At 38.8% G+C, this 144,179-nt stretch overlaps 1 protein-coding gene across 3 annotated transcripts; it reads left to right on the top strand.

Annotated features, from left to right (window-relative positions):
• The first annotated feature begins 57,784 nt into the window (after positions 1-57,784).
• HTR2A (5-hydroxytryptamine receptor 2A) lies at positions 57,785-126,510 on the top strand. Of its 3 annotated transcripts, XM_063650850.1 has the most exons (4): positions 57,785-58,526; positions 59,509-59,704; positions 62,610-62,810; positions 122,911-126,510. In XM_063650850.1, exons 2-4 carry the CDS (start codon positions 59,581-59,583, stop codon positions 123,711-123,713), a joined length of 1,128 nt encoding a protein of 375 aa, XP_063506920.1. In that variant the 5' UTR covers positions 57,785-58,526; positions 59,509-59,580; the 3' UTR covers positions 123,714-126,510. The 3 variants fall into 3 exon arrangements, with proteins under 3 accessions (XP_063506920.1, XP_054302590.1, XP_063506919.1); XM_054446615.2 differs by lacking the exon at positions 59,509-59,704; XM_063650849.1 differs by lacking the exon at positions 57,785-58,526 and having other exon boundaries at positions 58,966-59,704.
• The last annotated feature ends 17,669 nt before the right edge of the window (positions 126,511-144,179 follow it).

Raw genomic sequence — 144,179 nt, 5'->3', positions numbered from 1 at the left:
CAGCAGTGTAAAATGATAGTGAGCAACTTATTATTTTAAAATTGGTAAATAAAGAATAAAATACAATTATCCTGTCTTTTCAATTATAGCTATACATAAGAATAGCCAAATAGTAGATGAGCTTAAGTTTCCTGTAGAAGGTTTCAAATGATAGAGGGAGAAAGAATTAGAGTATCATCACATTGCTATCTTAATGAATTACTGGATCTAACCTTTCAGTGGCAATGGCTACTAACATCAGCAGTAAAGGACACACACCACCTATGAAATGGTTTTGCCAAAAAAATCATGTCTAAGTTTTTATATCCAGATACAAATATATAGGAAATAAAGGGGACAGAAGAATATGCTAAGCCATATGTTGAGAATGCAAAATATAATCCAGACTGGGGCAAACAGGATGGATCAAAGATCTCAGTTTTTTCAACAAATAAATTGCAAGGGAGAAAGGGGAGATGGAAGGAAAACCTGTAGATTAAAGAGACTGTAAAGGAACTATTCTTCGCTACACGAGCACTAAAATGTGTGTGTGTCTGTGTGTGTGTGTGTGTGTATATAGATACATGTATATATACATACATACATATATACACATATATACATATATATAAAATATGCATATGAAAAGAAGAAAAGGAGGGAGGAAACCAGAGTATTCAAGGTTGCACACGTTGGTGATAAAACAAGAAGAGTAAAAAATAGTGATTAAAGTCAGGATAGTGGTTACTTTTAGAAAAAGTGGAAAGAGCATGGGGAATTGCAAATACAAAGTTGTACGGTCTTCGAAGGTGACTAACACAGTTGTATTTCTTAATTTGGGTAATAGGTACAAAGCCATTTGCCTTATAATTCATGTTATATATTCATTTTATACAATTCTTTGTATCTGTTTAATTTTACAATAAAGGGCTTTAAGTTATACGACATATATATATATATATCTTTTTTTTTTTTTTTTTTTTTTGGTGGAGTCTTGCTGTGTCACTCAGGCTGGAGTGCAGTGGCACAATCTCAGCTCACTGCAACCTCCACCTCCTGGGTTTAAGCAATTCTTCTGCATCAGCCTCCTGAGTAGCTAGGACTACAGGCGTGTGCTACCACCCCTGGCTAATTTTTGTATTTTTAGTAGAGACATGGTTTCACCATATTGGCCAGGCTGGTCTTGAACTCCTTACCTCGTGATCCGCCCACCTCAGCCTCCAAAAGTGCTGGGATTACAGCCGTGAGCCACCGCACCCAGCCAGTAAAATATATTTTAAGTACTTTATATTTCAGGCCTTTTTCTTGTTATTCTGAGTTTGTGAGCATACTTAATATGAACTTCCCTTTTCAAAGTCACAATTTTATTTAAAAAGTTACTATATTTACAGTCATATGCTTAGAATAGTGCACAGAACAGGGACTCAGGAAGTGGTTATGAAACAAAGTAAAATGTGCTGCCAATAGAGTAAGAGATCTAGAAATTTGTCAACTGAGAGCGAACAGAATATTCATAGAAAGATAAACTAATTTTGAGACAGCCTTAAGGAAAATGTGTTCTTCTCCATAGAACTAGAAATGCTTATAGGACAGCAGTTGGACGGAGCCACGATTCCAGCAAGGCAGATACAATCATTGTTAAAGCCCGAGAATGAACATTATCTTCCAAAGCACCTGCACTGAGTATAATTTTTATTTTTGAAAAGAAGAGTAGCTTTACATTAGGCACAGAGATCTATCAGACTAACTTTGATTACAAGGAAGCAATCCTCTGTAGAACAGAGAGCTCCCTCCCTAGGCGGCAGATCCCCAAGAGAGCTGGGTGTGAGTTACTTCAAGAGCTCTGGGAATCTATAAGCATGACTGAATGTGTCATCCACATAAAATGTTCCATGATGGTTCAAATATAAGGAGGTGTTTTTATATTTAATATGATTCCAATTAATTTAAAAATATTATTTAACTCAGTTTCTGACATCTAGGAGATTCTTATGTACATGTAGATTCAATAACCAGATTTTCTCCCAACTTTTTATTTTGAACATTTTCAAAGGTACAGAGGAGTTGGAAGAATAGCACATGGACACCCACAGGACCTCCATCTAGTTTCATCAATTCTTAATATTATTAGCAGTATATGTCCATTTCCTTGCTCACTTTCTTGTGAGCTTACTCAATGCTTTTATTTTGCTGACACTTTTGCAAGTAAATTCCAGGTATCATTTCTCTTTACCTCTCACCTGAGCATTATCTAAAATTAAAATAAAAGGAATGTACCAACACTACCACAATGTGACTCTCATACCTACTAACATAATAATAACAGACAGAAAAAGAGAGAAACTGACCATATTTAAATTTCACCTATTGTCCTAAAAACAACTTTTAAAGCTTGGGGGGTTTTTCTGACCTAAGATCTAAATGAGACTCAAAGAAGGTCTTTGGTTGTTTTTTCTTTAGTCTCTTTTAATATAGAATAGTCCCCTCACTCATTTTCATTTTTTATGACATTAATTTTTTAGAAGAGGCCAGGCCAATGGTCTTGTAAAATATCCCACATAATGGATTTGTCTGATGCTTCATTAATAGATTCATCTTGAACATTTTTTGGAAGAATATTTCAGAGGTGATACTGTGTACTTCTCACGGCATTGGAATCAAGAGGCACATAAGGCCAGTTGTCCTACTATTAGGGATGCTGAGTTGGTCACCTGGTTAAGATGATCATGGGCACATGTCTCCACTTCAAAGTTTCATGTTTCCCTTTGTAAATAGCAAGTAATCTATAGGGTGACACTTTAAGACCATGTGAATTTCCTGTTCCCCAAAACCTTTGCACATTTGCCCATTAGTTTTAGTATCTATTAATGTTATTCCCCTAGGGGTTACAAGATAGTGATTTTCTTTGTTGTTGTTGTTGTTTTTGTTTTGTTTTGTTTTTGTTTTTTTTGAGACAGAGTTTTGCTCTTGTCGCCCAGGCTGGAGTGCAATGGCACAGTCTCAGCTCACGACAATCTCCACCTCCAGGGTTCAAGCGATTCTCCTGCCGTGGCCTCTGGAGTAGCTGGTATTACAGGTGCCTACCACCACACTCAGTTAGTTTTTTATTTTTAGTAGAGATGGGGTTTCACCATGTTGGCCAGGATGATCTCCAACTCCTAACCTCAGGTGATTCACCCACCTCGGCCTCCCAAAATACTGGAATTACAGGCATGAGTCACCGCGCCTGGCTGTGATTTTCTAACATTACTTATATTTATGTACTTATTAGCTGATATGTCATCAGTCAATAGATATGAATACAAAGAATGTCATATGAGACTACAAAACTTCAATGAGATTGAAAGCCATAAATCTAGGCAGACACTGGAAATTTGGCTAGAGATCATGTAAATGTTCAACTTTCTACACAGCCTGCTGCACCATCTCACAGGACAATTAGTGTTTCTTGAAAAAGCTCTACTGATTGACAGCACTGCTGTCTGAATTATTTCAGAGACTTCATTGTTGGATTTAATATGGATAAACACAATTTTTTAAAAATAGAGGCTCATTACTCCTGACGCATAGTGTTAGGATTTTAGAAAGCTGCAGGAAATAACTAAAAGTAGGCTTATTTGGGCCATAGAAACACTAAGCAAATGACTGTACAACCCCTGCTTTCATATACGCTGAGTGCAACCAAATTTTAATATTTGCTGTTTATCTTCATTTCCCTTAATTTCTGATGTGTTTAATGCAAAGACTACATGGGGCTATGTTGTTAAACTTCTGTGCAAGGCATATAGCTCTATAATTTGTGATTCCCTGAGACTTTCTTGAAAATAAGCCAGAAATTGCTGCAGGTGCAGAATTCAGCAGCTTGAAAACTGCATTCAAGGAGAAGACCAATTTCATTACATGAAGACATGGTATGTAGAGTTTTCTATAGGCTCAGGCATAAGAACCCAACCTACTTGTATTTTGCATCGAATCAAGAATTTGGCTGGGCAGTTATAGTCCTGCCCCTCTGATTTTAACAAAAGCTTTAGTCAAAATGGGGCCTCCATCTCTAGAAATGTCTCCTCAGAGATGTACAAGTTTTGGAAGGGTAATTTTAAGAGTTAAAGATGTGTTAAATAACCAACTATCTGCATAAATAATGAGCACCTCTGTTTTCTGATCTCAGGTCATCTGTTCCAAGGGAGATCAATGGTTGAAACACTATAGAAATCAGAGATTGTTAGGGTCAGTAGGCTGTACTAGGATGGCCTACTGCAGTATACTGTGAGTACTTATTTTTGTTGTTTTAGTCAAATTTGAAGAATGGAGTAAATACTTGCGAATAGGAAACAATTTATAGGGATTATGAAAAGAAGGTAGAAAACCAACAGTCCTTGGATGGAATTTAAGAATGATTGAAATAAGGGAACGGATCCTGAAGACAGGCCAGTTCCTAAAACAGACAATGCTTTGTGTTCTGTTCAGAAAATCAAATACTCTATTCTAATAATATACTACATAGTAGTCTTATGTGATATTCAAAGTATATACTACAAGTAGATTATGCGTCATTACTCTTTATCATCTCATTTTATTGAAGAGGAAGGCCTTCCTCACAGTAAAACATCCTGAATAGGGATATTGCTACCACAAAGTACTCCATTAGAAACTGGGGAATTATGACCTATCTCAGAGCATCATGTATCTCTAACAAGAATTTTAAACTTCCTTATCTCTATCCTCTTCCATGTTTTTTTGTATGAGTTGCATTAAAGAATGTTATGCTTTCTTGGAGGAAAGAATATCACAAAGTGCAGGGTAGTTAAGTAATTCCAGAAGGTTTTTTTAATTCTAAATTTAGTCTCCCTCTTGCATATTCCTGAGAGCTTCTGGCATAGCAAATTTTAAAAAATATAACAGTAGTCTTTAGTTCTCATCAGCTCTTCATTTATTTAATTATTGGTTCAATGTCTTTTCTCTTTTGCTAAGTAATAGCCTATCTCAAGATGAGGACTTGTCACTGCTATATTTCAAATGCTTAGCACATAACAGAAAATCAATATATCTTTATTGAATAAATGAATAAAAATTAATAATGATTGCAGTCATGGAAAACTCAGGCCAGAAGTCACTTCTGACTTAGTCTGGGAATCCTCAGGCTTTTCTTACATAAATGTCAAATAACATTGATTCTCTTCCTTACAATATCTATATTATAACATCCAAGCACCTCCTTTGGGCACTTGTACCTCTCTCTGAAGCTCCCAGGAAACCCATGTCCTGGCCAAAGATAGTTCCCCTCCTGAGCACAGATATGGCTCATCTTAACAATGTGGATATTTCTCATTTGGCCATGTGACATGTTCTAACACCAAATATGTGGAAATTTTCCCACACCAAACATTTCTGATTTTCTGACTCCAACTGAGTATCTAACAATTCAGTTCTGATATCAACTCCTGGAGTTAGTGCAGACCCCATGAGTTAAGAGCTCAATCATGCCAGACTGCGACTCATATTTCTGCTCAGCCAACTGTAAGTTTGAGGGGTCCCACAACCTTCCTCTCAGGTGTGATAATATGCTATAATGACCCATAGAACTCAGGTAAGCACTTTATTATTACCCCTTTATTATAAAGGAACACTCAGGAACAACCAAATGGAAGAGATGCACAGGGCAAGGTATGGGGAGGCAGGCACAGAGCTTCCACGTCCTTTCCAGGTATACCATTCTTTCAGAATTTCAATGTCTTCACTTACCTGGAAGCACCCCAAAACTCACCATTTAAAGGATTTTATGGAAGTTTCATTATGTAGGCATAATTGATTAAAACGTTGGCCATTGTTGATTGAGCTCATTACCCAGACCCTCTCCCCTTCCCAGAGGTTAGGAGGTGGGGCTGAAAATTCCAAGCTTCAAATCAATTTTTGTTCTTCCTGGTGACCAGCCCCATCCTGAAGCTAATTAGAAGCCCACCAGGAGCTGAATAAATCATGAATAAATGCTAATTTATTCGTTAGCATAAATTCAGGTAAGGTTGAAATGGACTTATTGTGAATAACAGAAGACGCTCGTATATCCCTTATTGCTCAGGAAATTCTAAGGTTTTAATAAGAGCTTTGTGGGAACAAAGATTAAATATTTTGTCTTATTTTACCACACCATGAATTGTCACTTTTCAACTTCCCCTTACCTGTAGTACACTGAAAGGGGAAATATGATCCCCTATTTGTGCTGAAATCCACTATTAAGCTATAGCATAGAGCATCATCAGGCTCCTGGATACCAATATGGCCTTAAGGCTATACACGGCTCATTAACATGACTCACAAGGGACCCAATATAGCCCCACCCCAGGAATCTGGCATGATTTGCCTAGCAGGAATTTTTCTGGAAGATAATTTATTAAGAGATCATACATCATGTGTTCCACATTTTCCCCTTCAAATTCCCACCAAATGACTATAAACCAGATGTATACATCCTGACTCTATCTGCCTTACAACAAGCTCTTGGCCTATCTAGGCCTATTCTTCTTCTTGGTTGAAAGAGCCCTAAATGCTGCCCATGAGTATCCTCGGGCATTTCTTTTTTTTTTTAGTGTAGCTAAAACTTAAATAGTGTCTACTACATGCCAGGCACTGTACCCAATGTTTTACTGATACCAAATCAACTCTTAAAACAGTCCCTTGAGGTAGGCACCATTATTTTCTTTATTTTCCAGATAAGTAAAATGAGGCACAAATTAGTTAAGTAACTTGTCCAAAGTAACACAGGTAGTGAGTAGGGGAGGCAAGATTCAAATCCTGGCAATCTGGCAGCAAAATCCAAGCTCCTAACCACTAAGGTATTAGACCAGGTTCTACCATGGGGATCATCACACTTGCATGCAAATTAAATCTTCCATATTCTACTGAGTGGTTGTAAGAAAGAAACTCAGGTTTTTTTTCTCTTGCCCAGATTCCCATTGAAGGAGCCTGGAGGATTATACCCTACAAACCATAAAGATCTCATTAGATGAGTTGTTTCTTTTTTTTTTTTTTTTTATGAACCCACTATTACCTGACTTACTTTGCAATCTGACTCTGATATAACATCACACCACAAATAAAGACCCTGATTATTCTTCTGATTATTTGTTCCTGATTATTTATTTTCAAATGGTGGCCTCAAGGGCAACAGACTGAAATGGCCTTGCAAATCTGTCTTTTGTGGGGGAAATTTGCATCTGTAAAGAATCTCCATTAATGTAGTCATGACTTCCCTTTCCAGACCTTTCCTAGATCTAGGGGAGATTGAGTCTGACACCTTTCAATGTCTGAAAAGAGACTTTCACCATCTGTTCTCTCTGAGGGCTGCTACCTATGAGGCTTCATCTACATAACAAGGCCACCTTTGCTAGTGAAGCCTCTTCCTTTCTCCTTCCCATAACTCTTCTTGCCACTAAAACCTGTTTTTGGCCATGATCTGAGCTTGCATTTATTCTGTAACCTCAGGATGATATATAAGCTTCTGAACCTCATTGACAGGTGGTGTTTTCATTCTGAAGGCTGTGTACATATTAATAGGAAAAAAAGGTATACAAATTTATTTAATCAATCTATCTCATGTCAGTGATTTTCAGCAAACGTTCAGAGGGCCAAAGGACCCTACAACCCCATTAACTTAAATCAAGCACACTTTTCTACTGACTTCAAGTCTTTAGATAATAACTCAATTCTCTCAACCAATTGTCAACTGAAGGATTCCCACCTATGACTTGTAAGACCTTGCTTTGAAATGCCCTGCCTTTTCCATTCAAACCAATGTATATCTTCCATGTGTTGATTTATTATTTTACCTATAATACCTGTCTCCTTGAAATGTATGTAAGCCAAAGATGGGAGACAAGTCTCAATCAACTTAGAAAGTTTATCTTGCCAAGGTTCAGGATGTGCCTGTGACACAGCCTCAGGAGATTCTGATGACATGTACCCAAAGTGGCTGGGGTACAGCTTGCTTTTATACATTTTAGGGAGACATCCACATCAATACATGTAAGATTCACATTGGTTTCATCTGGAAGGGCAGGACAACTCAAAGCAGGGGCTTCTAGGTCATAGGTAGATTTAAACATATTCTGATTAGCAATTGGTTGAAAGAGTTATAATAGAAAGGAATGTCTGGTTTATGCCAAGGGATTGTGGAGACCCAGGTTTTATCATGCAGATGAAGTCTCCAAGAGAGCAGGCTTTAGAGAGAATAAACAGTAAATATTTCTTATGAGACTTAAGGTTCGTGTTGATGTTAATGCTGGAGGGGTATAATGAGTCATGTCCAACCCCTAGTTCCCATCATGGCCTTAACCAGTCTTTCATGTTAAATTTTAGAGTGCCCTGGCCAAGAATGAAGTTCATTCAGATGGTTGAAGGGGGCCTTCAAATTTCATTTTTGGTTTACATGTATAAAATGAAACTGTATCCTGATCACCTCAGGGGCACTTCCTCAGGACCTCTTGAGATTGCATAACCCCAAGCCATGGTAATTCATATGGGTTCAGAATAAACCTCTTTTTTAAGCCTTTTCTTGTTTAGTAAAACAAAAGTACAGCTCACTGCCAGTTCTCATTTAATTTTACATGAACACACTCTGAAGCAAATCTGACTGATTTTCAATGTAAAAATAAAACATAAAAACTGTCCTTAGAGTTATTTCTAAATGGAACATCAGAATCATCTCAATCATCAGAATCATCTATTTCAGAAAGATCAGATTTATCAAATGAACCTCGGTGATATGGTTTGGCTGTGCCCCACCCAAATCTCATCTTGAATTGCAGCTTCCATAATTCCCATGTGTTGTGGGAGGGACTCGGTGGGAGATAATTGAATCATGGGGCAGTTCCCCCATACTGTTCTCATAGTAGTAAATCTCACGAGATCTGATGGTTTTATACAGGGTTTTCCTTTTTGCTTGGTTCTTATTCTCTCATCTGCTGCCATGTAAAATGTGCCTTCAACCTTCTGCCACGATTGTGAGGTCGCTCCAGCCATGTAGAACCAAGTCCATTAACCTTTTTTTCTTTATAAATTACCCAGTCTCAGGTATGTCTTTATCAGCAGCACGAAAATGGACTAATACATTAAATTGGTACCGGGCAGTGGGGTGGTGCTGTAAAGATACCTGAAAACGTGGAAGCGACTTTGGAACTGGGTAACAGGCAGAGGTTGGAACTGTTCGGAGAGCTCAGAAGAAGACAGAAAAACATAGGAAAGTTTGGAACTTCCCAGAGACTTGGAGGGCTCAGAAGACAGAAAGATGTGGGAAAGTTTGGAACTTCCTGAGACTTGTTAAATGGTTTTGCCCAAAATGCTGATAATGATATGGACAATGAAATTCAGGCTGAGATGGTCTCAGATGGAGATAAGGAACTTGTTGGGAACTGGAGTAAAGGTGACTCTTGCTATGTTTTAGCAAAGAGACTGGTGGCATTTTGCTCCTGCCCTAGAGATTTGTGGAACTCCGAACTTGACGGAGATGATTTAGGGTATCTGGCAGAAGAAATTTCTAATCAGCAAAGCATTCAAAAGGTAACTGGGGTGCTGTTAAAAGTATTCAGTTTTAAAAAGGAAACAGAGCATAAAAGTTTGGAAAATTTGCAGCCTGATGATGCAGTAGAAAAGAAAAACCCATTTTCTGAGAAGAAATTCAAGACAGCTGTGGATATTTGCATAAGTAACATGGAGGCAAATGTTAATCACCAAGACCATAGGGAAAATGTCTCCAGGGCATGTTAGAGACCTTCACAGCAACCCCTTGTATCATAGACCTGAAGGCCTAGGAGGAAAATATGGTTTCATGGACTGGTGAAGCCTACCTAGGGACTGTGTCCCAGCTGTTCTAGCCATGGCTAAAAGGGGCCAAGGAACAGCTCAGACCATGGCTTCAAAGGGTACAAGCCTCAAGAAGGCAGCTTCCACATGGTATTGAGCTTATGCGTGGACGGAAGTCAAAAATTGAGGTTTAGAAACCTCCACCTAGATTTCAGAGGATATATAGAAATGCCTGAATGCCCAGGCAGAAGTGTGATGCAGGGGCAGGGCCCTCATGGAGAACCTCTGCTAGGGCAGTGTGGAAGGGAAATGTGGGGTTGGATCCCCCACATTAAGTCTCCACTGGGCCACTGCCTAGCGGAGCTGTGAGAAGAGGGCCACCATCCTCCAGACCCCAGAATGGTAGATCCACTCATAGCTTGCACTGTGCACCTGGAAAAGCCACAGACACTCAATGCCAGCCCCTAAAAGCAGCCAGGAGGGAAGCTGTACCCTGCAAAGCCACAGGGGCAGAGCTGCCCAGGACCATGGGAACCCACCTTTTACATCAGTATAACCTGGATGTGAGACATGAAATCAAAGGAGATTATTTGGAGCTTTAAGATTTGACTGCTCCATTGGATCACAGGCTTGCATGGGGCCTTTAGCCCCTTCATTTTGGCCAGTTTCTCCCATTGGAATGGGTATGTTTATCCAACACCTGTACCTTCATTGTATCTAGGAAGGAACTAACTTGCTTCAGATTTTATAGGCTCATAGGCAGAAGGGACTTGCCGTGTCTCAGATGAGACTTTGGACTGTGGACTTTTGAATTAATGCTAAAATGGGTTAAGACTTTGGGGGACTGTTAGGAAGACTTGATTTGTTTTGAAATATGAGGACATGAGATTTGGGAGGGGCTGGGGTGGAATGATATGGTTTGGCTGCAACCCCACACAAATCTCATCTTGAATTATAGCTCCCATAATTCCCACATGTTGTTGGAGGAACATAGTGGGAGACAAATTTTATCATGGGGACAGTTTCTCCCATACTGTTCTCATGGTAGTAAATAAGTCTCATGAGATCTGATGGTTTTATAAGAAGTTTCCCTTTTCACCTGGCTCTCATTCTATCTTGTCTGCTGCTATATAAGATGTGCCTTCCACCTTCCACCATGACTGTGAGGCCTCCCCAGTCATGTGGAACTGTGAGTCCACTAAACCTCTTTTTCTTTATAAATTACCCAGTCTCAGGTATGTCTTTATCAGCAACATGAAAATGGTCTAATACATTTGGCCAACAACTCTTTGAGAACAATGTTAACATCATTTGTAGAAATGCTATGTTTTCTAGGATTTGACATTTTTAGCAATCAAGAATTACTATATCTTATAAATGGAAATACCACTAATAAAAACAGAATGCTATAAATAGAATGATGTGCTTTGTTCCAAAGTCAATATACTAGAGTAACGCTAAAATAATAATAAAGGCGAGATATCTTATGGCAAAATTATCTTGGAGTAAATGCCAGAGCCACAACCACCACTGGCAAGATATTCCTGGAGAAAATAAGACAAGGGTTGAATTTTCTGTAAAGTTTTTTATTTTTAAATTTTGTAGGAACATAGTAGGTATATATATTTGTGGGTTACATGACATGTTGATAGAGTAATATAATGTGAAATTATCATATCAACATAAGTGGGGTTTCCATCACCTCAAGCATTTTTCCTTTGTGTTACAAATGATCCAATTAAACTCAGTTATTTTAAAATGTACAAATGATTGTTGACTGTAGTCACCCTACTGTGTTGTTGCATACTAGAACTTATACAAACTATATTTTTTTCCTTCTTCTAGAAGTTGTACGATTTTATTTTTATATTTGTCTCTGTGATCCATTTTTTTTTTTTAATTATACTTTAATTTCAGGGACACGTGCAGAACATGCAGGTTTGTTACATAGGTATACACAGGCCCTGGTGGTCTGCTGTACCCATCAATCCATCATCTACATTAGGTATTTCTCCTAATGCTATCCCTCCCCAACCCCCCAACCCCTGACAGGCCCCAGTATGTGATGTTCCCCTCCCTGTGTCCCTGTGTTCTCATTGTTCAACCCCCACTTATGAGTGAGAACATGCCATGTTTGGTTTTCTGTTCCTGTGTTAGTTTGCCGAGAATGATGGTTTCCAGTTTCATCCATATCCCTGCAAAGGACATGAACTCATCCTTTTTATGGCTGCATAGCATTCCATGTTGTATATGTGCCACATTTTCTTTATCCAGTCTGTCACTGATGGGCATTTGGGTTGGTTCCAAGTCTTTGCTATTGTGAACAGTGCTCCAATAAACATACTTGTGCATGTGTCTTTATAGTAGAATTATTTATAATCCTTTGGGTGTATACCCAGTAATGGGTTTGTGGGTCAAATGGTATTTGTGGTTTCAGATCCTTGAGGAATTGCCACACTATATCCACAATGGTTGAACTAATTTACACTCCCGCCAAAAGTGTAAAAGCGTTCCTATTTCTCCCCATCCTTTCCAGCATCTGTTCTTTCCTGACTTTTTAAAGATCTCCATTCTAACTGGCATGACATGGTATCTCACTGTGGTTTTGATTTGCTTTTCTCTAATGACCAATGATGATGAGCTTTTCTTCATGTGTTTGTTGGGTGCATAAATGTCTTATTTTGAGAAGTGTCTGTTCATATCCTTTGCCCACTTTTTGATTGGGTTTTTTTTCTTGTAAATTTGTTTAAGTTCTTTGTGTATTCTGGATATTAGCCCTTTGTCAGATGGATAGATTGCAAAAAATTTCTCCCATTCTGTAGGTTTCCTTTTCACTCTGATGATAGTTTCTTTTGCTGTGCAGAAGCTCTTTAATTACATCCCATTTGTTGATTTTGACTTTTGTTGCCATTACTTTTGGTGTTTTAGTCATGAAGTCTTTGCCCATGCCTGTGTCCTGAATGGTATTGCCTAGGTGTTCTTCTAGGATTTTTATGGTTTTAGGTCTTACGCTTAAGTCTTTAATCCATCTTGAGTTAATTTTTGTATAAGGTGTAAGGAAGGGGTCCAGTTTCGGTTTTCTGCATATGGCTAGCCAGTTTTCCCAACACCATTTATTAAATAGGAAATCCTTTCCCCATTCCTTTTGTCAGGTTTATCAGAGATCAGATGGTTATAGATGTGCGGCGTTATTTCTGAGGCCTCTGTTCTGCTCCACTGGTCTATATATCTGTTTTGGTACCAGTACCATGCTATTTTGGTTGCTGTAGCCTTGTGGTATAGTCCATCAAACTATATTTTTAAACATTCCCTCTTCCCCTAAATACCTTTCCTGCCTCTGGTAATGACCCTTCTACTCTAAGTTCAATTGTTTTAATTTTTAGCTCCAACAAATAAGTCAGAACATGCAAAGTTTGTCTTTCTATGCATGGCTTATTTCACTTAACATAATGACTTCCAGTTCCATCCATGTTGTTGCAAATGACAGGATAGTATTCTTTTTTATGGCTGAATAGTACTCCATTGTGTATATGTATCACATTTTCTTTATCCATTCATCCCACTTATGGACGCTTAGGTTGCTTCCAAATGTTGGCTATTGTAAATAGTTCTGCAATAAACATGGGAGTACAGATATCTCTTTAATGTATTGATTTCCTTTCTTCACAGTATACACCCAGCAGTGGGATATACATGGTAGCTTTTATGGATTTAATGTAGTAGCTTTACTTTCAGTTTTTGGAGGAACCTCCAAACTTTTCTCCGTAGTGGTCAATTTACATTCCCACCAACAGTGTGTGAGGGTTCTCTTTTCTCCACATCACATCAATATTTGTTATTGCCTGTCTTTTGGATTAAACCCATTTTAACTGGGGTGACATGATATATCATTGTAGTTTTCATTTGCATTTCTCAGATGATCAATGACGTTGAGCACTTTTTTATATGCCTGTTTGCCATTAGTGTCATCTTTTGAGAAATGACTGTTCAGATCTTTTGCCCATCTTTAGATTGGATTATTATTAGATTTTTTTCCTACAGAGCTGTTTGAGCTCCTTATATATTCTGGTTATTAATCCCCTGTCAGATGGATAATTTGCAGACATTTTCTCCCATTCTGTGGGTTTTCTCTTCACTTTGTGGATGTTTCCTTTGCCACACAGAAGCTTTTTAACTTGATGTGATCCCATTTGTCCATTTTTGCTTTGTTTGCCTAAGCTTGCAAGATATTACTCAAAAAACATTTGCGCAGCCAGTTGTGGTGGCTCACACCTATAATCCTAGCAAGGCAAGTGGATTGCCTGAGCTCAGGAGTTCAAGACCAGCCTGGGCAACACAGTGAAACCCCATCTCTACTAAATACAAAAAATTAGCCAGGAATGGTGGCATGTCCCTGTAGTCCCAGCTACTTGGGGGGCTGAGGCAGGAGAATTGCTTGAACCCAGGAGGCAGAGGTTGCAGTGAGCTGAGATCAACAGCCTGGGTGACAGAGTGAGACTCTGTCTCAAAAAAAAAAAGTGCCTACTCCAAAGTTCTGAGTTTTCCCAAATGTTTTCTTGTAGTAGTTTCATAGTTTGAGGTATTAGATTTAAGTCTTTACTCCATTTTGATTTGATTTGATTTTTTGTGTATGGAACAAGATAGGGGTCTAGTTTCATTCTTCTGCACACAGATATCCAATTTTCCTAGCACTATTTATTGAAGAGACTATACTTTCCCTAATGATTAGGCAACTTTGTCAAAAATGAGTTCACTGTAGATGTATGGATTTATTTCCGGATTCTCTATTATGTTCCATTGCTCCACCTGCCTGTTTTTTATGTCATTACCATGCTATTTTGTTTACTATAGCTTTGTAGTATAACTTGAAGTCATGTGATGTGATTCCTCTAATTTTGTTCTTTTTGCTCAGGGTAGCTTTGGCTACTCTGAATATTTTATGGTTCCATATATATTTTAGAATTATTTTTTCTATTTCTATGAAGAATGTCATTGGCATTTTCATAGGGATTGCATTGAATCTCTGGATTGCTTTGGGTAGTATGGACATTTTAACAATACTGATTCTTCCAATCCATGAACATAAAATACCTTACCAATTTTTGAGTCCTCTTCAATTTCTTTCAACATTTTATAGTTTTCATTGTAGACATCTTTCACTCCTTTGGTTAAGTGAATTCCTAAGTATTTTGTTTTATTTGTACCTATTGTAAACAGGATTATTTCTTGATTTATTTTAAGATTGTTTGTCATTGGCATATAGAAATTCTACTAATTCTGTGTATTGATTTTATATCCTGCAACTTTATTGAATTTTACTGTTCAAATAGCTTTTTAGTGAAGTCCTTAGGTTTTTCCAAATATAAAACCATATAATCTACAAACAAGGATAATTTGACTTTTTCCTTTCAATATGGATGTCCTTTCTTACTCTTGTCTGATTGCTGTAGCTAGGACTTCCAGTACCATTTTGAATAGCAGTGGTAAAATTGGGCATCCTTGTTGTGTTCTAGATCTTAGATGGTTTTCAGTTTTTCCCTATTCAGTATGACACCCCATTCAGTATAGCTCCATACTGTCATATAACTTTTTTTTTATTTTGAGGTATGTTCTTTCTACACTCAGTTCTTTGAGAGTTTTTAATCACAAAGGGATGTTGAATTTTGTCAAATGCTTTTCAACATCAGTTGAAACAATCATATGATTTTTGTCCTTCATCTTGATACAATGTATCACAATAATTGATTTGCATATGTTGAACTATCCTTGCTTCCCTGGGATGAGTCTCACTTGAAAATGGTAGATGATCTTTTTAATGTATTGTTGAGTTCAGTTTGCTAATATGTTGAGAAATTTTACATCAATGTCCATTAGAAACACTGAGCTGTAGGGTTTTTTTGTGTGTTTTGTTTGTTTTTTGATGCGTTGTTCTGATTTTGGTACTAGGGTAATACAGGTCTCATAGAACAAGTGAAATATTTCCTTCCCTATTTTTTCCAACAGTTTGAGTAGAATTGGCATTAGTTCTTCTTTAAATGCTTGGCAAAATTCAGAATTCAGTAGTGAAGCTCTCAGGTACTGGGTTTGTTTTTTTTTTTTTTCCTTTCTTTTTGTTGCTAGGAGACTTTTTACTACCGCTTCAATTTTGTCACTTCTTATTGATCTATTCAGGTTTTGGATTTCTTTGTGGTTCAATCTTAGTAGGTTGTATGTGTCTAGGAATTTACCCATTTCTTCCAGGTCTTCCAATTTATTGACATATAATTGATAGCAGCCTCTAACGATCCGTTCAATTTCTGTCGTATCAGTTGTAATGTCTTGTTTTTCATCTCTGACTTATTGTGCCATCTCTCATTTTTTTCTTAGTCTGGCTAAAGGTTTTTATCAATTTTATTTCTCTTTTAAAAAAACAAGTTTTTATTTCATTGATCTTATGTATTGTTCTTTTCCTTTCAATAAATAAATAAAATAAATTTTATTTATTTATGCTCTGATCTTTATTATTTCTTTCCTTCTATTAATTTTGGGTTTGGCTTGCTCTTGCTTTTCTAGTTCTCTAAGATGTACTGTTATGTTGTTTCTTTGAAGTTTTTCTATTTTTTTTGATGTAGGCACTTATATCTATAAACTTTCCTCTTAGTACTGCTTTCACTATATCTCATACATTTTGGTATGTTTCCATTATCATTTGTTTCAGGAAATTTTTCAGTTTCCTCCTTAAGTTCTTCATTGACCCACTGGTCATTCAGGAGCATATTGCTTAATTTCCAGGTGTTCATATAATTTCAAAATTCCCTGTTATTTATTTCTAGTTTTATTCCATTGCGGCCAGAGAAGAAAATACTTAATATATAAATATATATTTGTGTGTATGTGTGAGACAGAGTCTCACTCTGTCACCCAGGCTGGAGTGCAGTGGTGCAATCTTGGCTCATTGCAACTTCTGCCCTCCCATTTCAAGCAATTCTTGTGCCTCAGCCATCTGAGTGGCTGGGATTACAGGCACATGCCACCACACACAGCTAATTTCTGTTTTTACTTATTTCTTTTTTGTATTTTTAGTAGACACAATGTTTCACCATGTTGGCCAGGCTGGTTTTTTCTAATTTTTTAAGACTTGTTTTATGCCCTAACATATGATCAATCCTTGAGAATGATCCATATGTTGAGAAGACTGTGTATGCTGCAGCCATTGAATGAAATGTTCTGTAAATATTAGGCCCATTTGGTCTTTAGTTCAGACGAAGTCCAATGTTTTTTTGATTTTCTGTCTGAATGACCTGTACAATTCTGAAAGTGAGGTGGTGAAGTCTCCAGCTATTATTGTATAGAGGTCTGTCTCTCTCTTTAGGTCTAGTAATATTTGCTTTATATCTCTGGTGCTCCAGTTTTGGTGCATATATGTTTACAACTGTTACGTCCTCCTGCTGAATCCACTTCTTTATCATTATATAACGACCTTCTTTCTTTTTATGGTTTTTGTCTTGAAATCTATTTTCTCTAATATTAGTATAGCTATTCCTGCTCTTTTTTGGTTTCCACCAGCATGGAGTATTATTATTATATATTTTTTTTTTGAGATGGAGTCTCACTCTGTTGCCCAGGCTGGAGTGCAGTGGCATGATCTCGCCTCACTGCAAGCTCCACCTCCTGTGTTCACGCCATTCTCCTGTCTCAGCCTCCCGAGTAGCTGGAACTACAGGTGCCCGCCACCACACCCAGCTAAATTTTTTTTGTATTTTTAGTAGAGACGGGGTTTCACTGTGTTAGCCAGGATGGTCTCCATCTCCTGACCTCGTGATCTGCCTGCCTCGGCCTCCCAAAGTGCTGAGATTACAGGCATGAGTCACCACACCTGGCCAGCATGGAGTATTTTCATAGTTGAAGTGTGTTTCTTCTAGGCAACAGATAATTGGGTCTTGCTTTTTCATCCATTTAAGTAGTCTGTGTCTTTTCATTGGAGCATTTTGTTCATTTACATTCAATCTTATTATTAAGTAGGGACATACTCCTGCCATTCTGGTTAATTTTTCTTGTGTTTTGTGATCTCTTTCCTTCTTTGTTCTTTTTAGTGAAGGTGATTTTTTCGATAATATGTTTTAATTTCTTGCTTTTTATTTTTCGTGTATCTGTTGTATGTTTTTTGATTTGAGGTTACATGTGGCTTCTGAATAATTTAACACATTAAAGTCATGACAACTTAATAATGATTGTACAAACAAGCAAAGAGAAAACTAATAAAAACTACGCTCTAACTTTGTCCCCCTGCTTTTTAACTTTGTTGTTTCTATTTATATCTTATTGAATGTCTTGAAATGTTGTAGTTATTTTTTATTAGTTTCTCTTTTACTCTAGTATAATTCAAGATATGAGATTACTAACATTACAGTGTTATAATATTCTGTGTTTTTCTGTATACTTACTATTACCAGTGAGTTTTACACCTTCAGATGATTTCTTATTGCTCATTAATGTCGTTTTCTTTAAGACTGAAGAACTCCTTTTAGCATTTCTTGTAGGCCTGGTTCGGTGTTGATGAAATCCCTCACCTTTCGTTTGTCTGGGAAATTGTTTATTTCTCTGCATTTGAAGGATATTTTCACTGGATATACTATTCTAGGATAAAAGTTTTTTTTTTTCCTTCAGCATTTTAAATATGTCATGCCACTCTCTCCTGGCCTATAAGGTTTCCACTGGAAAGTCTGCTGCCAGATGTTTTGGAGCTCCATTTTATGTTCTTTCTTTCTTTTCTCTGGTTGCTTTTAGAATCCTTTCTTTATATCCTTGACATTTGGGAGTTTGATTACTAAGTTGAAATAGTCTTATGTGGGTTAAATCTTCTCTGTGTTCCATAACATTCTTGTACTTGAATATCAATATCTTTAAGTTTGGGGAGTTCTCTTTTATTATCCCTTTGAAAACCAACACCCCACCCACCACCACACACACACACACACATCTTCTTTAAGATGAGTAACTCTTAGATTTGGCCTTTTCAGGCTATTTTCTAGATGTTGTAGACATGCTTCATTCTTTCTCATTCTTTTTCTGTTTTCTCCCCTGACTGTATTTTCAAATAGCCAGTCTTCAAACTCACTAATTCTTTCTTCTGCTTGATCAGTTCTGCTGGTAAGAGACTCTGATGCATTCTTCAGTATGTCAATTGCATTTTTCAACTCCAGATTTTCTACTTGATGTTTAAAAATTATTTCAATCTCTTTTCAATTTATCTGATAAAATTCTGAATTCCCTCTCTGTATTATCTTGAGTTTTTAAGTTTCCTCAAAAAAAAAAAGGCATTTTGTATTATCTGTCTGAAAAACCAAATCTCTGTCTCTCTAGGATTGGTCTCTGGTTCCTTAGTTTGTTTGGTGAGGTCATGTTTTCCTAGATGGTCTTGATGCTTATGGATATTTGTCAGTGTCTGGGCATTGAAGAGTTAAATACCTTTTGTAGTCTTTGCAGTCTGGGTTTGTTTGTACCTGCCCTTGTTGGGAATACTTTCCAGGTATCTGCCTTAGGGGGCACCCCAAACCAAGTAACAATGTAGCTCTTGCAGACTTATGGAGGTACTGCCTTGGTTGTCTTGTATAAGATCCAGGACAATTCTCTGGATTATCAGGCAGAGGTTCTTGTTCTCTTCCCTTACTTTCTCCCAAACAAATGTAGTCTCTGCGCTGAGCAACCTGAAGCTAGAGAGGAGTGGCACAAGCACTCCTGTGGCCACCACCACTGGGGCTGTGCTGGGCCAGACCTGAAGCCAGCATGGTACTGAATCTCACTCAAGGCCCACCGTAACCATTATGACTACTGCCTATGTTTCTTTCAAGGCTCTAGAGCTCTACAGTCAACAGGTGGCAAACCAGCCAGGCTTGTGTCCTTCCCTTCGGGTTAGCAAGTTCCCCCAGCTCCAGACATGTCCAGAGATGCTGTCCAGGAGCCAGAAACTTAGGAATCTACCTGGTACACTAGTCTACTGTGGCTGAGCTGGAACCCAAGCCACAAGACAAAGCCCTTCCCACTCTTCTCTCTCCTTTCCATAAGCAGAAGAGTCTTTCCCCTTTACCACCACTGCCCCAGGCCTGTGGTGAGTACTGCCTGGCTAGTGCCAATGTTTACTCAAGGCCCAAGGGCTCTTCAGCTTGTGGTGAATGTTGCCAGGCCTGGGACTCCCTCTATCCCAGGGCAGGTCCAGAAATGCCATCCTAGAGTCAAGGCCTGGAATCAGGAACCCCAACAACCCTCTTGGTGTTCTACCCTACTGTGTCTAAGCTGGTACCTAAGCTGCAAGACAAAATCCCATAGACTCTTCCCTCTCCTCTTCTCAAGCAGAAGCAGTCTCTCCTCATAACAACTACAGCTGGGAATATGCTGAGTCACACCTGAAACCAGCATGTCTCTGAGTTTCACCCAAGGTCCACAGCAAGTGCTACCTGCCTACCACTGCTGCCTATTCAGTGTCCAAGGGCTCTTTAGTCAGCTGGTGACAGAACTGGGTCCTTTCTTTCAAGGCAGTTGATTCCCTTCTGGTCCAGGGTGTGCATAGAAATGTCATCCGGGAGCTAGGGCCTAAAATGGAGCCTCAGGACTTCTCCCAGTGACCATTCCTATTATGGCTGAGCTGGTAGCCATGTTGGAAGATAAAGTCCTCTTTACTCTTCCTTCCCCTCTCCTCAAGTGGAGGGAAGGAGTCTCTTTTGGAGCTGTGAGCTGTGCTGCCTGGGGTTCAGGGAGGGTGGTACAAGCACTCCCTTGACTGCCCCAGCTGGTGTCTCACTAGCTCACATGCCCCTCACAAGTCCACTGGACCCATGCCCAGCAAAGCACCAGGACTTGCCCAGGAATTGCAGTCCTTGTAGCCTAGACTACATTCCAAGTTTAGGACTCCACAGCACTTTAGCCCATAGTGGCAGCACTTACTGGAACTCAGTTTCCAGCTGCTAGGATGGGTGATGCTTCTCTAGCTCAGGCTGATCTGAATGTTCCTTCTGTGGCTGCTGGCTGAGTCCTGCCTGGTGTTGCTTTCCACTATGACAAGACAACACTGAGCTCTAGTGCAAAGTCTAACAATCACTGTGCTCTGTCTCTCCCAAGCAGATGGATTCTCTCTCTGTGCCACATGGATACTGCAAGGGAATAGGGAAGGGGTGGCATAGGCAGTTCAAGACTGTCTTTCCTACCATCTTCAATGCCTTTCAGTGATATGAGGTTAAAACCAGGTACTGTGGTTGCTCACTTGGCTTTTGGTTCTTATGAAAGTGCTTTTATGTATGGACAGCTAAATTTGATGTTCTTGCAGGGAAGATGATTAATGAAGGCTTCTATTCAACCATCTTGTTCTGCCTCTTCTCAGAATAAACCTCTTTCAATATGCTTTTTCAGAATTTGGCTTTTCTGTCAACAGCTGTAAATATTAAATTATATAATATATATAAAAGTATTAAGCTATTCTTCTTGCAAGTAATGTTGGTTTCTAATTTCTTCCCTCTTCCTTTTTTTCCTCCCTTTTTTCCTTCTCTTATTATTTCCTCATTATCAGCTCCTCAACAAAAAAGATTATGACAAAATGCATTGTTTTTCAATGAGAATTGCTGAAAGTGGGGCTAGGTGATAAGTTCATCAAACAATTCAAAAAGAACTCCAGAAAATAGCCTCATATCAGCTTCTACTAGATGTTAAATCTTAGGCAGATGGAATTCACAGAGCCTCAAGGGATGCCTGCTTTGTACAAGAGTGATCAGACTTCAATGTGGAATGTAAAATTAAAAATTGCAAAACACTTCTTCTTACAGATCTCTTCTTGAAATCAAGATAACACATCTCTGTCCATTCTACTTGGTTCTTGGGGGCCTTAGAAAACATTTTTTTATGATTCCATGGGGCAAAAAATTGAGTCATTGGGATAACATCTAAGCCTGAGAAGTAGCCATCCCAAAAGACCTCCTGCAAATATTTGTTTCCACATTTGTAGGCTGGCTAAATATCTTTGGTCAAGATGTGCTTCTAGTTGGTTTGTGTGACAAACAATGCTTCTGTTTAACCAGGACTAATATCAGCAATCTCTTCTGTTGTGAATTGCAAATACTGTGTTCATATGCCCACATGAATTGGTTAGAAATGTCAGCCTTCTATAATTAAAGTATTATTCCTGCCATCTTGGCTGACATCTGAAGACACAGTACCATCTTCATGTATGCTCACCAATCCAGCTCAGATAATGAGCCAGTTAGCTGTCCTACCCTATCCCTGTCAAAAATCCACAGTGATAAAAGACATAGGTAACTAAATCTTAGTTGAGAAGTAGCTCTGAAGAACGATAGGGAAGTAACAGTTGGCAGGAAGAGTGAAAGACCATAATTAGCCTATAATTCAAGAAGTAAACCCTTACTACTTAAATGTCCAATATGGTATGTTGCAAGAGAAGGAGTATCACAGTGTTTAAATGAAACATAATAAAATAAATGGTTACCTTTGAGAATTCTCATTATCCACATGGGATTTGTTGAGAAAAAAGCTTAGGGTTGGGAAGAAAGCTGAGGCAGGGCTTGCACAACTGACATAATGTCCTCTGGAGTGTGTCTAGACTTGCTGGCTCCTTGCTTCTAGCCCTCCTAGGCTCCTATTCCCATTATGTCAAGTAGCAGAACATGTTCCACATAAATACTAAACCATCACAGCTGTAGATCATGTGCCTGCTCTTTTGACCCCCACATTCTCACCACATGTTTCTCTGTTGGATTACCAATAAACAGCGTGGGCTCCCAGAGCTTGGAGTCTTCACAGCCTCCACGATTGCAATGGCCCCCTGTTCCCACTTCTCTCAAACTGTCTTTTCTCAATCCTTTGACTCCACCGGATTCGTCGCCCCCATGACGTGGTGTTGGGTCTGGCCACCCCAACAAGATTTCCACAGTGAGGTAAAGAGAAAAACCTTTTAATATTTCCTATTGTCATTCCATACCCCTGGCTCAATATTATTCACCAATTATCTAAAACAGAGGTTGGCAAACTATGGTTGGCAGGCCAGCCAGCTGTTTTTAATCAATAAATTTTTAATGGGACACAGTCATACCCATTCATTTATATATGGTTTACACCTGATTTCATGCTATAACAGCAGGATTGAGTAGTTGCAACAGAAATTATGTGACCCACTAGCCTAAAATATTTCCTATTTGCCCTTTAGGGAAAAAAATTCAGGTATTATCTAAATTCTAAGCCAGAGTTTCTGAATCTGGGCAAGATGGAATAAACACATTCCTCACTGTCTCTCACTGAATTATAAAACCTAGATAGATTGCACGCAGAAGCTTTTGGGACATTCTGAAAAGTAAATAGTGGCAGATTAATTGGGAATAAAAATCAAAATTCAAAGTACCACCAAATCAGTGGTGAATTTACCATTTTTTATCCCTCTAGTCAGAATTTCCACCACTTGGCCCCACATGTGGGTACAGATGCAGAAGTCCAGGGAAGAACAGGATAACTGAAGCCCCACATATCTGGCTAAAGGACTAAAGTTGTTTGTTAACTCCTGGGTTCATCCAGGAGCTGTGCACATGTGGATAAGATCTTAATCAGTAAATAAAATTTGAAAACTGAACTGCTCTCTCCTAACACAAAAAGATCAACTCAAAATGAATTAAAGACTTAAATGTAAGGCCTGAAACTGTAAAATTCTAGAAGAAAACAGAGGGAAAGCTTTATGACATTGGTCTTAGCAATGATTTCATGGATATTACACTAAAATTACAGTCAACTAAAACAAACCGGTGGGACTGCATTCAATTAAAAGGCTTCTAGCAGCAAAAGAATCACAGTGAAAAAGCAGCCCACAGGATGAGAAAAAAAATTTGCAAACCATCTATCTGATAAGAGATTAATATCCAAAATATATGAGACTTCTACAACTTAGTAGCAAAAAAGACAAATAATTTAGCATTTAAAACATGCTAAAGACTTGAATAGACATTTTTCCAAGGAAGCCATACGAATGACCAAAAAGTATATGAAAAAAGTTTAATGTCACTAATCAGAGAAATGTAAATCAAAACCACAATGAGATATGACCTAACACCTGTCAGTGTAGAAATTGTCAAAAAAAGTAAAGACAAGTGTTGGTAAGGATGTGAATAAACTGAAACTCTTCCACACTGATGGGGGGAATGCAAAATAGTGCCGCCTCTATGGAAAATAGTATTAAATTTCCTCAAAAATTAAAAAACAGAACTACCATATGATCCAGCAATCCCATTTCTGGGTATTTATTCAAAAGAACTGCAATCAGAATCTCAAAGAATTATCAGCACTTCCATGTTCATTGTAACGTTATTCATAATATCCAAGAGGTAAAAGCAATCTAAATGTCCATTGACAGATACATAAAGAAAATGAAATATTATACAAATTTTAAAAAGAAAATTCTGCAGTGTGTGACAACATGAATGAATCTTAAGGACATAGATGAACCTAAGTCAGATAAGCCAGTCACAGAAAGACAAATATTGCATGATTCCATTTAGTTGAGGTATCCAAAATGATCAAATTCATAGAATCAGAGAGTGGAATGGTGGTTGCCAGTGGTTGGGGGGAGGAAAATGGGGAGTTACTAATCAAGGGGCATTAAGTTTCAATTAATCAAGATGAATAAGCTCTAGAGATCTTCTGTACAACCTTTTAACTATAGTCAACAATAATGTATACTTAAAACTCTTTCAAGAAGGTATATTACATGTTAAAAGTTCTTACCACAATAAAATAAAATTTAATAAAATAAAAGAGAGAATTGAACTAAAAGACAGATCTCCACCCAGTTTGGTGATCCCAAACTGACCACCAGCTGACACGCAGATGGAGTAGATCCAAGTAACATTGCAAGGCTTTTAAAACTGACTTGACATTGGAACCACTGCAGTTTTAAACTTTCAGTCTGACTAATCAGACGGCTAAAAATAACTGTTCATATTCACCACAGGATTAAACAAGACCCAGAATCTCACAACATAATATTTAAGATGTGTCGGATTTAATCCAAAATCATTTGGCATATGAAGAACCAGGAACTTTTCCATTCACATGGAAAAAGACAACCTACAGATATCAGAGATTAAACATTTGTTAGGATTATCTGACAAAGACTTTAAAGCTGCTATTATAAAAATGCTCCAGCAAGCAATTGTAAACACTCTTAAAAGAACAAATAAATAAAAGACCCAAAGAAGAACAAATGGAAATTTTATAACTTAGAAGCATTGTCTTGGTCAGTTGGGTAGCTATAACAAATTACCATAGATTGGGTGGCTTAAACAACAAATATTTGTTTCTTGCAGTTGTGAAGACTAGGAAGTCTGAGACCAGGGAGCTGGCAGCTATGGTCTCTCATCAGGCCCCACTTCCTGGTTTGCAGATGGTTATCTACTTGTTTTATTCTCACTAGGCTAGTTGTTTTCCAGAGAAGGATAACTCCAAATATATATAGTACATGCTACTCAAACTACCCTACTACCCAGGCACACAGATTGACTTTTTTATGAAGAGGAGGCTGTGGTGCAGAAGGAGCATAATAGAACATCATTAGGAAACCTAAGAGACTGATAGCTCTGCTTTAAGGCAAAACATAACACACAAGCTGATCTGGAGCATTTTGCCAATGTCAGATGTAGGAGAGGCTGGAAGTAACCTGGTCCCTGGGCGTCCCCTTCTGCTTCACATCAGCAGAGAAGGTCCCCATCACAGCCTGGGAGAGGTAGGGGATGGTCACCTTACGTGGCCACCACAGCCCTTCACACATGGAAGTACCCCTCAACCTCAGTGTTTCAGAGAGAGAAGGCTGGAGTCCTGAGAGCATTGAAGGTGGAGAATGAGTTAGAGAATAAACTCTCCTCCTAGTCTGTGATCCCCTTTTCCTCCTGGGGAAGTGCAGGTGTCACTGCTTAGATCCAAGTTACCTTGGTAATCTTCTCTTGCTGAGAAGGCAGGAGAACGGGCCCTACGTGGACTTCTACAAATCATGACCAGAAACAAGCAATTCCTAGTGAATAATGACTTTCCTCCATATTTCAACATTGTCAGTGTGTATATTCAAACACTGTATCCAAATATTAGTGATAAAGAGTTTTTTGTTCCTATCAGCAGATTTACTTTATTTTTATGAGAATGCCATCATGGGCTCCTAAGATGAATGTGGCCTGCTTTCATAGTCCTGCAAACTCAATTACTCTACGTACATCTCAGCAGTGTGACCAAGATCTGAGCAGATGCTGGCAGCCAGCATGACAATATAGTTTCCTTATTAGGAGGTGAGCAGACATAACAATCTGAGGGATGAAGCTCAGGGGAATATGTAGTCAGCACACTCCTCCATTAATTTCCCTTCATAGAATATCTACTACATTCCAAGCAAAAATAAAAATTGTATCCAACAAACAAAACATTCTTCTTTCTTTCTCTGAGGCAGAGTCTCATTCTGTTGCCCAGGCTGGAGTGCAGTGGTGTAATCTCAGCTTACTGCAACCTTCTGGGTTCAAGCGATTCTCATGCCTCAGCCTCTTGAGTAGCTGGGATTACAGGCAGGCACCACTGGCTAATTTTTGTATTTTTAGTAAAGACAGGGTTTCACCATGTTGGCCAGGTTGGTCTTGAACTCCTGACCTCAGGTGATCTGCCCGCTTCCCAAAGTGCTGGGATTACAGGCGTGAGCCACCATGCCCATCCCATTTTCCTTTCTTGATTAGCATTCTTGTCATCCAATAACCTTGTCCTTTAAATATATAATTTTAATTGTGTGCTGTAATGTAAGGTATCATTAGGACTCTTTCAGATACAACTGACAGAAACTCAAATCAAACTAGCTCAAGCAAGAAGAGGAAATCACTGGCTCAGGTAACTAGAAATTTTAAGGGAGAATACAATTTGGGCATAAATCTAGAGACCTGAATGATGCTGCTCCCACTCTGTCTTGTCTTTGCTTCTTTTTTTTTTTTTTTTTTAGTATTCAAAAAAATTATTTTTATTTTTATTTATTTATTTTTTTGCTTTTTTTTTCTTTTTTTTCTTTTATTATTATTATTATTATTATTATTATACTTTAGGTTTTATGGTACATGTGCGCAATGTGCAGGTAAGTTACATATGTATACATGTGCCATGCTGGTGCGCTGCACCCACCAACTCGTCATCTAGCATTAGGTATATCTCTCAACGCTATCCCTCCCCCCTCCCCCCACCCCACAACAGTCCCCGAAGTGTGATGTTCCCCTTCCTGTGTCCATGTGTTCTCATTGTTCAATTCCCACCTATGAGTGAGAATATGCGGTGTTTGGTTTTTTGTTCTTGCGATAGTTTACTGAGAATGATGATTTCCAATTTCATCCATGTCCCTACAAAGGACATGAACTCATCATTTTTTATGGCTGCATAGTATTCTATGGTGTATATGTGCCACATTTTCTTAATCCAGTCTATCATTGTTGGACATTTGGGCAAATCAAAACCACAATGAGATACCATCTCACACCAGTTAGAATGGCAATCATTAAAAAGTCAGGAAACAACAGGTGCTGGAGAGGATGTGGAGAAATAGGAACACTTTTACACTGTTGGTGGGATTGTAAACTAGTTCAACCCTTGTGGAAGTCAGTGTGGCGATTCCTCAGGGATCTAGAACTAGAAATTCCATTCGACCCAGCCATCCCATTACTGGGTATATACCCAAAGGACTATAAATCATGCTGCTATAAAGACACATGCACACGTATGTTTATTGCCGCATTGTCTTTGCTTCTTTTTGTTTATTTACCTCATTCTTTCCTGCCTTAAGCTTACAGGTTATTCTCCAAAAGGAAAAGAGTCATTCTACCTCTCAGCATCTATATTTAAAATCTCACAGGACTCTAATTCAGTCTTTTGTTATTGTTGTTGAGATAGAGCCTTGCTCTGTCCCCCAGGCTGGGGTGCAACGGCACGATCTCGGCTCACTGCAACCTCCACCTCCCGGGTTCAAGCCATTCTCCTGCCTCAGCCTCCCAAGTAGCTGGGATTACAGGTGCCCACCACCACACCCAGCTAATTTTATGTGTTTTTAGTAGAGATGGGGTTTCACTATGTTGGCCAAGCTGGTCTTGAACTCGTGACCTCATGATCTGCCCACCTCACCTTCCCAAAGTGCTGGGATTACAGGTGTGAGCCACTGCACCTGGTCCTAATTCAGTCTTCTGATATCGTATGTGCACACCTAGACCAACACAGTAGTGAAAGGGATAAGGTCCCCAATCAGCCTGGCTAGGTCCTGTGCTTACCCTAGAGGTCAGTAGGCAATAAAAGCAGGTCCATCAGAATTTCTGAACTCAAGAGACAGCAGATCCCCCACTTAGAGAGGGGAGCCAGACAGACAAAAGCAATACATGTCCATTTCACATGACCAGTCCTGTGTTTGGTTAAACTGAAAAGCATGTGTTAAAAGAGATGGTTAAAAAAATAATTTAAAAGAAAATAACAGTTCAAAGTGAAAATATTTTGTTATATGTTATTCTAATCTGCTTTTATTTTGTTGTATTTTATTTTTCTTAATTTTATACTCTATCCCTAATCTCATCTCTCAATTCCAGACCAATATATCCAACGGCTTATATAACATCTCCATTTGAATGTCTGAAGAAACACCTCAAATTTAACATGTCCAAAATAGAGTTTAGTCTTTGCCCTCCACCAGAAATACATTTTTCCTATAATTTTTCACATCTCATTAAATGGCAACTCCATCTTAATTGCTCAGGCCAAAAACTCCAGAGTTGCTCTTGACTCCCTTCTCTCTCACACCCCACATTCAGGGCATCAGCAAGTCCTATTGAGGTCTACCTACTTCATATATCCCCAAACTGAAGAGATCACTTTCACCAATACCAGCTAGTCCAAGCCTAGACCATTGTCACAACTTCCAACTGGAATTCCCTCTACCTCTCTTGCTTCCTACAGTCAAATTTCTACCCCACAGCTAAAGTCCCAAGCATCTTATGACCTGCACAGCTCCGCATAATCTGGTGGTTGCCTATTTCTCTAACTTCATGTCCCACCACTCACTCTTCCCCTCACTTCCTCTACTCTAGCTACCCTGGACTTTATTGTTCCTTAAATATTCCAAGCTAATCACACATCAAAGGTCTTTGCATTTGCTTTTTCCTCTCCCTGGAAAGTTCTTGCTCCAATTCACATCTCCTTGTTATTCAGATATCAGCTCTAATATTATCTCTTAAGAAAGATTTTTCCTAGCCACTCTATTTAAAATACTTCTCACCCCTCACCATTCATCACCCCCTATCCTCTTACACTGCACCATTGTTCTATGCACATCATTTGGCCAAATGTTTTGTGTTATTTTGTGTATCTTTTTGTAGTCTGTCTTCCCAGATAGAATGGAAGCTCTGTAAGGGAGAAACACAATTCCACTCTACTCACATCTGTATATGCTCAGCCTCTACAGTAATACCTGGGTAACAGTAGGTCCCTAATAAATAGTAATGAGTGAGGAAAATTCCAGAAGATGTTTAAGAGAAACTGGAAAAAAATGAGGAACTGTCAGGGTAACTGGAATTTGAAAGAAGTTACAGAAAACATCCTTCTGTTCAATTAGAGAGTTTTTATCAGAGACAGAACATCTCTAACCTAATTATGTTTGCAGGAATCTAACTGATTTTTAAATACTGTTAAAAAAGCACAGCAAACACTGCAGAGAATGTCAAACTTCTGACAGGAAAATGACAGTGAAAATTCATCAGGAATATGTAATGAACATCTTATGACTGAGTAGGCTATGATTAAGAGGTTGCATCTTGGAACTAATATGCTTAAGTATTGCATATGGAATTTGATCATTTCCAGTTATCTTTGTAAATTCATGTTATGTGGTATTTCTCATTTATTATTAAAGGTTATTACTATTTATTGTTTATTTATAATTTAAAATTTGACTCAAATTTTTAAGAGAAATAGTCATTCTATTTTCTCGTCTCCTTTTATATTTAATTTGTTCATTTATACACAATCTTCAAACTGTCCAGGTATTGCTAACCTAGATAATTAGTATCTTTTCTCACAAATGGAACACAACTTAGGAAGAAGGTAATAGTTCTTGTATTAGGGTTCTCTAGAGGAACAGAACTAATAGGATAGATGTATATATGAAGGGCAGTTTATTAGGAGAATTGACTCATATTCACAAGAGGAAGTCCCTCAGTAGGCCATCTGCAAGCTGAGGAGCCAAGAGTAGGGAAGCCGATAGTGCAGCCTTCAGTCTTTGGCCAAAGGCCCAAGAGCCCCTGGCAAATAGGTCCAAGAGTCCAAAAGCTGAAGATCTTGGAGTATGATGTTCAAGGGCAAGGAGCATCCAGCATGATAGAAAGATGGAGGCCAAAAGACTTAGCCAGTCTAGTCTTTCCACATTATTCTGCCTGCTTTTATTCAGGCCATGTTGGCAGCTGATTAAATTGTGCCCACCCAGATTGAGGGTGGGTCTGCCTTTCCCAGTCCACTGACTCTAATGTTAATCTCTTTTGGCAACACCCTCACAGACACACCCAGAAACAATACTTTGCATCCTTCAATCCATTCAAGTTGACACTCAATGTTAACCATCACAGTTCTTAAAAACTGTAAGAGTATACAGTAACCGTCTCCTAGAATATCAGCTTATTCAAACTCTCTTTTCAAAGCCTCTGCTTCCACTATCTAAGTTGAGTTGGTAGCAAGCTATGGCATTAGTGCCCTTTCTGTAGACAAATAGAATAGGAGTGGACTATTGAGATGGTCTCTGCCCATAATTTTGAGATAATCTTCAAAACTCCAGCAAAGGAACCTCTACTTCCAGGAATACAGAGTAGACATACTTTATCCTATTTATCCCTCTCACTACAACTAAAACCTTGGATGCTGTATAGATTTTGAAAAATAATAATAAGATGACCCTAAAAGGTGTAGAAGGCCAATTGGGTCCTTACAGTCCAAGGACCAACACATTAGTAATATCTTTGGTTTTTTGGGGGAGGTGGGTGGGATATTATCTCAGATATCCTAAACTGGGTGCTTCAGAAAATGGCAACTAGGAAACACCAACAGGAACAAACAGGAAAAGTCCCAACAAAAGACTCTTTCTAGCCAAAGAACCAGGAAAGGGGAAGCCTAGAAAGATGGAAAACTTTTAGATAATAACTACTCTACTAAAGTCAAATGCCACAGAATACACTAGATGTGGCCCCATCTAGTGAAGGCTGAGTGGAGAGCACTGACTGCCACACTTGCGAGGCTGTCCTGAGGCACTGAAAGCCCCTACACCAAGGTGGTGTCAGAGAAGGCTGAGTAGGTAGCCAGGACGTTTGCCTCTGCTGGATGATAACAAGTCACCCCACCTCAGTGTCAGGGGAAGCCACATGGGGAGCCTGGACTTCTACCCCCATGGAACAGAAACAAGGTACCTTTCCTCTCCCCTAATGTGGTAGTGTCAGATGAGGTCCAGTGGATAGTCAGGATGTTCACCATTGCACGTAATGAGGCCACCACTTTCCCGCAGTGTCACTGGAGGCCCTGGGGGGAACAGTAATGAGGTGCTGGTGTCATTTCAGCACAGGAGGAATCAGTAGAGGCCTAGAGAGGAGCTAGAAATCCCACTCAGCAGTAAAAATGAACCCTACCCTCAGCTGTCAATGGTGGCTGTATTAGTCCGTTTTCATGCTCCTGATAAAGACATATCCAAGACTGGGCAATTTACAAAAGAAGTTTACTGGACTTACAGTTCCACATGGCTAGAGAAGCCTCACGATCATGGCAGAAGGCAGGGAGGAACAAGTCACATGTTACATGGATGCAGCAGGCAAAAAAATAAATAAAAGGGAGCTGTGCAGGGAAACTTCCATTTTTAAAACCATCAGATCTCGTAAGACTCATTTACTGTCACCAGAACAGCACAGGAAAGACCCGCCCCCATAAGTCAATCACCTCCCACTGGGTTCCTCCCACAACACATGGAATTCAAGTTGAGATTTGTGTGGGGACACAGCCAAACCATATCAGTGGCCAAGTGAGAAACCTGGACTTCTATCCCCAAATGGCAGTAACAAAGCAGCACTCTCCCTTCCCCTGAATAAGCAGTGTTAGAGACACCCAACTAAAACAGAAGGTGTTTGTAAATAAGATAGAGAATCTTTTAACAAAATACACAAATGTCAGCTTTCAAGTGAAGATCATACGAAAAAATTCCAGAAACATCTCAAACTGAGTGAAAATAATCAATAGGCAACAACAGATGACAGATATATTAGAATGACTCTGACAATTATTTTAAAGCAGGCATTATAAAAATGCTCCAAGGAGCAAATGCAAACATACTTCAAACAAAAAAATAGAGTCTCATCAAAGAAGATATAAGAAAGAACAAAATGGAAATTTTAGAACTAAAAACTGCAATAACCAAAATTTAAAACTCAGTGAATGGGCTCAATAACAGAATTAAGAACTGAAAACTATCATTTAAAAAATGTAAAACTCAGTGAATGGGCTCAATAACAGAATTGAGCCCATTTGAGGACAGAAGAAAAGAATCAGTGAGATCAGTGAGCTGGAAGATAGAACAATAGAAATCACCTAACCTGAACAGAGAGAAAACATACTAAAAATATATTATTAACAGGGCTTCTGGGACATATGGAACCACAAGACCTAATATTCAGTCATTGGAGTCTGGGAAGTAAAGGATAAAAAGAAAAATGCCAAAAAACTATTCAAAGAAATAACGGCTAGAATTTTCCAAATTTGACAGAAGACATAAACCTGCAAGCTGAGTAAGCCCCAAACAGGATAAACCCAAAGATGACTACACCGAGATACATCATAGTCAAAGTTCTAAAAACGTAGAGAACAATACCATCTTATCTGTAGGGAAAAACAATTCAAATGACAATGGATTTATCATCAGAAATCATGGGTGCCAGAAAGAAATGGCACATTTTTCAAATGTGATTATTTTTCAGATATGAAGGAGAAACAAGACATTTGCAGATAAAAGAAAGCTAGTGTTGCCAGCAGACCCATTTTAAAAACGGCTAAACAAAATTCTCTACAATTAGAATATCAACAAGGATATAAAAGAATTCAACACCGTTATCCAACAGGATCTAACAGACACTTATAGAACACACCACTGAACATACAATAATTTGAAAATACAAATTATGTTCAAGCACTCTGGAACATATAGCAAGAAAGACCATATCCTGGCCCCTAAAATAAACCTCAACAAATTTTTAAAAACTGAAATCATACAAAGTACGTTATTACAACCACAATGAAATCAAACTAGAAATCAACAAGAAAATGGTAACAGGAAATTCTCCAAACTAAGCTGCATACTTCTAAGTAATTCATGGTTTAAGGAGCAAGTCTCAGGGAGCACAAAAAAGATACACTGAACTGAATTAAAATGAAAATAAACTATATCAAAATTTGTGAGATGCAGCAAAAGCAATGCTGAGAGGGCAGCTTATAACATTAAAGGCAATGGCAATGAAATAAAACCAATGGCAATGATATTAATAGAAGTAACCCTGAAACAACAGGAAAAAAAAATGGGTAAATACAATGGACTTTTCTTCTTTTTAGTTGTCTTATGTTTGATAGTGAGAACAAAAATTATAACACTGATGAGGTTCTAAATGTCTGTAGAGGAAATATTTAAAATATTTATAAGTTGGGAAAATAGACAAAGGGAAATAAGGTTTCCATACTTCACTAGAACTGGGAAAATGATGATGCCAATGGACTGTAAAAAGTTTTGTATACATAATATATTAGCTATAGCAACCACTAAAAGAGCTATTCAAATGGATATATTTTTAAAGTACTATAAATAAATCAAAATGGAGTTATAAAAAATGTTCAACTAACCAACCTGGGCAGCATGGAGAAACCCTGTGTCTATTAAAAAAAAAAAAAAATACAAAAATTAGCTGGGCATGGCCACTGCACTCCAGTCTGGATGACATAGCAAGATTCTGTCCCCCAAAAAGAATAAAAAGTTCAAGTAACCCACAGGAAGGCAGAAACAAAGCTAAGAATAAGAAAATACAAAGAAAGAAAAAAATAAAATGAAAGGCTTAAGTCTTACAAATTAAGAAATACATTAAATAGAAAGTATCTAAATATATCAATTAAAATATAGATATTGGCAGAAGGAGGAGTGGCGGCTGTATATACTGATGAAGCTTCTTTGCTCACTTGCCTGCCACTTATCTCTTGCTGTGCAGCCCAATTCCTAACAGGCCACAGACCAGTATAGGTCAGGTGTTGGGGACCCGTGACTTAAAAGACACAGAGTGGGCCGGGCGCAGTGGCTTATGCCTGTAATCCCAGCACTTTGGGAGGTTGAAGCGGGTAGATCACAATGTCAGGAGATTGAGACCATCCTGGCTAACATGGTGAAACCCCATCTCTACTAAAAAATATCAAAAATTAGCCGGGCATGGTGGCAGGTGTCTGTAGTCCCAGCTACTCAGGAGGCTGAGGTAGGAGAATGGTGTGAACCCGGGAGGCGGAGCTTGCAGTGAGCCAAGATCGCACCACTGCACTCCAGCCTGGGCAACAGAGCGAGACTCCATGTCAAAAAAAAAAAAAAGACACAGAGTGGCAGGCTAGATAAAAAGACAAAACCCAACTATCTGTTGTTTTCAGGAGACCCACCTCACATGTAACAACACCCACAGGCTCAAGGTAAAACAATGGAGAAAAATCTACCATGCAAATGGAAAACAAAAAGGAGGGATCACTGCCTTTATATCAGATAAAACAGATTTTAAATCAATAACAATTAAGAAGGACATTAATATGTACTTTAAACCAATAAAAATTAAGAAGGACATGCATTAATACATAATAAAGGGAATTACATAATGATAAAGGGTACAATGCAACAAGAAGCCTTAAATATCCTAAATATATATGCATCCAACACTAGAGCACCCAGATTCAGAAAAGAAGTTCTCCTTGGCCAATGAAAAGACTTAGATAACCACACAATAATATAGGAAACTTCAACACCCCCACTGACAACATTAGACAGGTCAACAAAAAGTAACTAACTCTGGACTTAAACTTGACTCTTCACCAACTGGACCTAATAGATACCTACAGAACATGCTACCAACAACCACAGAACATACATTCTTCTCATCTGCACATGGAACATATTCTAAGATGAATCACATGCTCAGTCATAAAGCAAGTCTCAATAAATTGAAAATAACTGAAATCATACCAAGCACATTCTGGGACTGCAGTGTAATAAAAATATAAATGAATATCAAGAAGATCTCTAAGAACTACACAAATACATGGAAATTAAGCAACTTACTCTTGAACAACTTCTGAGTGAATATCAAAATTAAAGGCAGAAATCACAGAATTCTTTGAAATTAATTAAAAGAGAGATACAATTTACCAGAATCTCTGAGAAGCAGCCAAAGCAGTATTAAGAGGAAAGTTTATAGTTCTAATCAAATCACTTATCATCAAGAAGTTAGAAAGATGTCAAATTAACAATATAAATTTGCACCTAAAGGAACTAGGAAAAAAAAGAACCAACCAACCTCAAACACAGCAGAAAAGAAATAACTAAAATTAGAGAAGAACTTAATGAACTTGAGATGCAAAAATCCATACAAAAGATGAAATAAACAGTTGGTTCTTTGAAAAACTAAAATAAGTAGACCACTAGCTAGATTAACAAAGAAAAACAAAGAGAAGATCCAAATAAACACAATCAGAAATGACAAAGGCAATATTATTGCAACTGATCCCATAGAAGTATGAAAGATTCTCAGAGACTACTATAAACAACTCTATGCAGATAAGTTAGAAAATCTAGAGGAAAAGAATACATTCCTGGAAGCACAGAATCTCCCCAGATTGAATCAGGAAGAGTTTGGGACCTTTAATAGACCAATACCAACTTCTGAAATTCAATCAGTAATGAAGAACCTAGCACACAGCAAAAAAGCCCAGGACCAGATGGATTCACAGCTGACTTCTACCAGATGTATAAAGAAGAGCTGGTGCTAATCTTACTGAAACTATTCAAAAAAATTGAGGAGGAGAGTCTCCTTGCTAACTCATTCTATGAAGCTAGCATTAGTCTGATACCCAGATCTGGCAGAGACACACACACAAAAATTAAAACTTCAGGCCAATATCCCTGATGAACACAAAAATCCTCAATAAAATATTAGCAAACCAAATGGAAAAACATTCCATGCTCATAGATTACAAGAATCAATATAAAAATGGTCATTTACCCAAAGTAATTTACAGATTCAATGTTATTCTTATCAAACTACCAATGTCATTCTTCACAGAATTAGGAAAAACTATTCTAAAATTTATATGGAACCAAAAATAACCCAAATAACCAAAGCAATCCTAAGCACAAAGAACAAAGCCAGAAGCATCACATTACCCAATTTCAAACTCTAAGCTACAGTAAACAAAACAGCATGGTAGGCCAGGTGCGGTGGCTCACACCTGAAATCCCAGCACTTAGAGAGGCTGAGGCAGGCAGATCACGAGGTCAGTAGATCGAGACCATCCTGGCTAACACAGTGAAACCCCTTTTCTACTAAAAATACAAAAAATTAGCTGGGTGTGGTGGCGGGTGCCTGTAGTCCCAGCTACTCAGAAGGCTGAAGCAGGAGAATGGCCTGAATCCAGGAGGCTGGGAGGTGGAACTTGCAGTAAGCTGAGATTGTGCCATTGCACTCCAGCCTGGGCGACAGAGCGAGACTCCGTCTCAAAAAAAAAAAAAAACATGATGGTACTGGCATAAAAATAGAAACATACACCAATGGAACAGTACAGAAAACTCAGAAATAAAGCCACATGACTACAATCATCTGATCTTTGACAGACTAACCAAAAAAGCAATGGAGAATGGACCTCTTATTCAGCAAATGGTGCTGAGATAACTGGCTAGCTAAATAGAGAATATGGAAGCTGGATCCCTACCTTTCACCATGCACAAAAATTAACTCTCAAAGGTTTAAATATAAGACCTCAAACTATAAAATCCTAGAAGACAACCTAGGAAATACATTTCTGAACATCAGTCGTGGCAAAGAATTTTTGACTAAGTCCCCAAAAGCAATTGCAACAGAAACAGAGATAGACAAGCATGACTCAATTAAACTAAAGAGGTTCTTCACAGAGAAAGAAACTGTCAACAAAGTAAGCAGACAACCTACAGAATGGGAGAAGATTCACAACCTATGCATCTGCCAAAGGCCTAATAGCCACAATCTATGGGAAACTTAAGTCAACAAGCAAAAAACAACTTCACTAAAAAGTGGGCACATGACATGAACAGACGCATCTCAAGAGATGACATACAAGTGACCAACAAACATATGAAAAACTGCTCAGCATCACTAATTAGAGAAATGCAAATCAAAACCACAATGAGATACCGTCTCACTCCAGGCAGAATGGCTACTAAAAGGCCAAAAAACAGATGCTGCCGAGGCTGTGGAGAAAAGGGAACGCTTATACACTACTAGTGGGAATGTAAATTGTCCAGCCATTTTGGGAAGCAGTTTGGAGACTTCTCAAAGAACTAAAAACAGAGCTACCTTTTGACCCAGCAATTGCATTGCTTCGAATATACTCAAAGGGAAAGGAATCATTCTACCAAAAAGACATGCACTTGTATGTTCATCACTGCACTATTCACAATAGCAAAGACATGGAATCAAGCTAGGTGCCCACCAATGGTAGAATGAATAAAGAAAATGTGGTACATAGACAGCATGGAATACTACTTGGCCATTAAAAGAATGGAATCATGTCTTCTGCAGCAACCTGAATGCAGTTGGAGGCCATAATCCTAAGCAAATTAATGCAGGAACAGAAAAAACAAACAAACACTGCATGTACTCACTTGTAAGTGGGAGCTAAACATTAAGCTTACATGGAGATAAATATGGAAACAATAGACACTACAGGTTACTGAGGTGGGGGAAGAAAAAGGGGGGAGGGGTTGGTCAAAAAACTACCTATTGGGTATTGTGCTCACTACCTAGGTGATGGGCTTTGTACCCAAACCTCAGCATCACATACTAGTCCAACATAACAAACCTGCCCATGTACCCCCAGGATCAAAAATAAAAGGTGAAATTTAAAAAAGAAAAAAGAAAAGAATGAAACAAACCTGGTTCTTTGAAAAGACTTTTAAAAATTAAAAATCTAGAGGTTTGTCAAGACTAACAAAAAAGAGAGAAAAGACACAAATTATCCTCATGAACTAAACCCAGGCTATCACTAAAACATTGTAGACATCAAAAGAATAATAAGGGACTACTATGAACAATTCTACACATATAAATTTGACAATTTAGATGAAAAGGACCAATTCCTTAAAAAACACAAACTACCACACTTCACTTAGTGTGAAATAACTAGTTTTATAGCCCTGTAATCATTAAGTTATTTGAATTCTTAATTTCAACACTTCCAGAAAATAAATTTTTAGCCCCCAGATGGTTTCACTGTAGATTATGCCAAATGTTTAAAGAAGAATTAACATCAATATTACACAGTCCCCTCCAGAAAACAGAAGAGGTAGAAAACACTTCCCAATTCATTTTATAAAACTAGCATTACCAATACCAATCAAAAAAAGTATCATAGAAACCACTACAGACCAATATCCCTCATGGCATCAACACAAAATTCTCAACCAAATATTGACAAACAGAACTCAGCAATACAAAACGAAGCATACACCATGCCCAAGTTGGGATTACTCCAGGGATGCAAAGCTGGTTTAATATAAAAAAAAAAGTAACTGACCTTACTAACAAGCTAAAAAAGAATGAATCAAGATCATATCAATGGACACAGAAAAAGCATTTGACAAACCTCAATGACTATTATAAAAACTCTCAAAAAACAGGAATAGAGGAGAACTTCCTTGACATAATAAAGAGCCTATAGCTTACTTTATACTTAATGTTATACTTGAAACCCTACAGCTGACATTATACTTAATGATGAAAGACAAGAATAAGGCAAAGATGTCCACTCTGACCATGTTAATTCAACGTAATGCTGGAAGTCTAGCCAGTGCAATAATAAAAAGACATAAAAGGCATCGATTGGAAAGAAAAGTAGCCCTATTTGCAAATCACATGACTATCTACGCAGAAACTTCCAATAAATCTCCACAAAATATTCCAAGACAAAAGGACATAAGTTTAACACAAACTGTGGTGCATTGAGCCAATGGAATGTTACTCAGTGCTAAAAAGAAATGGCTATCAAGCCATTAAATGGCATGAGGAACCTTAGATCATGTTATAAGTGAAAGATGACTGAAAAGGCTACTTATAGTATGATTTCAACTACATGACATTCTGGAAAAGGCAATACCACAGACACAATGAAAAGATCAATGGATGCCAGGGACTGGAGGAAGTGATGAATAGGCAGAGCACAGGGGATTTTGAGGACAGTGGAAAATACACTAATACTACAATGATGGATACCCATCATTATACATTTGTCCAAACTCATAGAATGTACAACACCAGAAGAAGACCCTAATGTAAAGCTATGAACTTGGGATGATGACGTATCAATGTAGGTTCATAGATTATAATAATGTACCACTCTGGTGGGGGATGTTGCTAATGGGGAGTTAGAGGGGTATATGGGAACCTGTACCTTCCTGTCAATTTTGCTGTGAACCTAAGACTGCTCTAAAAGTCCTTTAAAAAAGGATGTATAGAATACATCACAGGTAGATTTCCTTTTGTTTTGGGTTCCAGCAGGGCACTCATTTTTTAAGGGTAATATGAAATGGCTAATTGTGGAAATATGCATAATATTACCAGTATTGATTATAGTTGTAAACAGTGCACCTGCTCAGATTGATTGACTTGTATTTAACCTTTTGGATTGAAATGCCTCATTTTCAATGGGAAAATCTGACATTGTTTTTCTAGTAGTTGAACCAAACTGTTTTAAGCTTCCCTTACTTTCCTTAAATTAGGTCATCATGTTCAATACTTGGAAAAACAAAAAGAGAATGTTTAAGAACAATGTGATTGCTTAGAGGACATCTATTTTTCAAGCTGGATACTGTGAGGGGGAATCAATTTATGTTACTCAGCTATATGAACCTCCAGTAAAACCTAATTCTTTTGCTCTTCTGCATATGATCATCCTTAGCTGGCCCACAATTAAATGCAAAAGATGATTCTGATCCCTTCTTATAAAGCAGAGGAATGATCCATTAAAAAAAAATCTTCTCAAAAGCATTTATCTTGGGTTTGTTTAAAATAGCCATTACCTTTCCATCTTGAATAAAATTCAAGTTTACAAAATAAATAAATGAATAAAATATAATTCAAGTTTACAAAAATTAGCCACAGTTGTTTCAGAACACATCGATTACATATATACATATCTCCTTACATATTGTGAGGAGCACTCAGCCACCTACTTATTTATTCTATTCAATAGTTATGGTACTCACACTGTTACACATTGGGCTACATCTATAAAGTAGAATAGCATATCTTAAGATCCTCACAGGCAGTGAGAACACCGTAACTGTAGTGGGCCTGTTAATTGCATGCTATCTCATGGTTGTAAATGAGCAAGCATGTGTTGGGACATGTAGAGGAAATCAGCAGAAATAATTCTGTTTAAAGAAAAACTATGACCAGACTGGGCAACATAGCAAGACCTCATCTTCACACACACACACACAAAAATTAGCTGAGCATGGTGGCACGTGTCTGTAGTCCTAGCAACTCAGGATGCTGAGGCAGTGGGATCACTTGAGCTCAGGAATTCAGGGTTGCAGTGAGCTCTGACCATATCACCACACTCCAGCCTGGGCAACAGAGCCAAAACCTGTCAATCAATTAATAAAGTAGAACTAGTGGGGTTGTATTTATGGGTTGTGTGTAAGTCTAATCACATCATCATGAAATTGAACAAGGAGCCTGAGGGGACCATCTCATAGCTTGTGGTGTGCCAACTAAAGGTAAGCCTTTAGTGAAGTGTCAGGAACAAGTTTCATGGAAAACGAAAGAAGCCAAAATGCAATACAATATTTTAGAAATTAGGAATCTTGTATTTGTACCATGATAAAAGTGCATTTGAATAGAGGCATAGTAACAAAAATGCATTATGCCACACAAGCTGTGAATATAAGCATGAAACTTTGTCATATTTCTGACAGCGAGAGATGTCTGGATCCCAGAAAATTTACCTTCAGGAAGCTTGGCATATTTGTAACTCAGCAAATTATAAGAACATTATCTCTGACATTTTCTGTGAATGGCACAAGCTTCTAACTTGCTTCTGCTTATGTGGAAATCGGATTAAAATGGAATAGACATTTTTGTAAGGTGAGCAATACTGCCTAAATGTATCATACAAAGCACTTTCCTCTTACCTCATTAAGTACTTTGTTCTGAAAGCAGACTGTTAGTCAGTATCATAATTATAATCCTAATTGTTCCATTTATGAAGTGCCTATCACATGCCAGGTACTATATTTGCTACTTTCCAGATGTTGTCACATTCATCCTCACAATAATCCTATGAGGTATTGCCACCCCATTTTATAGAAGAGGAAACAGGCTCAGAATGACCTGGCTAGCCTAAGGTCACAAACGAGAGTACCATATCACCAAACAAAAGTCAAACACCTCACATAAGCTTAGAAAATGGAGGAGGGAGATGGCGGTTGCCTCTGGAAAGTTAAGACTGAGAGGTGGTGGGTGAACAAGCAGAACTTTCATTTTTATATCTCTCTCTACTGCCTCATTTATTTTTTTACAAACAGTATAAATTACTTTTATAACAAAAACAATTTAATTCTTTGGTCTGAAAAACACCTACTATATGAAAACATCAAATCCTTGAGAGCTAAACACAAAACAGGCACTAAGTAAACACTAGATAGAACTGAAACAAGTTAAAATGTCTTGTTCTTTTTAAAAATGAAAGAGAATGATTGAAAGTAGCTAAATATACACCATGGAATACTATGCAGCCATAAAAAATGATGAGTTCATGTCCTTTGTAGGGACATGGATGAAGCTGGAAACCATCATTCTCAGCAAACTATCACAAGGACAAAAAACCAAACACCACGTGTTCTCACTCATAGGTGGGAATTGAACAATGAGAACACATGGACACAGGAAGGGGAACATCACGCACCGGGGACTGTTGTGGGGTGGGGAGGGGGAGGGCATTAGGAGATATACCTAATGCTAAATGACGAGTTAACAGGTGCAGCACACCAATGTGGCACATGTGTACATATGTAACAAACCTGCACGTTGTGCACATGTACCCTAAAACTTAAAGTATAAAATTTAAAAAAAAGAAAGTAGCTAAATAGAAATGTGTTTGTTTACACTTATAAAATATCATTAGATAATATACATATATATGTATATATACATACCCTTATATAAAGTGTAAAAAATATATCTAAGGAATATTTAACATGGTTTGCCATAAAAAAGATCAGTTATTCTCAACTTCTGCTGCATAAGTGAATTTCCATGAAGTTTTGTTTTTAATGAAGATAACTTAGTCTTAATCAGGTAAGAAGTGGGACTTAACTCTGGAGGCGGAGCTCTGTCACAGGACCAAATTGAGGACTAGTTTAAAACCAGGTCTGGAAGTACCCCCCAATTAGACATGCCCACCAATATGCCATCTTTACCATTGCCATGGCAATGCCCAAAAGTTATCATACCTTTTCATGGCAAAGACCCTAAGACCTGGAAGTTATCACCCCATTTCTAGAAATTTCTGCATAGACTACCCCTTAATCTGCATGTAATTAGAAATGGGTAGAAATATGACTACAGAACTGCTTCTGAGCTGCTATGCCCACCACATTGCCTGTGGGGTAGCCCTGCTCTGTGGAAGCAGTCACAGAGCCATAGCACTTCAGAGCAATTCTTTCCTAGGCAAAGCCAAGAACCCTCCCAGGCTAAGCCCCAGTTTAGGGCTCCTCTGTCCTTCATCATTACTCCAGATGGATGACCTGAATTTAAATTGCTAAGGTGGAATTAGGCATAGGAATGTTTAAAAATCTCCAAAGATATTTGTTGAATAAACCAATGATTTAGTATGCCTACTGAAATTGTTCTTCAAAAAAAAAAAAAAAGACAGCAATTCCACTCCTAGGTATATACCCAACATACATATGCTTATGTTTATCAAGAGACATATACTAGTCTGATAACAGCACTATTCATAATATCCCCAAACTAGAAACTAGTCAAAACCCTAGAGACAGAAGAATGGATAAATGAGAATCTTCACACAATAGAATCTTCACACAATAGAAGCTACAAGCAACAGTAAGGATGAATCTCATAAATGACATGTTGAGAAAAAGTATCCAGATATAAAAGAGTACATACTGTATGATTCCATTAACATAAAATTCGAGAACAAAACGAATTTTTGCTGCTAGAAGTCAGGACAGCAGTTACTCTTCGAGTGGGGAGTTTGGGGAAAGAGAATAAAATGGAGAATAAAGAGCGTTTCTGGGATGCTGGTATTTTTCTATTCCTCAACCTGGGTGCTAATAACATGGGTATGTTCACTGGAGAAAAATCGAGCTGTACACTTAACACTATGTGCACTGTACTATGTTATACAGCAATATAATAAAAGGTAAAATATATCTAAAATGTCCATAACAAAATAAACTGGAGTTATTAGGCAGTTGAACATTTTTAAATCAAGACATAATAAAACTTAAAATATATAGTAAAGGAAAGGGTGATGTAACAGGGAGAGAAGGAGTAACAGATGTAGGCATTGAGATCCTGGCACTAGAGCATGAGATAAACTCAGGCGCATCTTTTGACCTGAGGGCCGTCTGTGTCATAGATTCTATTTTACCTCTCTTGCAGAGTCATTGCCAGGATTATTTAACATATGTATGTAAAGCATAACACTTGGCACTTGGTTCAATAAGCACTCATTCATCTCCATTCCTTCCTTGACTCTAAAGCAAAGTATGAAAATAAGTTTCATAGAAAGCCAACTGCTATATTCTTAAATGTAGTAAGGGTATATAACCAATGTATAACTCAATATCAGTGTGAGCACACAGAATACAACAAAATGTGGACGCCAGTTCAGAGTTACATAATCCCAGAGGATTTTTAGGTATTTCCAATTTGCATTCTTTTCTGCGGTGAGAACACAAATGGTGGTAGTGACTGAGCTACCAGACAGACACACACCTTCTCCAGCATCCATATCCATGAGGTGGACAACGTAATGGCTAAGAAAACACTGGCAGGTTGTTGATACACCGTTCAACAACCTGGATATGTTGTGTCACTGAAGAAAGGATGATAAAACTCCAACAGCCAAATCCAGATGCAACAGAAAAAACATCTGGGTATTGAAGGATTTCAAGCTGAATGGGAGTAAGCACTACTATGTTCTCATTTAAAAGACAGCCCATTATCTGATCCTGCAAGGGGAGCTGGCATGGTTTGTCACAGCGCTCTGATAGTATGGAACATCTGCCCTCACCACCCCCAGTTCTCATCTGGGCTCCAGGGCAGATGAGATTTGGAGAAGATTGAGAGGAGCAAAGGTTGAAATCTAAAACAAATAAGCAAAATTTTAAATTAACTAGCATTCTTCAAACAGGGAGAAAAGTAGGGGACACTCCAACAACCATTAGGTGTGTTTGAATCAAAATATCAAGGATTTATGGAGAAAAATAACAGAAATAGATGGGCAACAAAACCAAAAGTAATAAACCTTACTGTGTGGTTTTAATGCCCGGCATATTGGTTCAATTACTGCCTTCCTAGGCAAGAATGATGCCTTCTTGACTGACTTTATTTTGCTTTTAGAACAAATACAGTGAGGGAATAATAACTATAATTTCTGATGGCAATAAAAAAAATGCCTGGAAATAAAAAGTAGAAGAAAAAGAAGTGTTTGAATGAATAAAGTTGTTTTATATTCCACAATGTTCTAATATGGTCTTGGTCACTAGGGTCAATTGCAAATGATTCTAAATGTCATGGATCATGATCATCCCCAAAATAGACACTAAGAAAATTTGGAGGCAGTTATACGGCCATGAAATATCAATATAGTACATGACAGTCTTCTAAATATCAAAAAGGATGACAAAGACAATAGTAAAATATCATAACTTTGCTCTTTACCTTTAAATCTTTAAAAACTTAATTTTCTGGCATCTTCCAAAAAGTAAATTGATTGCATACAAAAATTGGGTCAGGTCTGTGGCTAACAATTTAAAAGGTCTGCCAAACTTTCACATACTATCTACTAAGAGGACAGAAATGGGAGATGGAGATTTCTGATTTATTCTTAGAGTGATTATAATGGAAAAACATAGAAATAGAGAATTGTAAGGTGTCAGAGAATTTGCTCTTCTATAGCAGGGGGTCAGCAAATTGTTCTGTAAAGGGAAAGATAAATACCTTAGAATTTGTAGGCTGCTTGATTTCTGGCACAAATACTCAAAGTTCTGCCATAACAGCATGAAAGAAGCCATAGACAATATATAAGTGAATGAGTATGGCTGTATTCTAACAAAAGTTTATTTTCAAAACAGGTAGCAAATATTTAGCCTTAGGATCATCATTTGCCCACCCTTACTCTAGAGAGTACTATTAAAACCACCTTTCTGTTCAGTGGAATATGTCAAACACCTATTTTAATAAATCTAGCCATAAGAAGGTATCAGTCCTCGATGCCATATTAAAAGCTTGGGCACTTATTCTCATAAGATACTAGCTTCCTCTTTAAGTCTTCTTATATTTAGAAAAAACAGAAGACTTTCTTTCTTGATATTTAAGCACATATTTCACCTGTTTTCATAAGCTTAGAAAGCATAATATCAAAATCTTAAAATGAATGAAAGATAAATTCCTGACACAAAATAGAATTCTTAGGGGAAGAAAATCCAGTCTACGTGACTGATTCAAACATGATTCATTTCAACGCGACAAAGGGCTTATAATCTAAAATATGCAGGCAAATAAAGAAGAATGAAATAATGTCTTTTGCAGCAACTTGGATGGAACTGGAGGCCATTATCATAAGTGAAGTAACTCAGGAATGAAGAACCAAATACTGCACATTCTCACTTATAAGTGGGAGCCAAGCTATGGGCATGCGAAGGCATACAGAGTGGTTCAATAGACACTGGAGACTCAGAAGTGAGGAGGGTGGGAGGGTGGTGAGGGATGAAAAACTCTCTGTAGGGTACAAAGTACACTACTCAGGTAACAGGTCATTAAAATCCCATCCTTAACCACTATCCAATTCACTCATGTAACCAAAAACCACTTGTATCCCTAAAGCTACTGAAATAAAATAATTACAAAAAATAAAGGTGTATGCAGGCAAGACGATTTTGCTCCTTTCTCATTTCAATGACACTATAAAAAACAGTAAGAGTTAGAAACAAATGCAGGCTCTAACTTCAAAAAATTGGTAGCCTACTGTGGCCTTGGACCACCATCTATGAGAAAGGGCTGCCAAATTCTGAGGAAGTCAAGAGAATTGGTGTGGGAAGATGCCAGGAGAGCATGCCTGTGGCTACAGACCACAGACGAAGCCAGCCACATCCATTTTTCCAAGATGTTGCAAGTTATGAGAGAGAACACCAACAATCCCTTTTTTGTAACAGACTGGGGTAGGTGCACTGATGGCAAGAGCTTCCCTAATCCCATCTGGCACAGAAAAGGCAGGGAGGGATGAGAAGTCAGGAAGCAGTTGTCAGTGAGTGGGACAGGCTGACTACAGGAGAAGGTTGGCATTGATTGCTGTCCTGCAGCATCAATCTCTGCTGGCTAGGGGAAAGATTAGAATCTCTCTCCCTCTCTTGGTGGAATACTAGACATTGGAGAGGTGGAAGGAGAATGAGGGATTAGAAATTACCTAACGGGTACAATGTACACCATCTGTGTGACAGTTGCACAGAAAGCCCAGACATCACCACTACACAAAATATCCACATAACAAGTCAGCACTTGAACCTTCTCTAAGTCTATAAAAATAGAAAATCACACACACACACACACACACACACACACAGTGGGATAAGAAGCTTGACCAAACCAGCCATAAATCCACTAAGACTAGGCTCTAGTTCTATAGGACCTATGGAGAAATTCCCAAAGAAAAAGAAAAGAACACAACAGGGAAAAAAAAAAACAAAAAACAAAAAACTGGCAGACCAAGAATATTCTCCCCTCCTAAAAAGTGACCATGGAGATTAGAACTGACCAAACATGACATGTATGAACATAAAGGTCTTAATCAAGCAATCTTTCATATAAATAAGAGCTTGAAGCAGCAATTCAAAATCTCAAATAACCTCATGTAAGATTAGCAGGAACATCAGAAGGAAACATAACAGGAGCTGGCTCATGAACGAAAACAAAAAGTAGTCACAGGAATGTAGACCACATTGAAAGCAGCAGGAAGAATAGACACTGCTAAAACACAGTAAGAGACAAGGGGGACAGGATTGAGAAAAGTGAATAAGATAAATAAAAGTGAATAAAGGCAACATATACTCACTATTGGTTTCCCTAAGGAAGACAGTTTAATCAAGATAGTAAAAAGATATGTAAAAATACAGTCAAGAACATTTTAGAGACATTCAGCCAGGCACAGTGCCTCACGCCTGAAATCCCAGCACTTTGGGAGGCCAAGGCAGGTGAATCACTTTAGGCCAGGAGTTCAAGACCAGCCTGGACGACATGACAAAACCCTGCCTCTACTAAAAATTATAAAAATTAGCCAGGTGTGGTGGTGCATGCCTGTAATCCCAGCTACTTGGGAGGGTGAGACAGGAGAATTATTTGAACCCAGCAGGCAGAGGTTGCAGTGAGCCAAGATCATGCCACTGCACTACAGCCTGGGTGCTGGAGGGAGACACTGTCAAAAAAGAAGAGAAGAAGGGAGGGAAGGGTAAGGGGAAGCAGAGAGAAAGAAAATTTTAGGGACATTCAAGAATTTTATCTGCAGAGGAAAAGAGCATACAATGTTTTAGGAAAACCTGACACACAACACCCAACAGTAATAGGTATTCTAGAAAACTTACTAGATATCAAAAGCTCAAAATGAATAAAAGAAAGAGTTATTTGAGCATCTAGACAAAAAGCTTAAGACACCTAAATGGGTGAAAAAAGTCACTGAACTCACACCTCTCTACAGCCATATTCAACTCCAGAAAATAGTTAATACTTACAATGTTCAAGGAAAGAAAATGTGACAAGAATTTTAGACTGATCAAATGTTATTCAAGGATAAAGACAACGTAGAACTGGTGTTGAACTTTAAATCACTCAGGAAATACATTTCCATGACTTGTTTTTGAGGAAACTACTAGAAAACAATCTTTAACCAACCATGAGCTAACTGGACAGCTATAGCAAAATGGAGGGTGGGGAATATTCATCCCATCAAACTACAGGACTAAGACCAGGACAGATATGGGAATTGTGGTCCTAAAACAGGGTTTAACATTATAAACCCTGGAAATGTTTAGAAATTATATAATTAACAAAACTGGAAAGACAAGAAAGAAAATACGTATGATGGTTTTTCCTTCTTTTATAGATATTAGCTAAAGCTGGCAAATCAAGCAGTAAAGGCATACATATGCTTAAGTCAGAAGATCCATAGAGACCTTGATGAGTCACAGCTCTGCACAAGGCTATGATGAATTTCCACAGTACATTAATAGGTGAAATATTTTCTCCAAACACATTATAGCCTTTGGATTTTCTTCATGACAAATGATGTAAAGAGAAGTATGTGATCTTTGTAGAGAAATTCTCTAGAAACAAGTTACTGAAATGCAGATAAAATAAACACTGATGGAAATGGTAAAAGCAGGGAATCTCAAACTGTGGGAAGAAGATAGTATATGGGGATATGGTCACTTTTTTGACTTAAGAAGATTGTAGCTTCCAAAAATATTGCTACATTTCTAGGCCTTGAACATTTATATATTTGTGAAATTTTTCATAAATATCTTTATGAGAAAAATAAGAATTTTGTTTTACAATGAGACAAGTTTTAATAGAGTGACTGGCAGTTAAGATATAAAGGTGTTAGAGTTGCGAATTTAAAAAACTCCATGTTAGATGTGAGGAAAACACTAATACATTGTTGGTGGGAATATAAATTAACATATTATTTTAGACAGCTATTTGGTGGGATCTTTGAAATTTAGCACTTGCAATCCTAATAATTTATTTAACCTGTTCAAAGAAAGACCAGTTAAATAAATTATGGTATATTCATGAGAATTCTATTACCAATCTATACATTTTTAAGTCATATGTATTATATATATATATATAATACATATAATCATATATGTAAACACTTGTATATGCAAAGAAAATAAAGGATATAAAATATGAGGAGTATGAAAGATTCTTTCAACATGGTTTGACTTTTTTACACTATGCATTTTTATAGTTAAAAATGAAGTAAAGAAAGATCAAATTTACGATACAGTATCAATGTTAAATGCTTTTTAGATCACAGAATCAAACATTAGGATTGGAAGGGACCTACAAGGACATCAAAGCCAACTCATTCTGTGAATATTTCTCCTCCAGAGATTCTAGAAATATAGTGTCCAGTCTTCTTCACCCTTTCTGTTCTGAGAATTCACAACCTCCTGGTCTATAAGTATTTGTGGTTCTGGCAGGAAGATCCCAGAACCAAGTCACCCTATCATAGTCTTATACTCCAGGGCCAATGGCCACCATGTAGGTATGAATGAAGAATTGTACTGGCCACCTAACCACTGCAGAATGCCAAGGAGCAAAGGTGCTTCCATGACAAATCAGCTTTTCTTGAAAAGGGCAGAAAAGGCTGCAACAGAGACACTATGTGGCAGCAAGAAGCAATGGCAGTGGAGGACTGATCAGTTACCCCTCCACATAAGGTTTGGTGTGAGACTGACCTCTTTGGTCAGAGACTCCAGAGTCCTTCATCAATCTGGGGGGAAGCGGGGATAGTAATGGGCTTCAAAAGGGAGATACTAGACATTGTGTTTTAAGGGCAGATAGGAACCCAAATGATTAATTTTTACAAATATTTATCTTTTTTACTCCAAAATTATGGAGCATGTCTTACCAGACATATGGAAATACAACGTACAACCTTATCCTGGACAACACCGTCAAGCATAATTTGAGATGGAAAATAGAACAGGAAGAGAGTAATTTCAACTAAATTGAGATAATGTTCTGATCCATTTCAGTGGTTTCTAGGACCCTGTCTGAGATATTGGTAAACGGCTCTGAGGGGATTAAGTGCCTAAATCATCAATATCAGGTGGACAGAAGGAACAATAATTTGGTTCTTAAAAGTATCCTCATGAAGATGAGAACTTGACTTTTCTGATATACTGGGAAACTCCCAAAGAAGGCAGTATTTCATATTCATACTGATTGACCTGTGGCTGCTGAAGCCATTGGAATGCAGAGAAACCAAGAATCTGGTCTACCCACTCTACCCTGAAGTCAAAATTCAAGACTTTCATTCTCCCAAACTGCCACTCATCACAAAGGAGGGAGAGCATCAATGTGCGTCAAGACCAGGGACACACCATTAGGCCATATTGTTAACAGATCATTGAAAGCAGCAAAGAGGTTAAAAATCTATCCTCTGAGTAGAGAACTCTCATTATTTTCATTTTAGGTGTGTCTCTTTCCTCCCATAGGCTGCTTTTCTCATAGAGCTGGTTTGATAAAATTGGTCCAAAAGGTTCCTCTTTCCCATGGGAAGTACCTGAACCATCAGTCTCTCCCCATCCCCCACAGCATGAAGTGGGAACCAGCATGGGCTCAGAGGACAGATCTAATAGGCTGCTAGCCAGGCCCTGACCAGGAAAACAGAACCCTTACAACCAAAATGGTCCCGTCTGGTTTACTACATGCCCTCGTTAAGAATAAGAGGTAAATGTACCTTGAATGTCCCTTCAGCCACAGACACCTGACAGTTGGTGCCAGAACAAAATTTGGGATCCTGGCCAAATATCTTATGATTCAACCAATAGGCATCTGCAAAAATATGTGAGGGTAATTCTTTGGGACTAGCAAAAATATTTTTCCTCAAATAGTTCTACATTTTTCTTATAAGAAAGGTAATCATCTTGCTCTATAATGAGAATCTAAGTGATAATATATTCATTTCTCCCAAAACCTAGGTTATGCCTGGTAGTAAATTAGATATTTTGGGAAACACACTTTTAGATCACTGACTGGCTGAAGTGCTATTTACCTCCAGAGTAAAAATGTAAAAAATGATCTCCCTGTGACCTCAAAAAAAATGTGATGCCTCGTGAAACAACCAAGTATGACTCAGACACCAGAGCCAATGTAGCTGAGTAAAAACACAACAAAAAATAGATAAGCTGAGGAGTACCTTCTGCTAATAGAGAGTCATTATTTTACAGGCCTGGACAAAAGGCCTGTGTTTTTATTTGGGAAAGGGTCCATTTCCTGTAGTGTCAGTGAAGCTGGTAAGTCGTGTTGCTCTGATCCCCTGCCCAGAGGGACAGCAGGGTGACCCAGACTGGCTGATTTGAGTACTCTATTCCCCTAGCTATCATGATCATTTCAGAGATGGGCATGTGGGTCTAACCAGGGTCTTGTCTGCAAGTGAAAAATACTCTACTGCAGAGTTAAATCCTGTTTCACAGCCTGCAATTATGTAAAATCAGAACTGCCAACCACCACCTTTTCCAGTTAAATGAAAGAAGTCACCTATAGAGGAAGAGAATCAGGTCAGTGAAAGGGAAGCAGATTCTAGAGGTAGCAACATAGCCCTAATAAGGTCCTTTTAGCCACTAGATCCAGCCATGCCTTAAGTTAGTTCCACCTTGGACTTGTCAATTACTTGCACATCTCCCTTGATCCTTTTTGACTTGGATTTCTGCCATTTGTCTATAATAATCCTGAATAATACAACTGCCACACCTAACAAAAACAAGTGGTTTAAAAATTTTACCTTAAAGCCGGTCTGTCCCAGCCATGATTAAAGTATAAGGTCATAGCTGACCCTCTTTTACCTGAACTTATTTTAAATATTTTTGAAATAATTATTTTATGTTTATAAACACATGTATGCTTCAGAATATTTACAAAATTCGAAATCAGCATTGAAATAAAAAAAAAATCACAACTCCTTGACCCAGAAGATATCACTGTCAACATTTGAATGTACTTCCTTCTAGTTTAGAACCATGTATCCATGGCTTTTTTAAGTTGAGAACATGGACTATAGAGCTCGTTCTTATTTAACATTAGCTTGTGCATGATTTCCCATATAATGAAATGCTCTTCAAGTATATGACTCTTAGCAGCTTCACCTTATTTCATTCAGTCTTTCTCCTCCTTGAAATATTTTCTTATCTTGGCTTTTAGAACACCTCATTCTTCACTTTTCCTCCTTCCTCACCAACCCCACAGTCTCCTCTGCCACATCTGTCTTATCTCCCTTACCTTTAAGTGTTGAAGAAGCTCCAGATTCAGTCTTTAAACTGCTTCTTCCTCTACTCAGATATTTAGGGAATCACATTCTACCTCACAGCTTTCAAAACCATGTATATACTGACAGTTTCCAAATTTATATCTGCATCCTGGACCTCTGTGCTCTATTTCAGACTCTTATGTTCAATGTCTTATAGAAATAGTTATTTGTCTTATACAGACCTCAAGTTAGCATATCCAAGACTGATCTGATAATCACCCCAAATATGCTCCCACTGAAGCCTTGGCTATTTCTGTTAAGGACAATGCCCCATCCTTCTAGTTGCTCAGATCTAAAACCTTCAGAGTGACGCAGCTCTCTTCTTTCTCTCACGTCCCATATCCTATCATTATCTGTCATCAAGTTCTGTTGGCTCTACCTTTAAAACATACGCAGAATCTGACCATTTCTCACAAACGCACTAGCACTACCCTAGTGCAAGCCACACCATCTTTAACCTGAAACTGATGTTCTTGCTTCTATCCTCCCCCTCCCCTCTTGAACCCATTCAGTGGGCTGTTATTCCAACTACTCCACTGGAACAGTTCTTATCAAGGCCACCAAAGACTACCATTTTGACAAATTTTATGGTGATTTCTCAGTCCTTATTATACTCAGCCAATCAGGAGGCATTTCACCCAGTTGCACACTCATTCTCCTTGGCCGTCTTTCTTTTCTTTTACTTCAGGATTACACTTTTTCTTTGTGTCTCTCCTAACTCACTGGGTGGCCCTTTTCAGTGTACTTGACAGGTTCCTCCACACTCTCTGACCTAAACTATTGGAGTAACCCATGGCTTAGTTCTCAGACCTCTTCCCTTCTTTATCTCCACTCACTCTCTTAGATGATTTCACCTAGTATCATACCTTAAATACCAATATGCCATTGGCTATTTGATGTCTCTTCCCTAAACTCTGTACTCATCCATGCTACTGCCAACTATTTCTTGAATGAATGAAGGCAGGAACTATGTTCATCTTCATGGTTATACTCAGCACCTATAATAGTGCTTGACACAGCAGTCAATTATCAACTGTTAAATTAATGAATATTGTTCAACTCAATGCCACTGTGAGAAAATTAAAAAGATAGATGACAGTCATTAGCTAATTTCAAGTAGTTTTTTTTTTTTTAAATACAAGCCAGTGCCATAATAGAAGGCAGTTCATGATATTGTTTTCTAAATATACATTGGTCCGATGGTCTGGCTTGTTCCAAACCTGAGAATCAGAGCACCAAAAGGAAGTGATAGATTAAATGTCAGTCAGTAAACCCTCTGTTAATATTTTTTTCCTCATTCTCAGGCCATTAGTAATGTTTGAGCAGCAGAAATCTTAGAGACATATTCTTAAATATCATAGAGTAAAAGAATTCAATGCTGCCAATTCATAACAAAATCAGGTATAATCAATTGAGTGAAGTTTAAGGTTGGCACTGTCTTAAAAAATTAAGCAGCTTAAAAAGGACAAATGTAACAAAGAAAAGGGACCTATTCTATGTTCCTTTGAACAAGAAAAAAAATTAATGTTGAAACCCCAAATGTCCAGGCCAATTCAGTTTCTCAGACTACAATCCACTAAATAATTATTTAATCACAGTGACATGGATGAACTCACAGATACACTGTTGAAAGAAGTGTGACATAGAAGACTGCAGAAGATGCTACAGTCTTTGCCTCCACTAGGAAGGAGGGCCACATGTGTCCATTTAAGTTAAAGTCAAAAAAGGATAGGAGGGTACTTTCAAAAATGATGAAAATTGTGGATATCTTAATTTGGATGATGGTTACATGGGTGTACATATTTGTCAAAACTCAGTGAATTGTATACTTAAGAGCATTATATTTTAATAAATTTAAAATATAACTCAATTTAGACAAAATTAAAGTGTCCTTCAATGAGTGTTCTGGACGAAGAGGAATGAAATAGATAAATATAAACAAATTTCCTTACTGCAGGATCTCTTACAGCTTTTAATATGCAATTATGCACTGTATATTTCTAAGAGGAGACTATAAGATACAGTAATGTTCCAGACTTAATTGGTCAAGGAACTTTTTTTTCTCATACACATTGACATCTATAAGACACTACAGTTTCAGAAACCCAATAACTTTAGCCTGGAAAAAATTCAAACAAGGGCTACAAATACCACTGAAGTCATTGAGAAAATATTAACATCTAATTTTAAGCAATCACTTTCTGGTGAACCTTCCAAAATGAACTAGTTATAAAATGTATTCCTATATATGGTCCAGTTAAGGACTAGAGAAATTCTGCCCAAGATAATAAATATAGTTCTCGTATTGTTGACCTTAAATTCCTTCTGGCAGTAATTAGATAACAAAACCAGATGTATACTGAAGAACTCTAAGCTTATGGCAAGGAAGTGTCATTCATCATCACATAGACAACACTTATCTGTTTTGTGTAAGACATCCAACTCACCCAGAGATGTTATTCAAGGCATTAAAACACAGCTAAAGATGATAGGTCATAGGTTGAGCTCCCCAGGAAGCTGACTCTGTGACTGATGTGAGTGCAAGAGATTTGTGTGGGGAGAGCTCTCAGATCAACACCTGCAGGGGAGCAAGAGAAGCCAGACTGGACAAGGGGAGATATTTAACTTGGATTTGACACAACAAAAGCCTCAGTGAATCCCATAGGAGCACTGGAACCAAGTTATTCAGCCATCAGGCAAGAGGGCCAGCCCTTTATATCCTCACAATGGACCAGTCTTTGCATGCTGGCTGCCACAGAGAAGGGGCATGACCACTGGCAAGCTGGCCTCCTTGGCTGAGGGGAGTGTTCACAGAAAGAGTGGAGAGCCAGCCACCAATCCTTCCAGCAGCAGGAAGCCTGAGTCTCAGCCCTGAAGCAGAAGCTGGGCGATGCATCACAGCGCACACTACAGCAGCTAACACACACTCGTTTCACCAAACTCACAAGGGGCATCTGCCCAGCAAGAAACTATTCCTACCTAATCTAACCTTCATGCTATTAACTGAAAAGCTCTGTTTAAGAATCAGGAGCCTAGATTGTGTCCCTACTGCTTTGTCCATAACAAGTATTCATAAAATTGCAATAAAAACTACAAATAATCTAAGATGGTAGCCAAAAAAATATTTCCCAGTGTAAACCACATAATAAGAAACACTGATTAATTTTGGCATGACTAGAAGCCTAGCTGTCCTTCATGAGAAATAATGGACTGAGATCATCAGAATTCTCTAAGAGCTTTAACAAGAACATCTATAAAATTTAACCTCAGAAAACTTTTGAATAATTCCTAACACTGGAGTACTTTTTATATCACATTTCCCTTTGCTATCTTTAATAAAATTAAATTGGTATCCCAATAAACAAAATAACAAGAAAAAATGAGAGGTTCTAGGTTTCTCCCTGGTTCTCCTTTTTAATAATCAATTCATCTTAGTTTATGCTAATAACAATTCAATCAGAACACATCTGTTGAGGACCTTCCATTATGAGATACCATGCTTAGATACCACGTGTGAGGTTTATGAATTACATCTGGGTGGATAATATAATAGTATAATATAGATGTAATATAGATTACATCTATATTAAGGGTATGGAAATGAAGTTCAACATCTAATAGAGAAGACAGACATTTACACAGATGTCATGCATTCATTCAATAAACATACTTAAGCACTGTGTGCTCAGCTGTTAACAAGATAGACACAGTTCCTGCCTTTATGAGGCTTACATGAGACATGATATGTTAAAAATAGAAGGCTGCAGAAGGTGCTATAGTCTTTGCCTCCACTGGGAAGGAGGGCTACAGAAAGCTTAGGAACAGTAAACTTAGTAAGAATAATAGCAACTAGCCTTTATTGAGTGCTTAAAATGTGCCAGGCAAATATGTAAATTTATTTGGCTTTCACATCAATCCTCTGAGGTCTTTTTATTACTAATATTCCCTACTTGCAGATGAGGAGACTAAAACACAGAGATTAGGTAGCTTAATCAAGGTCACGCAGGTGGTGAGTGGTAGGCCTGGGATCCGGAGCTGCTCTGGAACTGAGCAGGAATTTGCCAGATGGACACACACAAAAAAGGAATGGTAAGAGCACTCCAGGCACAGGGAAGTATAAGTACAGGGACATAAAAATGGTCAGAAACATGTAAGTTCAGTCTGCATACAGGCTGACTGGGAAAGTAACCAGAGTCCAGGCCTGCAACGTGGGGCAAGCAGGATACAGGCAGATGAAGAAAAGTGTCACGTGCCCCACAAGGAAGGGACTGCAGGAGGGTAGGCATGGGAGTGATGCCAATTCTGTCATTAATATCAGTAAGAACATCAATAAGAACGAAAGTGACTGACATTCCTTGAGAACCTCCTATAAGCCAGACATGGGCCAAATACTTACACACATTATCTCAGTTTAGCTTCACTGCAATCTTATGAGGAAGGTATGACCATTATCCCATTTTACAAGTGAGAAGACTGAGCTTTAAAGGGAGCAACTAGATGAGGTGAGGTTCTACTGTTTATGAGTGATAGAGCTAGGATCCAAAACCAAGGAACTCTAAGATCTGTGTTTTCCGCCGCCTGCTCGCCAGCGTGCACATTTGACGTGGAGGGGTAGCAGGGTGGCAGGCAGGTCAGTGAGGGGGGCACTAAGGCACCCACCCAGGAAATAGGTGGCTAGGTCTCGACCACAGTGTGCGAGCTGCAGGCTGCAGGAGAGGACATGTGAGAAATACGCATACAGAGGTAGCACCGGAGACAAGGTGGGATCTGGCAGCGAGAATGAAGGAAGAGTCGCGGACAACAGCAGCTGTCTGAAGAGGTGGTGATTCCATCATGCAAGCGAATGGGTAGGAACAAGCACTGAGAGCCGAGCAGGGGGATGCGGAGTGAGGGAAGATGCTGAGGTCAAGGTCTCCCAGGCTACCATGGAAGGAGCCAATGGGCAGCTGGAGATCTAGGTCTGGGACTGAGAAATAATCAGCTATGAAGGTACAGACTTGGCCACCAACATATTGAAGGCATAACAGTGGTTGAATTTGTCTAGGGAGAGTGTAAAGAACAGAAGGTGATAGAACTGTAGCAAAACCCAAATATTGAGGAAAATATTTTCATGCCTGCAAAAAGAGAGATCGAACTGCCTCCTTTAGAAACCTACTTGGGAAAGGGCTTTCTTTACAAGTAAGGCAAGTTGTCATTAGGAAAAAAATGGTACTGCGAAACCAATTTATTTCCTACCACATGTGAGGTTTTGAAAAATATCTGGGTGGCATATTTCTGCTGAAGGAAATAAGCCAGTTCAATGGTATATCTATTAAATAAAAAATATTGCTAATAGTTTATCAGAGTTATCACCACAGATGTGCCTAGCCACCCTGAGCCCCTGTGGCCAATGTCTGTAATTCCACTCTGGACACAAACACTGTTGGCTTTGGATGGAAGTGCCGGACACTCACAGCACTCCGAGGACATACTGTTTTCCAGCCTATTTTATGTTCTCTCTTCACCCTTCAGCCTAAAAAATTACCACAGTGCCACTTACCTACCTTAATGGGAATCTGCACAAAAGGCCATTTCTCCAGTTTCTCTCAAAAGCAAAGGAAAACTTCCCAATATTAATATGTAGCAAAAAGAAGGAGAAGAAAAAGCCTATTTGGTCCGCCCTTCTGGCTGTTGGTACCTTGCAGCTTATGACATACACATAGAGGGAGGTCTGATGAAATGAACCAGGCAGTCAGAGAGCTACTCCATTCCCGTGGAAACCAGGAGTCCCTTGGTGCAGACAGCTTTTCCTACTTTCCCATGCAGTTCTTTTGTGCGACTTTGAGGGGCTCGTGAACGATTTCTAAATGTGTGCCTGCTGAGGCGAGCCGCACAGGGAGGGAGGAACCCAGCCGAGCCGTGCCAGAGGAAGCCAACAGGATCCTAGCAGTGCGGGAGCTGGCTCAGCTCTTGTATGCAGTTTTTGAAGTCAGCAAAACAGAAACCAAATTACTATCATATTATGCTGGTGGAAGATCAAGAAGAGGGGACTCTACACCAGTTTAATTACTGTGAGAGATGCAGCGAGTCACAGAATAACAAATGTATCTCATGTGTGGACCCTGAAGACAAATGTAAGTTCTCATGCTGCTATATTTTATTGCTGTGTAATTTTCTTTCCGGTTTGAAATCATGCTTGGCCAACATGTAATCATTTCAATGAGAATTTCTAGTGAGGAAAGTTGTCTGCTAATCTTTACTTAAGACTTTTTTGTTTTCCTTTTATTAGCTAAGCAACATTATAAGAGCTGAAATTTCTGACAGCAGCTGTGGCAATTCAGCCTAAGAATGGCTGAGAACTGTAACCCAAAGTACATCCAATTACTATGGGATTAACACTGGATGTATTTTTAATTTACTTTCTTAATGTAAAATGTGTACATCGCCGGTGTTTCTGATTGCATGCTATTTTAATAATACTGTGGCTAAACTAGTACCATCGGCATAACCAACAAAATGAGATACAGTTAAACAAGAGTCCCAGTAGTTATAAAACTTTTCTTCTTTGTCCAGGACGTTTATCTCCCCGAATGCTCAAAAAAATCCTGCAACCTCAATGCTAAAAGTTCATTCTGCTTTTTTGTCCTCGCTTTGGTGAGAAAATAATAAAACCAAACAGTGGAGTCTCCTAAAATTGTGAATGAAGAAAACTTAGAGCCACCACAGTTCAGTTCTTTAACTATCACTGTAATAATGGAAGACAAAAATCCAGCCCCGGGAGACCAGCATGTACACCAGCCTCAGTATTACAGAGCATGGGTACATCAAGGTGAATGGTGAGCAGAAGCTATAACCTGTTAGTCCTTCCACACTTCATCTGCTACAAGTTCTGGCTTAGACATGGATATTCTTTGTGAAGAAAATACTTCTTTGAGCTCAACTACGAACTCCCTAATGCAATTAAATGATGACACCAGGCTCTACAGTAATGACTTTAACTCCGGAGAAGCTAACACTTCTGATGCATTTAACTGGACAGTCGACTCTGAAAATCGAACCAACCTTTCCTGTGAAGGGTGCCTCTCACCATCGTGTCTCTCTTTACTTCATCTCCAGGAAAAAAACTGGTCTGCTTTATTGACGGCCGTAGTGATTATTCTAACTATTGCTGGAAACATACTCGTCATCATGGCAGTGTCCCTAGAGAAAAAGCTGCAGAATGCCACCAACTATTTCCTGATGTCACTTGCCATAGCTGATATGCTGCTGGGTTTCCTTGTCATGCCCGTGTCCATGTTAACCATCCTGTATGGTGAGTGGCATTAGTTTCCCAGCTATATTCGCACTGGTAATAAAGAGCATGTGCATGCCATCAGCAGATGAGATGGGGCTCAGGGGGCAAACAAACTATAAATAGAAGGCTTTGTTTATACACTAGAGCCTACTATGTTACTTATATTTTACTCTTAAAATGGGATTTCACATAAAAATCAGACAGTCTATGACCTGTGATCATTGGAGAGTCTTGTGCTTCAAAACATGTACATCCTGTGTAAAAATGATCATTGGAGAGTTTTGTGCTTTAAAACATGTAAATTTAATGTAGAAATTTTTATAAATTAGCCCATACAGTCATAAACCAATAACTTACCCATCATTCTGAATCTACTTGATTTTTGCGTCTTTATATTCCCAACCAATATTCCAGCCTTCAGGACAGAACAGTTTTAATCTTTGTCACACAGTTTTCAGCACTTTTAATGGAGTGATAAAGCCTTCCCAATTACTTTGGAACATTTGCAGAGAGAACATTAGTGGTGCAGTAGGTTTCATGTTAAAATATGCAGAGTCTCCATTAGAATAAATGAATTACTCCAGTTTTAATTGTTCCCTGCCCAGAGAAGCTAATTTAGAAATGTGCCTTTGAATTATACCCTCAACTCTTTAAAAATGCATATGCATAAACTCCTCCAGTCTGGTTTGGAGGAGGGTGGGAAACAAATGGGAAGGGATTAATCTTGCTTTCTTCTCAACAGAGTTTGAAACAGTCAAACCTCTCAGCAAGGGACCAGAATGTGATATTCTTTCCAAATTATGAGTAATACAGCCAGATACCTCCTTAAAGGAGAGACTATTGTGACTGCTGACACAGGCACAAGCAGCAGTCACTCAGAGCTTAGAGACAGGTTATGATAGCTATCTTTAAAGGGAAATTTTCTGGCCAAGTCTTAGGGGCTAAGATTAAAAAACATCAACCCAGCCCTAGAGAGTGTGAAGGAAGAAGGCGGTACGCAAGGGCAAGCAGGCGCCAGTTTGCACAAAGCTAGTAACGCTCATTGCAAGTCCAGCCTTCACTTGACCATTTAAATGCCACACCGGAATGATTTCATTAAATTTGCCTGTCCTTTCCCCGGCATCCCGGGGAAGATTCTCGCTTCCCAAACCCTCTCCCCTAGGAGGCAAACTCCAGTGGGGGTAGGAGGAGTGACAGAGCAGGACCCAAAACAGAGGCTGGAGGGTGGGGTGACCCCCGGCGTCACCCGCTTGGGGAGCAAGTGCGCCCCCTGGCGGCCGCCGCTCTGAGCGCAGCCCGTTCTCTCCGGAGCCCCGCCCCTCCCTGGGCTGCTCCTCCCGCCTCCCCCAGCCCACGGGGCGTGGGGCATGGGGCTTCTCCCACAAGGAAATGCCCCCTCCTTATCCCGCATCGGAAACACGGACTGAGGCCTGGGCCGCCTCCTTGCAGAGAAACCCCTTCGAGCGCCGACATCTGTTCCGAACAGACAGAGTGTGGCTTCCCCCATAAGGCGCTGCAAAGGAAAAGGCTTTCGTTTCAGCTCAAGCTCTTTGCAAATAATACAAGTGAATGGCCGTAAATTAGGCTTGTACCTACGCTCTTTACTTGTCTAAATATCTCTTGTGGCATTTTGGTAGAGAGTGTACGTTTGCGTTGGAGTTTGTTCGGCTTTGTGGGTCTTTAATAAGAAAAGTGGACTTTAAAATTTTCCTTCTTACATGCAGGCAGGTCTAACTCCGCTGCTTATACTGTGATCAAAACTAATTAAGGTTTATATAACCGCTTGATTCCCCCTCCAAAACACAAAATCAGGACACTTTGTTTATGTCCATAAGGCACACTCTAACCTTCCTCATATAGCAGGTGACCTGCAGTGTCTCTTACATTGGAATTGTCTGGGGAGCTTGGAAAAAGCTTTGCAAACGCTTCGACATTTGATGTCCACCTCAGCCCACCCTCCAAAGATGATTTAATTGGGCTGGGTTTGGCATGGGCATCAGGACCTTCTCTAAAGCTCTCCAGCTGATTCTGATGTGCAGCCAGGGGTGAGAGCTACCACCCTGAAGCAGCTATTCACAAAGCTTGGTCCCTGGACCAGCAGCATCAGCATCACCCGGGAGCTTGCTAATTCAAGTGCAAATTCTACAGCCTGCTCCAGACTAACTGCATCAGAACCTCTGGAAGGAGGTCCAGCAGTGCATGTTTTAAGAGGTGTGGCAGAGTCTGATGCTCACTAAAGTTTGAGAAATGCCTCCCTAAAACAAAGCTCAGAGCAAGGACACCTTCCTTTATTTTTCTTCACCCTTGTCTTCAGCTCTCCCTGAACATACCCCAAATTTGAGCTTGGCACCCAAAGCATTATTAGATCATTATTTTTCATTTTTACAAACAGACATATTCACAATCTGAATTTTTAGTCATTTAGTCATTTGCACTAATGCAATTTATTGCCATCACTGTATGGGACTGGATGGTTATAATAATGACTAAGAGGTGAGACTAACCTTAGGGAAATACATTCCAGAGAAATATGTGACTAAATCCTGACAGTACAGTGTGAGAGGTGCTCCAGAAGAGGAGCCAAAACACAACTTTTGACATAAGCCATTAACAAAAGAAATGTTTTGCCAGGTGTAAGGGGGAAGAAAGAGAACCCCCAAATAGAGACTATCCGAGTTTACCATGCCACACTCACATAACTCCAGACACTAGAAATTTTCAAACCCTGCATTTGTCAGCCAGTGCTAGCTTATCATAGTTAAGTACAGTTGCCAGTGGGTTTTTTTCAAATACTAAAAATATATTGTGTTGCCCTTTGCCACCACCTGTGCCTGTCCCAGAGCTGGAAATTGTCATAGGATAGGGATCCACATGCTCCAGGAGGCACAGGGTTGCTCACTGACACCAACCTTCTGCCTCATAGGGTACCGGTGGCCTCTGCCGAGCAAGCTTTGCGCAGTCTGGATTTACCTGGACGTGCTCTTCTCCACGGCCTCCATCATGCACCTCTGCGCCATCTCGCTGGACCGCTACGTCGCCATCCAGAATCCCATCCACCACAGCCGCTTCAACTCCAGAACTAAGGCATTTCTGAAAATCATTGCTGTTTGGACCATATCAGTAGGTAAGTGGGAACATATTTCAGAGTCTCATTTGAAATGACAGTTCATGCTTTCTGAAAAGACTTGTTCCATTTTGTTGTACTGAAACCTGACATCCTCAATCTACTGTTTTGGGTGGTGCAGGATATGTTACAACATCGTAATTATCAGATTCGCTTCAGGAAAGAAAAATCTGTTTATGTCACTGGCTGACAACATGAATTTGTATTGCTTTGCACAGGCAAGACTATAAACAATAGAGCCAAAAAATCGGAAATTACTGTGCTGTTTTCCCTATTTCTTACTTTCAAATCCACAACTAATTCTTGGGTTTCACAAAGACCTCAACTTTTATAATCACTGGACTTATGGTCAAGGTAAAGATGCAGACCACTTCGCTAGAGAACATAAAGCCTCTGGGCTCTAGAGAAAGGTACCATGTGCTGTAGCTTGGAGGGAAAATGTGGGCCAGAGGAAAGTGCCAGGATTTGCTTTGGGGCAAGGCTGCTTTTCAGTCCGCCCCAGTGTCCCTATTTACCTTCCTCCTTTTATGATACCACACACCAAAGGATTTGAACTCGCTTCTGTTAGGTTGATTACATCCATTCATCTCTCTCCAGTATTGATCTTCTGTCACACACCTAATAGTCAGAAAAGCCCAGGTAATGGAAGCTAAGGGGGCGGGTCTTAGGCAGTGAAGTGAATTGTACCTGTCAACCTCAGCAGCTTGGTTGGTAACCAAAGATTCTCTGACATTCATTTTAAAATCCAAAAGCTTAGCAGGCAGGAGTGTTGTACCTGCTTATGGCCACGCCGGTGCCAGCATCCGCTAATATGAGAGACTATGAGATTCCACCACTTGAAATCAAGGGCTTGAATAAGTTTATCCACAGCATTGGAATAATAGTACCAATAATAAGAGCCAACACAATAATACTATATCTTGTGTATTTTAGTTCCCATTGTTTTCTTTGCTGCTAGCAATGGGAACTATTATGCAATTTGAAGAGTAAGTAGCTCCATCTTATAGATGAGGAAAAACTGGGATTCAAAAAGCAAAATGAGCTGTGCAAAGCCCCACAGCCAGTAAGTAGCACAGTGAGGATTTTGTTGAATTCTGATAGGAACATCTGATGGAAACACTAACAAATCACACTTGTGTCACTTTCAAATGTTTAAAAAGTCTTACCTGCATTCTATTTTAAATTTCCCATTACCGTTTGAGATAGAAGATTCTATGGTGCTTATTTGATAAATGAGGGAACCAGAGTACAGAGGTATTGTGGCTTACTGGATCATATCTCCAACTTGCAGCAGGACTAGGACTCTAAACTTCCAGCACCACGCCCTGTTCTTTCTGTACCTTCCTTAGGAAACAGTTTTTGCTCCTAGAAAATGCTTGTAGTTTCTGGGACTGTGCAAGTTGGACTCATTCTACTAAGAGCAAGAAAGTGAAGGGCCAGTAACCACTCAATCCCAATTACACATAAAATGCCCCGGGGAACATTCTGATTTAATTGCCTAGGGTGAGGCCAGATGATTTTAAGGGGCAGTCAGAGCTGAAGACCACTGAGACAGGTTTTCAGGGTGGTCAGTGTGATAAGTAGAAGAATCAAGAATAATGCAAAGGGAGCAAATGAAGCTATTTATTTTTACCCTGATACACTGTCCATAGTTTTACCCCAATATACTGTGCCATTGGTGAGACAAATGCTAGGAAGGTCAACCATCTTTTCCTCAGTCACACTGACTCCCCCATCTCATTCAAGCTTCATGATAACAACAGCAGTAAGGTAACAGTTTCTGAGCGCTGAGTACAGACCCAGTAGTATACAAAGCCCCTTAAAGAAAATCATCTACAGAGAACTCAGTTGCACAGGATGATATTGCTTATAATCAGGAGTCAATATGGGTCAATCTGAGTCCAAAGTCCATGCTCTTTCCACTGCCCAAAAGATAGCCAGAAAGAGCCAGAGGCAGACTATCACCACAGGAGGCAGGCAGGCTGAAATGGTTGTGGTGGTGCTGGGCAGGGATCATTCATCCATCCACTCGGCCAGTCTTTTTGGATGGAGTTTCGCTCTTGTTGCCCAGGCTGGAGTGCAATGGTGCTAACTCGGCTCACCGCAACCTCCGCCTCCCGGGTTCAAGCAATTCTCCTGCCTCAGCCTCCTGAGTAGCTGGGATTACAGGCATGTGCCACCACGCCCAGCTAATTTTGCATTTTTAGTAGAGACAAGCTTTCTCCATGTTGGTCAGGCTAGTCTCAAAATTCCGACCTCAGGTGATCCACCCACCTTGGCCTCCCAAAGTGCTGGGATTACAGGCATGAGCCACTGCACCCACATTTGACCAGTCTTGTAATGTGCATCTACTATGTGCATGGCACTGTACAGACCAAGATGAAAAAGATATGCATTCAAAGATCTCTCACAGTAAGGTAGGAGAAGAAAAAGAATTTAAAAAGTTACATAGAATCTATACTAGAAGTCTGAGGTGTGTGCCCTGAGGAGGGGGCAAGTGGAAAATGTAAAAAGGTAAAAGGCAGATCTAATGAAGGACCTACAGAGACTCAGCACAAATATTCTCTTGAGTTTTCTTCTAGTGTTTCTGTTTTGATTATTTTGCTTTGGGTTTAGTTTTTTGTTTGCTTTGTGTGTGGTTTCTTTTAATTTAGATCCTTAGTCTAGCTGGAATTTTAACATATGATCTAACTTGTTTTCTTCTACTAGTGACTAAAGCTTTTTTTAGACTCAATTGATATTTTCTCTTCAAGCTATTGATATGTTCACTCTCTTGATAAATTTCTAAATATAATACTGTCTTGCACTCCTGGAATATTGAGTTTGGATGACGAAGTTGGTTAGTTTATGATTCTTACAAGTTTTCTTTTTCTAGCTTTATTAAATGATAGAGAAGTTTCCACTTTCCCTAAGTCTTGAAGTCTTTAAGTAGAAATTATATGTTTTTGAGAGGTTATGTAGAACTTGGTTCCAAATCTCTTCATCCTGGCTCCTTTTTAAACAGTATTTTAAGTTACATTTCTAACTTCTACAGTTCTTGTATTTACATTTTCTATACCTTAATGGGTTATTAGCTGCATACAAATTTTAACTTTTACATTGATTCTTTTATCATTAAATGTCCCACTTTATATCTAGTGATGCTTCTTGATTTAAAATTTGATCTTAGTATAGCTATGTTAATTTTCTTTTGATTATCATTTTTGGGTATATCTTATTTCATCCTATTACTTTCAAACCTTTTGTGACTTTAAAGTGTTAGCCTGTAAGCAGCATATAAAGTTTTGTTTTTAACCCCATCTTTGTCTTTTAGTTGGAGCATTTAGTCCTTTTACATATAATGTTAACTCATATTTGGGTTTAAATCTGTTATCTTACAATTTGCTTTCTATTTTCCTATTTGTTCTATATTCTAGTTTCTTTTCATTCTTACCTTCTTTTGGACTAATCAAGAATTGTCAATTCATCATTCCCCTTTATGAGCTTGTTATCCATTGTTTTAAATTACTTCAATGATTACAACATTCCTTATTGACCTTAGAGTCTAAAACAAATTATTACTTGTAACACTTCTTGGATAGTGCAAAAACTTTAGAACCTTTTAACTCCATCTATCCCTGTTGTCTTTTGGGTTTTTCCCTATTTACTAGATGTCTTTTTTAAACCCATAAGACATCATTATAGCCATTCTATTCACTATTTCTCACATTATTAACCCCTGTTGCTGTTAATTGCTTTCTTCCTTTTCATGATTTTGCCTGGGTTCCTCATTCCTGAAGAATTTCCTTTAGAATATCATGTCGTTTTTTCTGTTTTTCTTATCCTAGACATCTTTATTTTGCTTTCATTTCAAACACATTTTTGCTCAGTATAGAATTCTAGGTTGACAGTCATCTTTTTTTTCAGCACTTCATAGGTGGCAAATCCAACATTTCAGGCTTATATTTTTTGTTTGTAACAACCCAGCTGTCAGTCTTATTGTTATTCCTTCAGAAACATCACCTTGTGCCACGCCCTGCTGCTTCAGAATGTTTTGTCTCTATTTTAGCAACTTTACCATGATGTACTTAGTTGTGAATTAGTTTTTGTTTTTATCCTGCATGGTGTATGTATTGATTCTTAAACTTGTGACTTTGGCCACTTTGAGAAAACTCTTGGCCATCATCTTTTCAAATATTGCTTCTGCCCCATTCTCTCTCTTCCTCATGTCTGGGACTCCAATTTCTTGTATGCTAAATCTTTTACCTAAGTTCTTTATAACTCAATCACTTCTACATTTTTTTTTCTTGCTTTTTTCTTCAACTTTTAAGTTCAGGGGTACATGTGCAGGATGTGCAGGTTTGTTACATGGGTAAACGTGTGCCATGGTGGTTTGCTGCACAGATCATCCCATTACCCAGGTATTAAGCCCAGCATCCATTAGCTATCCTTCCTGATGCTCTCCCTCCCACCTCCCCCCACCAACAGGCCCCAGTGTGTGTTGATCCCTGCCATGTGTTCATGTGTTCTCACGATTCAGCTCCCACATATTAGTGAGAACATGCAGTGTTAAACACTTCTACATTTTATGCATTTTTCTCCTCTTATTTCTTTAGATAGCTTTACTGACTTTTCTTCTTCTGTTACTAGTCCTCTCATCAGCTACTTCTAATCTGCCTAAGACCCATCTGTTGTTTTCTTAATTTTAATTCCTACACTTTTAGTTCTAGATTTTTTCATTTAATTCTTTATAGATTCCAGGTTTTTAGAATAATTCTCCAAGTTTTCATCTATTTTCTTAAACATTAATCACAAGTTATCTGGATCTCTCTTTTCTAGGTTGTGGGATTACCTAGAGATTTCTGTTTTCTGAGTTGTGGGGTTTTTTTCTCTTCATTTTGTCTGTTGATATGTCTGGTAATTTTTTTAATTGAGTACTGTGTATGCCTGGTTTTTTTTTTTTTTTTTTTTTTTTTGAGACGGAGTCTTACTCTGTCGCCCAGGCTGGAGTGCAGTGGCACAATCTCGGCTCACTGCAAGCTCCACCTCCCGGGTTCACGCCATTCTCCTGCCTCAGCCTCCCAAGTAGCTGGGACTACAGGCGCCCGCCATCATGCCCGGCTAATTTTTTTTTTTTTTTTTTTTTTAGTAGAGACGGGGTTTCACCATGTTAGCCAGGATGGTCTCGATCTACTGACCTCATGATCCGCCCGCCTCAGCCTCCCAAAGTGCTGGGATTACAGGCATGAGCCACTGCGCCCGGCCGCCTGGGCTTTTTCCCTATTTACTAAATGTAAATAGGAAAAGAATGGTAATCCTTTTTAATTGAATACTGGACACTGAAATAAAATGTTTGGGTGCTTTGTTGATACTGTCTTTCTCCAGAGTGGAATCTTTTAGCATTAACAGCAGTTAAAGTAAGCACTTCCCCTTAATCCAATAAGGGATTGAGTTTATTTAAGGCAAGGTTTCTTATAAAAGCCAGTCTATTTCCAGTTTGCCTTTATACCTAGGATGTATTTTTTCACGATCCCAGATGAAAGCCTGATGTGTTCTCCATTTTGAGGAGCTCTGAACTTCAAGTTTTATATCCTCAACATCATAAGACTACTGCTAATTCTCTTTAGCTATTCAGTCTCTCAATCTGTTCCTTTAACAAACTGGCAAGTGTCTGAGTAGAAAGGTAACTCATAGTATTACCTTGCTTTCTTGCTCTTCCCTTCACTCCAGAATCTTAACTTCTTAACATCCTGGCTGCCTTGGTACCCTCTCACCAATTGCTTTTTATCTCCCTGACCCCAGGGACAGGTTTGGGACCTTGAATTCTGCTTTATGTGGTACTAATATTACTCTATCTTTTGTGTTTGACTCTCTCCAAGCTATTTTCTCATCTTTTCATTTTTAATATGTTTTTGTAGCTTTGCTTTATGTGCATTTTCACAAGTAATATATGGATAGATTTATTTAACAAAATCTGTTAGTCTTTGCCTTTTTAATATTGAAATTTGACCTGCCCACATTTGTGACAATCAGCCTCAGTTTTAGCCCTTTCATCTTATATTTATATTTTAATAGCTCATTTTTTAAATGAACTATTTCATTTACTGACTTGCACAATACACAATGTCTTAATTTCCTTCCTCCATCCCAGTTAGTTTGATTTGTTATGGGACTCTTCCATTGCTCTCATGATTACAGTCCCATTTCAAATCATCACGTTATTTCTATCAATATACCTAAAATAAATAATCTCATTAAGTTATTTCCTCATTACCCTGAGTCCCAATTCACAAGTTTTCCAATAATTTCTAAATAACCTAGTGGCAGAGTAGATCTTTAAAAGCAAGTCAAAAAATGCAGACACCATGAAGAAAAATATATACATAAACAGTTATATAAGTTTGATATGGCTAAAATCAGTGTAAGCAAAGTTGAATGAAAAATATTTGCAATGTATATGATAGGCAGACCAAGGGTTAATAACCTTAAGATACAAATAGCAACATATTTAAAAAGAGGAAAAGGAAACAATCTAACAAAGAGAGAATAAGCAAACTAAAATTTCAGGCAATTCACAGAAACATAACTTGAAATGGACAATAAAACTTATTTAACATGTTTAGCCTCTTTAACAGTCATGGCAATATAATCTAAAACAATGCAGTAACATTTTTCACTTATCCAACTGGCAAAATGAAGTTAGTGAAAACAGCCAGTGCTGCCCTGAATATGGCACCACATGCACTCTCTCAAAACCCTGCTTGTGGAAATGTGAATTATTTGTTCTTGGGCCATCTAGCAAAAGCTATTAAAACTTGACCTACCAATTCCACTTGAGAGAATCTATTCTATAGAAAAACAAAAGCACATGTAATATCTTTAATGCAGCAATTTCTTCAGAATGGAAGAAATGGAAAGGTTGGATTATGTTTAGATATGTCACTTTTCTCTAAATTGCAGAATATTTTGAAGATCTTAAAAATATTAAGTTGAGACTACAGTTGTTTCCATTTATCCAGTTTCCCTTTCCATGATTTTATTTACCCAGTTAACCACAGTCTGAAATTGTTAAATGGAAAATTCAAGAAATAGACAATTTGAAAGTTTTAAATTGCCCTCCATACCAAGTAGAGTGATAAACTCTCCCGCCATCCTGCCTCATATCACCCAGAATGTGAATTATCCCTTTGTCCAGCATATCCACACTGCAGATGCTATCCACCTGTGAGTCACTTGGTAGCCATCTCAGTCATCCGATCAACTGCCATGGCATCATAGTGCTTGTAGTCCAGTCATCTTTATTTTACTCAATCATTTACTAATACTTTAATTCTTACTGCTGCTAATCTCTTACTGTGCTTTCTTTATAAATTAAGTTTTATCATAGGTACGCATATACAGGAAAAAAACAGTCTATATAAAGTTTAGTATCCTTGGTTTCAGTCATCTACTGGGGGTCTTGGAATGTATGGCCTTCAGATAAGGGGGGACCACTGTATTTGATATTTAAGTGAAAGAATGTTCATAATGTTAAATGCAAGAAGCAGGTTTTGGAGTGGTATGCATGGTGTGAGCTTATTCTGGTAAACTAATGATAATATAGTGATAATATGTGGGGATATATATATATATGTATACATACACACACAAATACACACACAAGTGCTGAGAATCTATCAAAAGACTTCACACTTATCAAGATGATTAAATTAGAAAGAATGCTAGGATTGTCATCTTTTTCCTTAAGCATTTCTATATAGTTTTGTCACAGTTTTGTTTTGTTTTGTTTTGTTCTTGAGACAGAGTCTTGCTCTGTTGCCCAGGCTGGAGTGCAGTGGCGCAATCACGGCTCACTGCAAGCTTCGCCTCCCAGGTTCACGCCATTCTCCTAGCTCAGCCTCCTGAGTATCTGGGACTACAGGTGTGCACCACCACTCCCAGCTAATTTTTTGTATTTTTAGTAGAGATGGGTTTTCACCGTGTTAGCCAGGATGGTCTCGATCTCCTGACCTCGTGATCCGCCTACCTTGGATTTGTTTAGATATGTCACTTTTCTCTAAATTGCAGAATATTTTGAAGATCTTAAAAATATTAAGTTGAGACTACAGTAGTTTCCATTTATCCACAGTTTCCCTTTCCATTGTTTTATTTATCCAGTTAACCACAGTCTGAAATTGTTAAATGGAAAATTCAAGAAGTAGACAATTTGAAAGTTTTAAATTGCCCTCCATACCAAGTAGAGGCCTTGGCCTCCCAAAGTGCTGGGATTAGAGGCGTGAGCCACTGCACCCGGCCTGTCACAAATATTTTTATTCCAAAGTGTTTCAGATGATCCAGAATGCAGCTGTTATAACTGCATCATGGGTCAAAGACAGCTTCTTGGATGAGGCGGCCAATTTTTTTTTTTTATTATTAATTTTAATTTTAATTTTTATTAAGTAATTTATTTATTATTATTATACTTTAGGTTTTAGGGTACATGTGCGCAATGTGCACGTTAGTTACATATGTATACATGTGCTATGCTGGTGCGCTGCACCCACTAACTCGTCATCTAGCATTAGGTATATCTCCCAATGCTATCCCTCCCCCTCCCCCCCCACCCCACAACAGTCCCCAGAGTGTGATGTTCCCCTTCCTGTGTCCATGTGTTCTCATTGTTCAATTCCCACCTATGAGTGAGAATATGCGGTTTTTGGTTTTTTGTTCTTGCGATAGTTTACTGAGAATGATGACTTCCAATTTCATCCATGTCCCTACAAAGGACATGAACTAGAAATTCCATTTGACCCAGCCATCCCATTACTGGGTATATACCCAAAGGACTATAAATCATGCTGCTATAAAGACACATGCACACGTAGGTTTATTGCGGCATTATTCACAATAGCAAAGACTTGGAACCAACTCAAATGTCCAACAATGATAGACTGGATTAAGAAAATGTGGCACATATACACCATGGAATACTATAAGGCGGCCAACTTTCAAAGTTAGCAAGGATCTGACACATTTTCACCTCAGTAACCACATCATAGATTAGTCAAGTTTTCCTGCACTCAGTACTCCTGAAACGTACTGCTGCTTTTCCCTTGCTCACCATTATCAGTGTGGTCACTTCACTGCTTGCCAAGGATTCCATCTAATTCTGAGGAAAAGGAACATAATTGCAAATCAATTGTGTTTTCTATGTGGGAGCTTCTGAGTAAAGCAGCAATGACAGGAGACTGAAGCATTGGATTAAGAATAATCCTGCAGGGTGGGGAGAGAGTGATCCTGGTATTCTCTATGGATTTCATTTTCCCTTCATAAACCTACTTCCCATGATCAGCAGTAACTGTGACTTCACCGCAACGTATAAAATGAGCAAACCCTTTCCTCAGGATGGTTTCTTTTCTCATGGACCCTTCATGATGTATTCTTTTTCCATCTGCCAATGCCATGAGAAGAGAAAATAGAAGCTACTTTATTTCCTGTCTTTAGCAAAGATATATCTCAGAAAAGGTGAAAATCACTATTTTCACATTGTCATATTCTGACAGGCAACCAAAGATACCACTTTAAATTCCTTTTTCCAGACGTTATTTCATTTCAGAAATATATTTGCAGTTTATGGGGTAATTTTGAAGTACCATCCGTCTAGATAGATTTTTTTCCCTCAAGGATAAACATGATCATGTATTTTCTGCATTATTACTTTTGTAATGGGAGGAAAGGCAAGCTGTGTTACATTTATTTGAGGCCATTCCCCTCAAGCTGTGACACCTTACATAGAATCTTAACCTGAAGGCTGAGGTCACTGGACCTAACCTCTTGCCTTCAGGTAGCTCAAATACCTACCTTCCTAGACAGTGCAGATGTTTCAGGAAGCTTTGAAAGACAGTGAAAATGATAAGATCTCATTGTAGTTTTGTGTTGATTTAGTATATGGGGGGTTTAGCATAGTTTCATGTTATGTTTTTGTTTTCTATGATTGGCTGTCCATGGTTTTTACTGTGGGACTTGGTGAATGTAAGCAAAATGTCTGGAGCCACACTATCTGGATTTGAATACTGGCTCTGTCCCTTCTAAGCTGTGTGACCTTGGGCAAGTTACTTCATCTCTCTGTGTCTCAGGTTCCTGGTGATAAAATGGAGATGGTAACAGTACCTATATTATGGCTTCTGTTTGCATGATGGATCTCTCTTGGATTCTATTTCATATGCTAATTAGCCATGCGAGAAAAGAAAATAGATGCTAATTTATTTTCTGTCTTTATGAGGTTACTTTAAAGATTGAGTAAATGTAATGTTTGTCATATAAGTGTTAATTAAGTTTTCAACATAATTTGAACTCTTGTCTTGGCTTTTTCCTAATTGGTAAATTAGGGGATTAAGCTCTTTGTGTTATCACAGCTTACCTGTGTATTCCCAGTTTGTTACTTGTCACTTGACATTACTTGTTTTTTTCCACATGGATTTATGGAGTCTCATTTATTAATGTTCCTTTCTCTTACGGCTTCTGAATTTTGAATCATTACTACAAAAGCCTTTTCCACTACAAAGTTAAATGTTTTCTCCCATTACTTTTATGGTTTTGTTTTATAAATTTAAGTCTTTGGGCCATTTAGAAACTAACCTGTGATCTAATTTTATCTTTTTCTGCATGGCCACCTATCGTCCCAGCATCATTTGTTTCCCCATTGATTTCGTATACCACCTTTGTCATCTACTGCATTCCATGTGTATTTAGGTGTTTATTGACTATTTCTACTGACTACTCATTCACCAGAGCATACTTTTAATTAAGGATTTTTTTTATTGTCTCTGATTTAGTACTTTCTCATTTTTTTTAACTTCCCTGACCATTTTCATTTGCTTGTGAGTTTCAAAACTCAGCTTCTAATTTCCCAAAAACTACTATACTTGGAATTGCACGTAACTTCATGTATCTTCATGTATCTACTTTCTAGACCTTTTGGCTGGCATACTTTTTGCACTTTTTTTGGTCTTATTTTTTATTTCTTTTTTTATGAGCAACCTCAAATTCTATATTGAATGAAGTGAATGTATACAAGCAAATGTAACTACATAAAATCTAAGCACTTAGGTTGAAAAAATAGCATGCTCATTTAGGTCCAAGAGGAATGACAGCAAAATATATTTTCCTATGATGCTGTGTCTTCTGGAAAAAAAAAATGCTTGAAAAAATAAATCAACTGAGTAAACTAGACTCAAAACCAGATGGTGTTCTGTCAGCCTTTACACTGGAGGACATTCCCAGCCCCACGGACTGAAACAAACTGTCTGAGGAATCCACTTGAGATTTTCTCTCCTGGGACCCTCCAGGTTTATGCCCAACTCCTTTATATGGCTGTTAGTTAGCCTAAGAAGTACATGTCAGAGACTATTCAGGCAACCAGGACAGAAAGAGCTTTGGGTTACCTGTCCTCACTTCCACATGTGATCACATGGTAAGTTAGCATCTACCAGAATACAAATGGAAACTTGAATTAGTCCAAGTCTCCTTTGGTTTCTCTATCTTTTCACTTTCTCTCCTAGGGGGAAGAAGTAAAATGGCCTCCATTTGTTGTACCTTTCTTTTTGCCCCTGCCATGCTTCATTTCCCTCCCCAGAGGTCCAGAGAGATCCAGGCACTGCCCCAGCCTGCAGCTGAGTGGCTTGGCATCCAGAAACAGAGATGTTCACAGCCATGTTGAGAGAAAGTGCTGCTGTCTCTAGAGTATGGCAGTGTTGGAGAGCTGTCAAGTGTCAAGCGGCCATCTATGCTTGTCACTACCCTGAAACAAAGGATCTGCAGGGCCACCACTTGGCCCACCCAAGAGCTGGGTCCCTGAGTGCAGTGACCCTTCCCCTCCTCTGCCCACAGATGCAAGAGAATTTAGGGACACCTCCTTGCCTGGCCAGTTGTCTCATATTTAGAAGCACAATATGGTAAAATATCACAAAAACATCTGCTCTTGAAAGACATGTCCTTGGTTGTCCTTCAGGACATTAACCCATGGATAAGAAGTCATTTAATGACCCAGGCAGCTGAGAGCCTGCCAGAGTGGCAGCTGACTTCTCTCTGAGTGGCAGACTTCGGCCTCAGCTTTGGGAAAACATGCTCAATAAAACAGCACTTAGCACAGCATAGATGCTCCATGGCCACTGGAAACTGGTGAGAATAATTAAGAAACAATCACGTCATAAGAAAGAAGTGCCTTTTTTTTTTTTTTGAGACAGAGTCTCACTCTGTCACCCAGGCTGGGGTGCAGTGGCACCATCTTGGCCCACCACAACCTCTGCTTCCCAGGATCAAGTGATTCTCCTGCCTCAGCCTCCTGAGTAGCTGGGATTACAGGCGCCCGCCACCACACCCAGCTAATTTTTGTATTTTTATTGGAGATGCGGTTTCACCATGTCGGTCAGGCTAGTCTCGATCTCCTGACCTCAGGAGATCCGCCTGCCTCGGCCTCCCAAAGTGCAGGGATTATAGGTGTGAGCCACCATGCCCAGCCAGAAGTGCTTTATTTTTTGTTAGTCTATTGATTTGGCCTGACTTATGGACTATGAATTTATTCTTTTGCTAAATATTCTTTCTATGAGGAAGAGAAGGGAAAGGGGACTTGTGTTGATTCTGGCTATTTAAAGCAGAGGAATAACATCTGCATGCTGGCCCTTCATGCCCACCCCCTGCCCTTGGGCTGCATCAGGAGCCTGCATGCTCTTGAGGCTTCCACTCTCTCCAGATCAGTCTTTTCTGGGCTAAAAGATAGGAATCGTCACCATGCGAGGAGCTAAGGTGGATCCTCTGATCAGTTTATTGTCACCAGCATCCTCTGTGTCCTAGTATCCCACTCCTTCACTGGCCTAACCAAATCCCAACCTGGATGGCTCTGACAAACCAGCCTTTACTATTGCTACACTCAAGTAACTCAGACCTGCTGGAGAAAATTCCACCTGTGAATTAGGTGCACCACCTATCTGTGGTTTTCAACCTCAGCTAGATCCTCTTCTTCATTGCTATCAGTCCTTTAATTTGTTCTTGGATTTTTTTTCTTTTTGATACAGGGTCTCGCTCTGTCACCTAGGCTGGAGTGCAGGGGTGTGATCATGGCTCACTGCAGCCTCAGCCTCCCATGCTCAAGCGATCCTCCCACCTCAGCCTTCCGAGTAGCTGGGAATATAGGTGCATGTCACCACACCTGGCTAATTTGTGTATTTTTTGTAGAGATGGGCTTTCAATGTGTTGCCCAGGCTGATCTTGAACTCCTAGCTCAAGCAATCTTCCCACTTCAGCCTCTCAAAGTGCTGGGATAACAGGCATGAGCCACTGTGCTAGGTAGTGGATTTTTTCAGATTTTTCTATTTAGGTCCTTTTTACAGCCTTTGATTGCCACTGTCTAAGGCAGATAACCATGTCCCATTCTTCCCCAAGAAAAGACCATCATGCACAACTGTTTTTCTCTACTCCCATCTCCCACTTGTACCCCTGATCTTCTGTACTTCCTGTCTCTACCTCCTGTCCTTCCCAAGAATTTGATTTCTCTCCATCTCTCTCCAACTTACGTTAATTTCCCCAAGTTTTTACCCTTGCTTTTTCTATTTTGTCACCTCTCATTCATGTCTCAAAGCAACATTGGCTGCAGCCTCCTTCCTTTTTATTGTTCTTGTCAAGGTCACCAAGCCCTTCTGCATTCATTTCCAATTGAATCCAAAAGACTATTTCTATTTCAACAATTTATTCAGGTAATACACAAATACATTCTCAACATGAAAGAATCAAACAGCTCAGGACTATAAAGAATACAAAGTGAAGTTATCCTTTATCCCTCTCTGCCTCTCTAGATCAGCACCCACAGCTGTTGCGCTAACCTTGAACTGTGCTGTTCCTCCCTGGTGCAGAGCATAGGCAGGAGAGGAGCACTGCCAAGCAAAGCTCCCTCAGATTTCAGCCCTTGGAGAATGCCCCTTAATTCCCATCCATGTGTATATCCTTTGATCCTGCATTTCATGCAGTTTCCTCAAAACCCTGCTGACATTTGCTGCAGTTTCTTATATTTGTTTTTGTCCTTTCTTCAAGTTCTGTTTCCCTCTAAACCAGATCCCATCTGCTGTCTTCCAGAAATTCTTCCATCATTTAAAAAATATAATAAAATGACATTTTCTTTTCAAGAATTGATTTTTTTCTTCTAATTCTTTTGTATCATTAAATAGGATTTTAGGGGTGAGGCAGTATAAACTCGTGCTCAGATACTATCTTGATCCACAAAAACAGAATCATTATGTGTATACATACATATATATGCACACACTCATCTACTGTTACTCTTTAATGCAACTTTTTGATTCTGTGGATTGATGTCTTCACATCTGTCTTCTTCCTCAGCTCCTTCCCACTCCCTAGATCTTCTTCCTCTGTGGCTTTTGCAGACTCCTTTTCTCCTCTTCTTTAAATGGTAATATCCTCCAGAGACCCATTCTCTACCTTCTCATTTTTTATTCTTGCTTCTGCTGGGTCCTTTTCTTTTCATGGGTTCAGCTATTAGAACACTGACGAACTGCTTAATAATCCACATCCTAGCATGAAGTGCTTCCCAGGGGTTCAACCCCCAGCATCCAACTACCCTATGGAAACTTATAGCCAGAAGTCCCCCACACTTCTCAGGTGAAAAGCTCTACTCATTGTCTACCTGTTTCTCCTGAAGGCTGTCTTAGCATCTGCCATCAACATCTACTCAGCCCATTAGACTCACAGAATTCCTCTCCTTTTCCTCACCTCCACATGCAAGCAGTTGAGTGGTTCTTTTGTTTTTACTTGCTCACTGTTCCCTAGATCAGTTTTCTACTCCCAGTCAGCCCTCATCATCTGTCTCTGGTGCTAATGCAAACATTTCCCTGTCCACAGGGTTGTTGCTCTCATTCTCTACCTTGCCACTGAAGTGAGCCATATGAAACAGGTTTAACTAAATCGCTCTCCTGATTGAAACTCGAGTGTCTCTCTTGCCCCATAAAGTACGGATCCTTAAATGAAAGGCATAAAGTCCCCATAAATATGGTCCTAGTCCATACCTCTATTTCATCTCTTACCGTATATTGCCTCATCTTTTATTCTCCAGCTACAATAAATTTCCCATCATTCTCATGTCATTTCACTCCCACACTTTCATTTTTTAATCTTCTGCTTGAAAAGCCTTCTCATCCTCTTGCCTAGCTGCCTTCTACTTTTCTACTTTCCTATGATTTTGGCATCACCTCTTCCAGGAAGCCTTCACATTTCCCCTTCCCTCTATAAATGAGGTACTTGTCCTGCTTTGATTCTTCCAAAACCCCTCTATATCTCTATCTTTTCACATATTCGATTATAATCATGAGTTTATTCCCCTACTAGGTCACAAATTTTCAGAGTGCAAGGAATGGAAAGCAAAGCAGAAAATGTACTTCATCTTGAGTACAAACTATGTAATAGAAAATGCCTATCCAGGTACACCTGCATATAAAAATTAATTTCTGGAGTCTGACTCTACAAGCACTTTGAAAAAAAATTTTTGTTTGCTTGTGCCCTTGGTTTCAGAAGTTTTAGATTGCTTTTCCCATATAGTACTTTAAATGAAAGCCTAACTTTATATAAGAATAAACTACTTTTGTTTGTCTACTTAATATCACTGTGTTGTAACTATAAAGGCCTAGTTAGTAAGGTCTGCTTAAAAAAAAGAGCTGTTGAGCTGTTGATTTATTTTGAATTTCTCCCCAATCAAGCTGATGAGCTTTCGTTTCAGATTTTGAGATTTCTTTGGAAAGTGTGCAAGAATCGTTCTCATCTAAACCGAGTTCTGCCACATTGGAACACACATATCATCTCAGGGCCATTTTTTTTGTTCTTTAAATTGGATGCTTTTGTAAAATATATATAAGAAGGGGTACAGTATAGCTTCTAGAGGCCTCATGGGTCTCACCATAACAGCTACTCATTAGTGGAGTCCCCACATTGCACAGTCTAGGCATCAACTCGTAAGTTTAGATTACTATGTTTTCCCCTTCATCCAGAGATGATTGCACTCTGGGAAGTTGGCTTATATGACTCAAATTCCAATAAGCTCACATTTAAAATGAATGTAATAGGAATGCATTTTCCTGGATCCATTCACCTGCAGGGACACACCTTCCTGATAAGAGAATCTTCTCAGCTGGTCATATTAAATGGCAATGCAAAGTTAGTAAGGGTCCACAGTGGATAAGGGACTATACAAGCATGTGGGGGACACAGTGAGGATTCAGTGAACATAAAGCATCTAGCAAAAGGGTTTGACAGATACATTCTCATGAACTTTTGTTAAAAATATGAATCAAGGACAGGCACGGTGGCTCACGCCTGTAATCCCAGCACTTTGGGAGGCCGAGGCGGGTGGATCACGAGGTCAGGAGATTGAGACCATCCTGGCTAACACAGTGAAACCCCATCTCTACTAAAAATACAAAAAAAAAAAAATTAGTAGGGCGTGATGGCGGTTGCCTGTAGTCCCAGCTACTCAGGAGGCTGAGGCAGGAGAATGGCGTGAATCCAGGAGGCAGAGCTTGCAGTGAGCTGAGATTGCGCCACTGCACTCCAGCCTGGGCGACAGAGAGAGACTCTGTCTCAAAAAATATATATATATATATAAAATATATATATATTAATATATATGTTATATATATTATATATATATGAATCAAAATACAAGCACACAGCAAATGGCTTACAATTGAATGAAGAAACTGCTAACTCTGAGAAAGCAGAATCTGCCATTATAATAAAAATGCAGAGAACTCTGGCAAAAATTGGGGATCAGACATGGTTGTGTCAAGAGGGAGATGCTTGAGTTGAACCTTGAAGGATGGGCAGAATTTCAACAGTAGAAATGGAGAATAGGCCAGAACTTTCGAAGAAGATAGAATAATATGGAAGAAAGATGTTATGATATGGCTTGATAAGCAACAGATTGAGATATATGAACTTAGATGTTCTTTAAAGGATATTTTTATAACTCTATAACATTGATGAATCACCATTTTCCACTCTAGGGATATTTGTGATTAGATAAGCAAGATCAGTTTTCTAAAATCAGAATGTCTTCTCCCCTGGAAAGAATGCTGAAGACTTTTTAGTTATTGAACTCATCTTTTTCAGTATCTCTTGTCAATCATCAAAATTGTCTGTTATAACATATATTACTATTACAGTTCCAAAATTAGCACCTGCTTTCTCTAGTTGTGCTGTGGGTATTTGTTTTGGATTACTTTTGGAGAGCCACTTTAGAGTCCTGGATGAACAGGGAGCTATATTTTTAATCGGAAACATTTTCAAAACCTTTCTTCTGAAGAGTCACTTCTAGGAAGATTTCTGTAGATGAACATTTTCATCCATTTTATGATGATCCTCCTTGGCTCTCATTTCATAAGGCAGCATTTTTCTGACCTTTCCTCACACTCTAGGGCCCTGTTTAAGGGTCTATAATAGCTTTTGTTTTAACCAGGAGGAGCTGAGAAACATGAAGCATGGTGGCACTTTAAAAAGTGATGTCTTCAAAGTCAATTATCTGCTGTCTTTTAAAATTAATTTTAATTATTAATAACTGATTTCATGAGTTAGAACTGTTAGCTATGGTGAGATATAAAGTTGAACAAAACCTTTTTGCTCAATTTATATTAGCATGGGTCAATAAGAACCTTTAGGGTAACAATCATGAATGCTTGCCATTCTCCGCTTTTTAAAAGGTCTTTAAAAATGGGAATTGATTTTTCTCCTACCATTCCCTATTTTATGTGGGGGTATATTCATGATTCCTTTTCATATTTTAAACTTTTTAAAATCCCAGATGAACAACTATAAAGGTTTACATGACTGACTACATTTGTAGGCTACATTCCCATAATTAATACATTGTGCAATTAATTCCCACTGGACATATTATTCAAGGAAACCACTCAGGCTATACATTTAATAAAGAACTTTTGGAGATGACCCAGTTGTTACAGAAATCAAAGGTCTGTCTACTCAGGGGTGTTCTTTATTTTTCTAATAGACCAATTAATCCATCTTTCTTTGATAAGGGTAATTGTGTATTAAAGTTGTTTCATCTGAGAGAAGATATTCAATCCTTTCTGGAATAAAGAGAGTTGATCCTCATTTATTGCCTGTGCTTCAAGCACTGTGGGTTTATGTCTACTATTTCCACCTTAGCCACAGGCTTCTGAATTCCCCAACCACACACCTGTGGCTTCTTCACTCAAAGGAAACGAGGTTCCTTTTGTGTTTCTCAGCTACGCTAACTCTCCAACACATTTCCTATACCAGTCCTCAACAGTTCTACTGTGGCTCCAACCACTCTGTTCAGGCATCAGGATTCCTAACGTTTATGGAGCCATTTTGTGTTAGATGCCAGTGATGGCAAGACGCCAACCTTGCCCTTCCATTGTTTGTATCTGTTTAAACAGACATGCTTCCTAGATACAATGCAAGACAGTATCTGTCTATTGGTTTCTCTCTGAAAACCATGCATCAGTGTTCCCGACTTACATGGGAGAAAACAAATATGTGTACATACATTTAACCATAAATAGGAACTCAATTATATTGGGTGAAGGAATGACTGAATAAATGAGAAGAGAAGGGAGGGAAAAAGAAACAAAAGAGGGATAGGGAAATAGAAGGAAGAAACATGGTCCCCTGAGAGGCCCTTGTGGTTTTTCCCTGATAGCAAAGTCATTTTTATACTAGGATGCCAGCCTGTGTTCGCCTTTTTACACGCGGGACCTTACTTGGCGAAGTATAGCAAATGAGTTTAGATGATCATCCCCATAGTAGCTTTTTCAGTATTTTCAGATTTGATGTCTGTTTCCATGGAAATAGTTTTGGCAAGACTGAAGCTAAGAATAAGAGACATGCCATGAGAATTTCATGTTCCAATTGTCAGGCAAAAGCTGAAAGTCGCCCTTTTGTCTTTTCAATAACTTGATGCTTTAAACTCAGCAGGAGAGAGTTTTATTAATTCCAGCAAGAAATATTTTCATTATATTAATGAGGTTTCATTTCTGACTGTTTACATTTCTCATAAAAGTGAAAGCAATTATGGGAACAGTGTTAATAGGGAATTTTCCTCAGGGAAATGAACTTCTTTTAGATTCTGGTTATGGCCTTCAGAACTCCTCCCCTCTAGCCCTTTCCTCAGTGAACTGCCTTAGCCAGCACTTGCTCACCTGCCTATTTTTGCAGACATTTCAATGAAAGACAAGAATATGACTGAACTGTGAAAGTGAAATGTTTCTGAACATGCAGAGTAACCGTTCTCAGACAAGTTTGAAAGTAAAATAGATGCAAAAATAATCACTCATAACTGAAGATCATTTCACCTTTGAATGAGAATTTGTCTCTGAAGGCTAACATTTCCTTTATTTTATTTTATTTTATTATTATTATACTTTAAGTTTTAGGGTACATGTGCACAATATGCAGGTTAGTTACATATGTATACATGTGCCATGCTGGTGCGCTGCACCCATTAACTCGTCATTTAGCATTAGGTATATCTCCTAATGCTATCCCTCCCCCCTACCCCCACCCCACAACAGTCCCCAGAGTGTGATGTTCCCCTTCCTGTGTCCATGTGTTCTCATTGTTCAATTCCCACCTATGAGTGAGAGTATGCGGTGTTTGGTTTTTTGTTCTTGTGATAGTTTACTGAGAATGATTTCCAATTCATTCCATGTCTCTACAAAGGACATGAACTCATCATTTTTTATGGCTGCATAGTATTCCATGGTCTATATGTGCCACATTTTCTTAATCCAGTCTATCATTGTTGGACATTTGGGTGGGTTCCAAGTCTTTGCTATTGTGAATAGTGCCGCAATAAACCTACGTGTGCATGTGTCTTTATAGCAGCATGATTTATAGTCCTTTGGGTATATACCCAGTAATGGGATGGCTGGGTCAAATGGTATTTCTAGTTCTAGATCCCTGAGGAATCGCCACACTGACTTCCACAAGGGTTGAACTAGTTTACAGTCCCACCAACAGTGTAAAAGTGTTCCTACTTCTCCACATCCTCTCCAGCACCTGTTGTTTCCCGACTTTTTAATGATTGCCATTCTAACTGGTGTGAAATTTATAGCACTAAATGCCCACAAGAGAAAGCAGGAAAGATCCAAAATTGACACCCTAACATCACAATTAAAAGAACTAGAAAAGCAAGAGCAAACACATTCAAAAGCTAGCAGAAGGCAAGAAATAACTAAAATCAGAGCAGAACTGAAGGAAATAGAGACCAAAAAAACCCTTCAAAAAATTAATGAATCCAAGAGCTGGTTTTTTGAAAGGATCAACAAAATTGATAGACCACTAGCAAGACTAATAAAGAAGAAAAGAGAGAAGAATCAAATAGATGCAATAAAAAAAAATGATAAAGGGGATATCACCACGGATCCCACAGAAATACAAACTACCATCAGAGACTACTACAAACACCTCTACGCAAATAAACTAGAAAATCTAGAAGAAATGGATAAATTCTTCGACACATACACCCTCCCAAGACTAAACCAGGAAGAAGCTGAATCTCTGAATAGACCAATAACAGGCTCTGAAATTGTGGCAATAATCAATAGCTTACCAACCAAAAAGAGGCCAGGACCAGATGGATTCACAGCCGAATTCTACCAGAGGTACAAGGAAGAACTGGTACCATTCCTTCTGAAACTATTCCGATCAATAGAAAAAGAGGGAATCCTCCCTAACTCATTTTAGGAGGCCAGCATCATCCTGATACCAAAGCCTGGCAGAGACACAACCAAAAAAGAGAATTTTAGACCAATATCCTTGATGAACATTGATGCAAAAATCCTCAATAAAATACTGGCAAACAGAATCCAGCAGCACATCAAAAAGCTTATCCACCATGATCAAGTGGGCTTCATCTCTGGGATGCAAGGCTGGTTCAATATACGCAAATCAATAAATGTAATCCAGCATATAAACAGAACCAAAGACAAAAACCACATGATTATCTCAATAGATGCAGAAAACGCCTTTGACAAAATTCAACAACCCTTCATGCTAAAAACTCTCAATAAATTAGGTATTGATGGGACGTATCTCAAAATAATAAGAGCTATCTATGACAAACCCACAGCCAATATCATACTGAATGGGCAAAAACTGGAAGCATTCCCTTTGAAAACTGGCACAAGACAGGGATGCCCTCTCTCACCACTCCTATTCAACATAGTGTTGGAAGTTCTGGCCAGGGCAATTAGGCAGGAGAAGGAAATAAAGGGTATTCAATTAGGAAAATAGGAAGTCAAATTGTCCCTGTTTGCAGATGACATGATTGTATATCTAGAAAACCCCATTGTCTCAGCCCAAAATCTCCTTAAGCTGATAAGCAACTTCAGCAAAGTCTCAGGATACAAAATCAATGTACAAAAATCACAAGCATTCTTATACACCAATAACAGACAAACAGAGAGCCAAATCATGAGTGAACTCCCATTCACAATTGCTTCAAAGAGAATAAAATACCTAGGAATCCAACTTACAAGGGACGTGAAGGACCTCTTCAAGGAGAACTACAAACCACTGCTCAAGGAAATAAAAGAGGATACAAACAAATGGAAGAACATTCCATGATCATGGGTAGGAAGAATCAATATCATGAAAATGGCCATACTGCCCAAGGTAATTTATAGATTCAATGCCATCCCCATCAAGCTACCAATGACTTTCTTCACAGAATTGGAAAAAACTACTTTAAAGTTCATATGGAACCAAAAAAGAGCCCGCATCGCCAAGTCAATCCTAAGCCAAAAGAACAAAGCTGGAGGCATCACGCTACCTGACTTCAAACTATACTACAAGGCTACAGTAACCAAAACAGCATGGTACTGGTACCAAAACAGAGATATAGACCAATGGAACAGAACAGAGCCCTCAGAAATAATGCCACTTATCTACAACTATCTGATCTTTGACAAACCTGAGAAAAACAAGCAATGGGGAAAGGATTCCCTATTTAATAAATGGTGCTGGGAAAACTGGCTAGCTATATGTAGAAAGCTGAAACTGGATCCCTTCCTTACACCTTATACAAAAATTAATTCAAGATGGATTAAAGACTTAAACGTTAGACCTAAAACCATAAAAATCCTAGAAGAAAACCTAGGCATTACCATTCAGGACATAGGCATGGGCAAGGACTTCATGTCTAAAACACCAAAAGCAATGGCAACAAAAGCCAAAATTGACAAATGGGACCTAATTAAACTAAAGAGCTTCTGCACAGCAAAAGAAACTACCATCAGAGTGAACAGGCAACCTACAAAATGGGAGAAAATTTTTTGCAACCTACTCATCTGACAAAGGGCTAATATCCAGAATCTACAATGAACTCAAACAAATTTACAAGAAAAAAAACAAACAACCCCATCAAAAAGTGGGCGAAGGACACGAACAGACACTTCTCGAAAGAAGGCATTTATGCAGCCAAAAAACACATGAAAAAATGCTCACCATCACTGGCCATCAGAGAAATGCAAATCAAAATCACAATGAGATACCATCTCACACAAGGCTAACTTTTCTAGGCAAAGTCAGGAAACAATGGCAGTGGCCGGGCACGGTGGCTCACACCCAGCTACTGAGGCAGGAGAATCACTTGAACCTGGGAGGTAGAGGTTTCAGTGAGCTGAGATCACACCATTGCACTCCAGCCTGGGCAACAAGAGCAAAACTCCATCTCAAAATAATAATAATAATAATAATAATTACTGGGAAATACATATTCTCAAGGCCCATTCCCAGAGAATCTGAGTAGGAACTAATGGGAAGTCCAAAAATTGGGACACTCTGAGAAGCACTGCCTATACTATCAGTTTAGGATTGGAGCAGACTTTTAACATCTACTCATGAATTATATTGCATGTACACTTTTTTAAATTTCAGGGCTTTTGTATATAGAGATGCAAGGTATTAAACCAATGTTTTCATGTGTCCTTTTTGCATGTACACTTGTTAATGTTAGCACTTCCATTAGTAGTATACAGAGTGGTCAAATAAACAGACATAATAAATCATGACTAATTGTAGTTCAATTTAGACATAACAAATCTATATAATAAAATAGCATATAATTGATACAACTCTAGAATAAAGAGAAGCTAGCCTGAAACTCCAAAGTTATTTTGCATAATAATTACTAATTGAGATGCAAGGTATTAAATCAATGGTTTCATATATCCTTTTTGCACATATGCTTGTTAATATTAGCACTTCCATTAGTAGTATACAGAGTGGTCAAATAAACCATGCAACACAGCATGCAAGATTTATAACCTCTCAAGGACAGGGGCTATGTCTTATTTGTCTTTGAGTTCATCACCACTAGCAAAACAGGCGCTTAATAAGTGCTAAAAGTGGCCATTGATAACCAATTCTGATTTCCTTAAGCAGGTGCATATCACTTTGATTCTTATAATTTTCTCTCACATTATCTTTGATTTAAAGTCTGCACTTAAGTGCATTCTTCATTCCAAATTGGTTAGAGTAAAAAAGTACCTCCTCATATTTGAAAGAACACCATGGTATTGTAAAGATATCACTGTCCATTAATAAGATATTTATCAGAATTTAAAGAGGAAAAATAAAAGATACGACTAAAGTAATTTCCCCGGCGCTCTTCCGAAATAGTTCAGAAAATCATGCCTTATGCGGGATTTGTCTAGAATTAAATTACATTTTTATAATCCTTTCCAGCTCTATAATTCCATTTTCTACTGTTGGGTTTCAACACCTAAAATTGTCAGCAAGCCTCTGAACAAAGATGCTTTTGTTCTGTTGGCAAGAGATTCTACTTCTAAATTTCCACATTACCCGCAGAGCCATACTCAGCCAGTTAGGTGTCAAAAATGCAGGGAAAGATACTGAAACCTCTTACTGGCCTGACCAATGCATGCAGCGTTATCTGCAACTCATGTCTCTGTATGCCTACCTGGAGAGTTTACTATCACTTTGTAATTATTTGAAATTGGGTTGGTTCTTGGTGTAATAAACTAAGTCATAGACCCTATTGAAAGAGTAATGCTAAATAATGTATTTTCTGAATTGTTTGTTTGTTTTCTTTTTCCATTATGGATGAGTACAGGGTAGAAAACTGATTAGTTAGCAGCCTGATCAGTGGCTCAGCAGCCTGTAATAGTTCGGCAATAAAATTAGACCAAAAGAGAACTGATGGACCGAAAGAGGTTGTTTTTCAATCCAGCCTCTTGCTTCAAGTAGAATTGAATAATCATAAAAGGAGGCAATATTTTCATTACTGATTTCACTTTTTCAGGTCAAAATTGACCCATTGAATTTATGGATTTGAAATAGCTTTTTCACAAGGATGGAATAAGAAATCTGAATCAGGTTGCACTGATAAGTTGAAGTAATTCTCACAATGTCAGAAGGGATAATGGGTTCAGTTAATTCAGTACAAGTAAACAGCAATAAGCTAGCATCCTTTTGAAGTTATGTCTTCCAGCACCAAGCTCATGCAGGCACATGTCTATATTACATGGTAATGTGGAGTTTGAGGATAGATGAGAAGTTGCTCTGGCATAATGGAATGAGCAGAGTATTAAGACTTAGGCAACCTTGGCTACTGTCTGGCTTTTGTCCACACATGGGCTGTATACCTCAGTTTTTTCCTTTGTTAAAAGACTTGGACTACTGAATTCCTAAGCTAATTTCAAACTATATAATCTTAGTTATATATATATTGAATCTTGAAATATCGGAGTTAAATAAGAATATTTACTGAGATCCCAAGCAAAACTCACTGTGGAATTTCTTTAGCTTTTAACTTCTTCAAATCCCTGGCTTAGCTCTAATGTCACTAATCATAGCCCAGTTTAGACCTAACAAATCTGCATAGTAAAACAGTATATAATGGATACAACTCTAGAATAAAGAGAAGCTAGCCTGAATCTCCAAAGTTATTTTGCACAATAGATAATTACTAATAGAGATACAAGGTATTAAACCAATGTTTTCATGTATCCTTTTTCCTAAAAACCTGAATTAACAATAAAGCAACAGTTGTAATGTTTTAATCCTAGCACAACTGTTTTCATATTTTGTCTGCCACGTACAACGTATGTTAGCAAAGTTGCAATAATATCATATACTGTTTTATATTCTGATCCTTTCACATAACATTGTATTGTCAACATATTTGTTTTTCTACATGGGCTTTATAATGACTTTAATGCCTGCAAGTTATTCTCTCATATTGGTATACCACAATCTGTTAACTATTCTTCCAATTCTGTTTCTAGTCTTGACCATTAAAAATAAAGTAGCATATTCAAGACAGTAGTTTAGCATTTGATCTGATTTATTTTATTCTACCCCTACAGTAGTCTATATCTGTCCTTTTAGTTTCACTTGCCTGTAATTATCTCAGGTATGTTTACTTAGACCCCAAGAATTTCTTCACTTTTTTGTTTTAAAAAATCCATTATGTATATTTGACCAATTTAGAATTCATATTTTTAAAAGTCACAAATAAAGGCATATACTTTATGCAGTAAAATATATAATAGAGAATTTGCCATTTGAACCATTTCTAAGTATAATGATTTAGTGGCATAAATTACTTTCACAATCTTGTGCTACCATCACCTCTATCTATTTCCAAATTTTTTCACCTTCACAAACAAATTCTGTAACCATTAAGCAATAACTCCCCACTCCTTCCAACCCAACTCCCTGGTAACCTCTAATCTGCTGTCTCTTAATTCATCTGTTCTAGATATTTTATACAAGTGCAATTATACAACATTTATTCTCTTTCTATCTGGCTTATTTCACTTACCATACTGTTTTCAGGGTCTGTAGTATAGTACATATCAGAACTTAATTTTTTATGGCTGAATAATATTTCATTATATATATGTACCTCATTTTATTGATTCACCTGTTGATGGATATGTGGATTGTTTCTGCTTTTGACTGTTCTGAATAATGTTACAATTCAGAGCATTGGCATATTAATAACTGAGTCCCTGTTTTTAATTCTTTGGGGAATATACCTAGGATTGGAATTACTGGGTCATATGATAGTTCTATCTTTAACTTTTTGATGAACTATCAAACTGTTTTCTACAGCATCTGTGTGATTTTATACTCCTGCCATCAACGTACAAGGGTTCTGATTTCTCCAAGTCCTCAACAATATTTTCCTTGTGTTTGTTATAGCCATCATACTATGTTAGAAGTGGTTATCTCATTGTGATTTTGATTTGCATTTCCCTAATGACTACTGACGTTGATCATTTCATGTGCTTATTGGTCATTTGTATGTCTTCTTCGAATAAATCTCTATTCAAATTCTTTGCCCAATTTTTAATTGGGCTGTTTTATCTTTTTGTTGAGTTTTAGAAATTCTTTATGTTCTAGACATTAAACCCTTATTAAATATATGACTTGCAAATGTTTTTTCTCATTCTGTAGGTTGTCTTTTCACTGTCTTGGTAACATCCTTTGATGCACAAAGGTTTTTAATAATGATGAAGTCCGGTTTATCTATTTTTCTTTTTTTGCTTGTGCTTTTGGTGACGTATCTACTTCAATCACTTTGTATTCCTTTAATGTAATTTCCCTTTTTAGTCTCTTCAGATTCTGTAAAGCTACTTTATCACCATGAGTCCAGTCACTGTTTGCTTGCTTATTATTTAATAATATATCTGGGAATTTTAAAAGATTTTCATGAAGTTTGATTTTTCTAACACTTCTTAATAAGAATATTTTAATACATATTGAATTTGTGTGCCAATAGTAGCAGTAAATAACTTTTTTGTTCCACATTTAGAAATGCCACTATATAAGTAGCTGGTGAATATAGAATATAGTTTATAGAGCACGTTTAGATGCTTCAAGGATGAAAAACTGCCCTAGACTTCCTTTGGGAATTGCCCAAGGACAAGTAATGGAAATGCTGCATACAGGATAAAATAGAAACTCAGTTGAACATAGGGAATTTCATATATACCCCCTGTGAGTAGGTTCTTTCAAAGAACTATCTTTAATAGTAAAAATGATATATCTGTAAGAGTGCTAATTCCCTAATTTTGAAGAAAAAAATTTAGCAATGATATTTTGGGGAAATATTAGACACAAGTAATACACAGTTCCTTGAGTTGGAGTTTTCTTTTGGTCATATAAATGACCCCTTCAAATCTATGAACTTCTGAATAGTTTTACTTGTTCTTGGCAATTGCCTTTATACTCAACAACCTTGTACAAATGTTAAATCTCAATACCAAGCTGTCAGAGCTTAGCTTTCCACTTCATCTTCAGAGTGCATTTCCAGCCATATAGCTGCCTTCAGTAAGTCCATTCAGCTTGACCCTCTGACCCAGCTCTGGCAGCTTTGCACATCCAGGGATGCTGAGCTTTCAGATTATTTAAATGTTATGTGCTTCCTGAAGTCTGACCTTTCTAGGGAAAGGGTATTCCTATCGCTTCAGAAAGATGGAAAGAAAAATGTTTAAAAATAGAGAACTTCCATCAGTGGTCAATTAAATTCACAATATTATCTAGATTTCCAGTTGCCTAAGGAAACCAGCTACTTAAGAATTAACTGTCTCTTTGCAGTGGTGCTGAGACAATTGATGAACCATTCTATTTTCCACTTTATAATGTGGGTACTTTGTGCTTCACTCAGGACAAAAAGTTCACTTAGTTCTCTTTAAAAAATCTCTATCTCAAATCATAGATGTCAAGACTTAAAGGCAGGTTTTGTATTTTATTCTAGTTGCAGGCTAACACATTATCTTGCTGTAAGACATGAGACTCTTGGATCAGAGATTCACCACAGTACAATAGCCAGAGTATCACCACTTTCTTGCAGTGTTGCACAAGTCCCAATTTTCACAGGGTGATGTAAAGAGGGCCATATGGCAACTACAGACACAGTAGATTGTATACAGGAAAGAAAACTGAGCTTAACAAACCCAAATCTTCATAATGAGCAGGAAGCAAACCTGACCTTTGCTCCAGATGGAGACACTATCTCCATCTTAAAAGATTATTCACTATTCGAAAATCCTTCAAGAGATATTCTGGAGAAATTAGCAACTCAGATTCCCATGCAGAATTGGCTAATAGTTTTATATATTACATACACATATGCACCAAGCTATCTCATAATATTGCTACAAATTCATAGTAAACAGTGGAACAAGACAGATTGAAATTGAAAATGATCCCTTTCCTGAGATGCTTTTAACTTGTCAAGGTATTTGGGATAACCTTCGTTTTCCATGATGAAGGAAGTCAGTCAGCATCAGCCTTTAAATGTAAGTAAGCATTTGGCACCTAGCACATAGTAGGCATTTTAAGGGTAACTTATCTCTAGGTGAGGGTCATCAACCAGTTTTTATTTTCAGGTTTCTCTGTCTTATTTCTGGACTTAAACTTGGAGGGTTCTTCACAGATAGGTACTTGCCTTGTTTCCTCAAGCTTTTGCCCAAATGTCTATTTCTCAGTGAGGCTTATCCTGATTCCCCCACAAAAACCATGTTGTCTCCCATCTATTCCCCATCCAGTTTACCAAGCTTTATTTATCTCCCTCACTTATCGCTTTTTGAGACAGAGTTTCGCTCTTGTCACGCAGGCTGGAGTGCAGTGGCGCAAACTCGACTCACTGCAACCTCTGCCTCCCAGGTCAAGCGATTCTCCTCCCTCAGCTGACCAAGTAACTGGGATTATAGGCGCCCACCACCACACCCAGCTAATCTTTGTATTTTTAGTAGAGAATATGTTTCACCAGGTTGGCCAGGCTGGTCTTGAACTCCTGACCTCAGGTGATCCACCCACCTTGGCCTCCCAAAATTCTGGGATTACTGGCATGAGCCACCGTGCCTGGCCTACTTATTACCTTCTGATGTGTTATGTAATGCATTTATTATGTTTCATTTTCATTTCCTCTTGCTGAAAATGTAAATTCCATGAGGGTAGAGGTTTTTAGTCTAGTTCGCTGATGACTCCCCAGTTCCTAACACAGTATCTAGCTCAATTTTTGTTAAATGAACGGGAATGGGAAAAGTAAGTTTCAAAGAGACTAAGTACCTAGTCAGAATTTCATAATTAACAAGGCAAGTCTGGGACTCAAAGCCAGGTCTTGTGACTTCAAGTGTATTGCTGTGTACACTGTGCACCACTTACATTCCTCAGCTGCTCTCTCCCCTAAGGCCTGAGTTGATTGCACAGCCCTCAGGCAGTACAGGATAGCTCTGCAGAGTGGCTGACAGACCCTAGGACAGGAAGCAGGCAGAGAAGGGAGGAACCATGAGGCCAGGCTGAGGCTGAAGGGCGAGTCAGCTTTCTCGGTAAGCCTATCAGGAAGCTGATTGCTTAATCTAACTGAGCCTGTGTGGGCCTGCCTCCTGGGCTAATAGCACAGATGCATTGCTCTGAATCCTATAAATGGGAATTGTCAGAAGTCTAATCTCTCCAAGTCAGGACTGCTGATAGTAATAGACACTTTAATAGGGAATTTTAATCTACAAAACAATTTATGAAACTCATGAATTAATCCTCTTATGATTCCCAGGATGTGAGCAAGATAAAGATAGCAGAACTTGAAAATAATGAAATATGTGAAAAATACAGCAAGAAGTCTCATGAGATGGCTGGAGAGAACCCAGAAAAGCTTACCTCGTCTCAAGCACCCAAATGTTCCCATCACTGCCAACAACATCTAGGACCACTTCAACTCTAGTATCTGTACATCTTCCAATCAGTGATAAATGGTGATCAGTATCCTACAAGAGATTTCTCTCCAAATAGCGCAAGCCTTGTAATATTTGAGTAAATGACCCCAAAAATCATCTTCCCTTGAATCATATAGTTCTGTGCTGTCCAATAGAGTAGCCACTAGCCATGTATATTGCCATTTCATTTTTATTTTATCAACTTAAATTTAACATTCAACTGCTCTGTCACACCAGCCACATTTTCAGTAGTCAGTACACACATGGCTGGTGGCTAGTACATTGGGCAGTAGATATGGAACCCTTCCGTCACAGAAAGTTCCAATGGACATTGCTGTTCCAAGTATAGTCCAGGTGACACAGGGCTGGTTTAGGTCAGCATCTTTACCTAGTAGAGCCAGAATTGTTTTGTATTGCAGGCTGTTGCTAAAACTGAAGGCTGAAATCTCTTATATTGCTTCTTTTCTGTTGATGAAGTTTGAGCCATTGCTTCATTTTGTCCTGCCTTTCTAGGCATGTAACATTTTATTTTTTATGTACTCACTGACCTTAAATCCCCAACAGCTCAGCCTCTTTCCTCCCTATTACTTGCAGTCTTTCTCAGCTAGCTGACACATGATGTTTAAGACAATCTACTTGAGATATCATAAAATTAATCCTCTAATTTAAATTAAAGCTGCAGACCATTATCAGTGATAATACCAGGAAGTGAGTGAGGAAGGGTGGCAAGACATGTTCTAGGGTGACTCAGCAAGATCCGGAGGAAGGAGAATCAGTTTTGACATGAATGGTTAACCCACAGTCAGTAAAGCTAATGTTAACATCTGCTCGGGTTTTAGGGACATATTTTAAGAGCATGTGAAATAGATCTAAAATCAATATGAGGTTAGGCTGGGTAACTTTAAAGACAAAATCATCTTCCAACCTAAAAAAACCTCTTTACAAATATAGTAGAGAAAGAAAGCAGCTTTATTATTGAATAAACGCTAAACAAGAATGTGATACACATACAGGGAATCCACTGAGGGATTGCAAAGACAAATCTCACTCTTTTATACAGCCAAACAGATGCATCCTATTACATAGGCATTCTCTAGATAAACAACTACCCAGTCCTCACATAAGGACCTGACAGCACCATGTGCCTCACATAGTTCATCCTAAATATACCTGGTAATTGGGGTGAACATCTGTGTTAGCTAATTAGTGTCTTATAAAGGGAAAAACAAACTTCTCATATCTTAATGACAAGAAGTAGTTTTGCAAGTTGGAGGAAGAGGCTCCTTGGAAGTTTAGGCTCCTACCTTCTTACCGAAGCTGCAAGATAGACGTGTTGCCTCCTTTATGTCAGAGAGATGGCTCTTTGGTCCTAGAAAATGACGTTCCTGGATTGTAAGACCTGCGAGAGCCTTTTAAAATATTTTTCATCTCAAAGAGCCAAAGAAAGAATTTATAATTACAAGGGTTTTATGAAATTTTAAGTTCAGTGGTACCTGTGCAGGTTTGTCACGTAGGTAAACTTGTGTCATGGCACAAGTTTGTTGTACAGATTATTTCATCACCCAGGTATTAAGCATAGTACCCATTATTTACTTTTCCTGATCGTCTAACTTCCTCCCAGGCCCCACCCTCCAACAGGCCCTAGTTGTGTGTTGTTCCCCTATGTGTCCATGTGTTCTCATCATTTAGCTCCCACTTATATGTTAGAACATGTGTATAGTTTAGTTTTGCTAAGGATAATGGCCTCCAGGTTCCATCTATGTCCCTGCAAAGACATGATCTCATTTTTATGACTGCATAGTATTCTATGGTATATATGTACCACATTTTCTTTATCCAGTCTATCAGTGATGGACATTTATGTTGATTCCATGTCTTTGCTATTGTGAATAGTGCTGCAATGAATATATGTGTGCATATGTCTTTATAACAGAATAATTTATATTCCTTTGGGTACATATACAGTAATGTGATTGCTGGGTCAAATGATATTTCTGCCTCTAGATCTTTGAGGAACCACCACACTGACTTCCACAATGGTTGAACTAATTTACACTCCCACCAACAGTGTATAAGTGTTTCTTTTTCTCCACAACCTTGCCAACATGTTATTTACTTCCTAATAATCACCATTCTGACTGGCATGAGATGGTATCTCACTGTGGTTTTGATTTTCAAATGATCAGTGATATTGAGCTTTTTTCATGTGACTTTTTTTTTTTTTTTTTTTTTTCATTTTGAGGGAGTCTCACTCTGGTGCCCAGGCTGGAGTGCAATGGCAGCTTACTGCATAGCTCACGGCAGCCTTGAACTCCTGGGCTCAAGCAATCCTCCTGCCTCAGCCCCCTAAGCAGCTGGGACTACAGGCATATTCCACCATGCTCAGCTAATTTTTGTATTTTTTGTAGAGATGAGGTGCTGCTATGTTGCCCAGAGTGGTCTTGAACTCCTGGGCTCAAGCAATCCTTCCACCTCAGCCTCCCAAAGTGCTGAAATTTATAGGTATGAGCCACCACACCGGGCCAATTACAAGTTTACAAAGGAAAATGCTCTAAGAAAAGAGAACTTTTGTTCTTATTCTTTTTATTTTTTAAGCATCAGAGCTATCAAACTGGATTCTCTTATTTTTAAAAGTGAGAGTTAAGCCTTTTATTTTTCATGTATAATTGCCCTTATAGTCTTCATAAGAAATTAAGAGTTTTGTATAACCATTTATACTTTCACCTTATTTGACTAATTTTGACTAATTGTTGAGAAAATAAGTCTGAATTAAAGAGTCAGAATTGCAGTTGATTTCAGAGAAATTTTTATTCTTCAATGCACATGGTAACTAGTGTTATACCAGAAAGAATATCAGCGAGTGGAGGTCCTTGAGGTATCTTGAGGATTAAATTGAAATGTTTTACAATTAGTGATTTAAGTCATTTACACAGAAATGACTGTCAAGTGCCTGAAAAGTCTAAGCATTTTAATTATCCCCCTATAATTTTATACCTTTGTAGAATAAATACCATTTTATAGGTGGTACAAATATAGTATCTTTCTACATGTTCTGACAAGAGTGGCATTCAAATAAAGTTTTATTATATGAACCAGACACATTACAAGCTATTTATTATCAACTAGAGGGCACTTCTAGAGTTCTGACCCAACGTAAGTTATAAGTTGTCTCAAATAGTTCATTTAGCGGAAGCCACTAACAAATGTGATCTCCCGAGTGGCCAGCCAGTTTTGGTTTTCCTGTTTCTCTTTTCTATTTCTGGAGTTTCTTATGGGGGGCAAGGGGCTCTGTGTTCCCCAAAGTCACCTTTTATCTATCCCAAAATGGCTTATACAATACATTTCCCCCCTGGCTAACTTTTTCTGTTTTTGTTTTATTAAACTCGATAGCAAAATATAACAGATTCCCTAATACATTCATTTCCATAGAACAGGCTCATATGTTACACAGTTCTTACCTTTGCACTCCTGGATTGTGATACCTACCACACAGTAGGCCCTTAGTGATGGATGTGATGTATATAAAAACATTTTAGAAGGAATTTCTTGCTTTGAGCCTATCTCCTCTAATGTACGATATACTTAAGCTGATTGGTTCAAAACCACATATGCATTTCCTGTACGCTGTGTACTGACAGTTAGGCTTAAGAACACTTACAGAAGTTACAGTAACTTAATTATAATAGATCTGGCAAGGAACTTACTTATATCTGGTTCTCTATTTTACAGACTTGGACAGAGGTTATTGAGGTCCACAGCTAATTTGTTATGTAAGAAATTAACAGGATCCTGGACCACTGACCCAGAAACTAAAGGACAGGCAATAGCAAGACAGAATCTATTTCTATCTTATAGACAAACAAGGAGGTTATCTCCATGTGCATCCAATATTCCTCATTATCTAGGGTTCTTTTGCCATATAGAGAGGCATGAGGAAACCAAAACTGACTTCATTTTGGGTTATTGATCCATGAAGTTTTGGCAATAAATATTAGTTAAGCCACAGAAGGGCCCTCCTCCTGGAAATTGTAAGATAGGCAAAAATGATCTCTTCCAACTCTTAGGAGTGCCTTTTTCCCTCTCCCAAACACTAATTGCTCTGAAATAATCCACTCCTCAAAACTATTATCCTGACAGAATCTCTATTTAGGCAAAGGTATTAGTTGATAAGCCTAATAGGTTCTCAGTTATTGCCTCTTCAGAAGTGTTTGCATTTTAAACAGAAGCCAATAAGTTCAAAATGCTTGATAGATCCAAACAAATCTTTGACAGGAAAACCAGGAAGGTGAGGGAGCCAATCTAAGAACAGGTCTTTCCAATGTCTCCCAAACTGTATCCCAGAAGCAACTGTACTCCTTTGCCCACAGCTGCTTCCACTCAGAAACAAAATTGGGTTGGTGTTTCTTGTAGCTGGGTTATGTCTGAAGGTAATGGAAATTAATAATGGCTTTGAGGATAAGGGAAGTAAAATGTTTACAATGTAAAATTATGTGAGAAGAAAGCTGCTAACCAATGAATTTTTAGGAGAAAAAAAGTAAATCACTTCTTTTGCACGTCAGCCCAAGTTTACAAATATCAGGAATGCTAACACAATAGAATTGTCTTATTTCTTCTCCTTTTCTTGCCTCTGAGCTTTTCTCCTCATTCCCCTCTGAATCTAGCTGCTTTCCATTTATGATTTCAGTTCAATTTCCTACCAGCTATTATGAGATAACTAGGACCTTTTAAAGAATAAATTTATATTTTCCCACTTAGTCAGCTTTCCATTCCTGCCTACAACAAAAACATCTGGTGAGTCTAATTTTAAGTAATCAACCTTTTCAGTTTGGTGATTAAGAGATATATATCTGAATTTGCATTTCATTTGTGGAAATTCTGCCTGGGAGCCATTCATTTTTCATCAAGCTCCCTGTACTTTTCATTACTCCCTCCCTCACATTTTCCCTGTGGTCAACCTGCCTGAGTAAGCAGCTCTGTTTCACTGGTCTCAAGCTCTGCAATGTAAAACCATTAGCAAATCTTAATAATAGTTACCCATCAAATTTCATTATTTCAGTAATGGAATCTGTCAAGGTCAGCCACTGATGGCTGTTAATGGCCACTTTGTTGATAAATCGGGGGTAACTGCAATAGTATTCATTTTAAGCAAATAAAATATGTTCTGATTAAGTATTCATTCTGCCCAGTTGGAGTCCAATTAAGCCAGCTTCTGGATGGAATCTCACCCAGGATCTCTCCATTTAAGGAATATATTCACAGTTGAAGTTTGACTTTTTTCAATAAAGCTCTTCCCTCTTCTTGGAAGAGATGAAACTTTGTCTTCAATCCAAAAGAACATAAAGATGATTGTTCTGCAATCCTCCCTTGCCACAGACCTCCCTAACTCCTAACCCTGACACAAACACGTTCACACAGACCTGCCCATCTGTTTACCCTATCTGAGGCTATGGTTTTGCTTTATTATGAACCTAACTTGTTCATCATTAGCAATAGGGATCTTTTCCTATGTTACTCTATGTCATTATTATGGAAGTTTCTAAGTATTATATAGCAACAGAAAGTAGATTCTGGGTTTGGATTAGAAGTCTAGGCAGGTATGACCTTCAAAATATTTACCAACCTGTACAGCACAGACACCAACCAACACACACAGTCCTCAGCACCAGAGCTAGGGCACACTGGGCCAGGTATTAGGCCTTAAGATGTGGGTTGAGGAGAATTCTGAGAATTCCTCGAAAAGGGCAAATAGAAGAATGAGTAAGGGCTGGGGGACTTCCAGGGCTCTGAGCAGAGGTTGTGCAGTATAGAAGGAGTTTGAATTTTAACAACCAACATGGCCATAAAAATGATACTGGCTAAAAAGAGCCTTGAGAACAGGAATCGTGACGGTTCTCTAGCTGTGAAGTTAATTAGTATTTATAGGGTGGTGATGATATGGCAGGGCATAAAGCTGCCACTGGCTATACTCAGGTAAAAGAAGCAGGCACAATCTTTACCTTGTATCAGTCCATTCTTTCATTGCCATAAAGAAATACCTGAGGCTGGGTAATTTATAAAGAAAAGAGGTTTAATCGGCTCACGGTTCTGCAGGCTGTACAGGAAGCATGGTGGCTTCTGGGGAGGCCTCAGGAAGCTTTCAATCATGGCAGAAGGGGAAGCAGGCATGAATTACATGGCCCAGAGCAGGAGGAAGGCGACAGAGGTGCTACACACTTGCAAACAACCAGATCTCCTGAGAACTCTCTCATGAAACAGCACTAGGGGGATGGTGCTAAACCATCAGAAACCACCCCCATGATCCAATCACCTCCCACCAGCCCCACCTCCACATTGGAGATTATAATTTGACAGGAGATTTGAGCAGGGACACAGATCCAAACCATATCAACCCTGAAGGACCTTATAATCATAGTGGGAAGATAATAGTATGTAAATAAAAATACACTTTTAAGCTGATGAAATGGTATGGATGACAGGACATAGTGCCATGACAGTAATAACAGGACCTGTTTGGAGAAGGTGTTCAGGAAATGCTTTTCTGACCATTTTTATCTCAGCTGAAACTTGAAGAATGAGCGGAATCAGCCATGTGATAGCATCTTGAAGACTTGGGCAAATTATAGATACTTCCCTTCAACAGAAGATTTTAAATATCTGATTATTTGGGAAAGAGAGATCCCTGCAAATACCAAGTTATAGTTTGGCAATTTTTAACATGTTGAGTATCTGTTTCTTTCAAAAAATAAAGTAGTTTTGCAAACAGAACTAATTCCCGAGCCTTAATATTGACAAAAAGGGTAAAGTGATGCCAAATTCTTCACTGCAGATGAAAGTAATTAAAATTGCTGTTTCTTGCAGGGATCAAGAATTCGAATGTCTTAGTGACTCATGATTTTTCAGTCAATTGTAAGATCAGAGTTTATGGCGCATCTGCCCTGCTTTTCTCAGATCTGTACCTTGCCATTCCACCTCTGAGATGGGTAGTGCCCATCTCACCAAATGGTCCACCATCAGCCAAGCCAGAACCCTGAATATCATTCTTGCCATCTTCCTCACCTCCCACATTTAGTCCATGGCTATAGCTGTCATTTCTGCCACCTCAATATCCCTAAAATTCATTCCTTCTTCCTCACCGTCTCTGTTCAGCCTTAGTTTAGGACTTGATCTTTTGACAGGCATAAAACTAGATTATTTTCACCAGTCTGATTTATTTCCATTTCCAGTTCACACTCATGCCAGTGCCAGTCTAATTTCTAAAACCTAAATATGATCAGGTTTCTCACCTGTCTAAAATATTATATTAGCTCTATCTCATTCCTTAGGCATAAAACATGACAGGCAAAACCCATCAAGAATTATTCCCTGCTTTCCATCCACACCCCTCTGTACTACCTGCAATTCCTCATGGCATTTAAGTCTCACCATCATTCCCCAACTTCCAAGCATCTCCTGCCACACCCCCTCCCACTACTCTTCATCCTTCAAGGCAGCTCAGTACTCCTTCCTGGAATCCCCTGCCCTGAGAGCTGCCTGAGTGAGGGGGCTTCAGATTCAGGTACCTGTTTTCCAAGCAGCTCTGCTTGGCTATACTTTATGTATATCCAAATCAGTATGTCTAAAACTGAATCGTCCCCTTCCCACCAAAACTTTCTTCTCTCCGAGTTCTCAAGCCCCACAGAGAGGTATCACTCTACAAAGCTAAACTCTTAACCTTCATTTTCTTACTTGCACCTCCACCCAAACAATCACTAAATCCGGCTGATGCTCCCTGCCACTGTCTTAGGAGTCCCCCACTTTTGTCCCCAGTGGCACTGTTTCTCATTTCTCACCTTGCTTACTGCAGCAGCCTCTTTACTGGTCTAGTTTCCCTCTAATCCACCCACCACACAGCCAGGCTGTCATCTGAATATTTCCATTCTCTGCTTAAAGTCATTTAGTAGCTTCGTATTGCCCTCAGGGTAGAGGTAAATCTTCTCCATATGGCTTGCAAGGCCCTTCGAGTTGTGGCTTCTGCCTACCTCCCCAGGTTCCTCTCTCTGGAGGAGCCTTACCTCATATCAAATTACTTTCAGCTCTTATATGCTGTGCTTTCTTGCCTCCAGGGCATTTATTTCATTTGTCTGGATAAGCCCTTTGCGTTTTTGAGGCCTCGGCTATCACTTTCTACAGAAAGCCTTTTTGATCAGTTCTCAAATTCAAGTCAAATGCCCCTCCCTACTTACTATGGTCTGAATGTGCCTCCCCAAAATTCACAGGTAGAAATGTAATCGTCAATGTGATTATGTATTTGGAGGTGAGTCCTTTGAGAGGTGGTTAAAACATGAAGGCAGAGCTCTCAGAAATGAGATTAGAGCCCTTATCAAAGGGGCCCTAGAGAGCTGCCTTGGCCCTTCCATCCTATGAGGATGCAGTGAGCAGGTGCCATTTATGAAATGGGCAAACCGAGCCTCATTAGACACTGAATCTGCTGGTGCTTTCATCTTGGAAATCCCAGCCTTGAGAACTGTGGGCAATGAATTTTTTTTTTTTTTTTTTAAGATGGAGTCTCACTCTGTCACCAGGCTGGAGTGCAGTGGTATGATCTCAGCTCACTGCAACCTCCGCCTCCCAGGTTCAAGTGATTCTTCTGCCTCAGCCTCCTGAGTAGCTGGGACTACAGGGGAGCACAATCACCCCCCTCTAATTTTTGTGTTTTTAGTAGAGACAGGGTTTCACCAAGTTGGCCAGGATGGTCTCGATCTCTTGACCTCGTGATCCACCCACACCTCAGCCTCCCAAAGTGCTGAGATTACAGTCGTGAGCCACCGCGCCCAGCCAGCAATGAATTTCTATTGTTTACAAGCCACCTAGGCTGTGGCAGTTCGTTCTAGCAGCCTGAATGGATGAAGATGCTAGGGCTCCCCCCAGCACCTTGCACTGCCCTCATCCTCACATGGAATTATAGATGCCTCCTATTCAACTGAGCTGCATGACAACAGGGTCTGTTATCATGCCCCTGCTATCATGTGGCTGTTTTGGACAAGTTTGTTTAACATTCTGCCTGGCACTTAGTAGACATGCACTAAGTATTTGCCAGATGAATGGATTTGTTGTGTAATTAGATCATGATAACCCTCTTAACCTAATCTGCAAATCCTTCATTAAGGACTTTCATCCCAGGATAGAAGTACATACATAAGAGTCATCGTACTAGATGATACAAATGGCCCATTCAACCTAGTGTTTTTTTGTGTGTGTGTGTTTTTTTGTTTGTTTTTTGTTTTTTGTTTTTTACTAAGAGTTAAAGCCTACTGGGGAAAGATTTGCTGACTTTCACTTTCATCAACTTTAGGGTATACCCAAGACTCACATCCGTTTAGAAGACCCGCATCCCAAGTGTAGGGATAGCCAAGCCTCACATTCATTTAAAAGGCTCTTCTTCAAAACCCTGCTGCATTTTCTACCTCTTGAATTTCATAAACTTGCAGTGTATGAGGAAACACTTTACATTTTTCTTCCCACTTGCTTTGTTCAGAAAAATAAAAGTTAAGTAATTAGGTTTATTGAAGTGTCATTAAAAAGATAAAACATTGTACCTAGGTATTTACATTTATTTCAAATCTTTTCTAAGTGGTATATTAGTTTGATTATAAATCTATGACAGATTGTTTTGCTTTTCATTGTAATGAATTTTTAGAAATTTAAATTGTGTACTCTTACAAAAGATAGGAGAGCATATTGTCAGCAACGAAGATGTACTTGAATCTTCTCCACCCACTGTCTAGAGCACTCTTCGTTTTCTAAGATCAACATACAAGCAGGGATGAAGCAGGGTAAGGGATTGCTTTATTCTACCTGTTCTGTCCTAAACCCACACTAGGTCTCTAATCTTACTATTTTGGAATGTCAAAGAACACACCAGTCAGGAAGAAGGTGTAAGTACAAGACAATGGTAGCCAGAGGAAAGACCATTTGCTCCAACGTCCAAAGCTGTTTCAGACCTTTGGCACCCTTACTTTTGCAGACCCCACCCACATCATATATTATACATAATACACCACATTAAATATAACTTTATATACTCTACTATCAGCTGATCTGGCTAGGGGACATGTTATATTTTAGAGATTTAAGTTAAATATTAATTCTGAGATCGAATTTTTGGGGGAACAATACTTCCTTTTCTCGGTCCTAAAATTTTTGTAGCAAGGTCCTCACCTGCCCTACTGGCCATCCCACCTTAGGCCTTTTTAGGGAGGGAAAACTTTTGGGTTCTGTCTCCAGTTTACATGTTCCCTGGCCACACAGAATGAAGAATGTCCCAGAAGCATAAGGGAAAGCCAATGAGAAAAGCAGCCTGTATACCTCCCAGTTGGGAGCACCTTCCCCATCCACCCACACTGAACTGGGAAAGTGGAAATTGAGACAGCTACCCAGTGAGATTGATTTATGTCTCACACAAAGCTCCACCTACCAGAAAATATATTTGACTACATCCTGTGAAACTGCCCCTTCTGAAAGTCATAGTGGTTACATATCAGCCTTTTCACGTTTCAACCGAAAAACTTAAGGAGTTCCCTTGAGTTTCAGCAATCTATAGTATCACTTCTCCTGGAAGGCAGAGTGAGAGAAAAGGGGGTGTATGGGTTTCCTAGGGCTACTGTAACAAAGTACTTCAAACTTATTGGCTTAAACTGACAGATTTCTTGTGTCACAGTTCTGGAGGTCAGAATTCTGGGAATCAAGGCATTGGCAGGATTGGTTCCTTCTGACCTGTGAGGGAGAGGCTGTTCCATGCCCTCTTCTTAGCTCTGGTGGGACATTAGTCATCTTTGGTGTTCCCTGACTTGTAGTTCCATCTCCCAATCTCTGCATTCATCTTCACATAATGTTATCCCAGTGTACACGTCTGTGTCCAAATTTTTTTCTCTTTTTATAAGTTCAGTCATAGTGGATTAGGGCCCACCCTAATGACCTTACTTAACCTTAACTTGATCATCTACAAAAGAATCTATTTCCAAATAAGATCACATTCACAGCTACTGGGGATCATTTGAGGGGACACAGTTCCACCATAACAGCGTGGGTAGGGATCTGTGATTTCCTGGCCAAAGGCATTATTCTGTTGCTGTTTGGAATGCTATCAAAATATTAATTATGTTTTCACATCTCTGTGCCTAGGAGTCTCTGCTGACTTCTGTTATTGGTCGTGTAAGATCTTACAACCCCAGGGTAACTTTCAGCCTCAGAAGAACTGATGTCTGAGCCAGAGCTGGGGATAATGATATTTTTGTTCTGATATAGGCTCAAAGTCACTATTTGAAGTCCTGGCTATAAAAATTAGTTCCAGCAGCTTTCACCTAAAGCTGGCCCAAGTCTGAAATGAACCAAATTGCATGAGCTCTATTATGTGCCCCTCTTGTAATATAAAAATCTAATAAAAGTAAATAGCAAAGTCTAATAGATAATCCTAACAGAGGAGCAAGCACTAAGGTGTGGTAGCTGAGGAACACCTAAGCTTGTGCTATTTGTAATGCTGCCTATTAGATACATCGCTGATCCTCCTGTCAACTCTAGTTAATGTTTCTGTCCCATTCAAGTTGAAAATGTTCAAATTCAGCTAATGTCTATGGCATCTCCTGAAAGCTTGTCACTGCTGGGCACTTTTCCATTTTATCTCATTTGATCATCACAACTCACAGAAGAAACTTGTTCTGTTAGCTAAGAATCAAATCCTAGACTTGACACTAAGTCCACTGTGCTTGTCCCCCCACTATTTGATAATATTCCAAAGCAAAATATCCATGCTACAGATGCCTGGGACCCCCCAGCTCAGTCACTTGGGCTAGTTTTTCCTGTAATCTTTCAGGATTGGAAGTAGAGTGGAGTTGTCCGGTCCTGTTACAACAGTAGACTAACTGGAACTGTAGACTTTTTTCTTTAAACCTAACAGAAGGAAAAGATTGGTGAATCAAAAACTGGCATAAAAACTGCAAAAAACCTCTAGGAAAATAGACGGTCATGAAGTCCATATATGGGAGAGAAATGTAGCCCAGAAATTTCTAGGCATATGAAAAGCACAACTGTAAAACTAAGATGTTTTAGATGGAGGAGAGCTGAGAGTCACAGGCAGCGTAGATGCTGCCTTGGAAGAGTGTCCATGCTACCCTGGAGAGGGGCCTGCCCACCCCGTGACCATGGCAATGCAGAGAAAAAGCAATGTCAGCCCAGTATCTTCTCCAGCCAGTGAGGTGGCTTCAGGAGAGGGCTGGGACTGGGGATCTCAACCTCAGCAGCACATTAGAATCATCTGGGGAGCTTTAAAACAGCCTGATGCCCTTGGCCTCACCTGGAATGCACAAAATCAGAATCTTTATGGATGCAACCCACTATCAGTATTTAAGGCTGCCAGGTGATTCCAGTGTGCTGCCAACAACCACTCAGAGCACACAGCAAGGGAAGAGAGCAACCTGCTGGCTTCTGAGCTCCTTCTCCTCCCAGCCTAAGGGTTAGGGGATTGGGAGTCAGAGAAGTGGCCCAGGCAGATGAGTATGGATGTATCCAGCAAGATGTGGACAGATGGAGGATCTGGGAGCCCACATTTCAATGCTAGAGGCCATCTGCCCTAAGGTCCACCTTCCCCTTCTTCCTAATCAAGATCATCAGGAGGCGCACAGGCTGTAACCCCTTCTCCTGGTGTACGATATTAATCACAGCATCTTATATCCCCTGGAGGGGATATAAAGTCACAAGAAAAATTTCTAGGCATAAGAGAAGCACAATCTCTACAAGATAAAGACAACAAGCAGACCAACTTTTACCTAACAATTCGGAATAATGCACTATATTAAGGAGAAACAGAAAAATCAGATAAGAATTACCAGGAACTTTATAGGAAAAAAAAACCTAGAACTATTATAGGACAGACAAGACCTAAGTAGATAAAAATGTAACATGTTCAAATTATTGAGATTCCACCAGTTTATCTACAGTTTCAACAGTTTTAATCCAAAAGTTAAAATTTTTTGAGGAGCATGACTAAGTGATTTTAAAATGTTTATGGGAAAACAAAAGTTCATTACACCCATAGCTTGTATGTGGACAGGCCAAGGAAAGAAATCAGGGCTTCTGTCTCCCAGTCTGCTGCTAATTTCACCCCACCTGTCTACAGCTGTGAACTGCATTTTACAGCACATAAAGAAATATAGTGCATGCAATGCCGCTCCTCATATCATAGAACAATTATCTTAATCATAGGAAAGCTTAGAAGTTAACACATCAGTCTGAATGGCATCATAGCTCATCAAGTTTGTCCCTTTGACAAAGAACTTTTGTAACGAATGCCACTCCAAAGGCACAGGGGCTAAGGCAAGGCTGTTACCGCAGTGGGAAGAGGGGAGCACTCTGCATAAGCAGACATGGCCAGCCCAGCCGAGAGAGCCCCCCTTTGCTGACTACCTCCACGAACGTGGACACCTACAGTGCTGCCCAAGCGCCAGAGCAAGAGTGAGTCCCGGCAATGTGTGCCAACTCCCTAGTGCTGCTGTAGCAATGACTACAAACTGAAATGACACCTCTGCTGTTGGCTTAAAACAACACAAATTTATTACTTACAGTTTTGGAAGTGAAAAGTCCAAAGTTGGTCTCACCAGGCCAAAACCAAGGTGTCAGTAGGGCTGAGTTCTTTCTGGAGGCACTAGGGGAAAAAAATGTCACTGGCCCCTCCGGCTTCTAGAAGCCACCTACACTCCTTGGCCTATGGTCCTTTTCCTGTTATCTTCCAAGGTAGCCAGTACAGATTGACTCCTGCTCTTATTGAATTGCTTTGATCCAACACACCTTCCTCCCTCTTCCACTTTTAAGGAAATCTGTGATTACATTGGGCCCACCGGGATAATCCAGGGCACTCTAATTATTTCCAGCTCAGCTGATTGGCATCTTTAATTCCCATCTGCAACTTTAGTTTATCCTCACCATATAACACAACATATTCACAGCTTCCAGGAGTTAGACGTAGGCATCTTTGGGTACCATTATTCTGCTGATTACAAAATGCATCAGATTCAAACATTTAGCAGGCTAGAGTTAACACCTTCCTTATTACTATCACAAAATGTAGAAAAGCGGTGAATACATCATCAGGAAGTTTGCAGCTTATTTGGCTGGATCCACAACTGCCTTTCATGCCCAGAATGTTATTAAAAGGAGAGTCTCTCTCCCAGTTACTCTACATCCATCCTGCCCTTGTAAACCCACCTGGAAAACTGAAGCAATTTTTCAGAAATCCCTGTTTCCATTATATAAATATTCCATGAGAAAGTGTTCTTTTGGTCTGACTTATTCTAATAAATGCTCCCATTTAACATGCATATATGTAATCCAGCAAATTAACTTCTCCGCAGGATATTAAAGTTAGTGTGTTTTGTGCTGTATGTATCCGTGCATGTATTATGTTTGAACCAGAATATACAATGTATCAAGGAGCTCATTCTTTATCTTTTTCCTACATTTTCTTATAAACTATTTGGCTCATTAGATTTTTACTATGACTTTTGTTTCTTATGTCTTTTAAAATTAGAAATTACTGGCATATTCTTAGAAAAGTACTCTCCAGAAGAAATAGAACTATGAAGATATGAAACTGGTTTTACTAGGAAACACACACATACACAGACATATACACACAAGACATAGTGTTTGTACATCCAGGCTCAGTGATTGAGAATCTTTTTTTTTTGTTTTGCAGAGTATTGGGATAATTACCTCTTTCCTGAAAAATGTACGTAGTCACATGAACATGAACTTTTGCACTCCTTTTCAAAGGGTTTCTGCCCCATCCTCACCCCCACCCCAGAAATCATCTATAGGTTAATTTGGAGGAAAAACATTCAACATCAGCACACGTACGGGACACTAGTTAACTGGAAACCATGGAAAGAAAATAAGCATTGTAAGAAATAGCAGAGAAAATTGTAATTTCAAAAAATGTTGATCTTGGCATTGTGCGTTAAAGACTTGCAGTAAAAGATAACTGCTCCTTAGCATTAAGTTCTTAAAAAATGGTTTCTATAGCCAGTCTTCCCATAGATAGCATGTAAATGGCTCTAAATGAGAAACTTATAGCCCCTGCAACACAAGCACAGATAAAAGGAGGCCTGTCCCCACAGAAAGATTTCATAGGTAGGACACTGCATGAATTCCAGGCTCCAGATCTAAGAGCCGGCCTTGAGCAGCAATGAAGCAGCAACTCTTCAAGCAGCAACTTTTCTGAAGTGAGGAAGTTTGATCCCCAAGCCTGCATACCTGATGGCGAAAGTGTGCTGAGGCTACAGAGCATAGAAAAATACAGACTACAGAGCCAGGCTGTGGCTCAAAATTCTAGTTTCAGCACTTACTGTGTGACATTTGGCAACTTACCTAACCTCTCTGTGCTTCTACTTTCTCATCAGCAAACAGTGATAATAATAGCACAAACTCACAGGATGACTGTGAGGAGTAAGTGAGCTAATCTGTATAAAGCACTTAGGATAGTGCCTGGAGCACAGTAAGCACCATATAAGTATTTGATTGTGTTATTTTTTATCATTATTATTCACTAGCAGCACCATGACATAGTCCTCCCTGATGCACCTGTTAGGATGTAAAGATGGAGGATTATTATTAACTAGGATATTAGAGAAAGGGCTGTGTCTATGGAGAGTCCTCAAATTCACTAGCTTTACCTTCAACTTCTATAAAGCCCTACTTTGTCAGAATTGTTAGTCCCCCAAATGATCTATATTTGGGAAATTTCTTGCCCTTGCCCAGATAACTAAGGTAATGAGGAAGTCTACTAGGTAGTCATAATTGTTCTCTCCTCTTCTTTTTATGTTGCATGTGTTCCCAAAGGCCTCTGCATTTGCTTATTCATTTATTCCAGAAATCTTTATTTCATGTTTAATATTTAAATACTATGTGCCATGCACTGTCTTAGGAAAAGTATCTGCTTTTATGGAGCTCACATTCACATAAAGAGAGAGATGACAAGCAAATAAATAGACCAACAAGATAATCTCATACAGTGGCAAATGCTAAAGGAAAAAACAAATCAGAGAAATCCACTACAGAGTGACTCAGGCAGGGTGAGGAAGGCTGACTGGGGAGAGGGCATTTACATGGACACCAAATAAGAAGCAAGCCACGGTAGTATCAGTAGAGAGTGGTGTGTTCCTGGCAGAGGGAACAGTAAGTCCCAAGGCCCTGATGAAGTAACCAGCTTAGGGGGTTGAAGGAGCAGAAAGCAGCCAGGCCAGCTCAAGTAGAGTAAGAAAGGGAGGGAGTGAGAAGAGAGGAGGAAGGAGAGGTCAGCAGAGCTACATCTCTGAGGGCCTGTAGCCAAAGTAAGGAATTTGGATGGTATTCTCAGTGCAGTGCGGGGTCTCTGAGGGTCTTAGGCTCAGAGGTACACAGGTAAGGATGGGAGCCCCTCGAGGGCAGTGGGGAAGGTCTTGTGGTAATTCAGGCAGGAGTCCTAGTGGCTTAGAGTACAGAGATGGCAGTGGAGAAAGAGAAGTAGGCAGATTTGGTCAAAAAGTGTATTTTGCAGGTAAAATTAGGATAGATTATTAGGTAGACTTATTAGAATGCTGGTGAGTCTTTTGCAAAGACAGGATAATGGAAAGAGACTCCTAAGTTTTTAAGTTCTATATCTGGATAGATGGTAGGACCATTTACTGGGATAAGGAAAGGAGGGGGGTGAGCGAGTGCAACCCAGAGTCCTAGTGTGACCGTGTAAGGTTAGGGATGCCCATCGGAGACATCCAAATTGAGAGGCCAAGGAGGCAGCTAAATGTCTCAGTTGTTCATTACTTATTATGACAATGCTTAGCCCTTGGGGTGGAGGTTTTGTTTGTTTTCAGTTTCCTATCTCCCGTTTCTATTCCTGCTTCCCATGTATAAGTAATATCAGATCTCAGTAATTTCCATATGTATCTCAAAGTTCTTTACAAATAAACACTCTTAATCCTTAAAACCCAAAAAGTATGAACTACAAAATGAAAGCATTGAAAAAACTACAAAATGAAAGCATTGAAAAAGCTAACTAAACTCTTCTGATGTCATGAAAAGAACACTAGATTAGGGTTCATGAGGTCCAGATTCTAACAAAAAAATTAAAGTACAGAAGAAAACAAATCAGATGTAGATTTGAGTCTTAGCTTGTGCGAAGGCCTAGACCAAGTTATAGGATATCTTTTCTTCATCTGTAAAACGGGAATAATAATTCCTTCCTCATGAGTTCCTTGTGAGGATGAAATGTGCTGACATCTGTGAAGACCTACACAGTGTCTGTTGCATAGTGGACACCTGTAAATGTGGGGTTTTCCCCCCACTTTTTACCTATTAAACTTACACAGAGAGCTTAACAGCTCATTAACTGTAAAAGAAAGCTGCTTCCTTAGATAATCGCTAAGCTCTATTTCATCTCTTCAAGAAAAATCTGTACAAGATCTTCTTGAAAACAACCAGACAAACTTTAAAGCTGCTTTTAACCTGAACTCAGTGCATCTTTCTGCAAACTAAAGGCATACTTAAGACTGGGGAAGACAGGGCCTTCACAAGCAGAAATTAAACCATAGAAATGTCTCTCCAATGTTGCAAAACGAACAAAAAATTCTCCCTCCAAATCACTAATGTTTCAGGGTATGTACAACTTTTAGGAGATGGAGTAAATGAAATCTCATGGAGTAGTGGCTTTCATATCACTCGCTGAAAGACAGTAAAACCAAAAGCTCTTCATCTTGGGTTTTCCTGAGCTGGATGGGAAGTTTGGAGGTCTCAGCCAACCAGACTGTTGAGTGATAAAAAGTGAAACTGTGAAGAAGCTTCTAGAATCCTAGAAGCTCTAGGAAACAGTAAGACAAGAGGGAGATACAGAAGTTTAGCTTGGGTTACAAGAAGAAGTTGCTAGTTAGGGACTTTCTGTACCCCAAATAGTGCCCAGGGGCACTAATCTATCTGCATGATAACAGTTTTTATCCGAATCCCAGAGGCGTGCATCTGAAACCCAAACTAAGAAAGATCCTGCCTAATCTCAGGATTTAGGACCCGAAACAAAAAGTTGTTTGGGCCTTATGGTACAAATAGTGTCAACTGATCAGGACGAGAACAGTGACCACAAGAGCAAGGCCAAGATGAGAAGTCCGTAAGAGATGGAAATAAAGAAGAACCCAAAAGAAATTTGTAAGCTCTAAACTTGTGCCAAGCTAATTGAATAATGAAAAATGTGTCTAGCCCACAGATCTGTTTTGTTTGGCTTGCACAATGTGTTTTGTTTCTTATTGTATTGAACTTGATTGCCCTCAGGCACTATCCAGTTTACCAAGCAACACCCTTCCTACCATCTTATCTGCCAACAGGTAGCTCAATTACATTACTACACTGGCCCTGTAAGCATTTGAGATGATAGCTATTGGTATATAGTTTATGTTTTCAGATGGATTCATTTTTAACTGTTAAACACTTGAACTTATGTTGACTGCAGAGATGCCAGAAAAAGAGAGGAAGATCATAGGGGATAAAAGTGGGAAATTGAAAAAGGGTAGAAATCCTAGCAGAACCATCTCTGAAAGAGGCACCCCTGCTCACTGCCCCAATTACAGCAGCTACAAACCATGCCGTAGGTCGAGTGAAGTGGGTGCCTGCCATATTCCTTTCAACTAGCCTTTCAATATTTTGGGAAATTCCCAAGAATCGAAACTCAAATTCCCACCCTTCTTTGTAGCTAGGACATTGGCTTATAGCCTCGGTTCCACCAAAGAGCAGCATGCTGGCAAAACTGCAATTTGGAAAAGAGCAAAATGAACAAACAGGAGGAGTCAGCCACCCCCATTTTTGCCAGCACAGCTGAGGTGTCAGGTTTCCAGGGCTTGCATGACTGAATTCCCAGTACAGAAATGACACTAGTGACACTGTGGCAGGTCCTTCTGTTGTCTTGGGTGAGGAACTGATTCCTTATTAACATAGACCTCTGTGCGAAGAACTGATTCCTTATTAACACAACACCTGTGAAAAAAGTCCCAGATTCCATATGACCACCCTTCTTCCCACAGTGAAAGTCTCTCTTTTGTCCTTGTTCTGTGAATCCCAATGTGTACTTTTAAGGCAATCTGACATTGCACACCCATTACTCAGCACCCTTGGCACTTGACTTCATTGTCACCATCCACAGAAGAGGTCATTCAATTTTCACTGAGGAGACCATTATCAGCCATTCTGGGAAACATTCTTGCTCTGCAGGACCCCTATCTTGGGTGATGAACTGGTTCCATATTAACAGAGACCTATGTGCAAAGTGGCAAGCAATACACAGATTTTCAAACTAAATATAAAGATGTTATTAAACTGGTTTTCATTTCTGTGAGCACCAAACAAGAGTGGTTGGAGGTTTCAGCTACAGCAGAGATTTTTAGACAGAATGAAGAACTCTGGGCATTAAGGACGACTGTAGAACATTCTTCTCTATAATTGCCAGCTGTTAGACAATACTATATTTACTATATAGTATTTACTTTATATTTACTATATAAGGGTAGCAATTCTCATTTATATTTCTCATGATCATCTCTTGAAGGGTACACTGTTAATCCCCATTTTATGGGAGAAAAAAAACTCAGGGAGATTAAATGACTTGCTTAAAACCAGAGGGGATCCGAATTTGGGTTTTCTTACTGCAAACTAATGGCTTTTTTTCTCCTGTATCAGTGGCTTTCAAAACATATTCTGCAGGTTCCCAGGGATCCCTAAGATCCTTTCAGGATGTCCAGGGGGTCAATACTATTTTCAAAATATAGTCATGCATTGCTTAATTAAGGGGATATGTTCTGAAAAATGGATCATTAGGCAATTGCATCCTGTGTGAACCTCACAGAGTGTACTTGCACAAACCAAGATGGCATAGCATGCTCCCTACCTAGGCTGTGTGGGACAGCCTAGTGCTCCTAGGCTACAAATCTGTACAGAGTATTACTGTACTGAACCCCATAGACAATTATAACACAATGGTAGTTGTGTATCTAAACACATCAGAAAAGGTATAGTAAAAATACAGTGTTATAATCTTATTCTAATCTTATGGGACCACTGTTGTGTGCGCAGTCTGATGTTGACTGAAACATTGTTATGGGTGCATAACTATGATAAGATATTTTCCTTTCTCCCATTCACCCTTTTAAGAGGGTAGGGAGTTTTCCAGAGGATACATGCTATGTAACTTCACAACAGACTGAAGCAGAAGCAGATATATTTCCCTGTAAGATCCTAGTTTTTGGCTTATATCTCTGTATCCTCTGCCTCCCTAGTCTTTTTTTCTTTTTTTTTTTTTGGAGTGATGAATTAATGAATGGTAGATGGAAGTGAAGGTGTTAGATTGTAAAGTAACTGATTATAGACTCAACTACCTTCCCCTCAAATACCTCAAGTACCTAGCTCAGTGTAGGCTCAATTACTTCTTGATTGATGGATGAAGGAACAAAACTGATTGCTATCACAGATAGAGGACCTGCTCAATGCTTCTGGTAAGTGATAAGCAATGTGTGCACTTGCTCCTGAGTTCACAGTTGCATACCAGACAACAGACTGCCTCAGCCCCAGGAAGTCCAGGCACAACTTGGCCCAGGGTGGAGAGATCACTCCTGTCTCCTTGCCTGATCCCTGTCCAGATTCTATTCATTGACAGGCCCAGCTCAGCTCCTGTGCCTTTCCCAGGGATGCCAACCCACAATGAGCCTCGCACTCTGACATCACATAGGAATTTATCTATGTCATCTATTTTGCCTCTTGATCCCATTCCGTCCTGCACTGCTGCCTTCCTAAATCAATTGTGTATATTTTGCTTTCCCTATAAGATCTTAGACATCATGATTGTATTGAACTTGGGTGATGTGTACATAGGGTTCACAGTACTATTTTCTCTAGTTTCGTGTGTTTAAAAATTTCCATAATAAAAAGCTTAAAAAAAAAAGATCTTAGACATCATGAAATGTCTCAAAGGTCTTTTGTTTTACCCAGAGTCTCACATAGTGCTAAGTAAATTATAATCACTCTCGTCTAAATAAATCTTAAAACTTTACGAAATGATTCAGACTCATCATCTCACTGCTTTTCCACCAAAGCCTTGCATGCAAATTAGAGGAGGCCTCTTTATATTATCTCCACCTTACAGATGGAAGCTTGAAAGGTAAGCAGCCTAAGGTCACCCAGCTAGTGATTAACAGAGTCTGGAGGCAAACCTGTGTCTTGTGATCCCAAATTCTGTGATTTTCCCACTATATTCATGCTCCAGTTTGCTGATACATACTTGTTTAATTTACCTGAAAGACACTTTGTGAAAAATAATGGGCCTAGATCCAGGATATGAGTCAGAACAGACAGGAATAAACCCAGATCTCCTGATTCTCACTAGGCACCATGTTCTACAGCGATCTTTTCCCTTGTGATTTTAGCTGTTAAGGTGGTCAGCTCATGTGCTGGTTAATCCTATATGTGGCTCCCTTAAAAGAGTATACAAATTATGTATCATACAAATATCCATTTTCTTTTTTCCACTCTATGTGGCTAATTGGCAGCCTCATTACTGTGTTTTCCCAACAAAAATGAAGGGAAGCATTATGAAATTATTCAGTAATTTCAAGCTGTGTCTATAAGTGTATTATAATTCCCAACTCTCTCTTTTTTTTTCCTCTCTCTCATTTGTTTACCCATCAATACCACAAGCATTTACTAAGCTCCCAGTATAAGCAGAAGCACATTCGATGCTGGAATGTCTTACAATACACAAAGAAAAAGATATCCCTGCAATTAATGAGACTGTCATCTCATGAATATAATGACATGTCTAGAGAAAAAATTCTAAGATATTGAAAGTGTGAACTAGCACAGTATAATTTATTTATGGAGGTGTTGAAGGAATATTGAGTAAGAAAAATAGTTCTTATTATAGAGAGAATTAATTTGCGGAAGGTTTCATATAGCGGATATGCCTTGAGATACGTTTTGAAAAAAATTGTAGGGTGTGGTTTGGAAACATGATCTCCATCTGCAGATTCCCAAAGCACTCCCAAATAATCGTACAGTTAAAGTACAATAATGTGTTTTGTATGCAAATGTAGCCTCAAGACAGGTTGCATCATTCCCCCATGCTCTCCAGCCGCCACTCCTAAGCCCCTGCTACATAGAAATCCTGGAGCCCCTACTCATTGGTGTAGCATTTCAGGGAAAGGAAAGGCATCAAAATTGGTCCAGGGCAAAAATGAAAAGTAAGTCTCTGTACCTCCCAGTAGCCGTTTAGATTGCCCCTTCCCCATGGTGCTCTGGGCTTTTACGAACAGCCCAGCATGGCACAGCCACCATACCTCCCTCAGACCTGCGTCCCTGAGCAATCTTGTATGTCTTCCCTCCTAGGGCAACCTTCCTTTCCAAGGCCTATGCCCTCAGGAGTCTTCCCTGCTATGCATCTCTGTGCTGCTGCACCATGAACTTAGGTTAATAGTCCGCCCCCCGGGGTATTATAGGTACACAGAATGGGACCTCTCACTCTAACAGAGAGACACTGCAGTACAATAGTTTCCCCTTATCCTTGGGGCTCACATTCCAAGACCCCTAATGGATGCCAGACACTGTGGATTGTACTGAACTCTATATATACTACTATATATACTATGCTTTTTCTATGTGTACCTACCTATGATAGCGTTTAATTTATAGATTAGACACAGTAAGAGACTAACAATCATTAGTAATAAAATAGAACAATTATAACAACATGCCAACCTCACTACTCTTGCACTTTGGGGCCATTCTTAGGTAAAATAAGGGTTTCTTGAACACAAGCATTGTGATCCCACAATAGTTGATCTGCTGAAATGGCTACTAAGTGACTTATGGGCACAGAGCATCTGCAGCATGGATCCACTGTACCAAGGGATGGCTTATGTCCCAGGTGGGGTGGAGTAGGACAACACAAGATTTCATCACGCTACTCAGAACAGTTCACAATGTAAAACTTATGAATTGTTTATTTCTGGCATTTTCCATTTAATATTTTCAGACTGTGGCTGACTGGGTAACTGAAGCTATGGAAAGGGAAAGCAAGGATAAAGGAGGACTACTGTATACCAAGCAAGCTACTGAGAGGAGACACATATGAGAGGAGGCAGGACTTGGGGGCTCCTCAAATCGCACTCTGTGACTGGTTGAAAAATCTTGCTATGGGTAATATCCTCCTGAATAGTTCAAGACACAACATAAAGAAGAGAGCAACAGAGAGAGAACACCATATGACTATTGAGGAAGTCAAATAATTATGTTAAAATCAGATTACAAAGACCCTGTAGGGTGGGCTGAGTAGCTGGTAATTGCTTGAGTGTTAGGGACACTATAGGCTCTTGTGTAATATGATGGAAAAGGTGCTTTAGGATGCCGCACACAAGCGAGGCTGGAGGAAAGAGAACTGACTGCCATGGGTCTGGATTATGTGCACACCTGCCACAACCTAACTTTCCAGACACCATGACTGTTTCTCCCCACACCTTCTAGACCAGAGTCTCTGAAATGAGACATGTCACATGTAAGACTCATTCTCCAGGCTTTCAGAGAGAATCACTCCAAAATCTGCCCCCTTGATACAAATGGGAGAAAGGATACAATACTTTCAAGATGGGGCCCAATAATGTAGGACAGAGATGAGTTTTTTTTCTAAATAAATCTTTACTCATGAGCATGTTGCTAAATATGCAGCCTAGAAAAGAGCACCTGCTAGGGGTAGATAGTGTAATATCCACTCATTAAAAAAGAAAGAGGCAGGTCTTGATTTTGCCCCCAACTTTCTGTGGCATTGAAGAGTTTTATTTTTATTATTAATATTATTTTTCATCTGTAAATCATAATTGTATCATTGATGACGTACAAATGTGATATTTTAATCAATGCCTACAATGTAGAATGACGAAATTAAGCTGACTAACATAGTCATCAGCAGAAGTTGCCTTATTACTAGTGATTCCAACAACAAAACAAGGCTCCGGTTATTTATTCAAATTACATTATATGCTTCAGATTCTCTTTGGGTTTTGTATTGTATTGTCTGGGGGGGAAATGGTAGATGAAAGTCAATCTTCTCTGAGACAAGAGAGATGTGGATGGGTTCTTAAGTGTTTCAGTGACGGCTGACAAGCCCCGTCTACAAGCCAGAATTCAATCTCTTCGCCTTTCAGTGCAAGATCTTTATATTGAAGCACAACCTCTAGGCTATGAAATGGAAAGGAAAAGGAAGGAGGGTCAGAGGAGACAGAGACCACTTTATAAGGAATCTATGATGGGGGCAATTAGGCCACCAGCTTCTGCAGTGCACAACTGCTTACAGAGATCCCTGGAGTTGTTGTTTTCATGTTGGTGTAGTGCCTGGGCATTTATATTTTTTAAAGTACTAACATCAGAACCCCTGGGAATGAGGCTCAGGCAATGTAACTTTTAAAACTCCCTCAGTGATTCCAATGTGCAGCTAAAGTTGAGAATAACTTCCCTAGTATTTGAAAGAAACTAAATGTTGATTATAAGGATTTTATTTTTGAACTATTTTTCTGGCCTCAACGAATTTAACGTCTGGCTAGAGGAACTTGTGGCTTTGAGATGAAAGAATGCAAAAAAAAAAAATCAAGGTACAGAAAATCACTGGTGGGGGTGGTGGAGAAAGAGAGAGTTTGTGCTGTACATGCAACATCAGCGTATTAGTCTGTTCTCACACTGCTATAAAGAAATGCCCAAGACTGGGTAATTTATAAAGGAAAGAGGTTTAATTGACTCACAGTTCCACATGGCTGGGGAGGCCTCAGGAAACTTACAATCATGCCAGAAAGGGAGCAGGTGGCAGGTGAGAGAGAGCGTGGGAAGGAGGAACTGTCAAACACTTATAAAACCATCAGATCTCGTGAGAACTCTCACTATCACGAGAACAGCGTGGGAGAAACCTCCCCATGATCCAATCACCTCCCACCAGGTCCCTGTCCCGACATGTGGGGATTATGAGGATTACAATTCAAGATGAGATTTGGGTGGGGACACAGAACGAAACCATATCAATTGGTGTAATTGAGTGCTTATTAGTCATATTAGGGGCTAGAATTTTCCTGCCCATCTAAGGAAAGATCTATCTATCTCCAAGGAAATATACATATATACAAATTTTTAGACTTTAGGACTATCATAGACTTCCTGAAGCCAATGTTAAAAACCTCAGAGGTAGTCATAGACTTTTGTAACTACCTTCAAAGGAACAAATAAGCAGTTTTTAAAAATCCACCGTAAGAATTAAGAACCCTAAGTAGAGGTCTTGATTTTGCCCCCAACTTTCTATGTGATTCTAACTAAATTACTTAAGCTTGGTAGGCCCAAGTTTTCATATCTATAAAGTGAGATTTTCATCTGACCCACAAGAAGATGTGGGTAATGTTTTAACAATTTTGTAAAAATCAATTTAGAGTGAATGAATATGTGTGATAATACCTTGAAAAGTTGCAATTTATTATCAGAGCTATTCGGAATTAATCTGAGAAAAAGAAACATGCAGCTTTTGGGTAACTGACATGTTTGTGTAGCTCTCATTTTTATGTACATCTGCCTTGTCAACACATCATACATAGATTAGAAGGAATTTAGCAACTCTGTATCAGAAGGATAGTGAGTCCCATTGGCAGTTGCCCTAAATATTCAATTCTTCTTTCCCTGTAATATGAGGATTATCCTGCAGTGTTTACCAGTGGTGTTTTCTGTCAAACTACTAGTAAATTTGTTCTTATAACTTGAAAAATACAGCATGCATTAAAATTCAAAGAAAAGGTAGCAGTTTGGGAAAACAGAAACCTATGAACCCAAATTTCAATCTTTTTCACAACAGCCCCGAAATAACTTCTGTGCCTTCCACCTCCTTTCCAGCTGAGGGCCCTGGGGACTGCCACCGTCCTGTTCCCTACGAGAGGATGGTTATCTAGGAAGGCAATCTTCTTATTTCCCAAGAAATGTACACTGTCTCAGAAAAAGTCCAAGATTAAGAATAAAGCCAGCCCTTCACAGCCAGCGGTTCAAAGTGAATTATTTATGCAGCCTGTGGTAAGATGTTAACTAGAGGTGCAAAGTTTATGTGCAGGAAGTAAGCAGAGCTATGCTGAAAGAAAGACACCAACCAAAGCTTTTGCGTTCTTAGGTGTCAAGGTTTCCCATTCATTTTATTGTCTGAGTTTCAGTGGAAATGAGTAAAACGCTACATAGGGGATCTAATGCTGATAGTGAATTTTGACTGCTGTTTTCCACTCTTCAGAAAAAATGTATTAAACAAAATGCAGAGTCATGTAATTCAAGTTACTGTCTGTTTTGTTCATAAAGGAAAATGCTTTATATGCGGAAATTTCAAGTGAGAGGAGATGTCAGGTCTCCAAAAGCAGCTATTATCAAACAAAGCAGCCAGATAATTAATGCCCCGGAGATGGCTGTGACCACAATATTGGATATCAGACCGTGTCTTCATCTCTCTTGGTAGAGGCACATGCTTTTGAGCTGCTGATTGTACCCACAAAGCCTATCTATGTTTTCTAGTTTTTTGACATAAAATTTCCTCTCCTCTTTATAGAGTATTACTTTAACTTTCTGGTTATTCTTTCTACAACCCTTGCTGACCAGTTACTATGAGTGAGGCATGGAAAAAGAATGGTATACAATAGTATTCAGGATGTTTTTGTTATATGTAAAGATGAATAGGCCATTTAAATAACTGATCAGCTTGATTCTCCACTTCCAAATTAATGTCCCCCTTCCAGACAGAACAGCTCTGCGTGTAACCTCTTACCACAGCCTCTTGTAGAGTGGCTTTTTATCCCGGGCATTTAAGAGAGGGATTCTCTATTTCAGTGCAGATGACTCCATCACCCCTCTCAGAAACTGGGCTATTCTGTAAGGTTGTGTGTGTGTGTTTGTGTGTGTGTGTGTGTGTGTGTCCAATCAAAGACACTATTCCAAATAATTAAAGAATTTGGCATTTTAGGTAAGCCCACATTCTGGTTAATTGAGAATTGCCACTTATGTAAATTACCAGGTTATAAGCTTATATAAGCTTATATAAATTACCAGGGCAAAAGGCTCTCAAGGTAGTTACTTCCTTTGTATTAATTAGAAAAAGGAACACTCAAGAGTTTAATAACAAAATCACACACTTTTTTTGGACGGTTGATATCTTGTTTATGTGTATCATGACTAATAGCAATGCTGTAATTCATCACATTAGAAAAGTAATCAACAGTTCTAGCTGCACAAAATTAAAATTGATTAAGACCCGGCGTCACCCTGGCAGAAGCTAAAATTACATCAGTGTTAACTTTATGGCCAATAGCCAAAACTCTTTTTAGCCTCTTTTGGTTTAAAAAGATCTGCTATATAAAATCTAGTGTATACAAGCTAAGCAAAATGGATTAGAATAAAATAATGTTGATATATTTAATATAAATAATTCTTCAGAGAAAGCTACTCTCGTGTTTATTGACCACTGGTAGAACATCACTCTGGACTGGGTGCTGTGCTAGGTGCTCTACAAATTTGATCCATTTTATCCTCACCAAATGCATGAAGGTATGTTGGTGCCAGCCTCCCATGATAGATGAAGAAGTGGGGACTATAGGAATGAAGTAGCCAATTCAGGAGCCCAGAGCCACAGCCAAGACTCAAATCCAGGGATGTCTCAAATGGATGAACAAAGCATCCTTTCTAATCAATGAGCAACTGTGCTGTCTAACAAGACCTTGTACATGAGTACAGGAAATATCTTTCACAGATCTAGATTCAAACACTGGGAGAAAAACACTCTTCTTAGAAATCATGCCCTTACTTTTACAATCAAGAGTTTCCTGAAGGATAAGCAAAACTGGTCAATATCCAGGGTCTCAGAGGATGTTCCCCTTGGAGGCATAACTCATCAATCTCTTCTTGAATGTTGCAAACAATGGGCTAGGAACAGAGAGGGATGGAGGAAATGAAGAGTCATTAGCCACAATAAGTGTCCTTATGAACAGCTCTGATGTCATTTATCTCCACCTTCCAAGAATCCTGGATGGGCTTGCATAGGCAAGTGACAAATATTGTCAATTAAGTCTTTGAAGATAATGGCAAATGTCACTAAGAAAGATTTGTGTTGAATATTACATCAACTCAATGTTCTCTCCTGGCCACGATGGCCAATGTGAGGTGACATGAGGTTAGCACAGTCATGCCTGTGCTTGGATGAAGTGGAACTCTGTTCTGAGTATGCAGAAGTTAGATTAGAGATTCTCCAAGAACCTTTTTCCAGTTGGATGGCAAGAGTGAGGCAGTGGCCCCCAACTCTGGAATAAACCGGTGTTCTTGGCTGGTGTGAGACCATGTATTAGACTCTAAAGATGGTCAGAAGCAGTAACCACGACACTCTTTATTCTACAATTCTGAGTGTGATGATAATATGGGCAGGAGTTACAAGGGAACTTTTTTTCTGACTTTTTTTCCCAGGCTGTCCCTGCAATATCTACCATTTCATGAAAGAAACAATCTTAAACTAAGTTATACAGAGTACTTGATTCATGTTTCCTCTCTTTTTTGTCATCCTGATTCTACCTTTATGGCAGAGAGAATAAGCCATCTCATGACTGCCTTGGACCAACCATCCCAGACCAGTAGAGAAAGATACGCCTATTTCCCCAGGAGCAGAGAGGTTGTCCATGGCGGGGGCTTGGTGGTGAAACTGCACAACATGGCCAGTTGAATCTTTCTTTAAAAAGGTCCTATCATTATGTGGGGCACGTAGCATGATTAGAGGCCAGGGGTTGCCTTTATTCACTTCTGCTTCCTCCTCTGCCTAATACCTGTACCTGAGGGAGCTTTACAGATCCCCCAAATCTGGGTGGTGGAGCAATGGACCATATAGGCCCATGTTCCCCTGTATTATCTCATCCTATACCTACCTTTTATATTTGTCAATAAAAAGTATATGGCTGTCTTGTTTTTTGTAATCCACCCTTATGAATGCTCTACTATTAAAAACATACAACAACCTTTATGGGACAATTGGAAATTTGAACAATAACTCTACATTTAATATTAAAGAAATATTAAACTTCTATTTAGGAGTGAGAATGGTATTGTGAAAATATTAGGTTTGTCTAAGAGTGCATGGCTTTTAGATCTGCGTAATAAATATTTTCAGATTGAATGACATGATGTCTAGGATTTTCTTCATGATAACATGGGAGGGATGGCAGCCAGAGGACGTATGGATGAAACAAGATTGGGATTGAGCTGATAATCTTTGAAGCTGGGTGACGAGTTCACTGTACTGGGTTTGGTTTTTGGGTTGTTAGTTGTGTGTATGTTAAAAATGTCCCATAATAAAAGCTTTTTAAAAAAGAATTAAAATTGGTTAAAGTTATTTTAAATTAATATTAGAAAATTGTATTTCTCAAAAATATTTTATGTGCAATTATCATGATTTATAATGTTAAATGAAATAGGAAGTTCTAAAACATATAAGGTACAAAGTACTGCATGTAAAGTACTGCATATACACATTTGCTTTTATATGTACATTTAAGTGGAAGAAGAAATGATGCAAATGTAAATTATGATTGTCCCTGACTGGTGAGAATACATATTATTTTTCTTTATTCATTGTTACATTTTTGTACCTCCCAACTTTTCTAGAGAGAAAATAAACTATATTTTAAATTTTATAGTTATTTTTATATATAAGCCATGCTTGTGACATATTATTAGATTTTAAAAAAAGATACAGAACTGTTTGTGAAAAAGAACCTCAATTCTGTTTCAAAATGTGTGCATATGGTAAGTGTGTGAATGTATCTAAAATGAACAGCATCAAAAAAAGAAACAAATCTATATTCTAGATTTTCATAGAAAAAAATAAATATATAAATAAATAAAATGAACAGCATCAGTTGTTAATTGTGGTTATCTCTAGATGGTGACGTTATTGGACATTTTTTAGTTTATTTGCCTCTCTGTGTGTTTCTTCAATTAATAAGTATAATATTATAATCAGAAAAATATGGCATAAAAAATAAAGCTAGATTTATTATACTTCTTTATAAGTAAAGGGTTAGCTATATAGGGCAATATAACATACAAGGAACTACATATTATATACTTACAAAACACGTAAGTCCAAAGAAATTTTAAATTCTCAAAGTATGTTAAGCTTTTAAACAATGTTGATATAAAATCTTTTCAATAGCCAACATTATGTGGTGATGCTCTTGCCTTCATATACTCAATTCCTTAATAATCATGTTTCATTTTCTATTCAACTCCAGGTATATCCATGCCAATACCAGTCTTTGGGCTACAGGACGATTCGAAGGTCTTTAAGGAGGGGAGTTGCTTACTCGCCGATGATAACTTTGTCCTGATCGGCTCTTTTGTGTCATTTTTCATTCCCTTAACCATCATGGTGATCACCTACTTTCTAACTATCAAGTCACTCCAGAAAGAAGCTACTTTGTGTGTAAGTGATCTTGGCACACGGGCCAAATTAGCTTCTTTCAGCTTCCTCCCTCAGAGTTCTTTGTCTTCAGAAAAGCTCTTCCAGCGGTCGATCCATAGGGAGCCAGGGTCCTACACAGGCAGGAGGACTATGCAGTCCATCAGCAATGAGCAAAAGGCATGCAAGGTGCTGGGCATTGTCTTCTTCCTGTTTGTGGTGATGTGGTGCCCTTTCTTCATCACGAACATCATGGCTGTCATCTGCAAAGAGTCCTGCAATGAGGATGTCATTGGGGCCCTGCTCAATGTGTTTGTTTGGATCGGTTATCTCTCTTCAGCAGTCAACCCACTAGTCTACACACTGTTCAACAAGACCTATAGGTCAGCCTTTTCACGGTATATTCAGTGTCAGTACAAGGAAAACAAAAAACCATTGCAGTTAATTTTAGTGAACACTATACCGGCTTTGGCCTACAAGTCTAGCCAACTTCAAATGGGACAAAAAAAGAATTCAAAGCAAGATGCCAAGACAACGGATAATGACTGCTCAATGGTTGCTCTAGGAAAGCAGCATTCTGAAGATGCTTCTAAAGACAATAGCGACGGAGTGAATGAAAAGGTGAGCTGTGTGTGATAGGCTAGTTGCCGTGGCAACTGTGGAGGGCACACTGAGCAAGTTTTCACCTATCTGGAAAAAAAAATAAGAGATTGGAAAAAATTAGACAAGTCTAGTGGAACCAACGAGCATATCTGTATGCCTCATTTTATTCTGTCAATGAAAAGTGGGGTTCAATGCTACAAAATGTGTGCTTGGAAAATGTTCTGACAGCATTTCAGCTGTGAGCTTTCTGATACTTATTTATAACATTGTAAATGATATGTCTTTAAAATGATTCACTTTTATTGTATAATTATGAAGCCCTAAGTAAATCTAAATTAACTTCTATTTTCAAGTGGAAACCTTGCTGCTATGCTGTTCATTGATGACATGGGATTGAGTTGGTTACCTATTGCTGTAAATAAAAATAGCTATAAATAGTGAAAATTTTATTGAATATAATGGCCTCTTAAAAATTATCTTTAAAACTTACTATGGTATATATTTTGAAAGGAGAAAAAAAAGACACTAAGGTCAGTGTTATAAAATCTGTATTGCTAAGATAATTAAATGAAATACTTGACAACATTTTTCATTCCTGCTTTTTCATAGATACCATTTGGAAATATTCACAAGGTTGCTGGCATTTGCTGCATTTCAAGCTAATTCTCAGAAGTGAAAAAGATTTCAAATGTTATTCAATAACTATTGCTGCTTTCTCTTCTACTTCTTGTGCTTTACTCTGAATTTCCAGTGTGGTCTCGTTTAATATTTGTTCTTCTAGGTAAACTAGCAAAAGGATGATTTAACATTACCAAATGCGTTTCTAGCAATTGCTTCTCTAAAACAGCATTATCGAGGTATTTGGTAACTTGCTGTGAAATGACTGCATCATGCATGCACTCTTTTGAGCAGTAAATGTATATTGATGTAACTGTGTCAGGATTGAGGATGAACTCAGGTTTCCGGCTACTGACAGTGGTAGAGTCCTAGGACATCTCTGTAAAAAGCAGGTGACATTCCTATGACACTCATCAGGTAAATTGATGCTTTCAGATCCATTGGTTTATACTATTTATTAAAACCATTCTGCTTGGTTCCACAATCATCTATTGAGTGTACATGTATGTGTGAAGCAAATTTATAGATATAAGAAATATAAAAATAATTAAAACAAAATCCTTGCCTTTAAACGAAATGGCTCTGCCAGGCACGGAGGCTCATGCGTGTAATCCTAGCACTTTGGGAGGCTGAGATGGGAGGATCACTTGAGGCCAAGAGTTTGAGACCAACCTGGGTAACAAAGTGAGACCTCCCTGTCTCTACAAAAAAAAATCAAAAAATTATCTGATCCTGGTGGCACACAACTGTGGTCCCAGCTACACGGGAGGCTGAGACACAAGGATCACTTGAGCCCAGAAACTCAAGGCTGCAGTGAGCCAAGTTCACACCACTGCCATTTCCTCCTGGGCAACAGAGTGAGACCCTATCACAAAAAAAAAAAAAAAAGAAAGAAAGAAAGAAAATGACTAAACTGAAATGGTCTTAGTCAAAAAATATAAACAGACTTATTTTTAGAATCCTTTCAACTTATTTCCTTCTTACCTGGTTCAGAAACAAGTTTGTTTCAACTGTGAGAGTAGTTTTAAAAATATGTTTTCCTGATTGGTTACCAATAAACACCAAACAAATAAAGGAGGGGGAAAATATCACTTGAGGCTTAACATTGCAATTAATTTAGAAATGTGCACCTCAATCTCAAGCCAATTTATAACTACCATAGTTTTGAGCAAAATTTTTCTTCTATTTCTCCAAAAACTCACTCATTTCAGTATTACTCATTGACACTGGGCTCCCTAATAGAAAAGCAGATATTATAATATTTCATTGAAATGGTTACTAAAGAGAAAAAGAGATTAACAACAGTTAATCCACCTTGATATTATAACACTCAAGGTTAAATTGCATGTTGTTATTGGAATCAATGTTAGATATATGATTAAAATGCTGAAGAATTTCTATTGAATGAGAAATAGTTTTTTCCCTAAACATTTGGAAAAAAATACAGATTTGAAAACTAAAGAATGTGGGAAGTGTCATTGTGTAATTTGGAAATGCATAAAATTCTCATTATGTCCTCATAGATATGTTGAAAGATGGTTCACTATTTCAAAGACAGAATGTATAATATGCTGCTAGTACCAAGGCTGCATTTGAACTGAACTACTCCTTATGATGATACCGCACTAACTGATGAAAATATAAATGTTAAGATGTCTCTGCTCTAATGTATTTTGCCTTCACTTACAACTCTGCACATTTCATTATATATTAGGGAAAAGATTACAGATTCTACCCCCATATACTCAATCTTGATCAGAATGAACATTAATGTTGCCTGATAGATGTCTTTTGACTACCTATATATCACAAACGTGTATGTGTTTTTTTCTTCCATAAGTATCTATTCAAGTGTATACTGTATAGGCAAATGTGTAGCTGTATATATGTACAGACATGTTCTCATGCACTTTATTCAATATTTATATATTTATATGGACGAAAAGCAAGTCAATGAAAACACTCAGTATATACACATGTGTGCATGTTTGTATCATGTTTATTTAAATGTGAATTCATGTTCTAATATTTCTATGACCTTCCATTTCTGCAAAGCAGATTAAAGTGTAACAAAAATATCAGCTCTTTAAATAAACTGGAAGTTAATCTAATTTTGTGGAAGAACTTTAAGACAAGTCTATGAGGGTGACGAAAACAATGGTCCACATATATACTTTCTTGATCCTAAATAAAATGGTACCTTTGGGCCCTTTGTTTAGTCTGGCGATCTTCTGACTACTATGACTTTTTAAACAGACTCACACCTAAGTGAAACACAGTTGTCAAATGATTTATGGATCTGTGATTAAAGGATTCACTTTTAATCAATACTATGAAAACGGAGTAACAAACCTTGCTCTACTTTAAGTTGAATGATAGATTACTCTATATTCAAAAAAAGCAATTAACTGCCATAATTAGGGAAAACTGTTTAAAGCATACTGCATCTACTTGGCCACAGCGCCATCTCATGGTAATTTTTTAAAGTGCTACTGTAGCCAAATTGAACTAAGTCACTGTACTGCTTTTAGCAAAGGGTGCTTCTCCCATTTGTGCATCAATGAGACATATTTATAAAGTGCTAAATTATTCTGTGCCATATGTAACAAATACAGTGAAGATTATTTTATGAACTTATTTTAATCAAGGCGATGCTAAAAGTTTTCAAGAAAGAATAAATAACTGTAAATAAAGTAGACTCAAAAATGAATGCAATTTTGTGTGAGTCCATAGCTGTGTCTACTAAAGGGAATTACCCCAAATCTTCCAGGTCATCAGACTCAGAACTGCAGGTATCATCCTTATATTTGAGAGCAAAAAAGCCTGTGCTTCTGGAAGTCAGCCATGTCACAGAGCTAGGATCTATCCAGTTGGATTAGCTTTATTGCCATGATCCAGTTTCTAGTTATCTGCAGTAGAAATATGCTCCATGTTTGATCACTATGTCTGGTTCCACAAAGCCTAAGAACATAGAGAACAACTTCAGTGCCCTAAGAGATGTGCACAGGTGCGTGTGGTGTACACCAAGACTTGCACACAGGTGTGCATATGCACAGATGCATTAACATATGCACACACACACTCTCTTTCACAGGAGAACATTTTAGGAATTAAAGTAAACCAAGGAGGCATGGTGTCATTTAACAGTTACCCTCATTCATCATTTCATCTTTAACTGCAGGGAAAGTATATTGAGTGCCTACTGTGTGCCAAGCATTAAGCTGGTTGCTTTCCTTGCTTTACCAAATGGAATTTTCACAACAATCTGACAAGGTAGAATTATTTTTCTTTTTTTACAGATGAAGAAACTGAGATTCAGAGCAGTTAGTAACATATTCAAAGTCACACTGCTGGCAAGAAAATTGGCAAGTTTAAGCCTGGGTCATCTGACTCCAAAGCATAAAATATTTTCCCGACCTCATGCAGTGCAGGGGAAAGATCACCCGTCAAAACCACAACAGGAGAGTTCCCATGTTGGCTTCTCCATTCACTGCTTATGTGAGTTGGAAGCAGTCTCTTAACAACTCTGGGCCTCGATTTCACTGTCTGTAAAATGGAGCTGCTAGTACCCATTCTGGCTAACTGACAGATTAGCTTAGATAAGATCATGCCTATGGCTGTGCTTGATAACTTGTAAAACACCATGTAAATGTAATCAGTGTGTTAGTAAAAAGGAAAAACTCCAAAGCCTCTGTAAATTATTAGCCATCAGAGCAAATTCTAGCCAAAACTGTGAGATAGGCAATATTATAATTCAGCAGCTTCTGCTACTCTCTTGGTGTTTCTCTTTTTCCAAAAATTTACTTCTGCTTTGTCCTCACCTTAATGCAGATCTCCCTTCTTTGGTGCTCTCTCTTACGACTTACATAAAAACTTTCTATCCCATGTGCCATTCCCTTGGGTGTCAACTTTCTGGAAGACTACTACTAAGTAACTGAAGCTGATATGCCATTGTGTATCATTGACATCTCTTCAGCAGCCCACCATGATGAAAACCCAAAAGGCAGAAATCAAAGGAAAAATGTTAGGCATCAAGGAGAGACGTGGGAAGAAAATCTGGGGACAAGAAATATTTTCTCGGTATCCCTGAAATGACCAACAACAACAACAAAAAAACAAGTAATTCAAACACTTCATAACTTATATAAAGTTTTATAACTTAATATTGAATTTAATCCACAATAATAATGATGATTTTGAAAGAAACATTCAAGCCTTTGAAGATTTCATTCTAAACTAAGAACATTAATGATGCATTTGTCCCAGCAAATATGCAATGAGACAAGACTTCTTTGTGAATTTCTGATTATTTTGGCATGTGGCTTGCTAAAACAAATTTTTTTTTTTAATTTTTCCTTAATGGTTTACACACCAGTCTTAACTCTGACTTTCTTTTTTTCTTTTGAGGTGGAGTCTCGCTGTATCACCCAGGCTGGAGTGCAATGGTGTGATCTCAGCTCACTGTAACCTCCGCCTCCCAGGTTCAAGTGATTCTCCTGCCTCAGCCTCCTTAGTAGCTGGAATTACAGGTGCGCACCACCAAGCCTGGCTAATTTTTTGTATTTTTAGTAGAGACGGGGTTGCACCACGTTGGTCAGGCTGGTCTTGAACTCCTGACCTTGTGATCCCCTCGCCTCAGCCTCCCAAAGTGCTGGGATTACAGGTGTGAGCCACCGTGCCCGGCCCAACTCTGACCTTCTTTTTTGATATTAACACCAGTATGTCCATCTGAGCCAATGTTTTATGGGAAGTCTTCATACCCAATTGGAACCTTTTTTCATGTGGCCCAATCACAGCAGAAGACAGGAAACCGAGGTCCAGTCTGCTGCTGTTGTCTGACCTTGGACAAATCTGAGCTTTTCCTCCTTCAAGCATATAATAAGGGACTTAGGGTCAATTATCTCAGCAAGGAGTCTCTTCTATGTCTATGCTTATCTGAACACTAGAGAGTCCAGACAAGGCCTTGTTGAACCAAGGCACCGCTTCAGGTGCAAAGGATAATCTGGAATGCAGAACCCTCACATTTTCTTAAATTCTCTAGATGGATTTCAAATAAATGACAACTTTATCTTTTACATGGGAATCTTATGAGATAAATCAAATTGCTAAGTATCTAAGAAGTTTCTAAGATATGAGACCAGGAGGCAAATATCAACATAAATGTTTGTACATTGGCATTTTCCTCACAGTTGGCCTCTCTTCTGCACAGTTTCATAGCTACTACAATATTTTGGATTGGCCTTTTTAATAACCCTCAGGCTTCCTGAAGAACAAGTGCTCCTACTATTTGAGTTCAATTTCCCTGAAGGGTTAAAATTAAAAAGCCCAGATAGATTTAGAATGCATGGTGCAGAGAAGATCTCTTTTTTAAAAGCTAGATTTACATTGATGGTATGCCAAGGTCACTTAAGTTTTCATTTATAATTGAGATTATGAGACCTTAAAAAAGTATTTATTCTGTCTTCTAGAAAACAGCACAATTTGTACTTCCTGTCCTACCCTTATTTCAGATATTGAAAAGTAATATGCCATTATTCAGATAATCTTGTCTTAGTTAGGGTGACCCTAAGAGCAGAGTTAAGACTCAGGTGCAGGTTATTTATGCAGGAGATGATCTGAGGGAGCCAACAGCATTAGAGAGGGAAGAAGTAAAAGTTTATTTAACTGTGTGTTCAGTGCGTGACATAAGCAAAAACTATACTCAAATTGGGTTGAGCAACTAGTGCTGCAAACTCATTTACTCTTAACAGGTTTGCTAGTGAGGGTCTGCTATATGTATGTTTTATGTAAGACCACTAAGTGTGGGAAGTCTAGGGATGGAATTTCTCTTTCAAAAAACTTGAATAAGGTACTGAGTGGGGAGATTATTCTACCTCTTTACAAAATGTTTGTTTATTTCATTGAGCCTACCAACTTTGTCACAAATTAGCCTAAGTGATACAGGATAACTTAACACGCCTACCCAGACATGCCATGCTGCATATGATAAGATATCCCTTAAGGCATTGCCACCACCTGATGCTGATGTTTCAGCCACTTTAGACACTGGTGAAAAGCAAAGTTGTGCGGGCCAATGGCAAAAGTGTTAAGAACATAGAATTTTAAAATTAGTTTTATGAGGAAAAAATGAAAATTAGATAGAATGTTCAATATCACTATCTCCAGGCTCCATTGTTAAAGTTCTGCATTCTAAGACCTAGGTTCACAATGGAGTATATAAAGAAGAATATCTAAAAGATGGGAATTAGTCAACATAGATAAGCAATCCAAGAAGAATTTTTAAGAAGAAGAAAAAAGGAAATGAAAAAATAAACAATAGTAAATATCAAAACAAATGTGTTCAGCATGTACACATGTAATGATGTATCTCTCTGATACTCTGAAAAGGGGATATATTTATTAGTCTTTAATTTCTAGAGACAAGATGGTGGGTTTTTTTTCCAAATTAGCAGAAAAATAGGAAATGTTATTCACAAGTGATTACAAGTATGACAAATTTAAAACAACTAAACATTTCCAAGACTGAAGAACAAGAAGAGTGATTTGCATGAAAATGTAACACTACATTTATTCTTCTAATATAATCACCAGAGAACTTGACTATGATTAATTATTCCTACACTTCTCTAAAATAGAATGTGGAAGCTATGACACACTTTTGGTCCGGCTCCTCTCCACCAGATAGACCTAAGTCTGAAAACTTATTGGAACCACTCATAAAGAAAAAAATCTGTCAAACTTAGAATTATTATCACTGTCATGATGCAAATATCAAGTTACTTCAATCTATATGAAGCATAATAAATAAAATATTGAAACTATTAGTGCATTTATACAACATTCTGCTTGAGAAATTTGCTTTAATAACTTTGAAAGACAAAATAACTATTTCTGCCTTAAATGAGAATATTTTTTATTTGACTTAAGTACCAGCTTCTTCTGCTAATAGCTTTGAGTGGTCCTACTTGGTTCTAAGAATTTGAGCAAAGTACAGCTAGCCACTTGTAGTAGGCAATAATGTATATATAAAGCATAAACTAGCAATGTTTTCACATTTTTTGAAACAGCGAGATTAAATCCAGAAACATCCAACCTATTTATCTTACTAAAACAAGTAAACCAGAAGGAATGTCAAAGGAAGACACTGAAGCTGATACTTATTGAGCAACAATTTTGTGCTAATTTCACACATTTAATCACAATAACATGTCTATGTCTCATTGTAAACATAGAGGAAACCGAGTCTCAAAGGTAAATTTGACCAATTCCACCAAGCTAAGGAGAAAAATCAGAATTCAAGCATGACTATATAAATGATAAGCTTTTACTGTTTCTTATTTCCACTGTGCTAAAGATCAGAAAATATTTTCTATAAGGAGCCAAATAGCACATGTTTTAGGTTCTGTTGTAGTGTGAAAACAGCCATAAACAATAAGCAAGTGAGTGAAGGTGACTATGTTCCAATAAAACTTTATTTACAAAAACAAACTCTGGGTCAGATTTGAGCCTGGACTATATAGTTAGCTAATCCCTGGACACTACCATCCAACAACAGCAACAATAATTACCACAAATACAACATATACTACTACACTACTACTACCATCACATCTATTTATTGAGCCCTTAGTAAATGTCAAGTATTGTGTTAGATTTTTTAATATAGCCTTATAATACCAACACTACACAGTGGATATTATCATCATCTCCATTTTCTATATAAGGAAACTAGAGATTAACCTACCCAAGCTCACCCATAGTAAGTAATACAGCTGGGTTTTGAATCAACATCTGTATTCTCAGCCACTTGCTCTATTTCCTCCCTAACCCAAAAGGATGAAAGCATATCTCTATCATGCTTGCATTATGCCTGTGACTGTCTTGCCTTAGTTAGAATGAAGAGTGAAGCTTAGCAGAGCTCTAGCTTTGGGAAGGAAATAGTTCCTTCTAAAGCCTTCAACTTACAATGCAGAGTAAATTAGACTTTGCTGAATAAACACAATTTCAACCCGTAAGTATAAGTGTTGATAAGTGGTGATCAGCAACATGGTTAATTCTCTAAAGGAAATTCTTGATTTGGTAAGATAGAATCATAATATATTGATTGCTGTCTTTTCTCTTAGCTCACCTTCATGCACAGAGAATGTATGTAACATTAACTTCCTCCTAAATGTAAGGAAGAATGCATAAACTCTATGTCCTTTATATTTGTAGAAGTATGTTCAAAAATAAATTTCTTACATGCCCTTTCTACTTCCTATGCTAATCAATAAAATAATAAATATTGACTGGAAAAATTACTATTTAAAATAAATGTTATAGATATTAATACAAATCAGGGAGATTGAAAAATCTCCAAGTTCCTTTGGAGAACACGGATCTTATTGTCAGAATACACACAGAAATGAGAAAACAGGAATCATTGTTTTGAATCGATGTCAAATAGGCCTCACAGAAGCTCAGAGACACATAACCCACTCCAGACCAAATCAAAGGCTACCGGAGGGATGCAGGCACAAGTTCCTCCATTTTCATAAAAGGCCTCAAGCATCCACAGGACTCAACTACTCTCTCTCAACCTGTTTCACTCTGGGTCTCTTTCACTCATCTTCCCTCTACCAGCTGGTTTCCATTTGGTTTCTTCTTACATATAGCACACTATATGTATATATTGTGTAAGTGCTCACTTACAGTCCACTATGACCTCTCTACCTCATGGACTTTCATCTTCTACAGCTGTCTCTAATTACATGAACTTCTCTATACCGACTTGTGTAGATTTCTAAGAGAGAGCTGGTTAGGTTGGTCCATGTTCTCCCTACATGGGCAGAGACTTTGTTCTAAGCTTCCTTTATAGTCTGCTGACCAGATATGGCCAGATGCCTTTCCCAATCCAATCAGCTGTGGTGGGCTATGCAGAATATTCCCCCAGCTGAATCTCTTGACAGAAGAAGAGTTTTCACACAGAGGGCTAGGGTGTATCCATCACTGGGTCTGAATGCTAATCATACCTTATCTGAAAAGAGAGAAAATCTATTGACTTACTCTTCTGGCAAGGGTAGCTACCTCTTTTAACCAGCACTCCCTTTTCCTACTTCACATTTTTTCCTTCTAACAGAGTTATTTCCAATTTCCTATCCACAGGTTGACACTTTAAAGAATATAACCAAGAAGTGAGTCAGCCAATTTTCTTTTATAGGGTTATCGGCAAAATAGTTGTTGCAAAACACACACACACACACATACACACACACACGTAGAAGCTTGAATCTGAAACCCTGGGAAAACAATGGATGGGAGATGAACCAATCTCAATGATGCTTTCTCAGGGCTTGCCCTGGGAATTGTGATTTGATGACCTCAACAAGCAATCTCAGTGCACCATGATTAAAACAGCCTTATAATCTAATCAAAATTTGACAATTTAGAAAAATTTGCCAAGCCCCAGTGGAGGAGAAAATCATTTAGTAGCTGAAACATTTGTGTCACTGGGGAAACAGAGTCCTACAACCCTCGGATCCACCAATGTTATAATTCATAACCATGAGAAAATAAACATAGGATAACTCCTGTACCTGCAGCCCCCTGGAGGGTGGCCAGATTATGCCCAAGAAGACCATGGATTTAATTCTCTACAAACCAAAACTCTAAGAATAAATGAGGGAATTGGACATTAATAAAAATAAAGGAATAAAATATTTTCCCTTGTAGTACAATGAGAATTAGTTATTTCATATCATTTAGGTTTGCAACAATAAGAAAAAATTTACGCAATAGAGCTTGGGTACTTTACTTTTAGAGCATGTTACAAAGACAAAGTTCACAGAAAGGACATTATGTGAGGTTGTATTTTCAATCTAATTCTAAAAGATTTAGAAGGATATTTGAAAGAGCATGGCCTTAGGAGTTACATAGACATTACTTCAAATTCTGTATTTAATGTACTGGGTATGTAAGAAAATTACTTAAACTCTATGAGGTACATCTGCTAAATGGGGATAATAATGTCTTGTGGAGTTGTAAGAATTAGAGGTAGTTTATGAAGAGTTTCTCGAACGGTCTGACCTATAATAGAACTTAATATGGGATGGTTATTAACATGACTAGCTAGAGGAAAAAGAAGTAACTGCCTCTCAGTGGGGCCTTCCTGACTATAACCAACAGAAAGGAGGGCCAAAATGAGGACAAAGAGACCTCTAGAGCTAACACGCCTGAAGCAAAACTACAATGTGAGGTCTGGCAAGGTTCTCAAACGAATCTATCCCCATCTCGTTTCTCCGTTGGTGTTCTTATAATAAGGTGGAGTATCAAAGGAAAACACAATCAACAAAGACAAACGCTGTACGATCTCACTTATATGCAGATCTCTCTACTGCTTAGAGAGTAGATCTTAAGTGTCCTCACCACCCCCGACACACACATACACAGTAACTATGTGTGGTGACTGGTGCGTTAACTGATTCGATTGTGGTAATCATTACACAATATATATGTACAGCAAATCATCTCATCGTACATCTTGAATACATAAAATTTTTATTTGTCAATTATATCTCAACAAAACTAGAAAAAAATAGGAAATGTATTTTGTAACTTTCTAGAAGATTCACAGTATATTTTAAGATAAAACTTCTGGGAATTCCTGCAATAAAGAAGCAAGTTTAACTTAAAAAAAAAATCGATCACTGTTTTGGGCCCTTTTGCAAGTATGGGTGTAAAAGGGGAGGTCTCCCCTTTCCCTGCCTGGACCTGTTTCTAAAGGTCTACAGGCTCCTTCCCACAATGGGCCAGGTAAACAGGTCTTTCAGTCCTTCTGGGGTTGTGTCATATCAGAAGGATATGGAGGCTAATGCTTTAACTGAAGTTGGGGGTGATAGCCTGACCCCAAGGTTATCCTGAAACTAGGGAAAGTACAAGGTAAGAACTTTGACAAGTGAGAAAGCACTGCACTCTCCCCATTCTGGGACCCTGAAGTTTTGCAAGGCCTCTACCAGACTGTCAGTGAACAGCAGAGAACAGAAAATCGGACACCCTGGCAAAAGAGCTCCAGGCCTGAGCCTGACACAGAAGGAGTGAGCCTCCCAGCCTCCCACCATATGAGCACCTCAAGGCTTCTGGACTACAACCTTCAGATTTTTGTAAAGTAAGGGGGTGAGGCCCCTGGCAACAGTGACCACAATGGGACCTTCCACTAACCTTTGGAGAGAAAGGGGAAATCAGGCTCAAACTTATTTCATTTGGAAAAACAATTTTTCAGGGTCATTATTTAGAGTAGTAATAAAAAGGAAGAATGAAGAAGTTATATTTCCTTTTCAAATCTGTCCTTTGATGATATAATAGATTATCAGTCCTGTCTGCTTGAGCAGAAGGAGGCTGCATTCCATCCCAGTTAAGCCATCCCTGGGCAGAATAATCCCCTTCTAAGCGGAAAGTTTTATACCACTGGCTGACACTGTCTAGGCATCAGCTATCAAGCAATCTTAGCCTTCCAGAACAGAGCTATATAGAGATATGAGTGAAAAGAGCTTCTGAGTAGCCAAAGCAGTTTTCATCAAGACCCATAGACTCAAGTCTGTCCTTAATACCTCCATAGGCTCTGCTCCAAGGTTCAAGGACGTTAGTAGAAGCAGAGCCTATGGATGTAATAAGCAACAGTATGTTGCCTGCAACTTACAAACTTGAAGCCCCATGTGCCCTGGAGTTGTTGTGAGGATAGGGGGATGAAGTGCTACTAATTACTGTTGTACTGTTTGTCATTGCAAAATAAATTAGAAAATAAGATTGGAAAATGGAGAGGAAACAGGAAATAAAGAACAGCTGAAGTAAGTGACCACCATAGTCAAGGTGTAGCCAGTAAAACTACAAAGTAGGGTAGGGGAGTGAAAGAAAAGCACCTTAGGCCTAACAGTTTCATTTTTGGCAACAAGTCTCACATTCTTCAAAGGTCCCCAAAGCTACAATTCTCCATCTTTGGAATCTCTGGAAAATCGGTTTAAAATGCAGATTCCAGAGCCCCCTTCCCAGAGATTCTATTTGGATTCTATCTAGAATTGGCCTCAGGAATCTGAAGTTTTCTTTTATAAGACCCTAGTGTTTCTGCAACAGTTAGTCCTTGGACCAGTTTTCGGGAAGCATGGACCTAAAGGTAGAATTGCACCCCAGTTATTCATTCCTTCAACTAATGTTAATTTAAAATACACCCAGGTACTGAGCAGAATGCTGAGAATTACAGAGATAGCAATGGCAAAGGCACGGTCCCTGCCCTCAGGAAGCCCATAGCCTAGTTGGAAATACAAACAGGTAAATAAAATCTGCAAAAGTGCAAATCTGCAGAAGTGTGATCAATGCTACACTACACGGGCACAAATTTATATATGTGTGTTTATATATGTGTATATATATACACATGCATATATGTGTGTATATATATACATATACGTGTGTGTGTGTGTGCATATATATATATATATATATATATATGCCACATAGGTAACCCAAAAAAAGAACAAAAGAGAATGATAAATTCTACTTCAACAGGTTTGAGAATCTCTTGTAGGTGAAGAGATCTTGGAGTTGTATCATGAACAACAAATACAAATTCATTAAGCTGACATGAGGGAAAAAGCATTAAGTAACAGGTAAGTCCAGAGGTTGAAAAAGTGAGGACATTCAGTGAACCTAAAGTCTTACATTGAGAGTAAAGAAGAGACAGAAGAGAACAGCAGAAGATAAGGTAGAGCTGTACAGGTAGGGGCTAGATCAAAGACAACCCTAAATTGCAAACTTTCATGTTAGGAATCTCTCCTGTGGTCAATATGAGCCATTAAACAAAATAGTAAAAAAAAAAAAAAAAAAAGTGTAATCAGATTTGTACCTTTGATCACTAGGGCCATGGAAAGCATACTGTAAAGGTAAAGGAATTGATGGTGAAGGTGTCAACAGTTGCAAATGTACAGGCCAGGGCCTTTTCTAAAGCAATGGGAGCAGGAGTAGAGAATACAACAATGTTGAAATTGTTTGGTAATATAAAGGACGAATTGGAGATGGGAGAACTGTTGTGTGATGCCCTCTGGAAACTAGTATACAACAGGCACACAATCTTTTAACCTCAATTCCAAAAATCCTTTATCCTCAACTCCAAAGCCAAAAAGTTCTGAAAACTAAAAAAAAATTACTAACTGATTTGGTAGCAAAACCTGACCTGACCTAAAGTAATTTTGACAAAACCTACCCTGAGCTGGCAAGAGAATATGCATAATTTTAATTACCCTACTTGATGTAATTATTTATGTTTCTCTTCAGAAATTCAAAAATATATGATTTCTGGGAGATGTTCAAGATCCTGCTGGGGATGTTATAAGGAACACATGGTTTGGGGTTCAGATTACCTTCCTACAATCAGAACAATCTGAATTCACAAACATATCTAGCCCCAAGAGTCTTGGATAGCGGATTGTGGATCTATGAAAAATAAAGTGAAGACACTGACTTTCACTACCCAAGAATGAGAAAGAATAAAGGAGCCACAAGATTCAAGAACATTCAATGGGAGTTTAGACTACACAGTAGGAATGTGTCCATTCAAATTATTATTTTTAAAAAAAATAGTACTCAAATGTGCACTTTACACCTATCTAGAAAATCCACTTGTCCAGAACCTCTCAAACCTCTTCAAAACTAGATGAGCAAGGATAAAAACAATAATGCCTCCTGTTGGTGTAGCACTTTAAAGCTTACAAAGCTCTTTCCTAAAATTATTCCATTTAGTCCTCTAAACAACCCTAAGGCATTTTTGTATGCATGTGCTCATAGACTTAGCAAAATCTTAATTTCAAAAAGGCATTCAGTTTATTTTTACATATGTGAAGTTTCAAAAATTGTATTCAATACTAGAAAAGACTAGTGCAATGAAAGGCTTGATATCCTAAGAAAAAGAATCTATAGAAACACATTCAGCCTAATTAGTTCTACTCCCACGTCAATGTGAAAAATGTTGAAGTCTATACTGAGTTCACCAAATAATACAGCATTATTGGACTGCTGGAGAAAAAAATAGCAGCCTGTACCTCTCTCTCTTCAAGCACTTTATATGGTTTGATCACTATTTTCATTTCAATCAGTAAACTTTTCTTCCTTCTAAAAAATGCACAATGATCTATAATTGTAATCTATTAACTTCAGTTACATTTACATCTCAATCTCCTGAGTCAATAATAAATTTAATTGTTTCATTCTTCATTGCATTTTTCTTTATAATCCTATATTTATCAGATGGTTCCATGGCACATGGCATTCTCCTTGCTAATTGTAGATACTAAATATTTGTCTGAATTAATCCACATCTCTGACAAAGCTCATGTTAAAACTGCACACACTGCCTAAATGAAGCAAAACGTGTCCTTTGCAAAAGTTGTCAGTCTTGCCTGTAACTTTTTCAGAAGATACACAAATAACATAAAAAATATATTGTCATTGTAAACTATTCAAATATATAACAGCTCACAGCCAAATGGGAGGGTCCCTTTTACAGCTGTTCAGTCTCTTCTACTTCACATCAACAGTTTGATGTAAGTCACTCCATCCTCCGTACTCCTTCCTTCACTCCAGGAGTTCAAAGAAAGAATTCAATTGTTTTTCTCTTTTAGGTTCTCTCTCCTTTTCTCTTCTCTCCTCTTCTCTTCTCTTCTCTTTTCTCTTCTCCTCTCTTTTCTCTCTCTCTCTCTCTCTCTCTCTCTCTCTCCTTTCTCTGCCTGTGTGTCTGTCTCTCTCGATACATTTGATATCTTCTCCAGCAGGAAGTCGTGTTGGCTCAGTCTTCAAACTATATCCATCACCCCACACCAAAACCACCATCAACTCTCACATAAATGACTGAGTAGCTCCCTTCCTGGTCCCCTGGCTTTTGTTCTTACCCCACCCAGAAAATCTGTTCACATCACAATAGCCAGAGGGACCCTTAAAAACAATCTTCTGCTCAAAAGCCTCCAATGGCTCCCCATCTCATGCAGAGTAAATGCCTGAGAAATTCCTACATAACCTGCCCAGCCCTCATCTCTCTGAGCTCTTCTTCTGTAACTCCCTGAGCTGTGACCAGCCACACTTGCCTTCCCAACTGTTTCAGAATGTGAAACGTAAGTGTCCACTTCAGGGCCTCCAGAATGAATGCAGCTCCTCCAGCACCTTGATTTTAGCCTAAAGGACTCATTTCAGATGTCTAACCTCTGGAACTATAAAATAATACATTTGTGTTGTTTAAGCCAGTAAGTTGTGATGTTATGGGATCACTGGGGTGTCAGTTTTTCTGGCTGGATCCATGACCACAGCACCTTTGCCTGAGTTCTTGTCCTACGTCCTGGAAGAATGAGGTATGCAGACAAGTGAGGGCTGAAGAAGAAGAGTTTTATTTAGTGTTAGAACAGTTCAGAGCAGTGGGTAGCTCTTCTCTGTAGGCAGGTCGTCCAGTCAAATGTTCAGCTCTTAGCAGAGGGGAGGCCCTGGAGAGGGTGGCTCTTCTCCTCAGGCAAGTCATTCCAATGTCTCTGCAGGTCTCTGAAGCTCTCAGCAGAGAGGGTAGCTCCTCTCTGGTCCTCCCATTATCTGCAGCTCTCAGTGGAGAAGATACTCCTCCCTGCAGCTGCTGGTCATCTTCCTCATCTCTCCATCCTCTGCCCTGCTCTGGCTGGGCCCAGGGCTTTTATGGACCTCACAGATAGTCCAGAAGAGGCACCATGAGACCCAACTCCAGTCCTGCAGGGACTGGCAGCCAGGACAGCAATCTTCTGCCCTCTCTGGCCTGAAGGTGGGGCCTCACTGGGGATCTGCCCCCTTCCACCCAGTTCTCTGTCTGCCTCCCACAGCCATTCATGGCCCCGGGGTTTGGCCCCAACCCTGCTCTGAGATCAGAGCAGGCAGGAGTGAAGAGAGGCCAGGCAGTGGGAGCAGACACCCCCGAGCCTGCAAGGACTGAGGGGGTGGGTCCTTCCTGGGGCCCCTGAGGGTGCAGGCTGCAGAGATGCCCGGGTCCTGCGCCTGGGAGGGCAGTGGCAGCTGCACCCATGCGCACCCGCCCTCCCAACTCAGAAGGGGCAGGGCTCCTGGGCAGCTGTAGCCATGCCCTCCTGGGCGGGGCTCCTGCTTGCTCCGTAGAGCAGGAGGCCTGGGTCTGCAGCTGCGGTTTGAGAGGCCGCAGCAGCACGGAGAGCTCCAGTCCCAACTCAGAAGGGGCAGGGCTCCCACTGGCTCCATGGAGTGTGCAGCCCCAGCCGTGCTTCCCTGCTGCAGCCAGCATGATGGCAGCAGCCACTGCCATCAACAATTTGTTACATTAGCAATAGAAAACTAATACAAAATCCAAACTTCATTTCAGAGCAGCCACAGGCAAGCATCCCTTCTAGACACAAGTGGGAAAAGTGCTTCCAACTTTGAACTTTCACAAAGTTCCTAGTGAATGTGCGGCTTGTTTGTTTATTTCTGTGTAGTATGTAGCAACTGGAAACCTGGTCTATTCAGTAGACATAATGTGTAGACAACCGGGTATTCAAATAGAGAAAAGGCAGAGAGAGCAAAAACAATTTTATCCAAAAGTTACTGAAAATCTTCCATCGGGCAGACACCATACCACGGCAGGCACTGTGCTACTATGCAGTATAAAAGAAACAGATTCATTCAATGATTGAGTTTATGATCTGAGAGACCAAAATAGATGCCCCTTTATCAACTAAAATGGACCCTAAGGTTAAAGAAACAAAAGTTAACCTACAAGCCGAAGGTTCAGGACTCAGCCAGCATGCAACTTTCTAATTTCCTACAACTACCAAAACAAAACAAAACAAAAACACTCTTGCTAAACTCCCTAACAATAGGAGCTATCAGGCAAAACGTCAGACCCTCCCTAACTCTGATTCACAACCCAGAACACTACAACTCTGACTGGACAGAGGACTGGCCTTAGAAACACCATTTCCTGATAAGCAACTGCAAACCCCAAGCCAGTCGCAGCCAGCTTATAGAGACTACACACAAGTTGGTTTTGTATCCTCTAGTACATCTTTTGATGTAAAGGCCAAATTCTACCTCATTTTAATACTAAAACCTTGCCCCAAGGTGAACATGGACTGTATGTTACATATGTTTACCCATTGTGCATGCACTTGACTCCCCTTTGTAAATATGTACAGATTTTCCCCAAACCTACTGAGTATGTATGATTCTATTGTGTTAACACAGACTCGTGGGAAGTAAAAGCAACCTCTTCCTTCCTTCTCTGAGAGAGAGCATCTTCTCACACCAGGGACTGTCTCTTCCCAGTTTTCAAACTGATATCACCAATAAAACTCTCCTTTCTACTTTATACCCATCCTGGTGGTACTTTGGATGACAAATGCATAACAATTGTTATTAATAATTAATCGGCCAACTAGAAATTATTGATCATCTACTGCTCAATATTATGCTACATGCTGAGTGACACAAAGAAGCATCAGAACAGGCTTGCAGTGATGTGATACCAGACTAGTAGACCAGAGTGAACAATATGAGGCAGGATCTATCGAGTTTCCATGAAATTATGAATATAATAGGAAGTCAGTGTGGACTAGCAAGAGTGGGATGGGTGAGGAGGGAATATGAGGGCATCTTAGGCAGGAGAAACAGTAAGAGCAAAAGTGAGAAGAGAAAATGAGCATAGCAGGAGGGAGGGATAATGAGGGAAATCGCTGGGTTACAGCAGAGGGCCTGATAGGGAGCAGCAGAAAATAAGGTTGGACAGGTGTAGTGCAACTATAATCTTTCTTTAAAGGCCAGGCAGAGGCATTTCAACTTGTTGTAATAAGAATAGGGAGCTGTGGAAGACTTTTTTTCCTGTCTCATTTTGAGAATTTGCAAATATCAAAAACAACTGAAAGAATTGTACACTAAACACCCTCTATGCATCACATGGACCCTCAATTATGTATTACTACATTTGCTTTATCTATATCTGTCCTAGTACCTAGCTATCAATTATTTTTCATTTTTCATTTTTGTTTTTGGCTTTTTTTAATGGTGGTAAATTTTCAATTCTTATTCTTCCAGATGAATCTTGACTCATTTTGCCAATTTCTGCAAAAATACCCTTGGAATTTTGATGAGGATTACATGAAACTTGTAAATCAATTTAGAAGGAATTTACATTTTTTAATTATCTGTTTTTCGTCCCAGGAGAATAGCTTCAGTAATGTTTTGTGTTTTATATTTTTTCCTTTTACTGATTTCTCAACTTTATGATGCAGCTTATTCTTAGGTATTTTATTGACGATGTGGACATCTTTTTTTCCCCTCATTTAATGTTTCTAGCTGGTGACCCAGGTCTTTCCTTTCATGCCAATGCTTAGCCAGACTTTGCTCATTTTGCATGTTTCTCTTATACAAGGCTCTATTATAACGTGGGCTCACAATGCCAGATGCAGGGCTGAGAGGAGTAAATGGTCTATGCACACAAACCAGCATTTTTCTTAACAGCTCATTTGTCAATTATTTATCAGAAAATACATATTTCTCCATACTTATATACTCTTTTGCTAACCTGACATTTGGGAGAACAATTCATTCACAAAAGTTTCAAGAGTCAAGGAAATAAAAGACTTAGAAGTTGACAAAAGATCACAGCTAAAAGTAAATATATGTCCTTTTTTAATAGTTGGTAGCATCCATTTCCTGAATTGATCACTTATTTTCTTCTGAGAGAATAAAAAGCTGGACTACAAAGAATGGTTATTCTAAATTAAAGACAAAAAGATAATGGGTGTGACTAAATGTTCATTTTCATCTAAAGTAGAAAATCAAAGGGACAGCTCTGTGACACATATTGTTAACAGCACAAGGCCACATTTTTCTTTAGCCATCGTCTTTAATTCAGCTATGAATGAGTAGAACTTCTAAAAAACATTATAAGTTTCAAAAATCAAACCAATAAAATTGGGAATCTTATTGCTTCCTGTTCCCTCATGTCCAATCCCTGTAGTATGTTTATAGGTAGCCCTTTTTATTAGATTTTATGTATCCTTCCAGTATCCATTAACACAAATACCTACTTTTATTTCCATTTTATATATAAAAAGTAGCATACTGCATACATCTATACTTGATCTATACCTTACATTTTTTAAACTAGAGATTGATCCATATTTCTATACACAGAACTGCCTCATTCTTATGTAAGGCTGTGTAGAATCCCATTTTGTAATGTACCTTAGTACATTTAAATGGGCCTTTATTGACAGATATTCAGGTTGTTTTTCTTGTTTTGGTGTTATACACAATGTTGCTATGAATAACCTTGGAGGTATAATATTTAATACATTTGAAGTCATATCTGTAAGAAAAATTCCACTAGTACTGGGTCCAAATATTAATGCATTTTTAATTTTGACAAATATCATAATTCGATTTCCATGGTGTTTGTTTCTACCTTGTGCTCCCACCAACAGTGTGTGAAAGAATTTGCTTCTCCGTGGCCTTGCCAACAGTGTATTCTCAACTTTCCAAATTTTGTCTAATAGGTAGAAAATGGTATCTCAATGAGGTTTTAATTTGTATTTCTTGTGATAAGTGAAGTTGAGCATATTTGCATACCTTGAAGTCTAATTTGCATTCATTTTCCAGCGAAGGTCTATGTTGTTTGCCATTTTTCTATGTGGTTATTGCTAGATCTTCTTCTGCTTGATGTCTAGGAGCTCTTTATTTCTAATGGAAGTTAAATTTTAATTTATGATATGAGTTTATTATCTTTTTCCATTTTTTCCTGTTTTATTTTACTTATTGTGTTTTTCCCTTAGGCAGAAATGTTGTTTCTGCTGTTGCAGTTGTTGCTAATCTTTTCAAATTTAATGCATAGATAGGGGG

This window comes from Pongo pygmaeus, chromosome 14, assembly GCF_028885625.2.
Source record: "Pongo pygmaeus isolate AG05252 chromosome 14, NHGRI_mPonPyg2-v2.0_pri, whole genome shotgun sequence".
Lineage (NCBI taxonomy): Eukaryota > Metazoa > Chordata > Mammalia > Primates > Hominidae > Pongo > Pongo pygmaeus.
The sequence above is the reverse complement of the archived record's forward strand: the minus strand, read 5'-3'. Positions and strand labels throughout refer to the sequence as shown.

Coding starts and splice junctions, on each gene's coding strand:
- HTR2A (XM_063650849.1), top strand. CDS start 59,293: ATGGATATTCTTTGTGAAGAAAATACTTCTTTGAGCTCAACTACGAAC. Junction 59,705..62,609: donor CATGTTAACCATCCTGTATG/GTGAGTGGCATT, acceptor TCTGCCTCATAG/GGTACCGGTGGCCTCTGCCG. Junction 62,811..122,910: donor TGTTTGGACCATATCAGTAG/GTAAGTGGGAAC, acceptor ATTCAACTCCAG/GTATATCCATGCCAATACCA.